This window comes from Chiloscyllium plagiosum, unplaced genomic scaffold, assembly GCF_037043375.1.
Source record: "Chiloscyllium plagiosum isolate Xiang-an unplaced genomic scaffold, Cpla_swu_hap1 HiC_scaffold_15, whole genome shotgun sequence".
NCBI lineage: Eukaryota > Metazoa > Chordata > Chondrichthyes > Orectolobiformes > Hemiscylliidae > Chiloscyllium > Chiloscyllium plagiosum.
The window spans coordinates 22790689-22934867 of NW_028270153.1; the positions used below are offsets into that span (position 1 = coordinate 22790689).

Genomic DNA, 144179 nt, shown 5'->3' on the forward strand with positions numbered 1-144179 from the left:
ATTAGTGATCCACATTTGCATATTTACAGGTGCTTTGGAATGTCCTAAGGTCAGGAAAGGTATAATATAAATCTTTAGACCTAAGGTTTTAGAAGCTAATTTATGTGACACATATCTTTGCACAGTGGGATTATAGTTCAGGAATTCACTCAAATTGGTTGGCATACCTCAGACCAAACCTTACCATCCATTCACTTCACTGATGAAAAGCTGTGCAAGGCAATCGATCTTTAAGCATTAGTTCCATGTATATGCTTCCATTTTGAGAAGATCCATGCCAAGAATGTTACTTTGTAAAATCTTTCTAAATACTGTGTGAGTTTTTAAAAGAATTAGACATGAAAATATGACTCCACCTTCCTAGATTAAAGTGACAAAAAGTAAGACCCTCTGTAATTAAAAGATCTCTGTAGTCGAATAACTAAAATCTAAAGAGTTCCACAATAATTTTAGATTTGAATTGTTATGTTCACAAATGAATTTATGTCTGCGGGTGCACAAACATTGAAATGTGTAGAAATGCAAATGTGCAGTTCCGTTATATGTGGAAATTGTCACAAAAGGAGGAAATAAATAATAGTATTTGCGTACTTAAAAAATGTTGCGCTGTTTGAGGAATAGTCTTAGGATGAAGGCTAAACCGAGATCCCATTCACTCCTTTAGGCCGTTAAAAGATCTTCTAGCAACATGTTAAAGAAGAGTCAGGGAACTATTGCTAATACTTAGCTCTCAGTCAACATCACAAACAAAACGATTATCAAATCACCATAAAATATATTCACAGCACATGGGAATCACTAGAATTTATTGCTCATCACTGATTGCCTAGAGGACAGTTAAGAGTCAACCACATTACTGTGGATCCAGAGTCAAATGTAGGCCAGGCTAGACAAGGACAGCAGTTTTGACTCCCTCATGGACATTAGTGAACTATATGGGTTTTTCTGACAATGGTTCATAGTCATCATTAAACTCATATTTGCAGATTTTTAATTGAATTCAAGTTCCACCATCTGCTCTAATAGGATTACTAGTCTAGTGACAATACCGTTAAACCATCATCTCTCCTTAAAACTATACTTGGGACATAGACATTGCTTGCATTTATTGGCCACTTCTAATTTCCTTTGAGAAATTGTTGGTCAGCATTTTTGAATCATTGTAATGAGTGCAGTAAAGATGTTTTCACAGTGCTGAGAGTCAGAGATTATATATACAAATCCCAATTTAGCACCTTGAGTACAAAATACAGGCTAACATTCTGGCACAACACTAAGGAGTGCTGTACTGTTAGTGGTGCTGTCTTTTGGTTGAGATATTAAATCAAGGCCCTGGCCATCTTCTCATGTAAAAATAAAGAACAAAGCAGTTTACATCAGCCTAATATTGATCCCTCAACCAACTTGAGAAACAAATTATCTGATCAGTATAATTTTGCTGTTTATGGCAACTTACGATGCAAAAACTGCCTGTTACATTTCCTTACAGTACAACAGTGGCTACATGTCTAAAAGTACTTCATTGACTGTAAAGTACTTTGGGGTATCTGTTGATTATGAAATATACAATATAAATCCTAGCCTTCTTTGTGGAGTAGAGCATTCCAGGAATTACATTCAGTAATGGTGGTCCAGGTTTGGATTGTATGTAGGTGCCCCTTGCTGCTGAAGGATTTTGCTGTAAACAATTTGGTTGCTGCAGTTCCTACAATGCAACATGCGTAAAATGCACTGTTCATCATGAGATTTTGAAACACACCATATCAATTCAAGTTCTTTCTTTTTTACATTGGTAGACATGGAAGTAATGATGAGCAGAATTTGATATAAACCACGAAGGTTCTGCTCCTGGGCCTGGCCAAACTGGCCATTAACAGGTCCAGGCAGCGGGCCGTGGAGGGGGTCGTTAGGGCCGACTGCCTGCCCCTCTTCCGCGGTTACGTTAGAGCCCGGGTGTCCTTGGAGAAGGAGCACGCGGTGTCCACCAACACCCTGGAGTTGTTCAGGGAGAGGTGGGCGCCGCAGGGAGTGGAGTGCATCATTTCTCCCTCCAACTCTATTTTGATTTAGTCCCTACCCTCCCCTTCACTGTTTTGATCACACAGCACTGTCCCTTGCTGTGAAGGGCAGTGTTTGTCACTGGCCACCCGGGTGTTTTCCTATCTTCCTGGTGGTGGAATTTGAATAAAAGATTGGTGCACTTTGTGTCTTTCACTGTGTCTCACACCTGCACACACACACCATGGGTTCTGGGGATAAAATAAGCACTACCGCACTTAGGTGGTAGTGTGGGGGTTAAAATTAAAAAGCAAAAAAAAAAAAAGAAAAAGAAAAAAAAAGAAAAAAAAAGAAAAATAAACCACGAAGGTGGGACTTGGGAGCAGCTTGGATATTGCACAGAGGCAAGTGAGTTTGGATTTCAGTGGTGGAAATAGGCAGAAGAGTTGAAGGAAGGCAGCATGGCAATGAGCCTTTATTAATGTCATGGGAAGCTAATCAAGAATCTAGTTAAAACATTTGCAAGTTGTTAATAATACTTAGACAGATCTTTTGGGATTAAGTGAGTGGCAATCATGTATTGACGTGTTCATAGCAGTTCTGAGGGAGGATGGAAAGTCAGTCATTTGGCAACTGGAGGCAGGAATTCACAAAGCTGCAGAATGAGAGAGACAAATTGGTGGGGTTGAGCTTATTAGTACAGTTTAAGGGGCATGGGTCAGAGGACTTGGGCCTGATGGTACAGGAAAGGGGAGGGGGCAAATATTAGCAGTTTAAATGCAGTGACAGCAGACAGTGAAAGGCCTAAATCAGAACCACATTTATCATAAAATTGAATATTGTTGGATATATCAACAGCTGGGAAGTGGGAGTGAAGGAGATATCTGCATGTGCTTCAGGGACTTGATTATTAAAAAAGCTGGAGCAGGAAAAGTGCTTATCCTGGCATATAATTAACTAGGCCCTGTTTCACATATTCCCTAACTGGCTGGTCACTGCTACAGGTTTGGGGTTGCCAGGTTCCTTCTGACCCACTTAGGAATCCTGCCTGGCATTTTCTTGGATACGGTTTCTGCCAGCATGGTATCTGATAAGCAGAGGGGATTTATTAGCGTGTAAGAGTGAGTTATGCAACAGTGACAGAGTTATGTGTGGCATGGTGGCTCAGTGGTTAGCACTGTTGCCTCACAGCACCAGGGTCTCAGGTTCAATTCCAGCCTCGGGTGACTGTTTATGTGGAGTTTGCACCTTCTCCCAGTGTCTGCGTGGGTTTCCTCTGGGTGCTCTGGTTTCCTTCCACAGTCCAATGATGTGCAGGTCAGGTGAATTGGCCAGGCTAAATTGCCCATTATACTAGGTGCATTAGTCAGAGGGAAATGGGTCTGGGTGGGTTACTCTCCAGAGGGTCGGTGTGGACAGTTTGGGCCGAAAGGCCTGTTTCCACACTGTAGGGAATTGAATCTAATCTTATCAGATCTCAGGCTCGACATTAGACTGAGTATATTTTTCTGTTAACTACATGGACCCCACTCCAGAGCAACTTGAACCAAATGAGACTCCTCTGAACAACAGCCCCTTATATCCTCATGGATGGAACTTATCTTGAGATGCCGGTTAATTATCTTGGACAACTCGGCCAACCTCTGCATCTTCTGGGAAATGCCTGCCACCTGGGTTAAATTACACCCTTCAGTCTGTGCAAGATTTACAGTTGTACCTCTGTAGGAAATAATGAGTGCTGCATTTCAACAAATATGTTCAAAATATATAGAAAAAGTGCATCCTTAATTTGCTAGGGTCATACCAAAGATTAACCAATATTGTTATGATGTAAAGCTGGTTATTAGAGAAGAAAAAAAGTAAAAGGGAAAGATGGAATAGAAATTTTTAAAGTTTTGTAAGTGTTAAGGGTAGATTGTGTAGGTTTACTTTTGTGATTCACAAACTGATAACAAGGGGGTGCAACATTTAGGAATCAAGCAACAGCTTCCATCTCATGTAATATTTTACTACATCCTTAGGACATCACAAAAGCCTTCATAGGTAACAAGATTCTCTTGAAAAGCAGTTCATTGACCATTATATTGTCAAACGTGCAGCAAATGTACATGTGATAGTGTGCCCCAAAGAATGGATGATAAAAAGCAGTGAATGAATCGAATTGGGAATATAAAGTTATAAGACCATAAGGCATAGGAGTGGAAGTAAGGCCATTCGGCCCATTGAGTCCATTCTGCCATTCAATCATGGCTGTTGGGCATTTCAACGTGACTTACCTGCACTCTCCCCACATCCCTTAATTCCTTGCGAGATTAAGAATTTATCAGTCTCTGCCTTGAAGACATTTAATGTCCTGGCCTCCACTGCGCTTCATGGCAATGAATTCCACAGGCCCAACACTCTCTGGCTGAAGAAATGTCTCCTTCTTTTCATTCTAAATTGACTCCCTCTAGTTCTAAGGCTGTGCCCACGAGTCCTAATATCCCTGCCTGATGGGAACAAATTCCTGGCATCCACCCTTTCTAAGCCATGCATTATCTTATAAGTTTCTATTAGATTTCCCCTCATCCTTCCAAACTCTAATGAATACAATCCCAGGATCCTCAGCCATTCATCGTATGTTAGACCTATCAATCCAGGGATCATGCATGTGAATCTTCGCCGGATATGCTCCAGTGCCAGAATGTTCTTCCTGAGGTTTGTGGCCCAAAACTAGACACAGTATTTTAAATGGGACTTAACCAGAGCTTTATAAAGTCTCAGCAGCACATCGCAGCTTATACGTTGCAACCCTCATGACATAAATGATGACATTACACTTGCTTTTTTAACCACGGACTCAACTTGCAAGTCAACCTTCAGAGAATCCTGGACTCGCACTCCCAGATCCCTTTGTACCTTGGCATTATGAATTTTCTCACCGTTTAGAAAATAGTCCATGTCTGTATTATTTTTTCCAAAGTGTAAGACCTTGCATTTTCTCACATTGAATTCCATCAGGCATTTCTTGGAGCATTCTCCTAAACTGTAGAAATATTTCTGCAGCCTCCCCACCTCCTCAGAACTACCTGCCTGTCAGCCTAACTTCGAATCATCAGCAAACTTCACCAGAATGCCTCCAATCACTTCATCCAGATCATTAATATATAAAGTGTACAGCTGCGGCCCCAACACTGAATCCTGTGAGATGCCACTTGTCACTGGATGCCATTCTGAATAAGAACCTTTAATCCCAACTCTCTGACTTCTGTCAGACAGCCAATCCTCAATCCATGCCAGTAGCTCACCTCGAACACCATGGGCCCTCACCTTGCTCAGCAGCCTCCTGTGAGGCACCTTATCAAAGGCCTTTTGGAAGTCTAGGTAGATAACATTCACTGGGTTTCCCTGGTCTAACCTACTTGTTACCTCTTCAAAGAATTCTAACAGGTTCGTCAGGCATGACCTCCCCTTACTAAATCCATGCTGACTTGTTCTAATCCAACCCTGCACTTCCAAGAATTTAGAAATCTCATCCTTAACAATGGATTCTAGAATTTTACCAGCAACCGAGGTTAGGCTAATTTGTCTATAATTTTCCATCTTTTGACTTGATGCTTTCTTGAACAAGAGGGTTACAACAGCGATTTTCTAATCATCTGGGACTTTCCCTGACTCCAGTGATTTTTGAAAGATTACAACCAACACCCACGCTATTCCTTCTGCCATGTCCCTCAGAACTCTAGGATGTCGCCCATCCGGGCCAGGAGATTTATCATTTTTTAGACCTTTTGGCTTTTCTAGCACTTTCTCGTTTGTAACGGCGACTACACACAACTCTGCCCTTGACTCTCCTTAATTGTTGGGATATTACTTATGTCTTCCATTGTGAAGACTGACACAAAGTATTTATTAAGTTCTTCAGCTATTTCCTAAACTCTCATCACTAGTCTTCCTGCATCAATTTGGAGTGGCCCAATTTCTACCTTTGCCTCTCATTTGTTTCTTATGTATTGAAAGAAACTTATACTATCATTTCTAATATTACTGGGTAACTTACCTTCAAAAGTGATCCTCTCCTTCCTTATTTCTCTTTTTGTTATCCTCTATTTGTTTTTGTAGTCTTCCCAATCTTCTGTTTTCCCAGTGCTCTTGGCCACTTTATAGGCTCTCTCTTTATACATTTCCTGACTTCCTTTGTCAGCCATGGCTGTCCATTCCATGCCCTCTTCCCACTCCCCCACCCGGATCATCTTTCTTTTCTTTGGGGTGAACCTCTGTACTGTGTCCTCAATTACACTCAGAAACTCCTGCCATTGTTGCTCTACTGTCTTCCCCATTAGGCTCTGCTTCCAGTTGATTTTTGTCAGTTCCTCTCTCATGCCCTTGTAATTACCTATATTTAACTGTAACACCTTTACATCTGATTTTGCCGTCTCTCTTTCAAACTGCAGACTGAACTCTACCATATTATGATCGCTGCCTCCTAAGTGTTCCCTATACTTTATAACGTCTAGCTCATTACATAGCACTAGGTCCAGAATAGCCTGCTCCTTTGTGGGCTCCAACACAAGCTGTTCCAAAAAGCCATCCTGTAAGGATTCCATGAATTCCCTTTCTTTGGATCCACCAACAACATTATTCACCCAGTTCATTTCCATATTGAAGTCCCCCATGATCACTGTGACCTTGCCTTTCTGACATGCCCTATCTATTTCCTGGTACATCTTGCACCCCTGGTCCTGACCACTTTTAGGAGGTCTGTACATAGCTCCCATTATGGTGTTTTTGCCTTTGTAGTTCCTCAACTCCACCCACACAGACTTCACATCATCTGACCCTATGCCATTCAGTGCCATAAATTTAATTTCATTCTTAACGAACAAGGCAACCCCACCCCTCTGCCGACCTCCCTGTTTTTTCGGTAAGTTGTAAATCCTTGGATTTTAACTGCCAGTCCTGAACCCCCTGCAATCATGTCTCTGTGATGCCTGCCACATCATAATTATTCACGATGATTTGTGTTGTTAATTCATCTACTTCTTACGAATACTATGAGCATTCAGGTAAAGCACCTGAATGCTAATTTTTTTATCCTCATGATTTCCATCACCTCCAGTAATATGTCCTAAGTTATCCTTCCTTTTTGTTTCATTCCTAGTCTGCCTTGAACTTAGACTAACAAAATTAACAGCCACGACCAAAATATATACCTGAAACTCCGAAGGTAAGTTTTTATATTAAAAAATGACCTTCCTGTCAGGCCACTGGTCCTCACTGTCACTCCTCCCACTCCAATTGCTGCCGAAAAAAACAGTTAACACATTAGAAATATTTTAATATCCAACGATTATTAGCACAAGAAACAAAGCACTTTCTACTGGTTCATACACATGAGAAATTATAAATATTAACAAAGATGAAAAAAAGATGAATTAGATCTATAGTTTTTCAGTCAATTATTTAAAAAAACAAGACCTGCTGCTTGAGAAGATTACAAAAGCAACGTTATTTAACACTAGAAGTATGGAACCAGTGAAAAGATGGTATAGGCGAATATATAAATCAAAACTTTATATTACTTTAGTCAAATCAATGTTCTCAAAGAAGTTCCTAAATAGGTACTCGTTCTGTAAATAGATGGCATGTAGAATCCTGAATAAAATAACTCATAGACTGATGGAGATTTACAGCACAGAGTAGACAAGCAGGAGGCTGGAAGAACACAGCAAGGCGGGCAGCATCAGGAGATGGAGAATTCGACATTTCGGGTGTACCCATTCTTCAGGACTTGACAAAAAAAAAACCTGCAGAAGCTGGAGTCCAAAATAGACAGGCAGGAAGCTGGAAAAACACAGCAAGCCAGTCAGCATCAGGAGGTGGAGAAGTCAACGATTCCCAAAATGTCAACTTCTCCACCTCCTGATGCTTTCTGGCTTGCTGTGTTCATCCAACGTCCTACCTGTCTATTTTGGGTTCCAGCATCTGTAGTTTTTTTGTCATTTACAGCAAAGAAGCAGGACATTCAGCCCATCATGTCATTTATATAGATGATTTGGATGTGAACATAGGAGGTATAGCTAGGAAGTTTGCAGATGACACCAAAATTGGAGGTGCAATGGACAGCAAAGAAGGTTACCTCAGATTACAACGGGATCTTGATCAGATGGGTTAATGGACCAAGGAGTGGCAAATAGAGTTTAATTGGGATAAATGTGAGGTGCTGCATTTTGGAAAAGCAATCCGAGCTTTATACACTTAATACAATTATACACTTAATAGTAGAGCCCTGGGGAGTGTTGCTGAACAAAGAAACCTAGGAGTACAGGTTCATAGTTCCTTTAAAGTGGAGTCACAGGTTGATAGGATAGTGAACGTGATGTTTGGTATACTTTCCTTTATTGGTTAGGGCATTGAGATTGGAGGCCATGTTGCAGCTGTACAGGACATTACTTTTGGAACTGTGTGCAATTCATGGTCTCCCTCCTATCAGAAGGATATTGTGAAACTTGAAGGAGTTCAGAAAAGATTTACAAGGATGTTGCCAGGTTGGAGGAGTTTTAGAGCTTTATAAAATCATAAGGGACATGGATAGGGTAAATAGACAAGGTCTTTTCTCTGGGATGGGGGAGTCCAGAACTAGTGGGCATAGGTTGAGGCTGAGAAGGGAAACATTTAAAAGGGACCTAAGGGGCAACTTTTCCACGCAGAGGGCAGCATGTCAATGGAATAGGCTTTCAGAGGAAGTGGGTGGAGGCTGGTACAGTTACAACATTTAAAAGGCATCTGGATGGGTATCTGAATAGGAAGGGTTTAGAGGGGTATCAGCCAAATGCTGGCAAATGGGACTAGGATATGTAGTCGGCATGGACAAGTTGGACTGAAGTGTCTGTTTCCATGCTGTACATCTCTATGACTCTGACTCTATGCCCTTGCCAGTCAACAAATATCTGTCTGTAGTAATCTCATTTTCCAGCTCTTGGCCCATTTGCCTGGAGGCTATGGCAGCACAAGCAGATCTCTAAATATTGCATAAATGTTACGAGAATTTATGACTCAGCCACCCTTTCAGATAATTAGTCCCAGACTCCCATCACCCTCTGAGTGAAAAGTCTTTCCTCAACTCTCCTCATAAGCTTCCACCTCATTGCCTTAAGTTTATACCTATGGGATATTGACCCCTTTACCAATAGAAAAGGAACCTTTCTCTCCACTTCCTCCATGCCCATCATTATGTTATACATATCTATAAGGTTCCCTCTCAATCTTGACCTCTCCAACGAAAGCAACCCCAGACTATCCATCTTTCCTCATTGCTTAGACCTCTCAATTCAGACAGCATGTTGATAAATTATCCTTACACCTTCTCCACTGCAATCACCACTGTTCCTATAACATATTGACAAAACTACATGTAGTACTCTAGTTTTGATCTAATCAGCATTTTATACAGTTCCACCATAGCCTCCTTGCACATTTATTCTATGCATCATCTATTAAAGACAAGTATTGCACATGTTTTCTTAACTATCTTATCTACCTTTCCTATCAATTTCAGGAATCTGTGGATATGCATACCAATGTTCCTCTGATCTTCAGTTTTTCCAGGCTTTTACCATTTACAGTGCAACCCCTTGCCTTGTTAGCCCTCCCAAGTACATTGAGGTGTGGGGCCCAAAACTGCCTTTTCCTTAACAAATCAATGCTGACTATCCCTAACTAATCTGTGTCTCTCCAAATGCAGATATATTTTGTCCTTCAAAATTCTTTCTAATAACTTCCCACTAAGTTTCGACTGACTGGCCTGTAGTTTACTGGTCAATTCTTTCCTTCCTTTTTTTTAATAATGGGACAGAGTTAGCAGTCCTCCAGTATTTTACCTGTGGCCAGAGAGGAACTTGAAATTACTTCACAGGACCCTGAGATCTCCTTCTATGTCTCTCTCTCCAGTCTGGCATATACCTTATCAGTGTCTGTGGACATACCTTTTTTTTAAAGTTTGCTAAACTTTCTTAGAATCATAGAATCCCTGCAGTGCAGAAAGAGGCCATTTGGACCATCGAATCTGCACCAAACCTCTGAAAAGCAACCCAATGACATCTTCATTCCATGAACACATAATAAACTTTAAAAAGCCTAATTCCAGTTACATTTTATTTCCAATTTTCCAGGACAGAAGCTCAACTTCTAGGTATTATATTCGACAGTATCTGTTTGAAACATCTTGTGTTAACTATAGTTTGACAGGGAGAACAATATTTGTCTAAATATTTAGGTCTGATTTTGGTACTTTGATACAGAGCTGTGACTGAGATTTGGTTGAAAAATGTGCAGGATTGCCAGGTTAATGTGTCTGATTATACAGTATTCAGAACAGATAGAGCAGAGGATTAAAGAGGCAGGGGTGGAGTGGTCATGATTCTGAACCCGAAATCAATTATAGCAGTGAGGAGAAATAACATCTTGAAACGATGATCAAATGAACCCAGAAACAAAAAAAAAACAGGGTCAAGAACACTGTGTGTTATAGGACTCCAGACTGTCAAGAAAAGATAGTGGATTAAATATGGAATCAAATTTTCGAGAAATCTAATAATAATAAGATGGCAATAGCAGGATATTTAACGACTCAAATATAAACTGGGATTGTTTCAATGTGCAAGAAAGCAAAATTCTTAAATTTCACCCAAGACAACATTTTTTAGCCAGTATGAAGACAAAATATTAGGGGGCCTAATACTGAACCTGATTTTTAGATCTGGACAAATCAAAGGCATTTCATTTTGGAAATAGTGACCATAACTCAGTCTCATTTAGATAATTATGTAAAAGTCTAAGGTTGGATGGTAACTAAAAGTTCTAAACTGAGAAAATACTAATTTTACTAAAAAAATAACATGGTCAAAGTGGACTTAAAGTAGCTACCAGTAGATAAAACTGTGTCAGAACAGAAGGAGGCATTTAGGGAAGAAGGAGCAAGAGTACAGGGCAAGTATATTCCCACGAAGACAAAGGATGTGACCATGGTTGGATAACCGTGAATGCCAAGACACACAAAGGTTAGGATTAAGAAGAAAAAAGTAATGAGGACTCAGTATGGCAGACTCCCCAGACAAGTATAAAAGTGTAGAGGAACTTCGAAAATAAATTAGGAAAGCTAAGAGCTCATGAGAAAACATTGGATCAAGTAAATGATTTATCAAACTTGCTATTTCAAACTTTCAAATCTGATTCTGAAAGGAAATAAGGGCAAGAAAGAAATGGTGTACAAATTGTCAATATTGACAATATTAAATTGTCCACGAGAGTGAATTTTCACATTGCTCATTATAATGAAACCTTGGAAGTTGCATTTTTCATTCTATTTTGCCTGTAGAAAGTTAATTCAGGGAGCATAGTATTAAAAAATGTACTTGAGTGTAACATCTGGATTAATTCAATAAAATGTGTGGAAAATAATTTACCTTTTCTAATTCATTGAATTAAGTTTTCTCCTCTTAAAAAAAAAGATTTTCGTCTGGTTTCTGAACATCTAGAAATCCCCTGAAGGCAAGTGCTCCACATATTTGAATGATAAACATACCACGTGGAAGGTCAAACACAGCAGATGTATGGCAACATCACCATCTCAAGTTTCCCTTTAAGATGCACATTATTCAGAGTTCAGAGTTTTTATGGAGCCAGGAGATGTATGAATATAGCAGCAGGAACATACTGCCAACCAAGCTGCTTGAATAGCTTAACCCACTTTGAATCGGGACTTTCTGATTACACAGCAACATTAAAATAATGCCCCAAATTCAATGGAAAAAGGCATTCATAGGATTTTGTAGGAAGAACACTTTAATTAATAAATAGGAAAAGGTACTTTTTTTCCCATTCATTTTATTGAAGTAATTCAGATGTTGGGAACAATTAGATTTCCTAGAGGGTGGCATGATGGCTCAGTGGTTAGCACTGCAGCCTCACGGCGCCAAGGACCTGGGTTTGGCTCCAGTCTTGGGTGACTGTCTTTGTGGAGTTTATACATTCTTCCTGTGTCTGTGTGGGTTTTGTCCAGGTGCTCTGGTTTCCTCTCACAATCCAAACATGTGCAGGTAGGGTGAATTGGCCATGCTAAATTGCCCATAGTGTTCAGGGGTGTGCAGGTTTGGTGCATTAATCAGGGGTAAATGTAGAGGAATGGGTCTGGGTGGGTTACACTTCGGAAAGTCAGCGTAGACTTGTTGGGCTGAAGGGCCTGTTTCCACACTGTAGGGATTCTAATTCTAATTTTTTAAAAAGCTATGTTGTCTGTTCACTGTTGCTTGATCAAAATCCTACAGCTTCCTTCCTACTGTGGTTGTAACTGCATCATATAGACTGCAATGGTTCAAGAAGGTGACTCACCATCACTTCCCAGAGGCTATTAGGAGCAATAAATGATGTCCTAGCCAGTAACATTCATATCTCATGAGCAAATAATTTTCTAAACTTACAATTAGGGTCTTAGCTCCATCATAGGACCCCATTTTACAATAGAGCATTTAACTTCTTAAAAAGTTCAAAGATGTGTAACATTATTGCACAACATTAGACGATCTAAGACATATTCAAATGTAAATTTCAAGGAGCATTCTTCAAAGAGAAAAGTTGTAGAAAGCCACAAGCTTCATGGAGAGAATTTCAGAGATTAGGGCCTCAATAGGTGAAGGTATGGCCCAGAATGGAACAATTTAAATTGAGGCTGGAATTGGAGGACCATAGATATCATAGGTGACTGTAGAGTAGGACATGATTTCAGAGACTGGAAGGGGCCAGGACATGGTGGACTTTGATTACAAGGACTAGCATTTTAAAATGGAGGTATTGCTAAATAGTAAGTAAATTGAGGTTTTGTAAGTACAATGTTGTGAATGAATGAATCTTCATCTGAATTAGGACACTAGCAACAGAGTTTTGGTGACCTCAAGTTTATGATAGGTAGAAAATGCAAGAGTTGCCTTGGAATAATCGAGTCTCATGGTAACAAAGACATGATTGAGGCTTTCAGTTGGATATGGGTTGAGACAAGAATGATGGGAAAAAGTGAGACTCTCCTCCTCCTTGGATGCTGCCTGACCGGATGTGCTTTTCCAGCACCATACTTTTTGACTGAGGCAAGAATAATGTTGGGCAACATTACAGATGTGAAAATAGGCAGGTTTATCAATGGCAGTTGGAGGGCAGGTTTCAAGTATGATGACAAGTTTGTGAATAGCATAGTTCCACTCACAGAAAACTCTCCGACAAAGATGGCATTTTCCAGCGTGACAGCTTCAATAGATTGGCAGGTAGTGCTGATGCTTTTGTCATTTAGTAAACCATTGTTAAAATCAACCACACTCCTTGCTTCTCTGTGATAAACTTCTTTTAATATATACAGAACAAATTATCATTCTGATTCAAATACAAAAGGCAAACTATTTCACACCTGATTGATTAGTGCATATCTATTTTGAGAAACAAAACTCTATTGATAAAATAAAAAGAAACTGATGATACAGCAGATTAATATATGAGTAAGCTGCTAGATACATGGTCTTTGACTATGTAAGGAACATAACATTTAGGATTAGCCTATTCAGATAATTGAATTTCCCATTAGTTAGCATTTCCCATTAGAGTAGCCATTTTATGAGTTTATATGCCCCGAATTTCATGCCATCTATTTTCAAATGATGAATGCAACATCTTTGATTTCATAGCCAGAAATGTCACTGAACTTCTTACTATTTAATAGCTTATTTAAAGTTTGAATCAATATAAATACAGTTTTGCTAAAAGTATTACAGGAGCCTGGGAAGTCACGAAACTATTTTAGCTGTTTAAGATTGATTTACATCACGTTTATCCAAGAAAATTTGAGTTTATATAATTCAAGATGTCTCAATTTTATTGAAATAATGCTATTTCTATGAGAGTGAGCAGCTACTGTTTAACAATACAGCGATTCTTTAATTGAATCACCATTGGAATAATACCCTCCTGCAATATGTAATTGAAATGACATTTAAATTATTTATTCCCATTGTTCTTATCAAATACAATATGTGGTCTTGTTCATAAAGAGACAAAATTGCAGAACAGCAAAGTGAAGGTAAGTATTACACCTGAATCATTTAGAAAATGCAGAATTCTAGATAAAGTATTTTTTCCTTATCAGACAGCAAGGCTTCCTTAATTTTAGATTTTGTCATTTTTAGTTTGCCAACTTTGAAGAGTATGCTGCTCCAGTTTTTTTTGTGATTTGTGGCTTTTTATGTTGCAGCTAACTCCCAATTACTCTGCAGCACATTGCTGTATTTTACTCATCTTTATTGCTGATCAAGTACCTCAGAGTAAATATCCCCAGCTCAGCTCATGCCATACAGGTTTCAGAATCATGGACTTCTTCAGCTGTCCAGTTAAGAGGGAACAGCCTTAATCCACTTGGCCGTTTAGGAGATTCCATACCTCAGCATGCACTATCTCTGCATCAAATGCTCTCTCCTTTCCCTCGGGAATCAGTGTCCTAGCCAGCTGCTTTCTGGATTTATCCTATAGCTCTAATGGGAAACAATCTCAGTTATTTCCATCACCTGCTTGGTTATCTAATACAGGCAAATTGACTCTAACATGGAAAAGTATTGCAAAAAGTAATTGCTTAATGGCTACGAAAAAAGTGAATGTGCAGCACATCTTTACTGTATGTCATGCAATCTGATTAGCCTTGACGCAGTGATGAAGACATTAACAAAGAAGGCACATTAATTTAACAGAATAATGAGTTAGTTCCATCAATCAATACTCATCAGCAGCCAGTGTATAAAATATACTGCTACTTTCTCAAAATTGTTTTGGCACATTGTTAGGACAACAACATCAGGGAAACACTGCAAAGATCCAGAGCTGCTTAGTCTGTTTAAAAAATGGCAAGGCAAAGCTGTATGTTGTTATTTTAAGTTTACCCATTCACAACAAAAAAAGTTATCTGGTACTGTAGAAGTTAAAGTTGGATTGTTTATATATATATAATTAGAAATCATCGGGAGAAAACCAACACAGTGGATACACCAGATCTGAATATTGCAGTTGGGAAAGAGCATAAATGGTTGAGTTTAATTCCTTTTGAAGGGCAGAGAGAGATTTTGTGTGCATGTACATTGTGTTCATGTGTGTGTGTGTGTGAGAGTGAGATAAAGAGAAAGACAGAGCAGAGAGAACTGGAATTTGTCCTGGAGATCATTTCTGTCAGAAGGGATTGTTATAGTGAGGCTGGAAAACTCAGAACAATGGCTTTCTTAGCATCCTGCAGAGTTTAACTACTGTGCATTTATACATGTTCAAAATCATCAGGTGTCTGGCTAAAGAGGCACAGCTCCTTTTTTCAAAGAGTTGAGAAGGAAACACAGATTTAAAATGATTAGTGAAAAAACCCAAAAATGACATGAGGAAAGCACTTTTGATGCAGAAAGAAGTTATGACTTGGAATGTACAGTCCGAAAGGCAGTGGAGCCAGGTTCAATTATGGCTTTCAAAAGTGAATTCGACAATTGCTTAAAAGTGATAACAAAACTGGGGTTATGAGGAAAGAGCATGTCAGTGGGACTAGCTTGGTTTCTCTTGCAGATGGCTAGCATGAACCTACTGGGTTGCTTGGCTCCTTTTGTGTTGTAAAATTCTATGGGCCGGACTTAATGATACATCTTCAATGAGTCTGAATTCAGAGGGCTCATTAAATCTAGTAGACAGCTTGCCAGTGTCAAACACAACAGCTCTGCCTCCATCATAATTCTGACAGCATGGGGGCAGCATTGAGCAAATTAAGGTCATTAAGTGGCTAATTAATACTCATTTGGGGGCTTCATCCTGTCACAGTTCTGACAATAGGCAAGTAGGCTCCAAGGGAAATTGTAGTCTCAATTTCTGTCCTCAGGATTGTCATAGCCCCTCATATAAATCTTCACCTAATTTCTTAAAGGTGCAGTTCAAGCAATTCGGATTTTATGATTCAGTTACAACGAGCCATTTTGGTGCAATAAACATAGATGCTTTAACTTTTAGGTAACTGTTTTATGTAAAATGTTGATTGCCCATTGTATTATTTATAATGCAGGCTTTTAACACAGAAATGACATGTTGAATAAATAGCATGTTAATGATAAAGCTTAATGTGAAATAGGTTAACCTTGGAGGTGAAACGCCAATTTCACTGCAGAAGCAAAAGCATCCTTCAGGAATAACACACAATGCCTATTTACAAAGACAAACAAGGAACTCAGATTTTTGCAATACCTTTAACAACCTTGCTGTTGATGAATTACTTTTGAAGAGTAGTCACTGTTACTTTCTAAGCTTATGTGGGAGTCAATTTGCTCTCATATATTTTCTTAATTACCTTGGTGAACATTCTTTACTTTCAGCGGTTTTTACACAGTAAGCAAACACTTTCTGAACAGTTTAATGAGCTAACAAAGGAGCTGGAATGTTGCACTCCAGCAAATTCCATGTGATCACTGCCAGTGCAGGTCTCTACTACTCTCCCCCACCTGTGCTCATATGAATTCTCAGAACAACTGGTGGTATCAATCAGCAAGTGCCAAAACACTAAAAAAAATCACATTTACTTTTCTGTTGCATCAGCTTCAGAACAGAACTGCAGGAGCTGAGATTTAGGCAGGGCTTTCTGTCGGCTGTTTTCCTTAGTATCATCAGGGCTGTCAATCATGATTGCATTACCTATGTGGATATCATTTCTGAAAATACATGTCAAATCTTGATGGGAAAGGCACATATGACTCCCATTAAACACATAAAATCAATTATATGCATAGTAACAAATTCCATTTATATTCCGTTGTAGAGATAGCACAACCAACATTGGGCCAGAGATCGAAATTGCTAGAAAATCTCAGGAGGTCTGGCAGTATCTGTGGGGAGAAAGCACAGTTAATGTTTTGAGTCCAGTGATCTTCATTGGAACTGCAATTTATCCAGCAATTTCTGTTTTTGTTTCAGATCTCCAGCATCTGAAGTTATTTGAAAACAAAAAGTGCTGGAGATCACAGCGTGTCAGGCAGCATCCATGGAGAGAAAGCAAGCTAATGTTTCAAGTCTAGATGACTTTTCGTCAGAGCCATCCGAAGTTATTTGCTTCATTTGGGTCAAAGATGCATGGTCATAAAAGTGAGATTGAAGGAGGACTTTAACAACAAAGAGGCTTCATGGAGGAAATTCCAGAAGGCTAAGCCAAGAAAACTGAAGATCCAGTATCAGTGGTGGTGCAATGATGTAGGAGATACAAGAACAGCTTTTAAACAAAAAGCTATGGTTACTGTCTGCCTTTGCCTGACAGTACCCAGAGAGAGTGATGGAGTTAATCATTAAACTATTAAATAGTATTCTGTTCTTTTTAACCTGATTTAGTTTTCACCTCTTGCATCATGGTGGCTCACAGTTTTTACAATTCAGATTACCAGTCAGCTTTTCAATTTTGCTTATAATCAACTAACCTGAAGTCACAAGAGCAACATTGATTAGATTCCCTTTTAAATTCCTCTACTTACCTGCAGGAAGCACACTGACTGTATACCATTCTGCTCTGAACAGATCTGGATGAAATAACGTAGCAAACAAGAAAAAATGAAAACAAAAGATTTTCATTTTTTTTAAAGCTTCCTGCCATCTCAAAACCATTTAAAGTCAATGAAGCACTTCTCTGAAATATAGTCACGACTGTAGTTGTGGAAGCACTACCAGCCTGTTTGCACACAGCATCTTCCATAAGCAGGGTGAACAATGGGATAATTACCAGATAATCAGTTGTCTTGTCTTGTTGATTAAAAGACAAACGTTAGCCAGGACCTTACAGATAACATCCTTCTTACTTTGAAATTGTCTTCTGGGGTCTTTTACATCTCACTGAGAGGGTAAACTCGACTCTGTTTTATATCTCATCTCAAAAAGCACTTGATCGCTCTCTCAATACTGCACTGGAAGTTCAGATTTGATATTATTTTCAATTTCTGGACGGTGACTAAGTCTGAACTTTCTGACAAAGTGGTGAGTATGCTACCAGCTGAGCCACGGCTTATACATGATGGATGTTTGGCAAACGTGATGGCTGCAGATGTTGGAAATCAGAGCCTAGATTAGAGAGGCGCTGGAAAAACACAGTACGTCAGGCAGCATCCGAGGAGCAGGAAAGTCAATGTTTCGGGCAAAATTCCTGATGAAGGTGTCGATTTTCCTGCTGCCTGACATGATAGATGTTGTTGATTGTACTCGTGTCCCGTGTCTAGGTGGTACAAGTATTACATATACCAAAGCAACACTAGCATGATTGCCATTTTATTGTTACCCTTCTCCTTTTTAAATCGGAGATTCTCAGTGGAATAGTTTAATGCAATGAAATCCTAATAAATATACAATTGTTCACCACGATGCATCGAGATTAGGTTTTCTAAGGTCTGCAGATGGAAATCGTCAAATTGGAAATGTTTTTAAAGTAGACTTTTTAATAATTCATCCAGCTTTGTGATTGAAAAAAAAGACAGAAAACGGTTAACAAAGCACATATTTTATCCAAAAGTGATTGTATTGCAGGCAGTAACTGAAATTTGTCATCAATAGATTGATTACATTTAGTTTGCTGAGTATTTAAAAACTGGACACCTTTATACCTCAATCAGGACTTTGTATTTTTTTTTCTTTAATTAAGTATATATTTTTTGGATTCCAATGTATAAGCATAAATCTAATTAATGTGCATTGTCAAGCATTCAAGAAGGGAACAGCACAATGCACTAAAAAAAAAGGGCTGATCTTACCAGAAATTTGCTACATATTGAGGGTGAGTTGGTGAGGGTTTTCTTTAGTGAGACCTTGCGTGTTTTCTCACGCTCTTGTCCCAGACTCACCTGGTTAACCACGTACAAGCTCCTATGGCACCCAGCCTGCCATTCCTGACCCACTATGAATAGAGGATCTTCGCCTTTGATGGCGAGGACTGGGACCGGCAGAAACATCCATGTCATAGAGTTAAAGAGATATACAGCAAGAAAACAGACCCTTCAGTCCAACTCATCTACACCGATGACATATCCTAAATTAATTTCTCCTATGTCTTATGGTCTTATAGATAGGTTCTTGATTGTCAAGGTGATCAAGGGTTATGGGGAGAAAGTGGGAGAATGGAGTTAAAATTCGTTTGAGCCATGATTGAATAGTGGAGAAAGTCTTGATGGGCTGAATGGCCTAATTTCTGCTTATGTCTAATGGTCTTATAATCTAGTCCCATTTGCCAGCATTTCGTCCATTTTACTTTAAACCCTTCCAATTCACTTACCCATCCAGATGCTTAAGAAATGTAATTGTACCAGTTTCCACCACTTCCCCTGGCAGCTCATTCCATGCATGCATCATCCTCTGTGTGAAAAGGTTACCCTCTGGATCCCTTTTCAATCTTTCTCCTCTCTCCTTAAATCTATGTCCTCTAGTTTTGGACTTCCCCATCCCAGCAAAAAGACCCATGCCTATTTACCCTATCCATGCCCCTCAAGAATATATAACCCTTTCATAAGGTCACCACTCAGCTTTCAATGCTCCAGGGAAAATAGCCCCAGCTTATTTAGCCTCTCCCTAAGCTCAAACCCTCCAACCCTGGCAATATCTTTGTAAATCTTCTCTGGAACATTTCAAGTTACACAACATCCTTTCTATAGCAGGGAGTCCAGAATTCCAATAGTGGCCTCACCAATGTGTTGTATGACCACAACATGACCTTCCAACTCCTGTACTCAGTGCACTGACCAATAGAGGCAAGCATACCAAATGCCTTCTTTACTATCCTATCAACCTGCCACTCCACATTCAAGGAACTAAGCACCTGCACTCCAAGGTCTCTTTGTTCAACAACACTCCCCAGGACCTTACTAATAAGTATATAAGTCCTATCCTGATTTGCCTTTCCAAAGTGTAGCACCTCACATTTATGTAAATTAAACTCCATCTGCCACACCTTGGTCCATTGACCCATCTGATCAAGATCCCATTGTAATCTGAGGTAATCTTCTTTGCCGTCCAATACGCCGCCAATTTTGGTGTCATCTGCAAACTTACTAACTATACACCCCATGTTCACATCCAAATCATTTATATAACTGATAAAAACTGCGACAACCAAGTAAGAAACATTATCTATTGGTGTGCTATTCTTTATTTCCTCCACTGTCAGTGTTTTCTTAACACACCATAAGCTTTACCCTTTGTTGGGGACACATTCTCTCTTTTGTCTCCTGAAGGAACAAGAGGTATTACCCATGGTCACTGTGGTCAAGAAAGTAATGCTACAAGATATATCCATCTCTGCCTTTGCGGAATAGAGCACAGACTGCTTGGAGAATGACCATCTGCACCCCAGAGCAGCTCAGGTAGATTAGATTAGATTATTTAGATTAGATTAGATTACTTACAGTGTGGAAACAGGCCCTTCGGCCCAACAAGTCTACACCGACCCACCAAAGCGCAACCCACCCAGACCCATTCCCCTATATTTACCTAACACTACGGGCAATTTAGCTTGGCCAATTCACCTGACCTGCATATCATTGGACTGTGGGAGAAACCCGGAGCACCCGGAGGAAACCCACGCAGACACGGGGAAAATATGCAAACTCCACACAGTCAGTCACAGTACCTACACCTCAGTGAATAATTTAGTGAGATTAGAGTTGGGAGAACCTGCTGGTGAGTATGCCAATGCCATGTCTCTGCAGCTGGTCACTGGCATTGTTGGAGGACTGCCAAACAGCTGCCAACTGCTGAGTCCCAGGCAGGATATGGCCCCATGGTGGCCTCATTAACTTGCACACGCAGACACAGGAGAGGCAGGTATGCATGTCAGGGGTGCTGAGCAACCCAACACAAAGTTTCAGGATAGCAGCAATACCATGATTACCCTTTTGCCTCTGGCATGTAAATATTTGTCTGCCTTCATCAACAAGTACCCCTCAACTTCACCCTTAATAATGGACTCTAAAATCTGACCAATGACTGGGGTTAGACTTATTGGTTCAGTGAAGGTTCACTTGATTATTTCCACAGATGAAGGGTTTATCTTATGAAGCACGATTGAGCAGTCTAGATCTGTACTGTCTCGAGTTTAGAAGAATAATATATCTAATTAAGGTAGAAAAGATGCTAAAGGGAATTGACAAAGTACATGTAGAAAGGATGAGCTCAGCCATGATTGTATGAATGATGGAATAGGCTTAAGAGACTGAATTGCCTACTCCTATTATTAGTTCTTACGTTCTTGCTATAATATGGGCATCTAGGAAATCAGTAGCTGATTCTTTAGCACATTGATCAGAAACTAAATTGGACTAGCCATAGAAATACTGTGACTACAAGAGCAGTTCAGGAGCTGAGAACTCTGTGAAAGGGTAATTCACCTCCTTTCTTTCCAGTGTTTGTCCACCATCTGCGAGGCACAAGTCAGGGGTGTGATGGAATACTCTTAACGTGCCTGGGAAAGTGCAGCTTCAACAACAGTCAAGCAATGCCTCATAAACCTTAATGAGTTCTTTGAGTTGGTGACCAAACAGGTGGATGAGGGTAAAGCGGTTGATGTGGTGTGTATGGATTTCAGTAAGGCATTCAGTAAGGTTCCCCACGGTAGGCTATTGCACAAAATACAGAGGCATGGGATTAAGGGTGGTTTAGCAGTTTGGATCAGAAATTGGCTAGCTGAAAGAAGGCAGAAGGTGTTGGATGATAGGAAATGTTCATCCTGGAGTTCAGTTACTAGTAGTATACCGCATGGATCTATTTTGGGTCCACTGCTGTTTGTCATTTTTATAAATGACCTAGATGAGGGTGTAGAAGAATGGGTTAGTAAATTTGCGGATGACACTAAGGTCGGTGGAGTTGTGGATAGTGCTGAAGGATGTTGCAGGTTACAGAGGGACATAGATAAGCAGCACTGAGAGCTGGACTGAGAGCTTGGAAAATGGAGTTTAATGTGGAAAAGTGTGAGGTGATTCACTTTGGAAGGAGCAATAGGAATAAAGAGTACTGGGCTAATGGTAAGATTCTTGGTAGTGTAGATGAGCAGAGAGAAGTCGGTGTCCATGTACATAGATCCTTGAAAGTTGCCACCCAGGTTGATAGGGTTCTTAAAAAAGCATACGGTGTGTTAGCTTTTATTGGTAGAGGAATTGAGCTTCTGAGCCACAAAGTCATACCTAAGCTGTATAAAACTCTGCGTACAGTTCAGTCACCACATTATAGGAAGGATGTGGAAGCTTTGGAAAGGGTTCAGAGGAGATTTATTAGGATGTTGCCTGTTATGGAGGGAAGGTCTTATGAGGAAACGCTGATGGACTTGAGGCTGTTTTCTTTAGAGAGAAGAATGTTGTGAGAGGACTTAATTGAGACATACAATATAATCAGAGGGTTACATAGGGTGGACAGTAAGAGCCTTTTTCCTCGGATGGTGATGGTAGGTCGAGAGGACATAGCTTTAAATTGAGAGGTGATAGGTAAAGGAGAGATGTCAGAGGTAGTTTCTTTAGTCAGAGAGTAGTAAGGGCATGGAACACACTGCCTGCAACAGAAGTAGAATCGCCAACTTTGAAGGCATTTAAATGAAAATGGAATAATGTAGGATAGATGGATTTCAGATTGGTTCCACAGTTCGGCACAACATCAGGGCCGAAGGGCCTGTACTGTGCTGTAATGGTCTATGTTCTATGAATTTGAAACTGTCCAGAAAAAAAGCAGCTTACTGAGTTGGCGCTACATCCACCACTTTCAGTCATCACTTTTTTCACTGCCGATGCACAGTAGCAGCAGTGTGGACCATGTACAAGATGCATTGTAGAAGCTTACCAAGGCTCTTCTGGCAACACTTTCCAAACCTATGACGTCTACAACCAAGAAGGGCAATGGCAGAAAACGAATGCAAACACCACTGCCTGCCAGTTCTCATACAAGCCACAAACCATCCTGACTTGGAACTATATTGCTGTTCCTTTATTGTCACCACTTCAAAATCCTGGAACTCCCTTCATGGTGGCTCAGTGGTTAGCACTGCTGCCTCACAGCACCAGGGTACCAAAGCTCGATTCCAGCCTCAGGCGACTGTCTGTGTGGAGTTTGCACATTCTCCCAGTGTTTGCGTGGGTTTCCTCTGGGTACTCTGATTTCCTCCCACAGTCCAAAGATGTGCAGGTCAGGTGAATTGGCCATGCTAAATTGCCCGTAGTGTTAGGTGAATTAGTCAGAAGGAAATGGGTCTGGTTGGGTTACTCTTCGGAGGGTTGGTGTGGACTGATTGGGCCAAAGGGCCTATTTCCACATTGTAAGTAATCTAATCTAACAGCACTGGGTGTCCTTACACTCTATGGATTGGAGTAGTTCAAGAAGTCAACTCACTATCATCTTATCCAGGGTAATTTCTGATGGGCAGTAGATGCTGGGCCAGTCAGTGATATCCATGAAAGAGTATTTTAAAAAAATACCTTTCCAATGAAGTTCACAGAAAAATACTTTAAATACCTTTTTCGACTCATTTCTAAGTCTCACTGTCACTCTCACATGGTTTGAAATTAAAAGTCTTGACATTATTTTCTGAGTCAATGGAAAATAAAAACTGACAAAGTGAAAAATTGTCTACCAATATCTATGAGCATGTTTCGGACCACTGCTGTATGCCAATTTCACCCCGGCATAGTTTCTGAGTAAACAAAATACTTTGGAATCCTATCATCCATTTCAAGGTGAGGAGACTTGTCTTTATCATGTAACAAGCACGAAATATGTCACAGACCCATTTTCAATTGCAACACTTCCACCTATTCAAATAAATAGATTTAAATGTCAAAATTTAAATTCAATAGGATTTTTAAAATGTTTCTTGGTAGTTGTCAGTTTAACTATTTTCAGAAATTTGAAAAAGACTTATATCATAAAAAAATCAGCAATGGAATTAAATATAGCTTAAATTGTAATCAGTGTAATTGCTCTTCAGACACTCACACCTCCCACACGTGGAGCCCACACTGAATGCAGACAAAATGAAATAAACTTATTCCGGCCCACTCTGGGTGCACTGGCTGTCATCTTTCATTTTCAGTATGCCTTGAGAATCATGAATGGCTTCATAAACTTCGATCCAAATAGAGTTGAAGGCTCTGCTTGTTATTCTAGGTGTCTCCCCCAACCTTCATGTTCCATTCTGCATTACAGTCTCTTGTCAGCCCCATCAGGTCTGAGCCTCTCCAATTTCCCACCCAATCTCCTTTTATAAGTACTCATCTCCCGAGTTTGCACTCTGAGCCCAGCCTAATGGTCATTAAAAAGACTAACACAGTCACAGACTGTCCCCACATCAAAACAGGATGGTGGTAACTGTTGATGATCCTCCCTTCAAAAAACCTTGTGCCGTCCCATTCTGTATCATCTCCCATACTAATATGATTGCTTGTTCACCAACTGTCTGCCTCCAATTCCCACGCTGGACTTCAACATCCTCCCTAACACAGACTTGGCCCCTATTTGCAGCCTTTGATGTTTAATGCTCAAAACTACAGAGCTAACTGTGCCCATCCCTCAGACTGAATTGGAACACCAGCCCTGGCTAATGACAGACTGGACCCCCAACTGATCGCTGTACAGTTCCCTGTTGGACTTATAAATAATTCTCAGACTGGGCTCAACCCTCCATCATACTGAAATGACACATATTCCTGGGCCCTGAACACATCAAAGGCTGTCTGATTGTCGCTGGGGCTGAGATCAGATGAATATAATGACTGACCATAGTTCCCTTTGACTGAACTAAAGACTACTCCCCTTAGACTTGTAGACAGCCATTTGGTTGAAGCACATGCAGTGCGTTTGCCATGAGTTGTTGGTAACTGCTGTCGATGTGATGTTGATGTAGCATCAAAGCAGCATGTATATCCACTGCCTAGCTTTTCTGTTTTCACTGAAAGGCAAGACAAGACAGAAATACTGAAAATTAGACTTTAAGTTCTGAATGAAGTCACAAAAATAAAAAGACAAAACAAGGCAGAGATATTGTGAGCACCCAGGGAATGCAAATTGAGTGAGCACTAACAGAACAAATACAAACTCAGAAATGCATTCTATTCTGGTCCATGAGATTGGTGTCTGTCCTTGCATGTAAAGTGGTTTGGCATCAGCATTGTAATGTAAGATGTTGGTGATCTTCAAAGTGCAACATTGCAGTGCAAATCTATATTATAAGTTAGTCCAAAATGTTCTATGATGATGTGGTGAGGCTGGTGCTTTAGTCCGAAACGTAAAGTCTCTGCTCCTTGGATGCTGCCTGACCTGTCCTGCTTTTCCAGCACCACACTCTTGACTCTAATCTCCAGCATCTGCAGTCCTCACTTTCGCCTGGTGCTTTGCTGATGCCAACCTCCATGAACAAAAGGTGTAGGCAATCACAACCCATGGTGCATGTCCTGAGATAGAATCAGAGAGATGTACAGCACAGAAACAGGCCCTTTAGTCCAACTCATCCATACTGACTAGATATCCTAAGTTAATCTAGTCCCATTTGCCAGCATTTGGCACATATCCCTCTAAGCTCTTCCTATATATGTACCCATTCAGAGGTCTTTTAAATGTTGGAATTGTATCAGCCTCCACCACCCCCTCTGGCAGCTCATTCCAAATGCCATGATCTACATGAAAGAGTTACCCTTTAGGTCCCTTTTAAATCTTTCCCTCTCAGCCTAAACCATGCCCTCTAGTTCTGGACTCCCCTAACCCAGGGAAAAGACCTTGTCTATTTACCCTATCCATGCCCCTCATGATCTTATAAATCTCTATAAGGTCACCCCTCAGCCTCCATCACTCCAGGGAAAATAGCCCCACCCTATGCAGCATCTCCTTATGGTTCAAACCCTACAATCCAGGTGACATTCTTCTAAATCTTTTCTGAACCCTTTCAAGATGAATGCCTGGAGAAGAGGCCGATGAACCTTAGTTGCCAGAGAAAGCCTTTTATTTTCACATCGGGAATTGGTGTTGCACCTGGACGGATCGCATCCTGCATTGGAAGGATGTGACATGAAGCAATATTGAGATATTAATACATGACAATAACCCTCTTGCTTGATTCTCATCCAGCTTCTTAAATCTTAAATGTAAAATTAGTCTTTTTCTCTCGATGTTAAGAATCTCATTCTTTTCATTGTCTCTGAATTTTGCCAACTTCAACAATGCCCACATTTCTCAGGATGTGGGTAACCTCTGCTCTCTAGCATTTCCTGAGGCTGGCACAACATCTGAATGTAGCCATCCAAAAAATTTACCATTCAATCAGCACATTAGCAAAATATCTCTGTTATCAAGTTTTGTCCCAAAACTCACATAGATTTATCTTTCCAAGCTTCACCATAAAACTGGGCCAAACTGTCCTGTGTTCAACTAAACAATTGAAGGGGATTTTATTCCACTATGCAATCCATATAATTTGTTGTGGGCTGGTAGGTATTTTGACAAGTGGTGGTGATGGTGGTAGTGGTGGTGGTGGTGTGTAGAAGGTAGAGAATGACTGTATTAATGCTTATCTACTGCTTTTATGCATTTGATCTGGACAAGCGCAATTTTTAAACTCCAGATGAGAATGTCACCCATCTAGAATTGCTGGGTCCTTTCTAAAAGAGGTAGATAAGATTTTAATAACATCGTTATGGTCTGACTTCAATACTAAGCTGAGCTTGAGTGGTGGAAGCAGTAGCGACTGAGGTTGACAAAATCACAGTTCCTACCTGACTATCCTCATGTACATTGCTGGGGACAGGGAAGTGCTGTATGTGGCTTCTTGACATCCAGATTCCTGTCTCTGCCTACCAGCCAGGCAATAATGTCCACCGAGTAGAAATTGGAGTCCAGCATTTGTTAAGGAACATAGACTTAAATTCCCATCAGATTGCAGGCCGTGCCAACATGTGAGTGTGGCCTCCCTCCCCGACATGTTGGTTCTGTTTTTCTTCAGTAGATAGTAGGCACAGTGGTAATGGCATTGGACATGGAAGTCACATCCCCAAGGTAACAGTGGGTTCAAATCCCACCATGACAGTGTTCAAGCTCAAATGCAAGAAAAAAGATATTCTAATGGTGACCATGTAACCACTGTTCATTGTTGTAAAAACCCATCTAATTAATTAATGTCTTTTAGCGAAGGAAATCTATCTTTCCAATCCAGTTTTCATGACACCCCAGAACCTCAGCAATGTGATTGATTCCTAAATAACCTTTGGGCTATTAGGGATGGGAAGTGGTGTTGGCCTAGCCAGTGCATTGCATGAACAAATATATTTAAAAAATCAAATTCTTGTAACTGAACTGTTACATTTGTGCATTAGATAAATCTGCATTTAGAGTCATATAGATGCACAGCATGGAAACAGACCCTTTGGTCCATGCTGCCCAGATATCCTAAATTAATCTAGTTTCATTTGCCAGCATTTGGCCTGTATCCCTCCAAACTCTTCCTATTCATATACCCATCCAGATGTCTTTTAAATGTTGTAATTGTAACAGTCTCCACCACTTCCTCTGGCAGCTCATTTTATACATGCACCACCCACTGCATGAAAACATTGCTCCCTTCGGTCCCTTTTATATCTTTCCCCTCTCACCCTGAACCTATGTCCCGGTTTTAGACTCACCTATCCCATGGAAAAGATCTTGTCTATTTGTCCTGTGCATGCCCCTCATGATTTATAAACCTCTATAAGGTCAGCCCCCTCAGCCTCCAATGCTCCAGGGAAAACAGCCCCAGCCTATTCAGCCGCTCCCTGTAGCTCAAACCCTCCAATCCTGGCAACGTCCTTATAAATCTTTTCTGAACCCTTTTCAGTTTCACAACCTATAGTATTTCCTCTAACAGGAAGACCAGAATTGCATTCAGTATTCCAAAAGTGGACCAACCAATGTTCTGTACAGTCGCAACATGACCTTCCAACTCCCATATTCAATTCACTGACCAATGAAGGTAAGCATACCAAACACCTTCTTCACTATCCTCCACCTGTGACTCCACTTTCAAGGGACTATGAATCTTCACTCCAAGGCCTCTTTCTCTAATAAGTGTCTAACATTTTATTGATTGATTATTGAAATGTATTTCTTTGTTATGGCAGCTTGAACACTCTTTCTTTAATTTCAGAAGTATGGTTTAAGAGGAAGTTCAAGAATTTGGAATTGAAAAGTTGCCAGTTGATGTTACACTGAGTCTTTGTCATATTAAAATCCTGTATGAAAGCCACCTCTGTGATTTTATGTGGCACAGTCAAATGAATAATTTTAAATCTTTGGAAAGTAGAGGAGGCATTCCAGCAGATTTAATGACTATTAATGTGTTTTTTTAACCTTTTTTTCTGGGTTAGAATTTAGGCCAACCATTGAGTAAATAAAAAAAAAATCTTAGTTTGGTTGCAGGGTGTTTGAGGAAAGTGAAGTTTGGCTGGCTAGTTTCCATCAGCTACGAGTCAATAGCAAATAAATATCCTTAAAAAGTCCTTACTTATAATAGAATAGAAATATTAGTCCTGTACATGATCTTTAGATCTTTTGATCTAAAATTGCGATTAAGGTGAGGAAGAAAGTTTCATTTTTAGCTAGTATATGCTTATCCATATTCTAAATGGTGGATTTTTTATAAATGATCCATTTAGTTTTATATGCGTATATGCATGAATAACATGATGCAGTCTTGCAAGTCTCCAAACATAAAGTTCATTTCTAATGATGCTTTTAATCATGCTTTACCCTAATGTACTTAAGAACATAAGAACTAGGAGCAGGAGTAGGCCATCTGGCCCTTCAAGCCTGCTCCACCATTCAATAAGATCATGGCTGATCTTTTCGTGGACTCAGCTCCACTTACCCACCCTCACACCATAACCTTTCATTCCTTTACTGTTCAAAAATCTCAGTACATCGTTGATTTAAAAGCATTCAGTGAGGTAGCCTCAACTGCTTCACTGGGCAGGCAATTTCACAGATTCACAACCCTTTGGGTGAAGAAGTTCCTCCTCAACTCAGTCCTAAATCTGGTCCCCTTTATTTTGAAGCTATGCCCCCTAGTTCTAGTTTCACCCGCCAGTGGAAATATTCTCCCTACTTCTATCATCTCTATTACCTTCAGAATTTTTTTTGTTTCTATAAGATCCTCCTCATTCTTCTAAATTCCGATGAGTATACTCCTAGTCTACTGAATCTCTCCTCATAAACTAACCTTTTAACTCCAGAATCGGCTTCGTGTACCGCCATTGCACATCCTCCAGTGCCAGTACATCCTTTCTCAAGTAAAGATACCAGAACTGTACACAGTACTCCAGGTATGGCCTCATCAGCACCCTTTACAGCTGCAGCATAACCTCCCTGTTCTTAAACTTAATCCCTTGAGCAATGAAGGACAATATTCTATTTGCCTTCTTAATTACCTGCTGCTCCTGCAAATCAATTTTTTGTGATTCATGCAAAAGGACACCCAGGTCCCTCTGCAATTTTTCACCATTTAAAAATAATCTATTTTGCTGTTATTCCAACCAATATGAATGACTTTATATTCACCAACATTGTACTCCATCTGCCAGACCCTTGTCCACTCAATTAGTCTGCCTATATACCTTTGCACACTTTCAATGTCTTCTGCACAGTTGTCCACTTGTTCATCTTAGTGTCATCTGTGAACTTTGACACACTACACTTGGTCCTCAATTCCAATCACCAATATAAATTGTAAACAATTGCGATCCCAAAACTGATCCCTGAGGCATACCACTAACCACTGATCACCAACCAAAGAAATACCCATTTATCCCCATTCTTTGCTTTCTATTGGTTAATCAATCTTCTGTCCATGCTAATATGTAGCACTGTGCACCTTCATCTTATGCAGCAGTGTTTAGTGCGGCACCTTGTCGAATCCCTTCTAGTTAAACACGACCTGCCTTTCATGAATCTATTCTGCATCTGCCCAATGGAACCATTTTTCTCCAGATGTCTCGCTATTTCTTCTTTGATGTTAGATTCAAGCATTTCCCCACGACAGAACTAATAGGCATATAGCTACCCGACTTTTGTCTCCCACCATTTTTTAAACTGTGCCATCACATTGCTGTTTTCCAATCTGCCGGAACCATCCCAGAGTCCACCAAAATTCAGTAAATTACCGTGAGCACATTTCTCCTGCCATCTCTTTTAGTACCCTGGGAAGTATTCCATCAGGGCCAGGAGACTTGTCGGTATACCTTTGGCCCCATTAATTTGCTCAATACTACCTCTTTAGTGATAATGATCATTTCCACATCTTTATCTGCATTGTCTCCTTGTCATTAATTATTAGCATGTTATTTGTACTTCCATTGTGAAGACCAACCCTAAATACCTGTTCAATGCTTCAGCCATTTCCTCATTTCCCATTATTAAATCCCCTTTTCATCCTCTAAAAGACCAATGTTTACCTTAGCCAATCCTTTTTGTTTTCTATATTTGTAGAAACATTTGCCATCTGCTTTTATATTCTGAGCTAGTTTACTCTCATGGTCTAACTTACCTTTCTTTATAGCTTTTTCCATGGCTTTCTGATGACCAGTAAAAATCTTCCAATACCCGAGCTCCCCACCAATCCTATGCATTAGCTTTCAATTTGATACCTCCTTTAATTTTTAAATTATCCATGACTGATTATCTCTTTTCTTACATTCCTTCTTTTTCACTGGTGTACACTTGTGCAGAATTCTATAAAAAATTGCTTTGAAAGCCCTCCACTGTTCCTCAATTGTCCCATCATATAGTCTATGCTTTCAATCTACCTTTGATTCCTCCCTCATGCTATTGCAGTCACCTTTGTTTAAGCACAAGACACTGGTATTGGATTTTACCTTCTCACTCTCCATCTGTATTTTAACTTCAACCATACTGTAATCACTCCTCCCGAGAGGATCCCTCACTAAGAGATCATTAATTATTCCTGTCTCATTACACATGACCAGATCTAAGATAGCTTGCTCTCTTGAAGGTTGCGTACTATTTGAGGAAATTATTGCAGATTATTCCTATGAACTCCTCCTGAAGGATACCTTGACCGATTTGATTTGACCAATCAATATGTGGAGTAAGATCCCTTATGTTGCACCATTTTCACACGTATCAGTTATTTCTTTGTTTATTGTCTGCCCCACCGTGATTTGTTATCACAGATCATAGGAGCACTGAGACAATCAGCTCAGGAAAGAGAAACAGGAAAGATAATAATGGAAAAGATCCAAGCAGAATTCCTCTGCACTTGACAAGTGTATATTTGTTAACTAACAATGTGGATTCAGCAATCCCCAGGAAGTGCAGCGACAGCAAGTTTTATTATCTTAAAGGATATATTTCCTCCATTGGTTCTTAAATTTGTATATATTATGTTGATAAATGAGAGTTTTCCTATTCATAGCTATTCCATATTCTTTGCCAGTCCTCCATTATCCCCTTACACCAAAATGCATTGTGCAAATTGCTCTTTGATTAACATCTTGAGCAATGTACTTCAAGCAGCTTTTATCATCTTGAATAACTATTGTCCCATAGTTCTTCACTGTGCTCACCTGAAATGCATCTTTTGATCCATTTTTCTTTTCAATTGCTGTATTTGGTTTTCATTCCTTTCTGTTTCTCTCAAGAAGCAAGGCAGTGTGGAAGAAGGTTTAGAGGGGGTAGGGACACATAGGAAAGATCACAGTTATATTTCTGGGGGTCAGGCACAAAGGAAAAGTTGCTGTTATATTTCTAGTGATTGAACTAGATTATTGATATGAGTACAGCCTTTGTCAAAGATTGAGGCAACTATACTCCAAAGACAGAGGGTGGTGGTGGAAGGTTGCTTTCCAGACTGGAGGCCTGTGACCAGTGGTGTGTCACAAGGATCAGTGCTGGATCCACTACTTTTCATCATTTTTATAAACAATGTGGATGTGAAGTAGGAGGTACAGTTAGGAAGTTTGCAGATGACACCAAAATTGGAGGTGTAATGGACAGCGAGGAAGGTTACCTCAGAGTACAATGGGAACTTGAATCAAATGAGCCAATGGGCTGAGGTGTGGCAGATGAAGTTTAATTTAGATAAATGTGAGGTGCTGCAGTTTGGAAAAACAAATCGGAGCAGGACTTACACACTTAATGGTAAGGTCTTGGGGGTATTGCTGAACAAAGAGACCTTGGAGTGCAGGTTCACAGTTGCTTGAAAGTGGAATCGCAGGTAAATAGGATAGTGAAGAAGGCATTTGGCATGCTTTCTTTTATTGGTCAGACCATTAGTCAGACCAATAGGAATGGGGATGTCATGTTGCGGAAGTACAGGACATTGCATGCTATTCTGGTCTTCTTCCTATCGGAAGGATGTTGTGAAAGTTGAAAGCGTTCAGAAAAGATGTACAAGGATGTTTGCCAGGATTGGAAGATTTGTGCTTTAGGGAGAGGCTGAATGGGCTAGAGCTGTTATCCCTGGAGCGTCGAAGGCTAAGGGGTGACCTTATAGAGGTTTATAAAATCATGAGGGGCATGGATAGGATAAATAGACAAGTTATTTTCCCTGGGGTGGGGGAGTCCAGAACAAGAGGGCATAGGTTTAGGGTGAGAGGGGAAAGATATAAAAGGGACCTAAGGGGCAACTTTTTCACGCAGAGGGTGGTACGTGTATGGAATGAGCTACCTGAGGAAGTGGTGGAGGCTGGTACAATACAGTATTTAAAAGGTATCTGGATGGGTATATGAATAGGAAGGGTTTAGAGGGCTATGGGTCAAGTGCTGGCAAATGGGACTAGATTAGGTTTTGATATCTAGTTGGCATGGATGAGTTGGTTCGAAGGGTCTGTTTCCGTGCTGTACATCTCTATGTCTCCATGACTTTAACTCTTCGGAATTCTCTTTATTTGATGTCTCTCAAATCAAGCCCAACTCAAGGAGCTGGCTGGCTTCAGACATTTTCCAGCCTCACTGTACCCACATGCACACCTCTGGCCCACTTACAATAGAGTTTTGCACTTCAATGCCACACTTTGGAGTGCACTAGCATGCTGCTGCCAGGACACTTTGTGTGCAGGGACAACAGCCCAACTCATTGGTTTGGCTGGGATCACGTCCAGGCTTCTCACTTTCTGTCTTTGTGCTCACTCACCTTGCACCTACTTGGATGCTCACAGAATCTGTGTCTTGCCTTAAGACTCGCAATGCTTCTGTTCTATCTTGCTGTTTAGGTTTAGGGTGAGAGGGGAAAGGCTCCTTGGAGCCTCAAGGCTTGACAGTTTTTTTCATGATAGTGAGCAATGATGAGTCAAGGGGATTGACATGTTGCTGCTCAGCACTGTGCTGGGTCAGTCTGATGCTTGCATCATGTTCCAGCAGCGCTTGGTGAACACAGTGCATGTGCTTCAACCAAAGGTCATGTCTCAAAGTCTATGTCCTCAATCAGGCCCAGGGAAGTAGCCTTCATTCAGGGGGACTCCTGGTAGAGTAAGTCAAGGGCAATGATTGCTATCAGTCCAGGGATAGTCAGTTGACTGCTTGCAACATCCATGGCCAGAGGGTTCATTTCACTAAGTCTGAAAAGTAGGCTGCATTCAGTCCTCCTGGTTTATTATGACCATAGAACATAGAACATTACAACACAGTACAGGCCCATCGGCCCTTGATGTTGCACTGACCTGTCATACAGTCCAAGGAATCACAACAAGTCAATCAGCAAGTTGCACATTTATCAGTAAGGGGTCTGAACGGTCATCAGTCAGGGTTTTCCATCCAAGTCATGAGGATGGTGGGCCATGCTCTGTCCTGGGGGGTCAGCTCAGTGAAAGTCAATGGTGGTTGTCAGGGGTCATTGCTGTGTCAGGAAGGATGAGGAGTTACATAGAACATAGAACATAGAAGAATACAGCGCAGTACAGGCCCTTCGGCCCTCGATGTTGCGCCGATCCAAGCCCACCTAACCTACACTAGCCCACTATCCTCCATATGCCTATCCAATGCCCGCTTAAATGCCCATAAAGAGGGAGAGTCCACCACTGCTACTGGCAGGGCATTCCATGAACTCACGACTCGCTGAGTAAAGAACCTACCCCTAACATCTGTCCTATACCTACCACCCCTTAATTTAAAGCTATGCCCCCTCGTAATAGCTGACTCCATACATGGAAAAATGTTCTCACGGTCAACCCTATCGAAACCCCTAATCATCTTGTACAACTCTATCAAGTCATCCCTAAACCTTCTTTTCTCCAATGAAAACAACCCCAAGTGCCTCAGCCTTTCCTCATATGATCTTCCTACCATACCAGGCAACATCCTGGTAAACCTCCTCTGCACCCGTTCCAGTGCCTCCACATCCTTCCTATAGTATGGCGACCAAAACTGCACACAATACTCCAGATGCGGCCGCACCAGAGTCTTATACAACTGCAACATGACCTCAGGACTCCGGAACTCAATTCCTCTACCAATAAAAGCCAGTACGCAATATGCCTTCTTCACCGCACTATTTACCTGGGTGGCAACTTTCAAAGATCTGTGTACATGGACACCAAGATCCCTCTGCTCATCCACACTACCAAGTATCCGACCATTAGCCCAGTACCCCATCTTTTTGTTACTCTTACCAAAGTGAATCACCTCACACTTAGCTACATTGAACTCCATTTGCCACCTTTCTGCCCAGTTCTGCAGCTTATCTTTATCCCGCTGTAACCTGCCACATCCTTCCTCACTGTCAACAACTCCTCCGACTTTCGTATCATCCGCAAACTTGCTCACCCAACCTTCTAGCCCCTCCTCCAGGTCATTTATAAAATGACAAACAGCAATGGTCCCAAAACAGATCCTTGCGGAACACTGCTAGTAACGGCACTCCAAGATGAACCTTTACCATCAACTACTACCCTCTGTCTTCTTCCAGCCAGCCAATTCCTAATCCAAACCTCCAATTCACCCTCAATGCCATACCTCCGTATTTTTTGAAGTAGCCTACCATGGGGAACCTTATCAAACGCCTTACTAAAATCCATATACACCACATCTACCGCTTTCCCCTCGTCCACCTCCTTAGTCACCTTCTCAAAGAATTCAATAAGGTTTGTGAGGCACGACCTGCTCTTCACAAAACCATCCTTTTGCCCGAAATGTCGATTTCGAAGCTCCTCGGATGCTGCCTGAATTGCTGTGCTCTTCCAGCACCACTGATCCAGAATCTGGTTTCCAGCATCTGCAGTTATTGTTTTTACCTTATTGTTTTTACCTTCAAGGAGAAAGTGAGGTCTGCAGATGCTGGAGATCAAAGTTGAAACTTTATTGCTGGAACAGCACAGCAGGTCAGGCAGCATCCAGGGAACAGGAGATTCGACGTTTCGGGCACAGGCCCTTCTTCAGGAATGAGCAGAGAGTGTTCAGCAGGAGAAGATAAAAGGTAGGGAGGAGGGACTTGGAGGAGGGGAGTTGGAAATGTGATAGGTGGAAAGAGGTCAAGGTGAGGGTGATAGGTCGGAGTAGGGTGGAGGCGGAGAGGTCAAGAAGAAGACTGCAGGTCAGGAAGGCGGTGCCGGGCTGGAAGGATCCGGCTGAGACAAGGTGGGGGGAGGGGGGATGAAGAAACTGGTGAAGTCCAAGTTCATCCCCTGCGGTTGGAGGGTTCCCAGTCGGAAGATAAGACGCTCCTCCTCCGACCGTCGGGTTGTTGTGGTTTGGCGGTGGATGAGTCCAATGACCTGCATATCCTCGGTGGAGTGGGAGGGGGAGTTGAAATGCTGTGCCACAGGTTGGTTGGGTTGGTTCGTCCGGGTGGCCCAGAGGTGCTCCCTGAATCGCTCCGCAAGTAGGCGGCCTGTCTCCCCAATATAGAGGAGGCCACACCGGCTGCAGCGGATGCAGTAGATGATGTGGGTGGAGGTGCAGGTGAATCTGTGGCGGATATGGAAGTTTCCCTTGGGGCCTTGGAGAGAAGTGAGGGGGGAGGTGTGGGCGCAAGTGTTGCACCTCCTGCGGTTGCAAGGGAAGGTGCCGGGAGTGGTGGTTGGGTCGGTGGGGGGTGTGGATCTGACAAGGGAGTCGCGGAGGGAGTGGTCTCTACGGAAAGCTGATAGGGGAGGGGAGGGAAATATATCCTTGGTGCTGGGGTCTGTTTGGAGGTGGCGGAAGTGATGGCGGATGATGCGCTGTACATGGAGATTGGTGGGGTGGTAGGTGAGGACCAGTGGGGTTCTGTCCTGGTGGCGGTTGGAGGGGCGGGGCTCAAGGGCGGAGGAGCGGGAAGTGGAGGAGATGCGGTGGAGGGCACCGTCGACCACGTCGGGGGGGAAATTGCGGTCCTTGAAGAAGGAGGCCATCTGTGTTGTACGTATTTTGAACTGGTCCTCCTGGGAGCAGATGCGGCGGAGACGAAGGAATTGGGAGAATGGGATGGCGTTTTTACAGGGGGCAGGATGGGAGGAGGTGTAGTCCAGGTAGCTGTGGGAGTCGGTAGGTTTGTAGTAGATGTCCGTGTTGATTCGGTCGCCTGAGATAGAAACAGAAAGGTCTAGGAAGGGGAGGGAGGAGTCCGAGACTGTCCAGGTGAATTTGAGGTCGGGGTGGAAGGTGTTGGTGTAGTGGATGAACTGTTCAACCTCCTCGTGGGAGCACGAGGTAGCGCCGATACAGTCATCAATGTAGCGAAGAAAAAGATGGGGGGTGGGGCCAGTGTAGTTGCGGAAGATGGATTGTTCCACATACCCTACGAAGAGGCAGGCATAGCTGGGGCCCATGCGGGTGCCCATGGCTACTCCTTTTGTTTGGAGAAAGTGGGAGGATTGGAAAGAAAAGTTGTTCAGGGTGAGGACCAGTTCGGTCAGTCGAAGGAGGGTGTCGGTGGAAGGGTACTGGGTAAAACCACGCTGACTATCCTTGATCACATTATTCCTATCCAGATGTTCATAAATCCTATCCCTTACAATTCTCTCTAAGACTTTGCCCACAACAGAAGTGAGACTCACCGGCCTATAGTTACTAGGGTTATCCCTACTCCCCTTCTTGAACAAGGGAACCACATTTGCTAGCCTCCAGTCTTCTGGCACTAGTCCTGTAGACAACGAGGACATAAAAATCAAGGCCAATGGCTCTGCAATCTCCTCCCTTGCTTCCCAGAGAATCCTAGGATAAATGCCATCAGGCCCGGGGGACTTATCTATTTTCACCCTTTCCAGAATTTCCAACACCTCTTCTCTACATACCTCAAAGCCATCCATTCTACTTAATTGTGACTCAGTATTCACATCGGCAACAATGTCCTGTTCCTGAGTGAATACTGACGAAAAGTATTCATTCAGTGTCTCCCCATCTCTTCAGCCTCCACACGCAACTTCCCACTACTATCCTTGACTGGACCTATTCTTACCCTAGTCATTCTTTTATTCCTGAAATACAGCGGATCTTCTCGGCGGGGAATTGAACCCCGGTCTCCCGCGTGACAGGCGGGAATACTAACCACAATACTACCAACGAGTTTATTGTGAAGATTGGATGCAGCATGCTAGATGCAGATGGGATGTTATTTATATAGGGGGATATTCAGCATATGGGTTGGTAGAGATGATAATGCATTATAGGACACAAGTTCCTCCAGGATTCGTTACTGTTGGGATGGTCACAGGCACCCTGGTTTGGTCAGGGGCTCCAGTACAGCACAAAGATTGGCATGATTCAGTTGGAGGACAGGGGTTAAGGGTGATGTTGAGAGGTGAAGTCATAATTCAAAGTGATGTTGGGGAACATGTGAAAATTTGGTATTGAGGGCTTGACAAGGGTTGCCAGGAAGAAAGGGACCTGGATGTTTGGAAGCAGGGGAAGTCTTGATTCCCTGGCTGCAGCTGTGACTCATTGTGCCAAATGCAACCTGCACAGCCTTTCATTCTCATGCAAATCACATTCTTATCTTGTTGGTTTATTTTTGCAAGTTTCTCACCAAAGCCCACATTGCTCAGGGTCTGGGAAAATGAAGTGGTACCCATGCTACCTCTGTGTCTTGAGAAGCATTCCTTTTGGTTCCCCTCCCATCACAAGGCTGGTGAACGTCAACTCCTGGCTGGCAGTTCTTGACTGTGCTTTAAAAATGGTCCTGATGACAGCAATCCTGGAAGGTCCCAGCAGCGGCGAGTATTTCTGTCACCGTCGAGAGGAAAAATTGGACGATTGGGGTATCTTGGAGACATGATGCATAGCTAATGAGGAGTGTGGTGGAAAATCACATGAGAAAACATCCCAGAGCTCACGGAGAGAAACCCTCCATGTCGTTTACCAAAGGTGATTCTTAGCTGATTTCTGCCCTCTGTCCTTATGACAGATCATGTCTGCTTTCTTTAAGATGGCAGACTGCATACAAGTGGCTATCCTTTAATCATAAGGAAGAGCAACGTTTCACGAATCCAGAAAATAGTAGTAATCTTAATGAAAAGAAAAAAAATTAAACTCGCTCAAGGGAATAATTTACTAAGAACTAAAAATGCTTGTCTGCAAGCTGGTTCCTGTGGGAGGAACATTGCTGTATTATCAATCCGTGAATGGTTTCTAAAATCAATGTACTGTATAATTAGGACATTTCAAGGGTAAAAATCCTTTTAAACTGCTTTGAAGCTTACCTACAGACCAAGGACCTTCAACTTTTATTTTAATCTACTTTCCTATTTCTTATACATGACAGCCAGCAAACTATGAAAATAAATTAGTTGTAGCTGCACGTGTAATTGGATTAATTGACCCTACAACTGTGAGTACTGTACCATGTTATCAGTAGTTCTGCTTGACCAACAGGAGAGGGCAGCTCTGAAAAATTCAGCATCAATTTGCCTTATTAGTCATTGCAAACTCTCCAAGTATTGATGGGGAAAGTACATTATACCACACAGAAAATGTCTGGTGTGAAATACAGATGCAATTTCTTGATGGCGGAATTCATAGATTGAATATGGTAATTCCACAAGAACATTAGAATGAAGTACAATGTTAAACCCTTTACTAACTGAATATGAAAAGCCACTTTAATAACAATTATAATAATTAACTATTAATCATATAATGAAATTACTTATTATTAGTTTCAGTGAAAAATATGCATCACGATGTCTGTGAAATACAGTTAAAAATGAACTGAAATCAGTTTGTCATAATGTATTTAAACATTCAATAATTCAAGCAAAGCAGTCTTGATTGTGAGAAATTTATTGCTTTGAAATGTATTCTCATCTCTCAGTGATTGATTACATTTTTGTGCTCAGCATTAAAATATGGATGTTTGAGTAATATTTTATAATCTGGTTAAGAAAATAAATGGAAAGCTTGGCTCAGAGCAAGTAATTTTCAACTTCAGCAGAAGGTGCCCAGCATCAAACCACTGCCCATTATATGCCATGCCTGATTAGGCTACCAGCTGAACATAACCAAGCAAGCTGGCTGCACAACTGTGCCAACAGCAATCAGGGTGAAGTGGGTTGCTGGCCTCTTGGTATCAACAGTGGAGTGGAGGTGAGATAGCCAAGCGATCAAAAGGGGAGATAGATAAGTAGCAGTCACCTGGTTTGTTTGAAGGTACAATCTGGAGTAGCACTCCTGCTCCTCCCAGTATCAGGCAAGTACATGTAAAACATCTTGCATCGATTATGACCTTGACTGTTTTAAACTGAAACTAAAGCTCTCACTACACTGTTCCCATCAAATACTCCCAGAGCAGGTATGGTGTGGGGTGAGATACAAAGTAAAGCTTCCTCTACTTGTTAAAAATGAAATTAAAGCTTGCTTTACTATTTTGAACTACAATTAAAACTCTTTGTACTCCATTCAACTTAAAGTAAACCTTCTTGTATTTTATAAAACTAAAAATGCCCCTATAAAATACTCAGAGGACAGGAACTGCAGGGGGTTAGATACAAAATAAAACTCCCTCAACTGTTTTAAGGTGAAAAGTAAAGTTCTTTGTACACTTTACTTCATCATACACTCCCTGGACTAGGATTGCACAGGGTCAGATACACAGTAAAAATGCCATCCAAACTTTTAAACTGAAAGTAAAGCTCCTCTAATCCCTTAAGCAATAAGTAAAGTTCCTTGTTCACTTTTAAACTGAAATTAAAACCTTTTCTACACTGTCCTCATCAAACAATCCCAGGATTTAGACAGCATGGGGTTAGTTATTGATTAAAACACCTGCTACTCTTTTAAACTGGAAGTAAAGCTCTCTCAACCATTACTCTGTTATCCTGGAAACATGACAAATCATGGGGTTAGGCTTCAGTTTCATGCTGATGATATCAAATGCAAACTTTCTGTCAATGGCTAGGATTTCAGTTTGAGACAGTCACCCCGTCACTAACAATTGGAAAGGAGGGAGATGAACTGGCCACCTTGGCTTTGCCAGGGATGATTCTATTTGACATGGGTTCAAGCAATTAGTTGCTTGACATCATGCTTTCCACCACTTTGAAACAAGGTGTCTTGTTTCCAAGACCTACTTGCCCAACAGATAGCTCTTCAGTCCCTGCAGAATCAATCTGAGCAATGAACTCCAACAGGACCATGGCGCCTTCTAGCCCAGTGACCTTGTACCGGGCCCATTATGCAGGCAAGTGAAGTTGGGGATTTCCAGGGCCAAAGGGAAAGACGTGGAGTGGGTCAGGAGAAGATGCCAATTGCATGGGTTGGGGCAAAGTCTACCCACATAGGTAACCCATGGCACTTGGGACTTCTCCATGGAGCACAGGGTTTACAATCAGGAAGGCCACCCTCTCACAAGTCCACACGAAGGTTACGAACAGGGAGACCTCCCCAGTTAATGAATTACTTGCCTTGTCACTGATAAGATACCAGCTGCAACAGAAAGAGGCCTTTAAATGGCCAATAAATGATGCTTATCACTTGCCCAAATGATGATAGGTGCAGCACACAATATACCCTGGCATCCTTCCCGATTTTAAGCACCACTCCTCCCAGCCTCTCCTGACAGTTGGGAGAAAAGGTGTAAGGTTCACTGCATTGGCTTTTAAACTGTCTGTGAGATTTTTTTTCTACTTACTTCATATAAAATCCTGGATGATCAAGAATTTGCTTCAACCAAAAGCTGAATCTGATCTGTCTGGCTCCCAGCAAGATGTCAAGCTAATTTGCTTGTGTCTGTCTCTAACAGGTTACTCAAATTGAACCCAATGGCACAAAGCCTTGATATTGATTGCTCCTGAGTTCAACAACTGATGGCTATGGTTTCCCCTATGATATGTGACCACAGTTCAAAAAAAACCATTGGCTCCAAAGCACTTTGAGATGTACTGAAGATTTGGGAGTTGCTATGAAAATGTATGTTCTTCCTTTCTCTGCTTTTTAATGTTTAGAGCCAATTACTCCAGTCTATGAGTTTCTTGTCAGTATGCTGTGCTTGACCCATCAAAGGTTGTAACTCATCGAACAATATCTTAAACTTTATTAAGTCTTGCTCCCCTTTTGTCTCTTTTTCATTCCATTGACCTCCTATCACCAGATGCATTACTTTCAAACTCCTTGTCTTTTTCTACATTCATCCACACGTGCTTCGTTTCTACCCTTTTCACCTCCTGTAGCTTTTTGGTTTTCCCAACTTTTGGGCTTCCTATTCGTTTTCTTGACCTCTTTTCGAAGAGCTAATGGCTATCTCAGGTCTACTTTTTTCACGGATTTCCAAACCCCGCTTATCTGCTAACCTTATATCCCACTCCATCAGTCCCATTTTCTCAATCTTTTCTCAATTCTAGTCGGTTGGTTGGGAATGTAATTTTTCCAGAAGGAAAGTAATGTTGCTGGGCCATCACCAGACCACTCCAGAGTGTTTCAGACTGACATGGAAATGAGTTGTTCATGGCGTTCGTTTGATTGTAGAACGCTGGAAATACTTTCCAGAATAGTCTTGAGAGAAAACTGAGAATGGAACATGTCCTGGATGAATCTGAAGGACAGGGATGAAAATACCTTTCAAAATGAGAAAACTGGTCTATTAAAAAAAGGAATATTGAAGTGGGGATTCTATAAAATGAATCTGATTTACCTTTTACTGAAGGGAACGCTATCTCATAATTGCACCACTGACAGTAAGATGGAGGATCTGCAGACTTCCAATTTAACAATATACCTCTAGCTGTGATTGATTATCAAGAATGACTAAGTAAGAACAATTGAAGGTCGAGTCTTGGGTTTTAATTGAAATATGCCACCAAGACATTTTTGGTCATGGTCCAGCTGGTCCTATCTTGGCACAAGACATAATGTACCACTGTGCAGATTGTATTTGTTGGCAAATGGGAGAATATAGGAGGTGATTTTATTGAAGGCTTGGTGGGCGTGGGTGGAGAAAGGGGGTGGGGACATTTTAATGTAATCTGTGAAAAGATTTGTCTGGAGCTGTTTTTAGTGGTTGCATCAAATTTATCGGTGGGCTGGGATCCAGATACTATGTCACTTGGTGTCATCTATGCGACTATACCAATCCTTTCTCCTGAGATGTTATTATTATAGAAAAATTGCAATCCACATTCTTCTGCAAGAAACATATTTTAAAAAATGACTGTGGAATTTGGAAGCTGGCAGTTTACAGAGACCAATAACCCAGAGAATGAAAATGTCTTTGAAATTCTTGCAAGGCATAGCAACAATGTAAATTACAGTTGGATGCTTATGATTTAGCCCTGTATGGTTTTATAATAAGATATTGGCCCCTCAGAGAACACGATTTTGCAGGTAAAATCCAAATTACCCTGAACAGGAATTGAATGTTATTTTTTAATCTCTTACACTTAACTCAAAAATCTGTGCTAACTCAATTGGAAACTTGAAACTTTAGCTTTGGGGGATTATTATTAGCTTCATATTAATGATTTAAAGCAACTAAACAATGTTTGCAATTTCAGTGAATTCTGATTGCAAATGAATTGGACTAACCTGATGAAATGCTTCATGGCAGATCTTTCCTGATGAAATTAGTTGACTGCAGCTGTTAGATCAATTATTTACTTATAAACAAGTGCAATGTAAAATGACATTAGATTCCAATCAATAAAAGGAGTAAGAGTTACTTGATTATAACTATGAGTAGCCTGGCTTCCTGCTGGTTCAGAATTTCAATTCACATGGATAATGAGTAGGAATTTTGTAACAATGTAATGAAAGAAGAAGATCATGTTCACAAAATGCAAATAGAGATCATAAATTGTTATAAAATGTATACGGTCTTTTCTAAATTTTAAAATGGATTTTGCTGGACTAACCATTGCCACTGCTGATCACATGATGCAAGCTGACCGCAATTTCTGAAAGTTTTCAATGAGCAGTTACCAGGACAAACTGCTTGGAATACCACACCCTTAGATTGTGGGGATCTTGCAGCTAACGAACACAGAAGAGCAGAAGTTGCTGCATCTCCCCAACAGGGACTGAGAACAAAAGAGAGCTATCAAAACTCATTGAGCCTGAAATGGCACCAACAACCAAATGTCTATCTCATACAATAAGGAATGGAAGTTGAGCAGGCACAGGAAAGCTGAAGCTTATAATAGTTCTGAAGATGCTAACAGACTCATTTTTCTCCAATGGTGAATACTGGACCCCTGGTCTGATGGATAGAAGGTAATTATTGAATTGAAACTGAATCCTTAATGTGCTTGTCACATGACACAATTCCTCTGCTCTTTAAAAAAGCTTCTAATTATATATTTCTGACACCCTTCTTTAGTCAGATAAAAACCTGGCTTACCGTTAATATCACAATCGGTTGTTAATCTAACCAATCACATCATAACCAGATCTACAGAAGGAGGGAAATAATATATTTAATTTATCTCTCTCTCTCTCTCTCTCTCTCTCTCCTGCCTAACAAATGTACTATACAGATTATATGAGGATTTTTGGCCTTCAGGAGTACTCATATCTGTTGATCTATTAATAGAGGTATGCCTAAAGCAAGTTCTTCATTCACATGCATTTAATTGTGCTTGAAGAGCTATTTTTCCATGAATTTCAATGTATCCATCTAATCATGGTGCTGAAAACACTGCCTGCAAAGTGTTTCTTTTCCTAACCTTAACATCAAACAAATCACAATCACATTGACTGATATTCCCATCTATCAAAGTTTAGTATAGGAAAATGCTTAAACTGTACACAGAAAGGCAAAAGTGCACAAGCTAATTATTAATGACATAATGTACTTGTAAGTCTACATATCTAGCATTCATTTTATAATTCCATTGCCAAAAATCTCATTACCTTAAGAGCCATTAGAATCTTACCTGATTATAAAGTAAAAAGACTTCTTGATCTATGTTCTAATTTCAGATTTTCTCTGACAAATGATAATAGTCAGACATTGAGTATTGTCTTGTTTTAGATTTTTCTATTATTCAGAGATGCAAGGTTGTGTGCCTGAAGTTGCCCTCGTGAAGTTGGTGAGCTGCTGCCTTGAACTATTGCGGTCCTTGGCTTGTAGATCAGTGGAGGTGCTGTTAGGAAGGGAGTTCCGGGATTTGGCCTGAGAGACAATGAGCGAATGGCCATGTAGAAAGCAGAAAAATAATGAAAACAAAGTTAGAATTAAACATTACAGGCCTTCTTACTAAAAAAGTAGAAAAACAAAGAAACATTGTTAACAGTTCAACACCACAGTCCATAAGTGCCTCACAAGGACTTACACTCCTCACAAGGGCTCTCATTCCTCAGAAGGGCTCTCACTCCTCACAGGGGTTTGAACTCCTGAGCTTTGGGCTTAACCTCACCCTCACCACAGCCCTATGTTCTCACCCCCTGCATTGCCCCATGCTGCTCCGTGTTGCCTGATCCTACTCTCACCCCCAGCACTTCCCCATTGCTGCCCAATCCTGCTGTCACCCCCAGTACTGCCCCGTGCTGCCTGATCTTGCTCTCACTGTCAGCCGTCCTGGGTGCCTGTTCGCCCTGCCTTGCAGTCTATCTCTCCTCCCCCTGCCACCCTGGATTGCCTGACCTTGCTCTCACTGTCAGCCATCCTTGGCTGTCTGTTCTCTCTGCCTTGCAGTCTATCCCTCCTCCCCCTGCCACCCTGGATTGCCTGATCCTGCTCTCACTGTCTGCCATCCTGGGCTTCAGATGCCCTAAACTTGAGAAACTCTGATTCTGTCCGTCATAATATTGCTTTGTGTGGATCTGTGTAAAATGTTCTTTATTTTTCCTGTAGGCTGAAAGCCAACATGTGCTAACTGCCCAAATCTTCAATATCACAGGCCATCCCACACTGGAGGCTTACTCCAGCCCAACTGTGGGTGTTGTGCCTGCGCCTGGACATTGTGGGAGAACTGGAATGACAAAAAATATACTGAGGACACATTGATGGCATAGGGGTTCAATTAATTTGTAACACACTCCAACATTAAATGTGTATTCACTCGCACTGCTATAACTCCTCCTGTACTCTTGTTGTACCTTTAGGATATTCCAAGTTTAGGACAAGTTTCAACATCTAAAGACGTGAAGTAGTTTGACCAAAAAAAGGAAGTGTTGCATTGCAATCTCCAAACATATTTTGTCCTAATTGACCTCTTGCACTCGTCTTCAGAGAGAGAGAGGGGGTGGTCCTTGTACAAAGTTAAAAATCACACAATACCAGGTTGCCCCTTCATCCTTATTCTCTACAACCACCTGATGAAGGAGCAGTGCTCCGAAAGCTAGTGCTTCCAAATAAGCCTGTTGGACTATAACCTGGTGTTGTGTGATTTTTAACTTTGTAGACCCCAGTCCAACACCAGCATCTCCAAATCGTGGTTCTTGTACACATTTTGCAAGGGAAATATTCTCCTTTGTGACATATAGGAATGCTGCAATATTTACATCAGTGAGATGACCAATGGCAAAATCTCAATGACGAGAATCTGATGTTTGGCTTCTTGCCCAAATAATTCATGTGTGTCATTATTCTCATTAACTCGGGGAGGGGAAAATTACACTCACTATGTCAAGTGTGATCTTTGAGTTTTGCTGGGATGAATAAAACTTTCAGATGTCTTGTGATACAGTACTAAAATCCCTACCTCTCGCTCAGAATCTCTAAATTCAAGTCCCACAAGCAGCCTTGTTGGCAGTGGAGGGTGTACTTATAATGTGGTCTCACAGTTTGATTATTAGCCTGATAATCGTTCCCATATGTCTGATGGCAGGTGGTAAGAGTGAGAAAATTTCCTGGTCAGCCATCCTGCAGAAGGCAATGACAAGCCACAGCATTACTTTATCCATGAGCGTGGATCAATCCAAAAGAAGCACATGTCCCACCCCCTTGGCAATGAGAATGGAAGAAAAGACAGATAATAACATTTTAAAATCTAGACTGTAAGCACCTTGAATTGGCTGTAAAAGATAGGTACATAGGTGAAAAAATAAAACTGGATACATGGCCACATTTCTTATATCGCAACAGACACAAATAAAAGGTGTGGCATGTTACTGAAAAATATTATCCTTTCAACTGCCAAGTATATTGTCTATCCAGGTTTAATTTATTATTACAAGTGACGTAATTTACAAAATGTCACAAATAATTTCAGAATGATTGGTGTTTCAGCTGTCTTAGAAATATGTTCATTCCTCCACATTCATCAGCAAGCACCTCTTAAACAACTATCTGTGTGTATGATTGATAACAGAGAGTGCATCAGTGCCCCATAAACTGAAGATGCAGATAAAATCCAAATGAAGCCAATCGTATTAAAGTCATGTACTGGCTGGATTATAATTCCTGTTTGCTGACTGCAGCTGGAATGAAAGGCCAAAGGACAACTAAAACGCAGCTCGGCTTGTTCAGCAGAAGCCGAGGAGAACTCCAGCTCAGTGATGAGGCTTTTCTGTTACTGCCAGTCAACTGGTGAGCGCAAATGAGCCCGTGGACAAGAGATCAAGTTCTTCTGTTACCAACAGATGCTAGAAAACATGAATTACATGTCAGGAATTCTCTGTCTCGACTGTAGTATTCAAATAATTGAACTCCGAAATGCTTTGGGGTTGAATTATTCCATGTGGGAAATCACCGCCATTGCAGCAGGCAGTATTCTTGCTGGGTTAAGACTTAAATAAACTGTTGACTACTTACAAATGAACAGGGCTTAATACATGTTTGCTGCTTTCTTCATCATAGTAAAAGCAAAACCATGGGATGTCTTACATCTGGTGCTCCAGCTTCCAAAGAAAAGTAAACTTTTATATTAAGCTACATATAAGCATTCATTCCTACTTGTTCTGCCCCTCTGCTACTACCTCATCCCCAATCCCTCAACCTTCCCAAAACTGGCTGAGGTTGTTGTCCTTCACTGATATCATTTACTAATGAATGCAAAAATGATCAATAATCAATCATCATCCGAATGGAAGTAAGCCAAAGCCTGCATAAAGCCACAATTGTTCAGCCCTCAAGTTTTTAAAATACTCATCTGAATGATTACTCAGCAGATTCAGCAGCCTGGTCTTCAGATGCATTCCATCCATTTCTGAGACAATTGATAAATCTGTTATTTCTACTGAATTTAATCGAAAATCTGCATTCCAGATGAGGTAGCATGATCTGAGGATAAAGAGAATGCCTTCTACTCAATCCGATTAATTGATGCAAAAAACATAAATCTCTTATTAAAGCTTGCCAGATATTTAGAAATTTTAAAAATAGTCTGCAAAAGTAAAAAAAACTTCTCATTTATAATTACAACAGTTAAAAGCTTTTATAATTGCTCTTTTAATCCTTGCCTTGTAAAGAGTTAAGGAGAAAGTGCTTCAATGAACATATGATTATATTCAACATTAGATTTCCTTACACTTGCCACAAAAGACATCGGAAACCTACTTGTGCAATTTGAGACTTCCACATGATAAAACACACTGGATACAAATAAAATTCACCCACCCAACAGGAGCTTAACACTGTTAAGCTGTTAAATTGTCACTGTTGTCACTGGACACAAATTATTCAAGAAGACTATTTTTACCTCTACCAAATCCTTTCAAGTATTCATATGTTAACTATGTTCCCAAGTAATTATAAATCTATGACATTGAAATTACTCTCAATATGCTATTTAACTTGGTTATCATTGCCAATAAGTTAATGGCAAACAAAATCTCATACGTGCATATTCATAAATTGTTCACAGTGGAATTTTAGATGTACTATATAAGAAAGCAACAATGGAATACTGCCTTTCCATGCTTCCTCAAATCACCATGCCCTCTGATGTTCCCCATGCCAACAGATCTTCCATGCCTTTTCAAATTCCCCATACCACCCCATTACCCTCAGATTTCTTTTGCCTCCTCAGACCATGTTATGGTCCTTCCACAAAAGCCCACCTCCCAGTCTGTACCACAAACACACCTCATAGAATCACTACAGCATGTAAGCAAGCCCTTCAGTCCTTCAAGTCCACACTGACTGTCTGAAGAGCATCCCATCCAGACTCACCCCCTACCCTATCCGTGTAATCCTGCATTTCCCATGGCTAATCCACCTAACCTCAATATCCCTGGACACTATGGGCAATTTAGCATAACCAATCCACCTAACCTGCACCTCTTTGGACCATGGGAGGAAGCCAAAGCACCCCAGGGAAATCCATGTAAGCACAAGGAGAATGTGGACACACCATACAGCCCAAAGGTGGAATTGAACCCGGGTCCCTGGCACTGTGAGGCAGCAGTGCTAACCACTGAGCCAGAGAGCAATGGAAAATCTTTTATATGGAGACGTAAGTAAATTAAATCTGTAACAATATAATGAAAGGCTCATTCAAACAATTGTCATGGATACTGCAAAAGAAACTACACCCAAACAAAAAAAAAATCCATTGGGAAAATTTATCCCTTAAGTAGTGGGGAGATTGTATAAACAAAAACAAAGTAGTCAGGAAACACAAAAAGCAGACTATGTTTTTATAACCCCTTTAAAATGTAAAACAAAATTCTGCAGCAGCTGTATCAATAGATGATCTTCTGAACTAAGTACTCCAATAGCTTTTCAAACTCGACAAAGCATTCATAATAGCTGCAGCTGCACAGACAAGAACAGTGCAGTGAAATTAAAAGAGCAGGTCATTGTACATTTCTGCTTCAAGGCAGATTGTTTGTCATCATTGCCTGTACTTAGATTTCTTTTACAACTTCAACAACTAGGGAATTTTATCTCAAATTCAGAGCTGCCTGTACATTTACATTACCGTACCAAACATGTCAAGAGGTTCACTAACAAATCTTTCAATGTTTCTGAATGCATTATGGCACCCTGGTCCATGAAAACAAAATCATATTGAATGGCTATACTTTTATAATGCTGGTCAATGTAATGATCAACTTACCTTTGCAAGATCATCAATTTAATGAAAAGTCACTTCATTAAAATACGTCTACATCACAATATAGCATTAGACAGTGATATTTAAAGGTAGCAATACATTTTTCACTTACTTGTGACCACTTACTCAGTGGTCCTAAACATTCTGAGAATGCATAATTCTTTGAGGGGCTTCCAAACCTACACCTGTATGTGAAAATAATATGCAGGAAGCAACACTTCCTTGTGATCTTGCAATGGGTACCCTAAACGTTAGGTGAGGCATGCCTGAGTTTTGTACACAAAGACTTCCCAAATTGCTAAAAGGAAATTGCACAGGGTTGGGAAATCACAGGAAAGTTATATTTTCCATAAAAAATTCTGTCTTTTGCAAGCCAAAACCTCTTCCCACCACCCACCCAGGAGGAGATAAAAATCTAACCTTTTGTGTGCATAATTGGACACAAGCCAAAGTCTGAATTTGGAACGATAATAATATCCATGCTTTTTCAATTCCACACCTTGGAAAAATTGAATCCATCATTTTACGTTTCTCTTCATTTGAATTTCTACTGCCATGTATGCACCCATTTCCCAAGTCAGTAAGGTTCTCTTATTATCATCTTGTTTACTGGTCACTTTATGTCTATTTTTGTGCCATCTATGATGTTTGAAATAATGCCCCCTTTACACAAGTTCATGTCACTAAAATACAAGATAAGGCTCAATACTTCTAACACTGATCCCTCTCAGAAATCTATCTTCTGTGCAAATTAATATGTTTTATCTGTCATTATATATCAGAAGTACTTATCAGGCTGTGAAACACTTCAGGTTTTTCTGAGACTATGATAAGCAAGAGTCTTGTTTATATTATTTTTAGGCAAGTTACAGTATCATTATCATTCTTGAAGGATATGTTCACACATTGCATGTATGCCTGTGTGTTTATGTGTGTGTGTGTATGTGAGAGAGAGAGTCTGGATGTGTGCATGTGTGTGAGAGTGAGTCTGTATGTTTGTGTGTAAGAGAGTATATATGTGTGCATGTGTGTGAGAGTGAGTCTGTGTGTTTGTGTGAGAGAGAGTCTGGATGTGTGCATGTATGTGAGAGTGTGTGTGCATGTATATATGAGAGAGAGATTCTGAATGTCCGCGTGTGTGTGTGTGAGAGAGTCTGGATGGGCGCATGTGTGTGAGAGAGAGTCTGTGTGTTTGTGTGAGAGAGAGAGTCTATATGTGTGCATGTGTGTGAGAGGGAGTCTGTGTGTTTGTGTGAGAGAGAGAGTCTATATGTGTGCATGTGTTTGAGAGGGAGTCTGTGTGTTTGTGTGAGAGAGAGAGTCTATATGTGTGCATGTGTGTGAGAGGGAGTCTGTGTGTTTGTGTGAGAGAGAGTCTGGATGTGTGCATATGTGAGAGAGAGAATCTGTGTGTTTGTGTGTGTGTGTGAGAGAGAGAGCCTGGATGTCTGCATGTATGTGAGTGTATGTGTGTGTGTATATGTGACAGAGAAAGAGAGTCTGTGAGTCTGTGTGTTTGTGTGTGTGTGTGTGCCTGTGTATTCAATCCTGGAAGGGATTGTTTTATTCCCCCAAATTCTTCATTTCTACCCCACTTGTCCAAAAGACGCAACATTCATCACCAGTTATTCTGATGTCTTTCCTTCTCCCTCATTTCCCCCAATGAAGATTTCCCTGCATTGCAGTTATGTACCATCCCATTTCCTGCACTTTATTGTCACTTCTCCCCTGCACATGGTCTTTTGATTCGGAACTTCTAGCTGAAAAGCTGAGTATTTTCATGTCATAATCATCTCTGATAGAAGGTGTTGGTCACGTTTCTGTTATTATCATTTACACTACTCTGGATCTATCTTTAATTAATTGATTTGCCCCCTTTCTCCTGGCATCATTACCCTGTTTATCATATAATCTTGCCTCATTATCTTAATCAGTCATATCACTTTCCCTTGGCTCTGAACTTGCTTAAAACTGTTAAATCCCTAATATGTTCAAGTCCTGATGAAAAATCAGTTGAGATTCCTCTCAGCTCTGAATCACAAAGTTTTGGATTCAAGTCCCATTTGAGGATTTGAAGTCAACAATATATTCCAGAAGGAGTGCTGCACTGCCAGAGACACTGATTTCAGAAGAAATGGTAAAGTGAGGTGCCATCAGCTGAATGTGAAATTCCTGTGGCAGAGAAGGATGGAGGTGTTCTCCTCAGTGGTCACAAAACAGCTGTTCATTATCACTTTGATGTTTGTGAGAGCTCGCTTCATAGAAATTAGCAGCCGCATTTCGGATTTCAGAACAGTGATGACACTGCACTTCCAGAAATGCTGGACATTGGATGACACCTTAAACCAAAATCTTCTCTACCTCCTCTTTGGTTTGGTATGGGATACAGGTGTAGAAGGCAAAGTTGACATGCGGTGCCCTGTCACCTTGAACTGATTGGATCAATGGGCCATTTCATAGTGGAACTAAAAGTCAAGCAATTTGCTGTTACTTTGGAATCAAATGTAGACCAGATCAAGTAAGGATTGCAGATTTCCCTCCCTAGTGGACATTACTGAACGAGATGGATTCTTATGACTCTAGTTACATGGCTGCCATGAAACTAGATTTTTGTTTTCAGATTTTATCAAATTCAAATTTCACTCTCTACCATAGTGGGATTTACACCCATAGCCCAAGAAGAGTAGAATCATAGAGTCATAGAGATGTACAGCATGGAAACAGACCCTTCAGTCCAACACGTCCATGCCGACCAGATATCCCAACCCAACCTAGTGCCACTTGCCAGCACCCAGCCCATATCCCTCCAAACCCTTCCTATTCATATACCCATCCAAATGCCTCTTAAATGTTGCAATTGTACCAGCCTCCACCACTTCCTCTGGCAGTTCATTCCATACATGTACCACCCTCTGCGTGAAAAAGTTGCCCCGTAGGTCTCTTTTATATCTTTCCCCTCTCACCCAAAACCTATGCCCTCTGGTTCTGGACTCCCTGACCCCAGGGAAAAGACTTTGCCTATTTACCCTATCCATGCCCCTCATAATTTTGTAAACCTCGATAAGGTCACCCCTTAGCCTCCAATGCTCCAGGGAAAACAGCCCCAGCCTGTTCAGCCTCTCCCTATAACTGAAATCCTCCAACCCAGGCAACATCCTTGTAAATCTTTTCTGAATCCTCTCAAGTTTCACAACATCTTTCCGATAGGAAGGAGACCAGAATGGCATGCAATATTCCAACAGTGGCCTAACCAATGTCCTGTACAACCACAACATGACCTCCCAACTCCTGTACTCAATACTCTGACCAATAAAAGAAAGCGTACCAAATGCCTTCTTCACTATCCTATCTACCTGCGACTCCACTTTCAAGGAGCTGTGAACCTACACTTGAAGGTCTCTTTGTTCAGCAACACTCCCTAGGACCTTACCATTAAGTGTATAAGTCCTGCTAAGATTTGCTTTCCCAAAATACAGCACCTCGCATTTATCTGAATTAAACTCCATCTGCCACTTCTCAGCCCATTGGCCCATCTGGTCCAGATCCTGTTGTAATCTGAGGTAACCCTCTTCACTGTCCACAACACCTCCAATTTTGGTGTCATCTGCAAACTTACTAACTGTACCTCTTATGCTCGCATCCAAATCATTTATGTAAATGACAAAACATAGAGGACCCAGCACCGATCCTTGTGGCACTCCACTGGTCACAGACCTCCAGTTCTGTATCCAAATGGCTAGTTCTCCCTGTATTCCATGAGATCTATCTTGCTAATCAGTCTCCCATGGGGAACCTTGTTGAATGCCTTACTGAAGTCCATATAGATCACATCTACTGCTCTGCCCTCATGAATCCTCTTTGTTACTTCTTCATAAAACTCAATCAAGTTTGTGAGACATGATTTCCCATGCACAAAGCCATGTTGACTATCTCTAATCAGTCCTTGCCTTTCCAAATATATGTACATCCTGTCCCTCAGGATTCCCTCCAACAACTTGCCCACCACTGAGGTCAGGCTCACCGGTCTATAGTTCCCTGGCTTGTCTTTACTGCCCTTCTGAAACAGAAGCACCATGTGGGCAAACCTCCAGTCTTCCGGCCCCTCACTTATGACTATCGATGATACAAATATCTCAGCAAGAGGCCCAGCAGTCACTTCTCTAGCTTCCCACAGAGTTCTCGGGTACACCTGATCAGGTCCTGAAGATTTATCCATGTTTACCCTTTTCCAGGCATCCAGCACTTCCTCCTCTGTAATCTGGACATTTTGCAAGATGTCACCATCTATTTCCCTCCAGTCTATATCTTCCATATTCTTTTCCACAGTAAATACTGTTGCAAAATATTCATTTAGTATCTCCGCCAGTTTCTGTGGCTCCACACGAAGGCTGCCTTGCTGATCTTTGAGGGGCCCTATTCTCTCCCTCGTTATCCTTTTGTCCTTAATATATTTGTAAAAACCCTTTGGATTCTCCTTAATTCTGTTTGCCAAAGCTATCTCAGGTCCCCTTTTTGCCCTCCTGTTTTCCCTCTTAAGTATACTCTTACTTTCTTTATACCGTTCTAAGGATTCACTCGATCTATCCTGTCTATACCTGACATACGCTTCCTTCTTTTTCTTAACCAAACCCTCAATTTCTTTAGTTATCCAGCATTCTGGGTGGCACGGTGGCACAGTGGTTAGCACTGCTGCCTCACAGTGCCAGAGACCTGGGTTCAATTCCTGCCTTAGGTGACTGACTGTGTGGAGTTTGCACATTGTCTGCGTGGGTTTCCTCTGGGTGCTCCGGTTTCCTCCCACAGTCCAAACATGTGCAGGTCAGGTGAATTGGCCATCCTAAATTGCCCGTAATGTTAGGGTTATGGGTCGGTGTGGACTTGTTGGGCTGAAGGGCCTATTTCCACAGTGTATCTAATCTAATTCCCTATACCTACCAGCCTTTCCTTTCACCCTAACAGGAATATACTTTCTCTGGATTCTTGTTATCTCATTTCTGAAGGCTTCCCATTTTCCAGCTGTCCCTTTACCTGTGAACATCTGCCTCCAATCAGCTTTCGAAAGTTCTTGCCTAATACCGTCAAAATTGGCCTTTCTCCAATTTAGAACTTCAACTTTTAGATCTGGTTTATCCTTTTCCATCACTATTTTAAAACAAATAGAATTATGTCTGCTGGCCCCAAAGTGCTCCCCCACTGACACTTCAATCACTTGCCCTGCCTTATTTCCCAAGAGTAGGTCAAGTTTTGCACCTTCTATAGTAGGTACATCCACATACTGAATCAGAAAATTGTCTTGTACGCACTTATGAAATTCCTCTCCATCTAAATCTTTAACACTATGGCAGTCCCAGTCAATGTTTAGGAAGTTAAAATCCCCTACCATAACCACCCTATTATTCTTACAGATAACTGAGATCTCCTTACAAATTTGTTTCTCAATTTCCCTCTGAAACTGTGGCACTGTAGAATAATAGTCCAGTGACATTACCACTATGTCACTGTCTCCCCTTAAAAGATGCAACAAATCCCATCACCATTATTTAAAATAACAGTGTCTTAGTAAATGTTTCATATGATTAATGTTGCAAATAAAATCAGTTTATTTGGTTCATAGTGCATTTAATTAGGTTGTTGGTTTAAAAACTAACTCATGCATTTTATGCATTGCAACAGTGAATACATTTAGAAAGTACTTTGTTGGTTGCATGTCTAGTAGTCACAAGAGGAGCTATATAAATGCAACTTCTGTTTTCCTTTCCTGAAACATTGGTAATATTTTACCAGCCCATGGATGAGGAAACAGGGTTTGGTGAGAGTGTTTGGGGGGTGGGAAGCAAAAAGTGGTTCTGCTAAAATGGAGAGGAGCAATATTGGGACGACTCCTCGACTCAGTCCCACTAATTCCCCACCTTCACTGGCAGGCTGGGAAGTGATTTAGCTTCCCCTCAACGGAACCAAGCAGTTGATGTGGGTAAAGTCTCCATGGAGCATTTTTAAAAATGATTTCTTCCAATGGTAAGATAGTTCTCTGATGTTTATGGAGTTAATCTCCCTGCAGCGGTCCTGAGAACTCCAAGTCCCATAGGATGGAACACAGGCAGGAAAGGCAGCCTTGCCAGTGTTAATGAATCCTTCCCTGAAATACTTTTCCCTCCAATTGGCTGGGGTTGACTCCCCTCAGCCATCTTGAATTATAACTTGTGCTTACCTCAAATGGTGTCTCCATCTTGGAGCTCCTCTGAGGTCACCAACCTTTTCCAATAGTGACCAGGTTTATAGTTGGGTCTGTAAAAAATCTAGAGCGGCCCTCTGATTGGGTCAGCAGCTGGATCATGTCCACTCCTATTGGTTGGACAGTGGGTCAGCTGGTGGCTAATTGGAAAATCCAGGAAAATCACTGAGTCAGTCCTGCTGTCAACAAGTGCCAGCCTGGGGACTGCTTTGCATCCTGATGGCAGAGTCCATTATAAAATCCAACCCATTCATTCTGCATCTTTTGTCACCAATGCTTCCCAACCAGCGGAATGTTTTCATTTCTAATTTAGATTTCCAGCATCCGCTGAATTGAACTTTTGCTCCCTTTTGTCATCCAGTTGTATGCAAAAAATGAGCCTTCACAAACTTTCACACAAAGTCATACACTTCAAAGAGACCCATGTGGATTAGCTCAATGAGTGTGTTATTGTAAAGTCACATCAGTAGCTGCTGAGACACTCTTTCTACAAGACTCTTTTACAGGTTAGAAATTACTAAACATCTCAAAATAAATCAATATGCAATCACTATTCTGCATTACTTGCCACATATGTTAGCATGACTAGCTTGTTTAACAGATATATTATTCAACACTAGTTGTTCACAAAAGGTAACCATTGAAATGGCTGTTGACAGTATCAGTTGACAAATGTTTAATATATTCATGTGCAATTCCTCAGTCTGCTATTAAAAATATATTTATATTTAATGGCTTAATGTCACCACTAAATTGTCAGAAATGGATTAATTGTTTTTCTGCTAATAGAAGAAATAGTAAAGCCATGCCTCAAGTGTTCTTAATAAGTTTGTAAAAATGAAAAATCGTTGAAATATGTTCATGGCTCCAAGTTTTCCCTAGATTTTGTAATAGTTGCTCTTTATCCTTGCTAATGAAAAGCTGTATACCTTTTATTTTATTCTATCTAAGGCTAGCCTTGGGCTGTTTAGTAAGCCCATGTCATATTTCTTTTCTTCTTACAAATCAAAGATTAGGAGGACCTATTGCTTCCATCTTTTTATGAAATAAATTACCTACGGTGGCTCAGTGGTTAGCACTGCTGCCTCACAGCACCAGGGATCTGGGTTCAATTCCCACCCCGGACAGCTGTCTGTGTGGAGTTTGTACACTCTCCCCATATTTGTGTGGGTTTCCCTGGGTGCTCCGGTTTCCTCCCACAGTCCAAAGATGTGCAGACTAGGTGAATTGGCCATGCTAAATTGCCCATAGTGTTAGGTGGGTTAGTCAGGGACAAATGCAGGGGAATGGGTCTGGGTGGGTTGCTCTTCAGAGGGTTGGTGTGGACTTGTTGGGCCGAAGAGCCTGTTTCCACACTGTAGGGAATCTAATCTAATCCAGTAAAACCAAATTACTTGTGATAGCAAAGTCAGAAAGCAGAATGTGTTAGTGGCACAATTTGTTTTCCTTGTCCCGGGTTATGGCACCTGGAAATCATCCCATTAGCCACATTCAGCCTGGGTAGCGACTGCAGGGCAGGTCAGCGCCACTGGCCCTGACAAAGGGGACAACAAGCAGTGCAGGGAGAAAATCAATGGTCTCCGAAGAGGGAATTGGCACCATCCTCTCTTCTCTACATCATGCTCACAGGGCAGCATGCAATCTAACTCTACCACTGTCCATGCATCACACAAAGGGAGATGGACTTCCAAGCCTCTGCATCACATGATAATATGCACACACTTCATCCTCTCAAGCCACTAGAGATTCCTGTCCACTGTGCTTCATACTCACTCACTGAGAAGGGCTTTCCTCCTCACCTCATTATAAATACTCACACAGTGCTCAAGCTGACCCATCATTGGGCTGAGAGATCAGGATTAATGTGAGGAGAGGAGGTGTCGCATTTCAAGCTTTGGTCCAACTTTGAGAAGAGCCAATTGGGCTGGTTGCTGAAAGCAAGGACCATTCCGGCGATGACAGGGAAACACCAATGGGCCAGCAACCCAGTATGGTACATTGCCCTCTGCTCTTCTTGGATGTGTTCAAAATCAAACACATTTTTCAGTGAAAGCGTCTTCATGAACAAACTTTTTCTCTTCTCTTTTGAAGGCTCCAGTGACATCCAGAACTTTGCAGGACAACAACATCACCAGCCTCTCATCACCAGTGTCATCCCTAAACTGGAAGTATATGACCCTCAGCAGATGCCTCAGCAACAATGTTCATTTACACCCTCCACCAGCACAGAGACAATTGTTAATGAGTTTTCAGAAGATTTGTAGCTCAGGTTGAGGTTCTGGATGTAAGTTTGCTTCCTGAGCTGGAAGGTTTGTTTTCATTGGCTAGTGAGGGGGAAGTTTGTATTTAAGACATTTAGATAGTACCTGTTTCCTTAGGCATTCATGCAGAAAGTACAGCTGTTTGTAAGTGGCACTCTGTTAGATGATATTGGTTTCCCATTTTCGAGGCAGTTTTAGTATATTGTGCCCCTAGGAGTTAGCACATTCTGAGAAGATTGAAGAATATGAAAATGAACCTTCCAGCTCAGCGAGCAAACTTACATCCAGAGACAGTTGTCTTGGCAGCTAGATTAAACTCAGGGGCATAATCTATTAATTGAATCACTAATACATTTCCACAGCCAATTGAATTGGGAATGCCTGCTGTCTCTGAAGTTCAGCGAATTTCTGGAGAGCAGGCACCTGCTCAGCTACATGGAGAAAGCATGACTTTGTACTTGGCCTTAAGTGGCATGGTCACCCTGCAGAGAGAAGCACAAGAACATCAGGCAAGTGTGCCACAGGCCTTCGATAGGCTGGAACAATGAATGGACTGGAAAGGGCGATGGCTGTCTTGGACACTCGGCCCAAAGGAACACTCAGTGGCTGCCAGACCTATGCTTGGACCTGCATCCTATTGCTCCAGCCTTGGGGACTTAGCATCAATGATAAGGTTAAAGAGGGACAAGGCACCTCTCAGTGATCCATCCTTTCTAGGAGATGGTGTTGTGCCAATTGTAGGAGAATAACAGATGGACATCTGGGGAGATTCATCGCAGGACATTCCAGAGGTTCCCTGACAGTCCCCTGCTGCATGTGACCCCAATGCCTTCGACGACTAAAACTAAGGAGATTGAGCCAGCACACATCCAAGAGTCTCTAAGCAGGGCCGGGTCCCAATAGATTCATGTTTACAAAGTTACCAGAGCATGCCAGTCTCCCTCCACCCCAGCTGCAGGTTTTGAACCTGTGCCTAAATGTAGCTGGAAGGAGAGGGAGGAAACCTCTGTGGCTGTAGCAATGGCAAAGTTGTTACCCATTATATACGCTGCATTTTTAGAAATAAATATTCGTGTGCACTGTTCAAATGCATGTTGCAGTCTTATTGCAAAGTTATTTGATGTGGAATATCTTCAACCAACAAAAGGATACACTGTGTTGCAATCATCACATCCTGATATCTCTCTCAAAATCAACAAAGTGAGTGATTGTAGATTGCCTTGTCTGACAGGGAATAACTGCACATAGGAAATAATAACACATACAGAACTTTGCCTTCTGCTCTTCCAAGACCCTCAATCCAATTCAGTCAGCTTGGAAGTGGGTGGCTATGAGGTTGTCTCAAATCTCTCTGGCTCAGTGGACTACTGAAGACTGTTTCCCTATTTGATAGTTGTCCTAGCCTACCTCAGAGGTTACCTCTCACTATTACATCTCCTCCTCAGCTAAAATATTCCAAATTTTCGTGACTGAAATTGTGGAGCATTCATTGTAGCTGTGGTACACCCTTTCTAGGGTATACCACATGCTATCACCTGACTAGCCAGGCATTAGAATCTCATCTACATGAGATCCCTGATTTATTTTTTATTCACTCATGGGTCATGGACATCACTGGCTAAATCACCATTCCTAGTTGCCCTCGAGAGGTTGATGGTTAGTTGCCATCTTGAACCACTGCACTCCATTTGGTGCAGGTAAACCAACGATGCCATTAGAGAGGGAATTCCAGGATTTGGACCCAGTGACACTGATGGAAAGGCAATATATTTCCTTCAGGAAGGGTTAGGACGTGGACGAGAACTTATAGGTGATGTTCCTACTGCTCTTGTTATCCCATGTGGTAGTGGTCATGGATTTGGAAGGTACTATCAAAGGAAATGGCCCATGCTAATGTTACTGAGCATCAGTGAGGGGAGTGGATGCTGGTGGATTGGCGCCAATCAAGCAGGCTGCTTTGTCCTGGATGGTATCAAGCTTTTTGAGTGTTGTTGGAGCTGCACCCATCCAGGCAAGTGGTGAGTATTCCATCACACTCCTGACTTGTGCCTTGTAAATGATAGTCAGACTTTGGAGAGTTAGGAGGTGAGTTACTCACTGCAGGATTCCTAGGATTCCTGTGCCAGGTATGACTCCAACCAGTATACCCCAGTACCCACTCCCTCCAATTTTGGGAAGGTTCCTCAATGCTACACTCAGTCAAATGTGGCCTTGATGCCAAGGGTAATCATTCTGATCTCACATCTGGAATTCAGCTCTTTTCTCCTTGTTTGAACTCAGGCTGTAATGAAGGAAGAAGTGGAGCAACCCCTTGGAGCCCAACCTGGGCATCACTGAGCAGGTAATTGCTGAACAAGTGCTGCTTGATAGTACTGTTTATGACACCTTCCATCACTTTACTTACGATTGAGAGTAACATGATGGGAAGGTAAATAGCCAGGTTGAATTTGTCCTCCTTTTTGTGTACAGGACATTACTGGACAAGGATTTTACATTGCTGGGTAGATGCCAGTGTTGTAGCCATACTGGAATAGGTTAGCTAGTGGTGTGGCAAGTTCTGGAGCACAAATCTTCAGCAGTGTACCAGTGATCTGTTGAAGGACAGATTGCTGTACCACTGTGAGACTCTGGAAACCCCTTTAAGTTCTATTATCCTCAGTCATTATGGCAGAAACCTCAGCCTGCATGACTCTCAGCTGACCTTGCTCTGAGCTGTAACTTCAAAGATGTGTGATTTTCCCTTGTGCTGGAACAGAAAATATGTCTTTAGCTGTGAGCTGCTATATCATGATCAGGTGATCAGGTCCATTAGTGATAGAACATAGAATATGGAAATGTACAGCACAGAACAGACCCTTCTGCCCACGATGCTGTGCCAAGGATTATTCCTAATCTAAAATAAAATACCTAAACTACGCACCCCTCAATTCACTGCTGTCCATGTACATGTCCAGCAGTCGCTTAAATGTCCCTAATGACTCTGCTTCCACCACCAAAACTGACCATATGCATTCACAACTCTCTGTGTAAAGAACCTACCTCTGATGTCTCCTCTATACCTTTCCCCTTAAAACTAAGACCCTTCATGCCAGTCAATCCTGTCCTGGGGAAAAGTCTCTGACTATTGACTCTATCCATGCCTCTCATTATCTTGGATACCTCGATCCAGTCACCTCTCTTCCTCCTTCTCTCCAGAGAGAAAAGTCCAAGCTTAGTCAACCTCTCTTCATAAGGCAAGCCCTCTAATCCAGGCAGCATTCTAGTAAACCTTCTTAGCCTCCATATCTTTCCTATAATAGGGTGACCAGAACTGGGCACAATATTTCAAGTGTGGTCTCACCAGAATCTTGTAGAGCTGCAGCAAAACCTCGCGGCTCTAAACTCGAGTCCCCTGTTAATGAAAGCCAAAACACCATATGTTTTCTTAACACCCTATCCACTTGGATGGCAACTTTGAGGGATCTATGCACTTGAACACCAAGATCCCTCTGTTCCTCCACACTGCCAAGAATCCTGTCTTTAATCCTATATTCAGCATTCAAGTTTGACCTCCCAAAATGCATCACTTCACATTTATCCAGGTTGAACTCCATCTGCCATTCCTCAGCCCAGCTCTGAATCCTGTCTATGTAAAGCTGCAGCCTGCAACAGTCATCGATACTATCAACAGCACCTCCAACCTTTGTATCATTGGCAAATTTACTAACCCATCCCTTAACCTCCTCATCCAAATCATTTATAAAAACTACAAGGAGCAGAGGCCCAAGAACAGAGCCCTATGGAACACCACTCACCATTGACCTCCAGGCAGAATACTTTCCATCTACAACCACTCTCTACTTTCTGTAGGCCAAACAATTATGAATCCATTTAGCCAAATCTCCCTGTACCCCATACCTCCTGACTTCTTGAATGAGCTTACCACAGGGAACTTTATCAAATGCCTTGCCAAAGTCCATATACTCCATATCCACTGCTTGACTTTCGTCGACCTGTCTTGTCACCTCCTCATGAACTGCCCCTCACAAAGCCATGCTGACTGCTTTTAATCACGCTATGCCTTTCCAAATAGTCATAAATCCTGTCCCTCAGAATTCTTTCCAAAACCTTGCTGACCACAGACTTAAGACTGACTGGCCCAACCTTCTCCCTGATCATTTTCTAATTCCTCAAGTATGAGTAAAATACCTTTGGGTTCTCCCTAACCCTTCCTGCCAAGCCTTTTTCGTGCCCCCTCCTGGTTCTCCTCAGTCCATTTCTGAGCTCCTTTCTAGTAAGCCTGTAATCCTGTAAAGCTGTGCTAGATCCTTGCTTCCTCCACCTTATGTAAGCTGCCTTCTTCCTTTTGATGAGAAACTCCTCTGTTCTTGTCATCCAAGGCTCCTTAATGTTACATATTCTTGCCTGTCTCAGAGGAATAAATTTGTGCATCACTCACAACAATTGCTCCTTAAACAGTCTCCACATGTCTGCTGTGCCCTTTCTGTGGAACAATTGCTTCCAATATGTACTTCCCAACTCCTGTCTGATAGTGTCATAATTTCCATTTCCCCAATTAAATATCTTCCCTCGCCAAGGCTATGGTAAATGTGAGGCAGTTGTGATGACTGTCACCAAAGTGTTCTCCCACTGCAAGATCTGACACCTGTCTTAGCTCATTGCCCAGCACCAAATCTAAAATGGCCTTTCCCCTCATCTGCCTGTCTACATACTGAATAAGGAAACCCTCCTGAATACACCTGACAAAAATGGCTCCATCCAGAACATCTGCACTAATGAGGTTCCAGTCAATACTGGGAAAGTTGAAGTCACCCATAACAACAACCCTGCTACATCTGCATTTTCCCAAAGTCTGCCGGCCTATGAGTTCTTCAATCTCCCTACTGCTATTCGGGGGTCTGTAGAAAACCCCCAATGAGGTGGTTGCTCCCATGCTGTTCCTAACTTTCACCCATACTGACTCAGTTGACAAACCTTCCTCAACAACCTTTGTTTGTGTAGCTGTGATACACTCCTCTGATTAACAATGCTACACTGCCTCCTCTTTTTCCACCCACCCTGTTCTTTTTAAATGTTCTAAACCCTGGAACATCTAGCAACCATTCTTACCCCTGTGAAATCCATGTCTCCGTTATGGCCACAACATCATAATCCCAAGTACTGATCCATGCTCTAAGTTTATCACTCTTATTTCTGACACTCCTTGCGTTAAAGCAGACACACTTTAACCAATCCCTTTGTTTCATCACATGAAAAACCTTCCCAATAGATTCACTACATCCTGTCACTGCCCCATCCACAACTACCCCCCTCTCAAATATGTAGCTTTGGTTCCCAGCCCCCTGCCAAACTAAATTAAACCCTCCAGAACCACACCAAGCAAATCTCCCACTCGCAACATTCGTGCACTTCCAGTTCAGGTGCAACCCATCCTTCATGTACAGGTCCCACCTTACCCAGAAGGCATCCCACTGGTCGAAGTATCTGAAGCCCTCCCTCCTGCACCAGCCTTGCAGCCACGTGTTAAACTGCACTCGCTGACTGTTCCTCACCTCCCTGTCTCGTTGCACCGGTAGCAAACCTGAGATCACCACTCTACTCCTCCTGCTCTTCAGCTAGCTCTCTGTAGTCACTTTTCAGATGCTCAATCCCTTTCCTGGTTATGTCATTGGTGCCAATATGTACCACGATTTCTGGCTGCTCACCGTCCCCCTTCTGAATCCTGTAAACCTGATCGACGACATCCTAGATCCTGGCACCAGGGAGGCAACATACCTTCCGGGAGTCCCGTTCCTGACGACGAAATCTCCAGGCAATCCATCTAACTATTGAGTCCCCTACCACAAGCGCTTTTCTATTCTCCCCCCTTCCTCTTGCATGGAATTGGTCATCACTTTCACACTCTGTAGATGATGACCTGTTCCTTCCTAATTTACCTTCTCATGTCCCACTTCCCTGCCTTTTCTGAAATGCAATGTGTGCAGTGACTGTCTGCATACAGCAGGAAAGTGCTTCCAGAATGAAAGCTATGCCACCATAAGGAATGTTATCTTGCTTTAAATCTGCCACAAACTCTCTGACACTCGACTCTTTAGTCATACTTCTGCGGAACTGTATCATGGCTATTTAAAAGTAGATTCTCTTTCATATCCATATTCACATTCAATGCTGATGAAGGTCATATTACATGTTGATGTTGCATGTTACATGTTGGTCTCAGATAAATGAGGTTTAAGTGCATCCCCCAAACTAGCTGTTATGGTCAGCCACTGGATATTGTGTTCGGAACCAATGTGAAATGAAATCTTCAGCCACAGTAAAATGAAAATACATATTTACTATTTATCTTGAACTGTTTATTGTTAAATGTTGTATTTTTAACAGAATAGTCGCTCAAATTTTCCACAATTTGAATGAAACAATTATTCATTCCTAAATTGGAATTAAAAGAGAAGAAAATGAAACAAATGAAAGAAAAATTTTGATGGAATCTGGATGATGGTGTCCCTGGTGAATGGATACTTATTGGCTTCAAAGTTTCACATAACGTTTCACAATCCAAAAACATGCAGGTTAGGTGAATTGGCCATGCTAGATTGCCTATAGTGTTCAGGGTTGTGTAGATTAGGTGCATTAGTCAGGGGTAAATGTAAAGTAATAGGGTAAGGGAATGGGTCTCGGTGGGCTAACCTTCAGAGGGTCAATGTGGACTTGTTGGGCCAAATGGCCTGTTTCCACACTGTAGGGTTTCTACGATCCATGATCTTTTGGTCATTCAAGCATGTGGATGTTTCCAGATTCACCAGATTTCTCTGAGGAAATTTATGCATGACTAATGAAGATTTTATACTGCAACCTCCCAAAATACATCTCCACCGACCATCTGCAGCACTGCTGGATTCAAATTACTAAAATGAATATTCCTACTGAACAGTATACAAGCAGCAGCCTGGAAGATACACACAGGACTTGCTCTGGATTAAGTACCTTGCGCTTGAGAGCAAAGAAAAGTGTAAAAGTATCCAGATTGAAACAAACTGGCCATGCAGAACAGGAGAATATTGACTGTGACCTCATCTGGCTAAACGATATAGCCCTGTTTCCATTCAATTGATCAGAAAGTGCAAGTTATGTGTGTTTATATTCTTTCTGAGCAGGGCTACATATGCACTCAAAATTTTCAGCTTAGCAGGTTCAGAAGATCATACTTCTACTTTTCTAATGATTTCTGTAGTTTTTCAAAAAAAAAATCCTCACTGAGGTCTGCTCTATATTTTCTACATATTTGAATGCTTTTAATGGTATAAAAGTCTTTCCTGTCAAAACAGAGAAAAGCGAGCATAATTGCATTTCCTGAAAAAGATTGAATTAAATCTGCCTGATTGAATGTTTCACAGCTTCAAATGTTAATTTTCATAACATCACTAAGGTAAAGAGGATCTCTGCAGAAGAAATTCAGCCTATGGTTTACCTTGTCCTTGAGCCTCAGTATTCGTGTGTCTGTATTCGAGTATGCTAATTCTCAGGAAATTTCAGCATATGTTGTTACCATCAGCAGGAGTGGAACTGTCAGAGTTAGGATAATTTCAAGGCAAGTCACTTTGAGGAAAATATAACCTTCTGCTGCACATAGTTTTTGACAAACCTTACTGGCCACTAGACTGGTAAGTTGCAACGTTTTATAAATTTACAGCAATTATAACCACTTGTTATATAATGATGCAGTAGTCCTATCCCTTCCTCTGGACTAGAAAGTGCAGGTTCTCGTCCTACTTTTCCCAGACATGTGCATTAACATGTGTAAACAGTTCAATTAAAAATATCTATAATCAGACAGAACAAACAAAAAAAAACAAAAAAAAATTAGGGAGCAGACCAAGAAAGGGTGTAAATAGTAAGGGTCAGTGATTCTGCAATATCAGTTTCTCACGCATAGTCAGTGTTACTGAAACAGAGCTGATGCGATGATTGGACTACTCTGCGTTCACTAGGGATCATAAGAGAACAACTGCAGCTGTCAGAAATCAGCCAGGCAAGTCTATTGCTTCTGAGAAGCTGCATATTGAGAAATTACATCCCGATATTTATCCCTCCTGCTTCCGGGCATTTCTTAATTAACTGTATTATCAGTCTTGGATATATAAATGCATTGACTTCACTGGATAAACATTTTGCAGAAGGCAATGTAAATGAGATGTAGATGCATGTTTAAATCAGCCTGGAAAATACTGAATACAAACCATTTCATGCATTTGCTTTAAAGTAACCTTTCAATGATCAAGATGGTTCATTTCAAATACGAAACCAAAATGCTAGAAATACTCAGCAGCTCAGGCAGCATCTGTGGGGAAGAAGCTTGAACTGTTTGGCTGATGACCTTTTCAGAACTGGCAAAGTTGCAGGTTCACTGTGAGCTGATTGGCTAAGTGTCATTTTTGTCGAGTTTCTTCAAGGGTTTCTTTCTGCAAGCACCAGGAAATTTCTCAAACTGTTGCCCCAAACTCACCTCATTAATGATGTATCATTTCTCTGTGCCCCAAGCCCTCTCGTTCGCTTAAGTCTCACACTCAGTGAAGGCAAATGTAATTGCCATTGCTGGGACATGCTGGGATTGCACAATGATGATGTGGTGAGGCTGGTACATGTTGGATCTGAAAATGTGTTGCTGGAAAAGCACAGCAGGTCAGGCAGCATCCAGGGAACAGGAGAATCGACGTTTCGGGCATAAGCCCTTCTTCAGGAATGAGGAAAGTTTGTCCAGCAGGCTAAGATAAAAGGTAGGGAGGAGGAACTTGGGGGAGGGGCGTCGGAAATGTGATAGGTGGAGAGAGGTCAAGGTGAGGGTGATAGGTCAGACTGGGGTGGGGGTGGAGAGGTCAGGAAGAAGATTGCAGGTTAGGAAGGCGGTGCTGAATTCGATGGAGCATGGATGCCAACATCCATGGATATAGTGTGCATGCAGTCAACCCCCATGGAGTGTGCCATGAAATGTTGGTACCAGGCATCCATGGTAGAAGTCTGGAGGAGCAGTGACAAGCTGGAGTCACCAGATACCTGCTCTGGCATTCATTTTGGGAATTCTCAGCATCCAGTTTCCATAGGCAGAAGGGACAATAATTAAAATGCATATTAATGACATGAGATTATATGGAAATATTGGGGCTCTTAATGGGTGATGGTCCATGCAATTAGGCCTCATAGGGCTCACTAGTGGGAATCACGACTCACTTTCCGACACTTGGTTGGAAAATGGGACCTTTTGATCTCAGTGTTGAGAAGCCCAGCAGCCGCTCTCAACCAGGGGTGGCAGTCTCGGCCCAGCAAGGCGATCTTCTCTGGTGGACGCTTCCAGCCGGGTATTCCAGCGGCCCTGCATGGTGGTCTCATCTCAGCATGGCATTCCCGTCCCAGAATAACAGTCTTATCCTGTCAGTATCTTCTAAACAGTCCATCATTCCTTTAATGGCTTTTCCTGAGTCTGGGAGCTGTTAACTAAACTGTGATGAACTTTGTCTTAATTTCATTTTTAAAAAATGTTAACATATGACTTCTGTCATTAATGTAGGTGACTTACAAAATATTTCCTTGTATTTTTCATGTAAAAGTAAATGTGACAATAAATTTCCGTTCTATTCTTTAGATTCTTACTGGACATCTCAGTTTTCTCACCATGCCCCATGTCATTTAAGAACTGGAAAGATTCTGCTATTTCATTCTCTCTCCACAGATGCTGACTGAATTGTTAACTATTTTCAGAATTTGATGTTTTATTTCAAGATTTCCCTCGACAGGATTTTGCTTTTTTATTATTTTTGGCCAATTTCCACCACAGTTGTGTTGCCTTCTTTCACCAATTATATCACGACAACCAGATAATTCATCCATACCTCTGTGGAGCTTCCTCAATTCTCTCATTAAAAGCTGCGCACACTACGTTCCAAGTAATCTAAAACTCTACTGCCTCGTCCTACCACCACATTTCCCTCTTGTGCCATGAACCTACTTACCTCTGGAAGTACACCACAGCCAAACACCATTTAATAGCTACTTTTGTTTCATTGTTCACTTTGCTTCTATTCAGTCTGTTGACTGCTCACTGTGCTGAATGCTGGTGGTTAAAGCTTTGGGTGTGGTTACAGAGAAGCAGAAAATAAACACTATGTATAAGAAAACAGAATGTTCAGAAGCACTGAAATAATGGACATTCACAATCGGATTGCCATCCCACTCCATTTTTTTACATCAAGATAAAACTCCATATTTCTGATAGAAGATTCCGATCAGGTCTCCTTCAGACATACAGAGTGTACTTAAAATCTGGCGGTCCCTCATGATGCAGAATGGAAGTTAAACTATGCCCCCATTTACAAAACAGTGTTTGCAGTATTCTGTGGTTTAACTGTCCAGCATTACAGATAACAACTTTGACACTCTTCTGAAAGGGTAAGTATGTGGATGAGTGTGGGGTTAGTGTCTGAGGAGGGTAGGGTGCCAAGTGGGTAGGGTGCCAGTTGGGTAGAGCACCAGTGTGTCAGGTTGGTAGGCTGCCAGGTAGGTAGGATGCCTGGGTACAAGGCGGGAAGGGAACCAGGTAAGTGAATGAATGTTTAGAGTAAATTGATATAGTCAAAGGATATTGATTCTGGAACCAGGAAGGAGGAGGGTGTTGATGCTCATGGGGCATTGGTGGGGTTATGGGGTCCAGTGACTGGTATGTGGTGTTGAGTCTGCCAGTCATGTGGGGTAGAGGAGTTGTTGGATTTGATGGTAGGATTGGCACATGCTAAGGAGTTAGGCTGTCGGGTCAGTGGCAGGGTATGGGGTATCAATCTCAGGGTATGAGAGATTTGGGAGATATGCAGTTGTGGTTAAGATTTTTAATTGTCCATATTTTTTGTGGCTTGCTAACAAATTACTAACCGCAGCAGCACCACCAAATTCTCTAATTGAAAGAGTTACTTCTGGAGCATTCTAAGTATATGGCATTGCCCATTGGAATCTTCAGTTTCCAGAGAAATTTTCTTAGAGTCTGTTATATGGGGGGTTTGAGTGTCCTGTTGCACAATGTGCAGCTATACTGTAGGAATGACTATCAGGCCATTGAAAAATCTGGGTCAAAGTTCTTGTACAGACATAGAACCTGGTGAGAATAATCCCTGTATGTCTCTGGGGTATAATATACAATAGTACCACTGTTTATCAGATTCTGACCTTCCATACCAGAATCAATGTCAGAGCCTTCAACTGGTACAGCCTTACAGACTCTTTTTTTTGCTTTGAAGGCACAATGCAAATACAAATTGTTTCATTCTTCTCAATCAAAATAAACTGACAGCCAGTTCTACGGTTAGCCGACAATAAATGATTGAATTATAATGCTGATACATTCTGGATTTAAGTATCACATTACATACTATCAAATCATTTCCTGTTGCACCTAATTATACAGAATTTCTGATCAAGCAGTAACATTTGAAATAAAAGCCCTGATCAAAGAATAAAATGTCCCCCAGTTTTTTTTTATTTAGGACCCTTAGACTGCTCAGTGCTGTCAACACCCATTAGATCAACCTACAAACTGAAGCAGGTTTTTTTTGCTGGTGTTCCTTCAGGTGAAGTGAATGAAATTGTTTGAATGGTTAATTGGTTTTCCTGAAGAGATTCTTAAATCAAAGTAAAGTGTGGTTCAGATGAATGCAGCTGTTTTTAGCCTAATTTCTTTTCTCTAAGTTATGATACTTTTTGGTCTTTTGATAGTACACTTCAGCTCTTGAAAACACATTGCGTTGAAACGTTTTGCCTTGAACTCACCAGAACAATTTGCAAAAATGACAATTAAAAAGGGGCACCAACATTTACACTGTATGATAGCCAAATGCTGATTGGTTGGTGAGTGGTTTCTGTTTGCTGGAAGCATTGTGATGGAGAATGCATCAGTAGATAATGTTCCAAAGTGGAGCCATTAGACTTAAAATGACAATTCAATGTTTCTTTCCACAGATGCTGTCAGATCTGCTGAGTTTCACCAGCACTTTCTGTTTATATTTCAGATCCCCACCATCTACAGTATTTTACTTTTTATATAGTTGATAATGACGGACAGTTAACAGTCAGGCTTTGTTTAAAATTTAAAGCAGGCTGGTAACTTGGATTGGTCAAGGCATTGCCCTGAGAAATGAACCAGGAAATAGTTGTTTAATTTGTTGAGATGAAACTAGCGTAGTTTATGTACACATATACATATTCCTTTTGCTAGCCTTGCAGTTAACTCATAGTCATGAGTAACATGGGGCCCTGGTCTTTGCAGAATTAAAAATGTACAAGCACTGTATCTGTTTCAACTCAACCAATTAACTGACAGCCATTTACTGGACAATTTCTCAATCATGCTGCCTGGTTTAAAATTTACCAAAGATCAGCAGTTAACTGTCAGCCATCATTAACTGATAATTATTCATGGCAATGCCTCTACCAATCAGTGTCCCTTTGCTAGCCAATCAGTATTCATATCTCATAGAATATAAATGTTGGTTTCCACTTTAAATTGCTGTTCTTGCAAGTTGTCCTGATGAAAGCTTTAATAAAATGTCTTTTTTGGCATATTAATGATATTATTTTATTTTCGTCTACTTAGGAAAGTTTGACATTCGTTATGGATTTACAGCATTTTTTGGTGACTGTCACATGACTGTCAAATGGATCACCTGGAGTTTTTCTAAAAATATCCTATGTAATTTGTTGTATCCTCATCCTAATGCATCATATAAACTCTCAATAAGTGGAATATTATGTACAGTGTAAATTATATCAACATTAAAATGTTTGCTAATGTCAGCAATGAGCTTCTCACCTCTTTCAGATATTATGAATATTTTCACAAACCAGATTGAGCATGGCAGGACTCTCATTACAAAGAGCTTATTATCTACATTAGGTACTTCAAGTGACAATGGAATTTTTTAATATAAAATCCATTTATTTGGCTATCAAACTAAGAGCCTCTATCTCTGGATCACTGTATATATATTCAAGATAGTAAGGAAGTCAGAGTAGATAGAATGTGGAGCAGGAAAGGTACAGCAGGTCAGGCAGCATCAGAGGAGCAGGAAAGGTACAGCAGGTCAGGCAGCATCAGAGGAGCAGGAAAGGTACAGCAGGTCAGGCAGCATCAGAGGAGCAGGAAAGGTACAGCAGATCAGGCATCATCAGAGGAGCAGGAAAGGTACAGCAGGTCAGGCAGCATCAGAGGAACAGGAAAGGTACAGCAGGTCAGACAGCATCAGAGGAGCAGGAAAGGTACAGCAGGTCAGACAGCATCAGAGGAGCAGGAAAGGTACAGCAGGTCAGACAGCATCAGAGGAGCAGGAAAGGTACAGCAGGTCAGACAGCATCAGAGGAGCCGGAAAGGTACAGCAGGTCAGACAGCATCAGAGGAGCCGGAAAGGTACAGCAGGTCAGACAGTGTCAGAGGAGCCGGAAAGGTACAGCAGGTCAGGCAGCGTCAGAGGAGCCGGAAAGGTACAGCAGGTCAGGCAGCATCAGAGGAGCAGGAAAGGTAGAGCAGGTCAGGCATCATCAGAGGAGCAGGAAAGGTACAGCAGATCAGACAGCATCAGAGGCGCAGGAAAGGTACAGCAGATCAGACAGCATCAGAGGAGCAGGAAAGATACAGCAGGTCAGGCAGCATCAGAGGAACAGGAAAGGTACAGCAGGTCAGGCAGTATCAGAGGAGCAGGAAAGATACAGCAGGTCAGACAGTGTCAGAGGAGCAGGAAAGGTACAATAGGTCAGGCAGCGTCAGAGGAGCAGGAAAGGTACAGCAGGTCAGAGCAGCATCAGAGGAGCAGGAAAGGTACAGCAGGTCAGAGCAGCATCAGAGGAGCAGGAAAGGTACAGCAGGTCAGGCAGCGTCAGAGGAGCAGGAAAGGTACAGCAGGTCAGACAGTGTCAGAGGAGCAGGAAAGGTACAGCAGGTCAGACAGCATCAGAGGAGCCGGAAAGGTACAGCAGGTCAGACAGCATCAGAGGAGCCGGAAAGGTACAGCAGGTCAGACAGTGTCAGAGGAGCCGGAAAGGTACAGCAGGTCAGGCAGCGTCAGAGGAGCCGGAAAGGTACAGCAGGTCAGGCAGCATCAGAGGAGCAGGAAAGGTAGAGCAGGTCAGGCATCATCAGAGGAGCAGGAAAGGTACAGCAGATCAGACAGCATCAGAGGCGCAGGAAAGGTACAGCAGATCAGACAGCATCAGAGGAGCAGGAAAGATACAGCAGGTCAGGCAGCATCAGAGGAACAGGAAAGGTACAGCAGGTCAGGCAGTATCAGAGGAGCAGGAAAGATACAGCAGGTCAGACAGTGTCAGAGGAGCAGGAAAGGTACAATAGGTCAGGCAGCGTCAGAGGAGCAGGAAAGGTACAGCAGGTCAGAGCAGCATCAGAGGAGCAGGAAAGGTACAGCAGGTCAGAGCAGCATCAGAGGAGCAGGAAAGGTACAGCAGGTCAGGCAGCGTCAGAGGAGCAGGAAAGGTACAGCAGGTCAGACAGTGTCAGAGGAGCAGGAAAGGTACAGCAGATCAGGCAGCATCAGAGGAGCAGGTCAGGCAACATCAGAGGAACAGGAAAGGTACAGCAGGTCAGGCAGCATCAGAGGAGCAGGAAAGGTAGAGCAGGTCAGGCAGCGTCAGAGGAGCAGGAAAGGTACAGCAGATCAGGCAGCATCAGAGGAGCAGGAAAGTCGACTTTTTGGGTCGGGACCCTTCATCAGGACTGGTCACCAGCAGTCTGATGCTGTCTGATCTGTTGTACCTTTCCTGTTCCTCTGATGCAGTCTGATCTGTTGTACCTTTCCTGCTCCTCTGATGCTGCCTGACCTGCTGTGCCTTTCCTGCTGCACCTTTTTCTACTCTTGCAGTATATATTGGTTTAACAATTTCCTTTATGCATTCCTTTTTTAAGTATCTGCTAATTATGAGACATTTAGTTTCAGCTCTCCTTTCTGACATGTTAAGAGTCCTGTAGTAATTTCTGAATTACCATTCTCCAGGGATAAAGGATCACAGGTACATGGATATACTGGATGAGACATGGTTGTTGTCCTTACAGTAAAAAAAAGGTTAAGAGGATTTTACTTGTATGGAACCAAGAAGAGTTTAGAGAGTGCAAATAAAATGAAACAATGTTGAGCAGCTAAAGAAGTGGCAACCAAGGTTATTGGTAAAAAAAAAAGACATCTTGATTAAAGGTTTTCTCAGGCAATTCATGGTTAGTATTTGTAATACATTGTCTGCTTGGCTGGTCCTGAAAGATTCATCAATAGCCTTCAGAAAGGAAAGGGATAAATATTTGAAAGGAAAAAATACAGGAATAGAACAGAAAAGATAAAATGAGACAGTGGAATTAATTACATTCAAAAGAGCTAGGAACTGCAGACTCAATGGGCCAAATATTTTCCTTCTTTGGTGTACTTTATGATTCTTCCGAGCAGAAAAACAGGATTTCAGAAGTTTCTCTTCACTTTCTATATCGGAATGTATTTATACTTCTTTTGGTTGTCACAAAATTGGAACACTAGACTGTGCATGTAAGGAAATTGGAAGAACTGTGGATGCTGTAAAATCAAACAGAAACAGAAATTGCTGGAAAAGCTCAACAAGTCTGGCAGCATCCATGGAGAGAAATCAGAGTTAACGTTTCCTCAGAAACCCTTTTGCACAGATGCTGCCAGACCTGCTAGGGTTAACCAGGAGCTTTTGTTTTTTGTTGTGCAAGAAAATTGAATCAATAGTTTTTTTTTTTGTGGACGTGAAAGGTAGAAAAGCTCTATATTAGCATCTTCTGTAAACAAGGACACATCTGATATAAAGTCAGTTGGATGTCACCTTGGTGTATGTGATAATGCACATACAATGTACATTCAAGTAACACAATGCTGATTTGTCTTCAGAGTTGCCATTTCAAGATTAATCAACAGCTAATCTCTGCTGTTGGTCTTGAATTGCAGAAAACATAACCAGCGCATTGAAGGGTTTTCTTTATCATTGATATTTTAAAAATCATCAAACGCATACAGATTTGTTGACGATTGATTTCTTCTGGCTTTCACTATAGTTTGAAACAATTTTTGTTGTTTTTCATAGTTATTACAGGTTTCAAAAGTCTACAGCTTCTGTGGGAAAAAGTGACTTTTTTCACTTTGGCAGGAGAAATAGGGAAGCAACATATTGTATACATGAAAAGGGTTTGCAGAACTCTCTGTTGCAGAGAGATCGAGCAGTAGCCTGATCCGTGAATGACAAAAAGCTAATATGCAAGCACAGCAAGTGATTAGGAAGGCAAATGGAATGTCGTCATTTATTTCAATGGAAATATAATATAGAAGTAGGAATAACAGGAAGTATGAGAGAAACTCAAAAGGTCTGGCAGCAGCTGTGGAGAAAGATACAAAATGAGGACACTGTTTGGAGTCTGAGCAATGTGGCCAATGGTGAAATTTATGGCAGAATCAGCCAAGAATTTCAAGAAAGTCTCCCACAATGTTAGGTACAATTCTTGCTGTACATGATCTTTTGTTATTTGCCCCCTCAGCCAGATATACTAGGTTCAGGATACTTCTGTCTTACCTTGCTGATGAGTGAAGGCACAGAGCCAGAAAATTATCATGCTTGTCAGCAGTCTTTAGTCAAGTCAAGTGAGATAGCCTTCGCAAAGGGAATGTGCTGCAGGAAGTTAAGGGAAGCCTCCAGAAACACTCCAAGGACTTGGACAAACTCAGTCAGCCACTTGGGGCCATCAAAAGACAGGATGATTTCCATTTATGATGTGAGGAACCTAATGCTGGCAGCCCACCACACATCTTGACTCTTTCCAACCTATCATTCAGAATGAGCTGAAAATGTGTTGCTGGAAAAGCGCAGCAGGTCAGGCAGCATCCAAGGAGCAGGAGAATCGACATTTTGGGCATGAGCCCTTCTTCCTGAAGAAGGGCTCATGCCCGAAACGTCGATTCTCCTGCTCCTTGGATGCTGCCTGACCTGCTGCACTTTTCCAGCAACACATTTTCAGCTCTGATCTCCAGCATCTGCAGTCCTCACTTTCTCCTCTCATTCTGGATGAGACAGAGAAGGGCAGGTTTTAATGGAAATGAAGAAGGGTGCCACAACTGGTATTTGTGGTGCAGGTGGGGAGGTGTCCCAGCTGACTGAGTAAGCAGCACAGATAGCTTGCAGGATTGGCAATGTCTGAAGTTGGGGTGGCTGAGATCAAGTGGGGAAAATATTATGGATAATTTGTAAGAGTGGTAAAGGATGAAGCTTGGTAGGAGAGGGCTGAAGGTGCAGAGCGAGAGAGAGAGGGAGGATGAGGTATCAGGAAGGAGGAGACGGTGGCACTTATGCTGCAGAGTGGAGAAACTCATTGAGCTTTTTTCTTACATTGCTTGGCATTCCTCCAGATGGATGAGTCTGCACTGACCCAAGATAAAAGACTGTGTCCCCCTCTACCGCCCCAACCTCTGATGCTTCCAAGTCTCTGTCTGCACAGTGGGAGGCAAACACTTTTTTCCTTGGGGCCATGTCCCGATTACTGAGGCTTGGATGACACAGTGTGAGGGGCACTTCCTTACCTGTAGTGCATGAAATTGTGAACAGCTGGGCTTCAAAATGGCGTCATAGCTATTGAAAGCCCGAAGGTCACGACAGTGATGAGCACTCCTGCCTTTGCTGCTTGAAAGATTCCCTGAGCAAGGGTGCCAAGACCCCATTGAATAATTAATAAAATGCAGAGCAGACAATTGCATAAGGAAAATCACTCTGAGCATGGTGGATTGGGCGCCATCAATCTAAACCAAACTATTTAACTCCAAATTGGAAAACTCAATCCCATGTTTCTGGTCGGCAGCTGACTGGCTAGGTATAAGATAGTCCCAGGAGTTAAAGGAGCACATGGGGATTTAATACTCACTCTGATCCCTCCCAGTTGTCCCTCTTCCCACCCCTTCCCTACTTGTGCAAGGCAGACAGGAAAATATTTACCAGCGCAGTCAATGGATTGTGATCAGGATAGTTACCTGGCCATGTTGATCTTTTTCCCCACTTTACCAGGTTGGTGACATTGAGACGAACTGCAACTATGCACAAAGAGAGATCAAACATGGCACCTTCTTGATCAGTGAGGCAAAAAATTAAATATGCAATATAATTAGAAACTATTTGCAAGATTTCTTGCACTGAGGGAGCCAGCATGAAAGTTCCAGCTAAGCAAAGTTCAAGTACATATTAATTATAGTAATACAGTAGGATGTTACTATAATGTACTATTTGGAAACCAGCCAAACAGTACATTATAGCAAGGTGCACAGTGTAGTGAGAACCCATTGATTCCCCATAACTGGGCCTAAACAGCCTACAAATTCTGATTAAATGTAAACTAAAACTGAAAAGAAATAAAAAGCAACTAAAATTAAAATGGACAAAACAATGTCATAACTGCTCTTTCACAAAGTTGAATTTCAAAAGCCATTAGCCAGAATAAGAGAAAATATCTCTGAGTTAGTAAAAGATCTAGAGTAATAAGGTCAGATTGCAACTGTGTTTTTTGGAATGTAACTTTGACAATGCTCTGATAGAATCATTGAACATCAAAATTTCTGGCCTAGCCCTTGGAAAGGAAGAATTGTGGGGAGGGTTTAATGCTGCAGCATCGGGGTGGGAGTGGAAGGAGTTAGCAGGATTCTACCCTCTGCCTAAGACTTTTCACCTCATTGCACCTCATATCAACCATCAGCTTCCCTGAAGGCCTAAGAAAACCCAAACCAGAGGAATTGATTGTTCTCCTTAAGAAGCCCTAGAAACAAAAGAATAAATGGTTAATAGGGCAAATTCCAGGCCTCATCTCTGTCACCATGGTGTCATAGTGTAGTCGGATATTTGCATGGATAGGTATGGACAGTTGCTGCTCAGCTGTTGCTGTGGACAAGAACAGCCTCTTCAGCCATGCAACACAATACGGGATGGGTTCTGCATCTGCCACACTTTTATTGGTGGAACAGAACTACAGGGTTTCACAATCATGAATTCTACAGCACAGGAAGAGGCCAACTGGCCACAGTATCTGCAGAAACTCTTCAATAAAATTTCTTTGCACACATTCTTCATAATCAATGTGTCTAATGTTACCTTTCTGATATTAACGCACTGCTCTTTTTCAATATCTGTTATGGTTTCTGTTCCCACCTGGTAAGGTATTCTGTGTTCTAACAATCCCCTTCAAATGTAAATTCTCCTAACCTTCCGTGTTGTGCTGAGTGCTGCGTTATGTCTCAGAAGATACAGAGATGACTCACCCAGGTGTGTCCAACTGTTTTATTTACTCTGCTATTGAAATAGCTGCAGACACAAGTTTATATCATTTACATTTAGATTTTCTTTCTCAGTATTCATTCCAAGGCAGGACTTACAGTACATACAACTGAGGATAGTTAGCAGCTACACATTAGCAAACAAGTGAGTAGTCCAATCTCCATTTTTAGATGAATGTTCCTTGTTTTATCTATTGTCAAAATCAATCATTATTTTGAATATCGATATCTGATTTTCTTATCATTTTAATGAATCTTTACTTATGTCCTTGATATTCTTTCCAAAGTAAAGAATTCACAAGTGGATTGTTTATGGGGAGGTGGCAGCATTATGCTGATGTCACTGGACTAATAATCCAGGGCTCAGGCTGGGAACAATGGTATTAAAATCAAATCACACTGTGGTGTCTGGAGCAATTTAAGTTTAGCTAATTGAAAAAAGCAAGCTGGAATATAAAGCAGGTCTCAACATGATGACCGTGAAACTAATATTAAATGCTTTCAAAAAAACCCTATGGTTCACAAACGTGACCATCCTTACCTGGTTGAGGTTACATTTGTTTCTGAATGCACAGCGATGTGATTGGCTCTTAACTGCCTACTGTAGTGGTCGAGCAAGTCATTCAGTTCAAGGGCAATTAGAGATATGCAACCGATATGGGCCTTGTCAGTGATGCCCACTTACCATGAAAATCTATTAAAACATCTTAAGTATGGTCCAGCTACATTGAATTGTCTAAATTTCACGTTACCTTTTTGCTTTCTTATCATGGCCTATTTTAAATACAGTCTAGCACAACGGCACCTCCACATGTTTGTAGGCTATTCTTCATGTGATAAAATATCCTAAGAAGGATGCAGTTACATTGTTGGGGCTGTATTACAGACCTACCAACAGTGAGCGTGAGGTAGAAGAACAAATAGGTAAACAGATTATGGAAAGATGTAGAGGCAATAGGGTAAAGGTGATGGGAGATTTTAATTTTCCCAACATTGACTGGGATACATTTTGCATCAGCGGTCTGGATGGAGTAGAATTTGTACGAAGCATCCAGGAGAGCTTTCTAGAGCAGTATGTCAATAGTCCGATGAGGGAAGGGGCCATATTGGACCTGGTACTGGGGAACGAGTCAGGACAGGTGGTAGAAGTTGCGGTGGGGGATTTCTTTGGGAACAGTGACCACAATTCTGTAAGCTTTAGAATACTCAGAGATAAAGAAGAGAGTGGTCCTAAGGGAAGAGTACTAAACTGGGCCAAGGCCAATTATATCAAAATTAGGCAGGAGCTGGGAAATATGGATTGGACACAGCTACTTGAAGGGAAGTCCACATTTGAGATGTGGGAGGCTTTCAAAGATAGGTTAACGGTAGTGCAGGATAGGCATGTCCCTTTGAAGGCAAAGGATAGGAAGGGCAAAATTCGTGAACCGTGGATGACAGGAGAAATTGTATGACTAGCCAAGAGGAAAAGGGAAGCGTACATAAGGTCTAGGCAGCTAAGAACAGAACGGGCCCTGGAGGAATATCGGAAGAGTAGGACAAGTCTTAAACAAGGAATCAAGCGGGCTAAAAGGGGTCATGAAATAGCTTTAGCAAGCAGATTTAAGGAAAATCCCAAAGCATTTTATTCTTATATAAGAAGCAAGCGGGTAACTAGAGAAAGGATTGGTCCATTAAAAGATAATGAAGGAAGGCTGTGTGCTGAACCTGAGAGAATGGGTGAGATTCTGAATGATTACTTTGCATCAGTGTTCACTGAGGAGAGGAACATGATGAATGTTGAGATTAGAGATAGAAGTTTGATTAGTCTGGATCACATTGGCATAAGTAGTGAAGAAGTGTTGGGTATGCTAGAGATTACTAAGGTGGACAAATCCCCAGGACTGGATGGGATTTATCCCAGGTTGCTGAGGGAGGCGAGAGAGGAAATAGCTGGGGCCCTGACAGATATCTTTGTGGCATCCTTAAATACAGGGGAGGTGCCGGAGGACTGGACGGTTGCTCATGTTGTCCCCCTGTACAAGAAGGGTAGTAGGGATATTCCGGATAACTACAGACCAGTGAGCCTGACGTCGGTGGTGGGGAAGTTGCTGGAGAGGGTACAGAGAGATAGGATCTATTTATATTTGGAAAAGAATGAGCTTATCAGTGATAGGCAACATGGTTTTGTGCGGGGGAGATCGTGCCTTACAAACTTAATAGAGTTCTTCGAGTTGTTAGATGAAGGAAGGGCTGTTGATGTCATATACATGGACTTTAGTAAGGCGTTTGATAAGGTTCCCCATTGTAGACTAATGGAGAAAATGAAGTCACATGGTGTGCAGGGTGTTGTAGCTAGGTAGATAAAGAACTGGTTGAGCAACAGGAGACAGAGAGTAGTAGTTGAAGGGAGTTTCTCGAAATGGAGAAAGTTGAGCAGTGGTATTCCACAGGGGTCAGTATTGGGGCTACTGTTGTTTGTAATATACATAAATGATCTAGAAGAGGGCGCTATTGGTATGATCAGCAAGTTTGCAGATGACACAAAGATTGGGGGAGTAGCAGAAAACATAAGGGACTGTCAGAGAATACAGGAGGATATAGATAGACTGGAGAGTTGGGCGGAAAAGTGGCAGATGGCTTTCAACCCAGACAAATGTGAGGTGATGCATTTAGGCAAGACTGATTCTAGAGTGAATTATACAATGAATAGAAAAGCCTTGAGGAAAGTTGATGGCAGACAGATCTGGGAGTGCAGGTCCATTGTACCCTGAAGGTTGCTGCACAGGTGGATAGAGTGGTCAAGAAGGCATATAGTATGCTTGCCTTCATTGGATGGGGTATTGAGTATAAGAGCTGGCAAGTGCAGCAGCAGCTAAGGTAAGACAGTTTGTTTTAAAATTACTTACCGGTAGCGGGCAGCGGTGTTTTTTTCTCTCTTTACAGAAAGAGCGGGAGCAGCAGGGGGAAGTGACGAAGACCGGAGAGGCAGCCGGGAAGGAAAGCAGTGAGTATAAATACTCACCCTTCGACGCCAACGGTCACTTTGAGTGCGAGCAGCAGCTAAGGTAAGACAGTTTGTTTTAAAATTACTTACCGGTAGCGGGCAGCGGTGTTTTTTTCTCTCTTTACAGAAAGAGCGGGAGCAGTAGGTGGAAGTGACGAAGACCAGAGGGGCAGCCGGGTAGGTTTTTTTCCCTTTAAGAGTGCGCAGGAGAAGAACCCGAGGCACTACAGAGGTAGTGTCTCCCACCCGCCCTCCTCCTCTAACCTAAATAATAAGACCCGTTGTGGTAAGGAGGTAAGTGCTGCATTTTGCTTGTTGTATTCTTTAGACCCAGTTTTTTTTTTACAAAAGGTTACTTTCAGAGGGATGGCAGTGAAGGCAGTGCAATGTTCCTCTTGCAACATGTTTGAGGTGAGGGATGCCATGGACGTCCCTGCTGAAAACACTTGCAGGAAGTGCACCCATCTCCAGCTCCTCCAAGACCGTGTTAGGGAACTGGAGCTGGAGTTGGATGAACTTAGGATCATTCGGGAGGCAGAGGGGGTCATAGATCGGAGCTTTAGGGAAGTAGTAACTCCAAAGATGGCAGATAGATGGGTGACAGTGAGGGGGACTGGGAGGAAGCAGCCAGTGCAGGGACCCCCTGCGGCCGTTCCCCTCAAGAACAAGTATACCGTTTTGGATACTTGTGGGGGGGACCACTTACCAGGGGCAAGTAACGGGGCTCAGGCCTCTGGCACGGAGCCTGTCCCCGTTACTCAGAAGGGAAGGGTGGAGAAGAGCAGAGCAATACTAATTGGGGACTCGATAGTTCGGGGCACAGATAGGAGGTTTTGTGGGAACGAGAGAGACTCACGTTTGGTATGTTGCCTCCCAGGTGCAAGGGTACGTGATGTCTCTGATCGTGTTTTCCGGGTCCTTAAGGGGGAGGGGGAGCAGCCCGAAGTCGTGCTCCACATTGGCACCAATGACATAGGTAGGAGGAGCGCTGAGGATGTTAGGCAGGCTTTCAGGGAGCTAGGTTGGAAGCTCAGAGTTAGAACGAACAGAGTTGTTGTCTCTGGTTTGTTACCCGTGCCACGTGATAGAGAGTCGAGGAATAGGGAGAGAGAACAGTTAAATGCGTGGCTACAGGGATGGTGCAGGAGGGAGGGATTCCGGTATTTGGATAACTGGGGTTCTTTCTGGGGAAGGTGGGACCTCTATAAACAGGATGGTCTACACCTGAACCTGAGGGGCACCAGTATCCTTGGTGGGAGGTTTGCTAGTGCTCTTGGGGGGGGGTTTAAACTAACTCTGCAGGGGCATGGGAACCCAGACTGTAGCTTTAGGGTGCAGGACCTGGAGTGTAGGGAGGTTAGGAACATGGCATCAATTTCAAAGGAGGGTGCCTGTAAACAGGAAAGTGGTTTGAAGTGTGTATACTTCAATGCAAGAAGTATACGAAATAAGGTAGGTGAACTTGCAGCGTGGGTTGGTATCTGGGACTTCGATGTTGTGGCTATTACGGAGACATGGGTAGAACAGGGACAGGATTGGCTGTTGCAGGTTCCAGGGTTTAAATGTTTTAGTAGGGTCAGAGGTGGGGGTAAAAGAGGGGGAGGTGTGGCATTGCTTGTCAAAGATAGTATTACAGCTGTGGAAAGGACGATGGATGAAGACTCGCCATCTGAGGTAGTTTGGGCTGAGGTTAGGAATAGGAAAGGTGAGGTCACCCTGTTAGGAGTTTTTTGCAGGCCTCCTAATAGTCCTAGAAACGTAGAAGAAAGGATTGCGAGGATGATTCAAGAGAAGAGTGAAAGTAATAGGGTGGTTGTTATGGGGGACTTTAACTTTCCTGATATTAATTGGGAAAGCTATAGCTCAAGTTCGTTAGATGGGTCAGTGTTTGTCCAATGTGTGCAGGAGGATTTCCTGACACAATATGTAGATAGGCCAACAAGAGGTGAGGCCATACTGGATTTGGTTCTGGGTAATGAACCAGGCCAGGTGTTAGAATTAGAGGTAGGTGAGCACTTTGGGGACAGTGACCACAATTCGGTGACCTTTACTCTAGTGATGGAGAGGGATAAGTGTGCACTACAGGGTAAGAGTTATAGCTGGGGGCAGGGAAATTATGATGCTGTGAGGCATGACTTAGGATGTGTGGCCTGGAAAAGTAAGCTTCAAGGCAAGGGTGTAATTGATATGTGGAGCTTGTTCAAGGAGCAACTAGAGAGTGTCCTTGATAAGTATGTGCCCGTCAGGCAGGGAGGAAAGGGTCGTGTGAGGGAGCCTTGGTTTAATAAGGAATTGGAATCCCTTGTTAAATGGAAGAGGGCGGCCTATGTAAAGATGAGGCGTGAAGGTTCAATTGGGGCGATTGAGAGTTATAAGGTAGCCAGGAAGGACCTGAAGAGAGAGCTAAGAGCAGCAAGGAGGGGACATGAAAGGTCCTTAATTGGTAGGATTAGGGAAAACCCTAAGGCTTTCTATAGGTATGTCAGGAATAAAAGAATGACTAGGGTAGGAATAGGTCCAGTCAAGGATAGTAGTGGGAAGTTGCGTGTGGAGGCTGAAGAGATTGGGGAGACACTGAATGAATACTTTTTGTCAGTATTCAATCAGGAACAGGACATTGTTGTCAATGTGAGTACTGAGTCACAATTAAGTAGAATGGATGGCTTTGAGGTATGTAGAGAAGAGGTGTTGGAAATTCTGGAAAGGGTGAAAATAGATAAGTCCCCTGGGCCTGATGGCATTTATCCTAGGATTCTCTGGGAGGCAAGGGAGGAGATTGCAGAGCCATTGGCCTTGATTTTTATGTCCTCGTTGTCTACAGGAGTAGTGCCAGAAGATTGGATGCTAGCAAATGTGGTTCCCTTGTTCAAGAAGGGGAGTAGGGATAACCCTAGTAACTTTCGGCCGGTGAGTCTCACTTCTGTTGTGGGCAAAATCTTAGAGAGAATTGTAAGGGATAGGATTTATGAACATCTGGATAGGAATAATGTGATCAAGGATAGTCAGCATGGTTTTGTGAAGGGCAGGTCGTGCCTCACAAACCTTATTGAATTCTTTGAGAAGGTGACTAAGGAGGTGGACGAGGGGAAAGCAGTAGATGTGGTGTATATGGATTTTAGTAAGGCTTTGATAAGGTTCCCCATGGTAGACTACTGCAAAAAATACGGAGGTATGGCATTGAGGGTGAGTTGGAGGTTTGGATTAGGAGTTGGCTGGCTGGAAGAAGACAGAGGGTAGTAGTTGATGGCAAAGGTTCATCTTGGAGTGCCGTCACTAGCAGTGTTCCGCAAGGATCTGTTTTGGGACTATTGCTATTTGTCATTTTTATAAATGACCTGGAGGAGGGGTTAGAAAGTTGGGTGAGCAAGTTTGCAGATGATACGAAAGTCGGAGGAGTTGTAGACAGTGAGGAAGGATGTGGCAGGTTACAGCGGGATATAGATAAGCTGCAGAACTGGGCAGAAAGGTGGCAAATGGAGTTCAATGTAGCTAAGTGTGAGGTGATTCACTTTGGTAAGAGTAATAAAAAGATGGGGTACTGGGCTAATGGTCGGATACTTGGTAGTGTGGATGAGCAGAGGGATCTTGGTGTCCATGTACACAAATCTTTGAAAGTTGCCACCCAGGTAAATAGTGCGGTGAAGAAGGCATATGGCGTACTAGCTTTTATTGGTAGAGGAATTGAGTTCCGGAGTACTGAGGTCATGTTGCAGTTGTATAAGACTCTGGTGAGGCCACATCTGGAGTATTGTGTGCAGTTTTGGTCGCCATACTATAGGAAGGATGTGGAGGCACTGGAACGGGTGCAGAGGAGGTTTACCAGGATGTTGCCTGGTATGGTAGGAAGATCGTATGAGGAAAGGCTGAGGCACTTGGGGTTGTTTTCATTGGAGAAAAGAAGGTTTAGGGGTGACTTGATAGAGGTGTATAAGATGATTAGGGGTTTAGATAGGGTCGACAGTGAGAATCTTTTTCCTCGTATGGAGTCAGCTATTACAAGGGGGCATAGCTTTAAATTAAGGGGGGGTAGGTATAGGACAGATGTTAGGGGTAGGTTCTTTACTCAGCGAGTCGTGAGTTCATGGAATGCCCTGCCAGTAGCAGTGGTGGACTCTCCCTCATTATGGGCATTTAAGCGGGCATTGGATAGGCATATGGAGGATAGTGGGCTAGTGTAGGTTAGGTGGGCTTGGATCGGCGCAACATCGAGGGCCGAAGGGCCTGTACTGCGCTGTATTCTTCTATGTTCTATGTTCTATGTTCTAAGTCATGTTAAAATTGTACAAGACATTGGTTCGACCGCATTTAGAATACTGTGTACAGTTCTGGTCGCCACATTACCAAAAGGATGTGGACGCTTTGGAGAGGGTGCAGAGAAGGTTTATGAGGATATTGCCTGGTATGGAAGGTGCTAGCTATGAAGAGAGATTGAGTAGGTTAGGTTATTTTCACTAGAAAAAAGGAGATTGGGGAGACTTGATTGAAGTTTACAAAATCATGAAGGATATGGACAGGGTGGATAGAAACAAGCTTTTTCCCAGGGTGAAGGATTCAATAACGAGAGGTCACGCTTTCAAAGTGAGAGGTGGAAAGTTTAAGGGGGATACACGCGGCAAGTACTTCACACAGAGGGTGGTGGGCGTTTGGAACATGTTGCCAGCAGAGGTGGTAGAGGCAGGCATGGTAGATTCATTTAAGATGCGTCTGGACAGATAGTTGAGTAGGTGGGGAACAGAGGGATACAAATGCTTAGGAATTCACCGACAGGTTTAGACAGTACATTTGAATCGGCTCAGGCTTGAAGGGCCGAAGGGCCTGTTCCTGGGCTGTAAATCTTCTTTGTTCTTTGTTCTAAGGCTCTTCACATGAGTGACTATAAAACAAATTTAGCATCAAGGCTCAACATAAGGTCATAGATCAGCGAGCAAATACTTGGTCAAAGAGGTGGGTTTTAAGTAGTGTTTTAAGAGAGGTGAGATTGACGGAGAGTTTGAAGAAGGGAGGTCTCTAGTTCAGGATCTAGACATCTGCATTTGAATACAAGTTTTCCAAATTCTTAAGATCTCTACATTTAAATAATTTAATGTTTCCTTATTGTATTAAACTTCTTCAAAAGTGTAATAACTTTGTGCACTTTCCTCTCCTTTTTCCCACTGTACTATCTCCCACTTTTCTACATTAAATTTCATTTGACATCTATTTACCAGTCTTCTAATCCATCCAAGTCCTGCTGAGTTACTTGTGGCAGCATATTCGTAGTTAGCACTATTCTGTATTTTGAGGTTTAACTGTTCCAACATATTTAATTCTAGTATTTAAAAATAGCAACAGAGGATTAGCAAGTTTTACTAAATTATGTTTTGTGTGACTGATGTGGTGCTTATGAATGATGTCAGCACTGGAGCAGGGAATTTTTTCACTCTCTTTGCAGCCAATGGCTGTATCAGGCATTTAATATTGCCAGGCTAATACATTCTGCATCCATGAGCAATGAGGGAATGCAATAAAGAAAGACAAAAGTAAAGACAAAGAGGAAAAAGGCAAATCACTTAGCTCTTTAATTGCCAAGATTAATTTATAAAACTTATTTATCCCATCGATTTGAGGCCAGTTAATGCTTATGTGACGTGAAGCATTATAGTTTCACTTAGCAAACACAGTAATAAAAGCAGCTAATATCTCTCTCCTTCTATCCCCCTCCATCTGCCGCTGGTAAAACCAATTGTAACATTACCATGAGTGTAATCAGCAGAAACAGATTGGTCTCACTCATAAGATGGCTAAAATTCACAGGCTGGGTCCACATAGTGTTATTACTATTAAATGAGTAGAGAGAGGACCGAGAATGACTTCATGAGGTATTACTATCACGATGTGGAAATCCAGATAAAGAACTTTTTTTTTAGAAAGTGCCTCATCCACAGCTGTCTCAGGGATTTTTTTTTTGTTGAACTTCATTTGGACCGCTTCTGAAAATAATCCTTTAAACTGAACGGAAATTTTAAAACTCCTAATATTGATACATTCCCCATTTGACATGTGCCATGAGAAGCATCCCTGTTCTTATTTTTGATAACCTTCTGGTGAGAATGTGCCAACGTTACACACAAAGATCTCCTTCCCGCATTGTCAACCAGGGCACAATGCAATACTGTTACCTTTGAGAGAGGTAGGTTGATAGTGGTCCAAGTCCCACTCCAGAGACTCAAACACAAAGCCTGGGTTCACAATCCGGAGCAGTACTGAGTGTGTGCTACATTGTCAGTAACCGTGCTTTAGGTGAGATGTTGAACTGAGACCCAATCATCAGGAGGGTGTAAAATATGTTCATATTTAGTAGATGAACAAGAAACTCTCTGCCATGGCCTATATTTATCCCTCAACAAACATCAGGAATAAAAAGCAGATATTCTGGCTAAAATCAGATAGCTATTTGTAAGAGCTTGATGAGAACAGTTGATTGCCATGTTTCATACACAATAAAAGTGACTGCACTTCAAAAGGATTGAATTGACTTTGGGAGATCTTGAGATTTTGAAAGGAACTTTGTAAATCTATCTTTTTTCTTTCTTTTAATGTCATGGCCAAGAAATTAATTGCTCTGAGCCGCAATACAGCATGGAGAGGAGCATGAAAACAACTAAGCAGTATACCTCAGGGTGAAATAGAAAACCTGCATGGAGTTTAATATTTAATTTAGGAAAAGACTTTTCTGAACATGAATGTAAACCAAGTTGGATTATTGCCCTTTCAGACAATTAACAAAATGCAGTTCTTTTGTGTCTTAGAATACCAGGAGCAATTGTAGAATCCGTCTGATCTTCAAGACATAAGACTGGTTCCCAATCTTGATGTTTTTCCTAAGCTTGGTTCCAGAGATCAGCACATTGGGATAATAATATGGACGGTTGTAAACCCAATGTAAGACCTTGATATGGAAAACAAAAATTCACTTGGCTCTCAGGAACACAATTGCTTTGGCACAGGTTTTTCATTAGTCGATGGCTGAATTTTTTTACAACAATCCTCACATAAGAGTCTTGAATGCATCAGAAGAGACTACAAAATGTTAAATGTTCAGCCTGACAGAAAATTCAATGTGATTTTGGATGTGGTGCAAATGTGCAGCAATTTACAAAGTGGTGCAGCCAACATAACTTTTAACCCTCAAACGTTATTTGTTGCAGAATGCTTTTAGAAAATAGCTGCAGAATATTATTTGTGCTGAGCTAACATTAAAGATGTAGAATGGGGTGAGTTAAGGAGGCTCACATGGATAACAACATTAGTGAAGATTTTAAGGGTTAAAAATTCTATATTTGGCTTGTAGCATTCTATACTTCCTGGGCCTACATTGATATCAGTGTTCTGAAGTTTGACATTTTAAATTTTGATACTGTGTCCAAGATAAGATGTTTAGTTTAAGTTACAATATGCTTTTGATATGAAATTAGATTCCCAAAGATTCAGCAACTTTTACTTGACAGAGGGAAAAGAAGGGGGACTGGGACGAAGGGGCCAATTTAATGAAAGCAAAGTGCTGTGGATGCTGGAGATCTGAAATACAAACATAAAGTGCTGGCGAAAACCAGCAGGTCTAGCAGCAAATATAGAGACAAGAACAAAATTAACATCTTGAATCCAACAGAACGCTTTGGAATCTAAATTAGGGAACAATCCCAATGGAGAGTAATATCAAACTCAAAATGTTAACTCTGCTCCTTTCCACACAGATGCTTCTCCAGCATTTTCTGTTCATACCAGTTTAATGATCTCCTCTGGAGGGTATTCGGTGCCCATCCAAACTATAATTTCTCTTCAGTTATAGACAATAGGGAGGCCATTACCTCATTCAAAAACTCCAAATGATTCAAAAGCAAAATACTGCAGATGCTAGAAAGCTGAAATGAAAACACCAAGAGACATACGCAAGGCTAAATAGTGGGATAGAAAGCTGGGGGCACATATTGTGGTCACTTCCAAGAGTCACAATGGAACTAAATGCTGATCTGGCATTAAACGGCCTGTTTTTGGGGTTCATGAGATTTTACAGATGAAAAGCCTACCCCCACCTACCCCCATGTGTTGTCAGTCATCTGACTGCTTGGCAATTCTTCAATCCTAGCAGTGACAGTAGGAGTGGGGCTGCAGGAGGTCCAGAGAAGTATCCTGTCTTGGAGCCTGCAAAGAAGGTGACTTGAGCCTGCCCGCCAAAACCAGTCATGTAGAACCTTGTTGAGGAGTGTGCGAGATGAGGTGCTTTGAGTGAGGGTGGCCCTTACTGCTGGGGTGTCCTCATAGGGCCCAGGGTGCACAATCAAGAGGGACCCTCTTCCAAATCAGCAGGATGCCAGCAGGGTATACCTTGCAGTCTACCCATATGGCATGGCTCCATGCCCTGACAGAATACCAATAGAGGCAGAACATAGGAGTCACTTGAAGAGTGTGAAACGGCCCAGTGGGAGGGAGAACCCCTCAACCTTCTCCACCCATGAATTTATCAGCATAGAAGAGAATGTAATGGGTTCTCCACATGTGCTTTTTATGTGGCTCACTTCCATCTTCCAACCAAGTCCCAGGAGGAAGCAGTAAATTGCACCCATTGGGCTCTCCCCAGTGGGAGGATACTGAGGCAGTAGAGACAGTGCAGCAAAATTCATAACTAAAATACTTCTTGGTGTAAGAGAATAGGAATACTTAGAAAATCTTGATAAGTACCTGCTCCTAATGTCTGAAATGGGGCTTGTTGCATAGGCCCTACGACAAGAGAACACCTGTATATTTGCCTGTTGGCTTCTCGAGGTGTCCTTAATTCAATGTTTGATTGAGAGGTGCCAAAGTTGGGAAGTGGATACTTGTTGAGTGCCAACCCCTTGCCCATTCCTCTCCCCATTCTTCTACGATCAATAGATACTCCAGCTGATGTCTCGGTGACTGTATAAATGGCAATAGCCAGATGATGCTGATGAGTACAAATTGTGGAGTTAATCTCAGGAGGATTCAGGTAAACTCAGACATTTGGATTCCTGTCTGAGCCCACTATGTGAGAGACAGACTATTGCACTTTAGAGATGTGCCTTTAGCTTGTTAATGGCAATAGCATGATATCCTTTGTATTTTCTCCGTTATGAGTCATTGTCCTATAGATTAAATAAACTATTGACTAAAATTAATCTTTCCCTGGGGTGGGGGAGTCCAGGACTAGAGGATATAGGTTTAGGGTAAGAGGGGAAAGATATAAAAGAGACGTAAGGAGCAACATTTTCACTCAGAGTGTGATGCATCAATGGAATCAGCTGCCAGAGGAAGTGGTGAAGGCTGGTAGAGGTACAGCATTTAAAAGGCATCTGGATTGGTATATGAACAGGAAAGGTTTGGAGGGATATTGACCAAATGCTAGCAAATGGGACTAGATTTGGTTATGATATCTGGTTGGCATGGACAAGTTGGTCCGAAGGGTCTGTTTCCATGCTGTACATCTCTATGATTCTATGACTCTATGATTAGTTTACAATTGGCCTTGTCCCATCAGAGTGTTTATCAAAAAGATAAGCAGTTTGTATTCTTGTTCATGTGTGAAATGATAGTATCCAAAAGTTTTCATCAACATAATCTCAGATGGTGTTGGGGGGAGGGGGGAGGTTTGGGATTGGCGGGGCTACAGTCATGACCAGCCCACCACCATCCCATATTAATAGGAGCTAAATTCAGCAGGTCAGGAAGCCTGTTTGCATTTAAGGCCCTTAAGTGGGCTCTGTTCTTGCAGTTCCATTGTTCGAGCTGCAAGGGAATGGTGAGTAGCTCAGCAGCTTTCACTGAACAGGAAGTAAGGGACATACTTTGGAGGATCCCTGTTACAATCAGGTGCAGCCCCTCATCCCTTTATCTGTCACACCCAATTTTTAAAACATGAACACTCCTTCCTGGGGCCTTCCAGACAGGACCATCTAAAATCCCCAGATTTGGTAGAGTGCTAGTGTCCATGGCACATTGTCATCAGGGACTGCCTATTGTCCAAGCACTGGTCACCACTCAATGCTGGCAGCACCTCCTACCCCTAAAGAGTGGTCAGTCCCAGTTTTAATCAGTTAATGTTGACTCCAGTGTATTATTACTGCGCACAGCCCGCTTTCAAATCTCCTGATGGATTTTTCTGCTGGAGGAATTCTTGGAGTCAGTTCATGAGCAAGGCCAGTGATGCCGAACTTCAGAAAATATTTCATACAGACCCCAAATTTGTAACAAGCCTGTTGAGCCTATTTCTTTTCTCTCAAATCTATTATTCACGTCACACAGGGATGTGGCTCATTTTAAATCTTCACTACACCTGTGTTTTTAACCTCCTCTTCTTTCCCCCTTTCTGTATTAGGGTAATGGAAGAACTGGGGAGCCCCAGAAGCATATTCCTGGACTGGGGTCTGGTGCAGGCAGTCAGACCACACGTGGAAGCCCCTATGCTGAGCTGCTGCAATGTAATGTTTATTTGAAATATTTTTATCTGACTGTAATGTTAATCCCTGAACTTTGTCTTATTTCTAACTTATTTTTTAAACAAATTAATGCAACTACTCTTCTTTTTATTCCCTTTTGTATCTAAAATTTGTACCTCGATACTTGTACCTAAGGTGGGGCCATAAGAGGCCACATTGTAAAATTTTTCACTGTACTCCTGTACTTGAGTACATGTGACAATACAGGGTAGTCCAATCTGTTCCATATTGAATATTGTAAGGTAATAGAAGAATTTGAACTTACTGGCTGTCTGCAATGTGAATATTTCTCGTATTTATGCCAGTCTATAATTGGGTAGTCACAGTTGATCCTGGTTTGTGCCCCCATGCTCAGTGGGTCTGGATAAAAAAAACAAAAGAACTGAGGATACTGTCAATCAAAATCAAAAACAGAAATTGCTGAAAAAGCTCAATAGGTCTGGCAGCATCTGTAGAGAGAAATCAGGTGACCCTTCATCAGAATGGAACCCTTCCTCCTGAATGTTGAATGTTTTGCATAAGGTAATGGATATGAAAGGGTTAAGCTGAGCTAAACTGAAGCTCTTCCTCTTCCGATATATAACACAGCTTCTGGGTGGAGCATTGGGCAACTTGTGCAGGCATGAACTCTCAATGGAGACCCAAATGTTTTACCTGTGTCATCTTAATATTAGTTAATATATCTTAGGATTAATGCAACCTGTACATAGTTACTGAGCTACAATTTGCTATCAAAGAAATGGATATTTTCTTCTGAGGCTTATCTCTGGTCCATCCTCCACCATATACTACTGAACAACCCTTGGATATGTGAATATTGGAAGGAGCTTTGGTGGCAACACACATGTATGCACACACCACCCAAACTTTACAGCAAGCGCTCTCGTTCTCATACACCATACCTGCCAAGAAAAGGTGTATGGAAGTTCACACTTCTCTGACTAGGCAGAAGAAATGTTCACAACTAAGCCACAGGCTCAACCCCTGCCACATAGATAATAACACAATACTGTGCACAGACATAACATCAAACATTTTGCCTGTAGTAAGGTTAAATGGGAATCTCTCCAACAAGTGTGCACTGCTTTTGATTTTAGCAAATATAACAGATTTTTTAATACAATATCTGCAGCTAGGATCAGATGATTACATTAATTTACATATGTTCTTGAATGTCTGCAGTGTAAATTAAATCCCCATAAGATTCACAATAAATGGATCGAGTCTGGCTTGTGTAATATTCTTTTTAAATAGCGATCTTGCTTATTTAGCATCTGGTTTAAGACATTTGCCAAAATCTCTCCCAAATGGAATTTAAAACTTCACGGCCTGGTGATTTCCCATTTAAAAACTGACTAAATTAAAGCAAATTGCTGTGACAACAGTGAAGTTCGGTTGTTTTAGACTTCGCCACAAACTTTTGCAGTAAAATAGTAAACTCAGCAAAACTGTTGAACTGATGAAAGTGAGTTTTCTACTGGTTGTATGGGTAAGTGGGCTTTTTATTTTGTCAGTTTTGTTGTTGATATGGATTTTCTAATGCTGCTTGCTTCTTGTACCAACTTCCTTAAGTCATAAAACAAACAATTCAAAACCTAATAGAGAGTGTTATCATTTATCATGAGGGGAATTGAATACCAAAGTAGGGAGGTTGTGCTTCAGTTATATAGTACAACACATCTGGAGCATTGTATTAATCACCTTAGAAGGAAAAAATACTATTGGAGGGGTTCAGAGAAGGTTTCCAGACTAATATCTGGAATGAGAGGACTGTCTTATGATAAAAGATGGGACAAGGCAGGCTTGTACCTGCTGTTGTCTAGAAAGATAAGATGTGATTTGATTAAAATCCTGAGGGGGCTTGACAAGATAGCTGTGGAGAGGATGGGAGAATAGCGAACAATGAGTCATTGTTTAAAATTCAGGGTCACCCATTTAAAACAGATATAAAGCGAAATTTGAGTCTTCGGAACTATCTTCCTGAAAATGTGAAAGAAGCAGAGCCCTTGAATAATGTTAATGCAAAAGTAGATAGATTCTTGTTAGCAAGGGCTAAAAGGTTATCAGGGGTAGACAGGAATGCAATTTGAGTTTAGAATTAGCCATAATCTTAATGAATAGTGGAGCAGGCTCAAGGTGCTAAATATCCTACTCTTGCTCCTAATTCCTTCATTTGTATCTGAGAACGATTTGCTAATTGGGTACCCAGGTTGGTGCTCTGATAACTTAGTATCCCTCAAAAATGATGCTATATTGAATATAGCTTTCAATGATTTCAAGTATACAAAAAGCAATAATAATTTTTCACCATTTCCACAAAGCATTCTTCACCTTCTGTAATATGCATTTTGTATTAGCTTTACTTTACAGCATTGCACTATAATGGCTGATGAAATTAACACTCTATATGGTAGAAACTCTACTGAAAGAGGTGCATTTTAGAAGGAAAAGCAGTAGAATCTCCTTAGGTAATAATAATTAAGAATTGGTAAGCTTTTTAAATATCACTCGTAAGAGACTGCATATTTTTTCATTTCTGAGGCAATAAACTGACATGGAAATCTGGTAAAATTAGAATACCAGTAAAGTTTTGCAATTGAAAATCAAGAACTATAAATATTGTTGAGCTGTGAGAGATAATGTTCTTTTTGAAGCATTACAAGGGAGAATTTGAAACTGAGTGGCATCAACCATCTTTTGAGTTAAATTTTCTGCATGAGAGAGACAACTGATGAGTTAAGCTACAGAGTATAACAAGGCGTTGTGACTGCCAAGAGCAGCAGAGCAGACGAAATGTCCAGAACTTGCAAACGGAAAGTATTCTCTCTCCTCCTACCTTTACATGTGGAACAAGACATTAGAAACAAGAAAGCTGAGAAGAAAGAACTCTAAAAGAAAAATATCTGATTCTGTTCTGAAGGAGGGTCACCATACCCAAAACATTAGCTCTGCTTTCTCTCTACTGATGCTGCCAGGCCTGCTGAGTTTTCACAGCCATTTCTGTTTTTGTTCGGACTTTCAGCATTCACAATTCTTTTTTTTCCTTTTGTTTAAAGATCTAAGTCCACCTGACTTGAAGGATGACCATCCTCGTACAGACAACGGCTTGCCACAATCGCTATAATTGGAAGGACTAAGAAAGTAACTTTCCACCTTGTGATCTGATCTTTCAATTTTGTTCACACTGTATATATTCTTTCCACCCACAATATATGTGTTAAACCATTTGTCTTTGACTGTCTTAATCATGACTAAGTGTGTGTGTGCATTTGGGGTGCTGAAGGGGCATAGCTTAAGTTGTAGAAATTAGAAACCCTTTTTTTGATTTTATTAAAGTTAAGAGTGTTACAATATATAAAGATTTTTCTCTTTCTGATGAAACTTGCTGTGAATTTGTTCTTTCCCTGCATGGCAGTCAGTCAGGCAATTCAGTCATTTTTAGTGTTCTCACTGTGATTTTATACATTTATAGATTTTGTGCCAGTTAGTGAAATAGTGTGACACAATTATAGGAACACTCTTCCCAGTTAAGATGTGATATTATGTAAGCTCAGGAAATCTTACCACACAGGAGCCAATTTGACCTACATTGTTTTGTTGGCTCTTTCACAGAGTTACCCGACTAATCTTATTCCTCTGTGTTTTCCCCACAATGCCAAATGCGTCCTTAGTCAGCACCTTCCAAACCCACAACTGATACCAGTCATAAGGACAAGGAGAGCAAATGTATGGGAATGCTGCCACTTGCAAGCCACTCACCATCCTGACTTTAAAATATATCACTGTTCCTTCAGGGTCACTGGGTCAAAGTGCTGGGACTCCCTGTCTAATAGCATTGAGAGTTTATCTAAACCAAATAAGCAGCAGCAGTTCAAGAAGGCAGCTCACTACCACCTTCTCAAAGACGATTAGGGATGGGCAATAAATGCTGGCCCAGCCAGCAAGTTCAACATATCATGAATGAATAAAAAAAAATTAAAACACATTCAGGAGAGGATAGTACTAAAATAATCAATTGAGTATTTAATACTTCCAATCTGATTTTTTTTTAAAATTACAGACCATATGAGAAATATACACTAGATTAGATGGCACTTTAAAGTGACAACCCAGGTTGTGGCAGTTTGGATGTATAATTTCCTTAATAATGAAAAATATATTCGTGCTTTGCATTTGAGATTTGTCATTGTATGTCATTGAATGACATTGTAATATTTCCGTTGACTTCTTAATTGTTGACAGCCATGTAAGTTTGAACTATCCAGAGCTGTAACAATAGGGGCTCTGAAGTTTGTCACAGATTCTAGCAGCTGATATATACATCAATGCATCAGTGATGCACAGTTTATACAAAATGACATACAAAATCATGCATCAGCGATGCACAGTTTATCAAATATTTTGTGTATGTAAATCTGTCATATATAACAATCACAATTATATTCTCTTTGATTTCATTTCAAAGTGAACTTTGCCATAATTGTGAGAGCAATTTATACTCAAAAGCTAATGCTTTCTGAGCACATCTCAAAGGTGTATCCACTCACTGTCATCTGGTTTGAAAATTTATCCAACAAAATTCTTTGTTTCTGATTGTTTTACTAAAACGACTGATTTGTGTTGCTACTGCTGTTTTCTGCTTTTCAGATGCTGCTTAAATGATTTTTTTTCCCAAATAGAGCCTTACTTCATTGATATGGCAATGCTGTTTCATTTTCCTGGTCTTAATACAATATCTCTACACTACTTCTGGAGGTTCTACCACATTTTGTGATCAAATTGGAGGCTTCTCACCTTTTGCCATAGAAAGGGGAAACTTCCTTATTCTTCAAGAACAAAATGAAGGCATCTCAATTTTTCAAGGGAAAAGCAGATTATTCCCTCCTTTCATGACCTAATAAACAATACTTGTCTTTTTCCATGACTCTTCTAAATAAACTCAGGTACCTATGACCTTAATAAGTTCTTCTTACTTTAACACCACTTTAAGTTATACATTTCCAGCTGTTATTGCAGCCTTTATGATCTTCTTACTCCTCTGTTATTATGTCTCTGATTAGGTTTTTAAATTGCCCCTTTGCTGACTGATGTTAATGTGTTAGAGCCACCAGCGTTAGAAAACAAATTGTTCGAAGGCTTAGAGACATTCAGTATCGGGTACAGAAAAACATTAAATAAGGATGCTTATACTCCATTATAACTCTCCATTGTAGGAAGATTCTGCATCCCTTTTTGAAACAAGTTTATAAGCAACTGGAATGAGTGACATTTTCTGCTAATAATACCAAACAAAATGGTGTTCAGGCATAATTACTGTACCTAAACCCAGTTGGCCTCTGGGCATTTGTGTTGATCTAACACACCTCATCAAGGCAATAATGGTGGAGGAGGCAAGGGTCTTGCTCAACTCTAGAGGATTACAGGCAGGCGAGGAAGGAGCTCAAAAATGGTCTGAGGAGAGCCAGGAGGGGGCACAAAAATAGCTTGGCACAAAGAAAGAGTAGGGCCGATCAGGGATAGCATAGGGAACTTATGTATAGAGTCTGAGGAGGTAGGGGAAGCCCTAAATGAGTTTTTTGCTTTTGTCTTTACTAAAGAAAAGGACCTTGTAGTGAATGAAACCATTGAGGAGCAGGTAAGCATGCTGGAATGGATAGAGATTGAGGAAGTTGATGTGATGAAAATTTTGACAAACATTAAGATTGACAAGTTGCCAGGGCCAGACCAGATTTGTCCTCGGCTGCTTTGGGAAGTGAGAAATGTGATTGCTTTGCCACTTGTGAAGATCTTTGCATCCTCGCTGTCCACCGGAGTCGTACTTGAGGACTGAAGGGAGGCAAATGTAATTCCTCTCTTCAAGAAAGGAAATAGGGAAATCTCTGGCAATTACAGACCAGTCAATCTCACGTCTGTTGTCTGCAAGGTGTTAGAAAGGATTCTGAGGGATAGGATTTATGACCATCTGGAAGAGCATGGCTTGATTAAATGCAGTCAGCATGACTTTATGAGGGGCAGGCCATAGCTCACAAATCTTGTTGAGTTCTTTGAGGATGTTACTAGACAAGTTGATGAGGGTCAAGCGGTGGTTGTGGTGTATATGGACTTCAGCAAGGCATTTGATAAGGTTCCCTATGGTAGGCTCATTCAGAAGATCAGGAGGAATATAGGGAAATTTAGCTGTCTGGATACAGAATTGGCTGGTCAACAGAAGACAGCGGGTAGTAGTGGAAGGAAAGTATTCTGCCTGGAAGTCAGTGGTGAGTGGTATTCCACAGGGCTCTGTTCTAGGGCCTCTACTCTTTGTAATTTTTATTAATGACTTGGATGAGGAGATTGAAGGATGGGTTAGCAAGTTTGCAGACGACACAAAGGTTGGAGGTGTCGTTGACAGTATAGAGGACTGTTGTAGGCTGCAGCGGGACATTGATAGGATGCAGAGATGGGCTGAGAGGTGGCAGATGGAGTTCAACCTGGATAAATGCAAAGTGATGCATTTTGGAAGGTCGAACTTGAAAGTTGAGTACATGATGAAAGACAGAATTCTTAGCAGTGTGGAGGAACAGCGGGATCTTGGTGTGCAGGTACATAGATCCCTTAAAATTGCCACCCAAGTGGACAGGGTTGTTAAGAAAGCATATGGTGTTTTAGCTTTCATTAACAGGGGAATTGAGTTTAAGAGTCGTGAGATCTTGTTGCAGCTCTAAAAACTTTGGTTAGACCGCACTTGGAATACTGTGTCCAGTTCTGGTCGCCCTATTATAGGAAAGATGTGGATGCTTTGGAGAGGGTTCAGAGGAGGTTTACCAGGATGCTGCCTGGACTGGAGGGCTTATCTTATGAGGAGAGGTTGACTGAGCTCGGACCTTTTTCATTGGAAAAAAGAAAGAAGAGAGGGGACCTAATTGAGGTGTACAAGATAATGAGAGGCATAGATAGAGTTGATAGCCAGGGAATTCCAGGATTTTGACCCAGCAATACTGAAGGAACAGCAATATATTTCCAAGTCAGGATGGTGAATAGCTTAGAGAGGAACTTGCAAGTGGTGGAGTTCCCAAGTATCTACTGCATTTGTCTTTTAAAAACATAGTAGTTGTGGGCTTGGAAGGTGTTATCAAAGGAAACAAATTATAACATCATTAAGGAGATTTCTCTTAAACAGATTACCTTTCAAAAATGAAGACAAAAATTGCTGGAAATGCTTAATAGGTCTGACAGCATCTGTGGAGAGAAATCCAAATTAACATTGTGGGTTGAGTCATTGGACCCAAAACATTAACTCTGATTTCTCTCCGTAGATTTTGCCAGACCTGCTGAGCTTTTCCAGCAATTTCTGTTTTTGTTTCTGATTTAAAAGAGTTCTTTCAGTTTTTGCCGTTCAGGAACATTTTGATCCCAGAGAATTTTGCGGTGCCAATATTTAAGAATGATTTGTCATATGCGACACAGATGACAAATTGATATATGATGACAAGGCCAAAGAACATGACCAGAGGATCCATGCATTTTAAAACATCTACAAGCCAAAGGATTTATTTTCAATGATAAGTATAAATTTCCCTATGTATCTGTTCACTTCTTCGGACATATTGTCAAGAAAGATGGAATAATGCTCGGTATACAGAAAACAAAGGTTGTTTAGAAATTTCCTACTCTGAAATTGATTCATGACCTCCAAAACCCTTTAGGCCTGGTAAACCAGTTGACAAATGTCTTGTCTCAGTCACCGATTATGATTATATTGTTGACACAGATCCTGAAGATGGCTGTGGAACCTGCATCAGAAGACAACTTTCTGTAAGATCGAGGACATGCTGATGTCCACAGGTGCCTTGACTTTCTGCAATCCAACGTTTTCAACTGCCATTTGCCTGGATGAGTCCAGCTGTAACACTCAAGAAGTTTGACAACGTCCAGGACACATTAGCCTGCTTGATTGGTGCTCACTCTTTTCACCACAATGGCAACAGTGTGTACCACTGACAAGATGTACTGTAGTGATTCATCAACTCTGCCAACAGCGACTTCCAACCCTGAAACTTACCAGCTGGAAGTACAAGGGCAGTTGATCCATGGGAACAGCACTCCTGAAAGTACATCTCCCAGCCACCCATCATCCTGACTTGGAATGACATTGTTAGCCCTTTACTAGGTTAAAGTCCTGGAATGCCCTTCCTAAACACATTGTGGATGTCCATGCACCCCAAGCACTGCAGTGATTTAAGACTCACCACTGCCTTTTCCAGGACAATCATGGATGGTGAGAAATACTAGCCCACTTAGCAATAACCACATACCAATAGAGCATTTTTTAAAAAAAATTTAGCTATATATTTCAGTTAGCAGCATTGGTGCAGATCTTTTTCTGGAGCATCCAGGTTGGTGTGAGAAATGTATCTCAGGCATAATCAGACATGGACACATGCCCCACAGTTATAGAGAAGGAAACTTTCTTGGTCATTTGAGTATGCAAGAGATTTTCACAATATATATTTGGCCTGAAAGTGCTCACAGAGATGAACCTTAAACTATTCGTCTGCTTGTTAGATGCAAATGAGTTGGCAAGGATGCCTCTATGGCAGGGGTGGGCAATTAATTCTTCCAAGGGACCACATGAGAAACCTGAGTTGTGGTGGAGGGCTGAACCAACAATAAGTTGAACATACTTCTGCTCAGTATTAATTTTCTCCCATTGTAAAAAGTACTAAATTATATTATAGGATTGGTATTTGGATTTGTTGAACTTCATCACTGAGAATATCTGTTCGCATATATAGGTAGATCCAAAGAGGACTAGAGTCAGCTGAGTATGTCTCCTCATGTGTGGAAAGTTCTCCTCTTTGAGGGAAGAGTAAAAATCAAGCTGTGAGACTGATCTAAAGTACTCTGCCAGAAGTGTGTCAGACTGCAGGTCAATGAGTTCAAGCTAAATATCATTAGGTGCATTCTCCACATTGCATGTAAATGGGGAAAAAATCATGTGCATTTCATTCTCAACCATTTTAAAGTCTTGAAATCGCCTTGAAAATTCACCATACAGTGCTTCTAACATAGATGAGTACCTGTGGAGGTGATCAGCTGAAGGTGCGGTTTCCTTCCGTGTTGGCAAGTGGGTGAGAATGTTGTCCTCCATTTGGCTTGAGAGAAGCTGCAACTTTCTCATAAAAGCCTTCACCAAATTGTACATTTCATGCACAAAAAGGCACTTTCACTGCAGTTTCACCTTCAGTTCATTCATAAGTGCAGTCACATCAACAGCAAAACCAAGGTCTGCAATCCAGTCTGCATCTGAAAGCTGTGGAATGCCATTCCCTTTCTTCACACAGAAATCTTGAATCTCTTCTCTCAGGTCCCATACACTTTTCAGCATTTTGCCCAGGCTGAGCCACCTGACAGCTGTGTGGTAGCCTATGTCACGATGTTCAGTCTCATTTTCCTCCAAAAGTGCAACAAACTGCCTGTGATTCAAAGCTCTTGCCCTGATGAAGTTAACTATTTTAGTTACAACATCAACCACATGGTTAATTTTTAACACTGACTTACACAACACTTCCTGATGTATAATACAATGCAAAAATACCAATTTCAGTTCAGGGTCAATTTCTGTCACTTTATCCTGCATTCTCTTTAGGAGTCCAACATTTTTTCCCGTTGGATTTGGACAACCATCCGTTGTCACACTCGCCAGCTTGTCCCATTTTAGTCCCAACGTGTCCAAACATGCATTTACCTCCATGAACAAATCATTACCAGTTGTTGTTCCTTTCATTGACTGCATGGCTGCCAGCTCTTCCGTGATTTTAAAATCCGTAGTTATTCCACGTACGAAGATGAGTAGCTGGGCTGTGTCACATACGTCGCAGCTCTCATCCAAAGCCAAGAAAAAAAAGTCAAAGTTGACCGCTCTGTGCTGCAGCTGAAGCTCCATATTTCTCGCGATGTCCTCAATCCTTCTCGTTACAGTGCATTGGGAGAGGGGCACATTCTCAAATGCCTCCTTTTTCTCTGGGCATATTAGTTCTGCAGAGTCCAACAAGCACTCCTTAATAAACTCTCCATCAGAAAACGGTTTACTCTTTCTGGCGATTTTGTGCAATATGACATAACTTGTCTTGGCGTGAGCTGACATTTTGAGGGCTAGCCAGCAAACATCACTTTTAGATGTTCACGCACGCACACACATACACGCGCATGTGCGTCCATACGTAAATAAAAAAAAGTATCCTTTTCAAAACTAAAGCAACACAGTTGTATTGCGTGCATGGCGTAAATACTTTTTCATTTATGTTCTAATTTAAGATTGACCTCATGCGGGCCGGACAGGAATGACCAAAGGGCCGGATATGGCCCGTGGGCCGTAAAATGCCCAGGTCTGCTCTTTGGATATTGAAATTATGAGGATTACCTATGAGTCAAAATAAGTGCAAGGGAAGCTACAGATGCACTTCCCAAAGTGATATGAGACCACTTTATAATGTGTTTGTGAAATTGAAGACATTCTTGGGCCATAACTTTGAAGTGGTCAGCATCTCAGGAAAGTTTTAACCAAAGATAATAGGAAAAAACGAAAGATTAGGAATCTGTTACCATTTGTTGGTCCAGTGTCAATGATTGGCCAGACTGATTGGTTGGCCATGACAACCTATTTTGAGCATTAGCAGCATTTCACAATTGCGAATGATTTCTTGTTGCTTGATGTAAAGCTGGTCATTCCAGCTTCCCCTTGGGCAACTCTTGTGGACATGATACATCAAGGACTCTGGGAGATGACCAAGTCCAGAGCCTGGAATTAGTTGTCAGTGCAATATTTATAGATTTCAAAGGCAATTGTGGTCATTATATTTGACTGCGAAACATATGTATTCACAATCCATAACAGCAATTCCACTGATACTCACCATTTTCCCACCACACCAATGGAATGGGTAGAAACAGGACTATTTAATTTGCCAGATTATCATATTTTATGCTGTTGACTATGTTTCATGGTGGTGAGAGGTGAAATGTTATATACCACTGAACCACATACAGTTGTCAGAAATATTTGTATGAAATATTTGCTATATATGAGATCTCAAATCCCTAGATGGCTCATGAGAGTCTCGGCCAATTGCAGGCAGATCTGGATTTAAACATGTAACAGCATACTGAAATATTTCACCATCGAATGGAAAGATGAGCATGAGGTTTAGCTGTCAAGTCTCCTTTAAAGAAAGGTACTGACTCTCATACGTTGTTGTAAAGCTCTCAGTCCACTCCACTCCACAATGGTTTTGCTGATGGTCAGACAATTGAAGACTCAATTTCCTAATCTGCAAAAGAGTTTGATTCTAAAGTCAGGTCCATGGGACTATAATAACATATGTAAAGGGGAAATAGTCTTACCAGGAGCAGAATTTTTGCTATAATAAACATCACTGTGCAAGATGGTTAATGATAATAGGGCCAAGGCCAATTGGTATGGGCACAGGACCTTAATAGGAAAGCTATGGCCAGACAAGAAGCAACACAGCAGCAGTGATTGTAAATGTTTGCATGGCTGAGGGAGTTATATGAAGGAAACTTATCTCTTTGAAGAATCACCATGCACCAATTCCCTTGATTAAGATAAACTAAATGAGGAATGCTATGAAGACAATGATTTACAAATTTTATAGGGTCCTCATGCCAGAGGTGGGTTCATCTCATAATTCTGAAAAGAACACAATATGGAAAAATTATGAAATCTCCAGACTGCCTGATTTTGTGAAGTCTGAAACTTGGGGGCAGATGTGGTATTGGTACAATGAATTACATACATGAATTTATACATTTTAACTTTGAGAAACAGAGGCTTTGGGGGAAATGTTGAATAAGATAATGGTTCTGAAGAAATTAATATTGGAGACTGTATTAAATGCCACCCAAGCTGTTGATATCACATGTATTTGGTTGAGGAAAAGGTAAGAAAAGAAAAAGGATGATAACAGAAAACTGCCCCAGACACAAGCTGAGAGTAGTTAGCACAATAGCACTTATCGGAAAAATCACCACTGAGAGTCATGTCTGATCTGAATCAAATGAAAAATCTACAATTAAACGTCAATTATTACAAACATACTGGTCAGCACTGGTAGCTTTCTTACTGAGAATTACTTCAATAATACCACATGTATAAAAAAAGTAGATATAGAGCACCTGTCATGACTAAGGAAAACATTTATTGTTATGGGTAGTTTGGAATAATGAAGCTTCACTATAATTTGAAATAGGGGTTTCTTATTACAGCTTGAGCTGCTAGCTTGATGTTAATGGTCCTTTTTACACGGATCTGTTGCCATATCTTGTCGGATGTAATAGAATTCATAGGATACCTTCAAAGCCCTTTGGATTTTTGGCAAGGTGACTATAATTCAGATGCTGTCTTGTAAGGAATTAAGATCCATATATATGTCACAAGGCAGTATAAATCATGCATTTTATTCTGGTCAACTGATATGACTTACACTCATGGACAAGCAGTGAACATGAAGAGGCAACCAGTCATCATTTGATGAATTACAGACTGTCTCTTTTATTAGGGAGTAGCAAGTATTTATTTGCACACTTGCAGGACATTTAGACAATAATGTGAATGCAATTTCGTGAATAATGAATTGGATCAAGCTGACTTTTTGCAAATCATTTTAATTCTGTAATTACGAGAGCAAAAGGCAATCCTGACTGAGGATTGTACATGCAGACAATTCAAGGCTATATCAGTACATTGTCTATCGGAGAGCAACACTTGTCTAAACCCAGTGTCAGATTCTTATCTAGGGTGCATTCTTCAACTACTATTTTAAACCATATTTGATCAATTTTACATAATACTACATCCATGAATGTGAGAGACTCTTGGAATATCTGTTTCAATTCAAGAGGGAGCAACCCAAAATACTAAATTTTATTCTATTTACACGTGACCTTGACACATCAATGTGTGACTGCCACCAACTTGAATTCTGAAATACCAAAGCCTGTGCAAGCGACAGTTGAGAATGACAATCTTGTAATGCAAGTTCAAGGGATCTAGGCCACGTGTTGTTCCATGTCTATGAACTTATTTTTAGACCAGTTTGAACAAGGACATGGAACATTTCTTATTACAAAGGAGAAGAAAACTTTGTGCAGCTATTCTGCTTGTAGGATTTCAATCCTGAGAATACTAAGTAACTATTGTAAAACCAGAAATATATTTTTGAAATTATCACTCCGGGGCATGTCAAGAGCATGTGTCAGGAACTGAAGCATGGAAGTCAATGAACCTAGCATAACTTTTCATGTATTTTGGACATAAATTTGTAACATCTATTCTATAACAGATCAATTCACTTATCATTGAAAGGTGAAGTGCTTTGCACAGTTATGCAGATTGCACTTTAAATGAGTAAGATCATTGGTTTTCTATATGTCATATACCTTGTGAAAGCTTGAAAAATAATTAGGCTAAAATGCAAAAATTATGATTTATTTCAGGCCCTTTACGTAACTTCTTTACTTTCTTGATGTGCTGCTTTCTGATCAAACCCATTTTGATATTTTATTTATTTTTAATCTGTTCATAGGATGTGGCCATTTTTGGTGCTGCCCATTCCTCATTGCCCTTGAGAAGATGGTGATGTAGTGTTATCATGTAGTGTGGTATGGTTTAGTGTAAGGATCACCCACGGTGCTGATAGGGATAGCATTCCAGAGTTTGAACCTAGGCCAGTAATGAATGGTGATTTTGTTATAAGTCAGGTTGGTATATGGCTTAGACAGGAGTTTGCAGATGGTGGCATTCCCAATTTATCTGTTTTTTCCCCCCAAGTGGTAGAAGGTGCTGTGAAAGGACACAGGACAAGTTGCACTGAGTGCATCTTGTAGATATAGCTGGCACTGCATCACAGGTGGATGGAGTGAAATTATAAAATTTCCGTTGGAGACCAATCAATGGGTTTATTTTTCCTGCATGGTGTCAAGGTCCTTGAGAGCTGTTGGAGCTGTACTTATTCAGGAAAGTGGGAATATTCTGTCACACTCCTGACTTGTAGATAGTGGATAGATATATTTAAGGTTTAGTTTAGTGAAGAGCAATTTGACTGTTTTGTAATTTACAGGCTAGAATTACTATTGGCAATAACAGAAAATTAACATTTATCACATTAGTATGAAATTGCTTTCTCTAATTTAATAAAACTATCACTCACTTATTATAACACACAACGGTAATTATTAGAAAAACTCAGCAGACCTGGTAGGATCTATGAGAAAGAGGAGTCAAGGGTCAAAAGAATCACTGGACCTGAAATCTTGTCAGAACTGCGGAGTTTTTCCAGTAATTTTTGTTGTGTGTTATAATAAGTGAATGGTAGTTTTGTTCAATTAGAGAAAGGAATTCAGTACTAATGTGTTAAAAGTTAACTTTAAAATCAAAGAACTGTGGATGCTTGAAATCTGTACCTGGAATCTGGAAAAACTCAGCAATTTCGACAAATTTTGGCTCCAGTGACCCTTTTGACCCTGACTCGTCTTTCTCTCCACAGATCCTGCCAGGCATGCTGTGTTTTTCGTGTAATTTCAGTTTTAGTTTCAGATTTCCAGCATCCACAGTTCTTTGATTTTTTTTTATTCACTTACTCTGAGTAGCCAACATATTAGTTAAACAACTGTGTATAATATTAGTCAATACGAGAGTATTGAATACATTAATGCATGTTGCATTCATTAAACATTCACTTGCTATGATCAGCAATAGTACATCTAACTTGAAAAGTACAAAGTAGTCAAAAGCTTAAATTTCACTCTGAATTAAAGAACAGCTGAAAATGCAAGATACAAAAAGAACTTGCCAAACAAAACAGTGACAGAAAACAAATAAAGTCTGCAAGGTGAAACCACTAAATTGATTAGTACTAGAAGTTGCTTCCAAAGTAGAAATAATCTATGTGGCATGTGAAAATTATGTAAGAAGCTTCCATTCAATCATAAATACACACAGCATTCATTTCCTGTCTGTCATTATTCATAGGGACACCATTTTGAGAGATTGTAACATAAAGCATTCAGGAACAAATGTTTGTGATATAAAGCTCTGAGTAGAGTAATGTAGCCAATAGCTGAATGGTGAGACAACATGCCATAATTTTCTATTATTGCTGCTTCCTCTCTGGAATAACTTCATGGAGACTGGTATCCCATCATCAAGTCACCCTTTATTTGCACATGCAAAATACATGGACTCTGACTAGCCAGCTATGAGCTAGTCCCTAGACTGAGGAGGATCCTTGAGACTTTTGTTTATACCTGTCAGCCAGGGCTCCCTGATTGACCTAGGTTAACAACCCTAATCAGGGAAATCATAATTAATGAGACCCACCTGTTCAACCTTGTTCCAATCACTACATCCTCCTCATGCAACTTCTAAAAAATATATCAATTTTAGCATAGTGAATAAAATCAGCCTTTTGGATGAGCAACTTATTGTTGGGGCTATGTATGAAATATTTTTAAATTCACTCTTGGAATGTGGACATTGCTGGCTGGCCAGTATTTTATTGCCAGCAATGTCCACATCTCAGGAATGAATTTAAAAATATTTCACACATAATCTCAACAATAAGTTGCTCATCCAAAAGGCTGATTTTATTTACTATCCTAAAATTGATATATTTTCGTTGAACTTGAGAAGCTGTTTTCTTGAACTGCTGCAGTCCACTTGCTGTAGATTAATCCACAATGCCCTTAGGGAGAGGGTTCTAGGATTTTGACTCAGTGATAGTGAAGGAACAGAAGTATATTTCCAAAGCAGAATGGTGAGTGGCTTGGAGGGGAACTCACCGGTGTTGATGTTCCCATGAGACTGTTGTCCTTGTCCTTTTGATGGAAGTGGTCATGGGTTTGGAAAATGCTGTCTAGGGATCTTTGGTGAATTTCTGCAGTGCATCTTGTAGATGGTATGCACTGCTGCTACTGATTGTCAATGGCAGAAGGAATGGATGCTGGTGGATGTGATGCCAATGAAGTGGACTGCTTTGGTCTGGATGGTGTCAAGCTTCTTGAGTGTTGTTGGAGCTGCACCAATCCAGACAAGTGGGAAGTATTCTATCACACTCCTGACTTGTGCCTTGTTGGAAATGTTGGGAACAAAGATACTATTGAGCAGAAAAACTAATGCACTTGCTATTTTTTTCAAGTTTTCCTTTTTGCTGTTTCTCAGTCCCATCTTTGGCAATAGAAATAGTTCAGTCTAAGCTACAAATGTTCATGCAACATACCTCTGACCAGTAAGTTCTATTGCATCAGGGAGATGGAAGGACAGCTGCTGACAATATTCCCTCTTCCTGGAAATGAAGAACTTTGCTGTCGTACAATTCTTTAACTAACAGGCCAGAGGAGAGGTTCCTGAACTCAGCAAAGGAGTGTTGGCATGATCAAATGTCAGCTTGTGACTTTGTGGATTTAGGTGTCCAATACTATGATACGATAGGTCAGATCACAAGCCTCATTTTGTCTCCAAGCATTCCTGCAAAAACAATTAAATGTGGTTCAGCTTTTTTGACTGAGGGTACAAAGTGCATTCTTGTGCATGTGTTATATTGTTAGCTAAATTTAACTATTGGAAACTGAATCCATCAGAAATCCATTGCAGCTTAACTTCAGCTAGTCTAAACCAGTATGCTGTGACAACTGTAGGGCTACGAAATGGTAACAGACATGCCTGACATCATTTTGCAGCAAGTGCAATTACCCTTCTCTATATAGTTACAAGAACTGCTGTAACCTTTACTCTCTGGATGAGATCTGCAGATGTAAGAGGGGCAAGGGGTGGGTTGGTTCAGTTTGGAGGAAGGGGCTCAGTCATGTGAAAATTTCAAAGTAATCCTGGGGGTTTTAAATTTGAGGTCTCGTTTCACCAAGAGCCAGTATAGGTCAATAAGCATAGTGGTGATGGGTGAAATCTATTTAATTGTATAAAACTGGAAAATATGTAAGATAGAGGGACAAAGAATTTTATTTAATCCATTAACTTATCTGTTTTCTGTTTTATCTGCGCAGCTTTTAATATCAATGTTTTTGTCCCATTTATTGGTTTCTTAACACACTTATATTTTTCTATGTGAAAGAATGGAAATTATGCAATTAAAAAGCAACTTATCCTACATCCCAAATCATTTTACAGCCAATGAAATACTTTTGAAGTGCAGTTACCGTTACAATATACTAAACTATATAAACTACCAAGACAACCTTACATCTTTTGTCCAGGTGTAGTTGTAATACTGTATAAATAAATCTGATAAAGTTCTCAGTTGGAACACTGCAGCATTTCACTCAGCATAATGTTATTGAAATAACCTTGTGAAGTTTGACAAATGTAATTGTAATGAGACTTCTCAACCTCCGATATCAATAAAATGCGTGAAAGTCCCTGACAGTTGTCTCACTCACTTCAACGATTATATTTTATGTTTGTATACCTGACTTGAACTACTGACTCTGTGCTTTTCCTCCACAGATACTGCTAGACTGGCTGAGTTTCTCCAGCAATTTCTGTTTTTGTTTATTTCATATCTCCAATATTTACAGTTCTTTGTTTCTTTAATAGATGAGGTGTTGTTTTGGCATTCGAGATGCTTGGCAAGTAAAATGTGAATTTTCCAATGTCAATGATTGTTAATTTGTCAAAATTGACAATAAAACTAGGATATGAGCTTTGAAATTACAGTTGATGTGATTAGCAGGCAAACATTTCACAAGTTTTTATGCCATTTTTCACAAATGTATTGGAAGGTTTAGTATATTTATAATAAATGGATTAATATTGTGTGATAAAGTAATAGAAAGGAATGTCGACTGCGCATTCACAGGGAGGGGATGGCCTAGTGGTATTATTGCTAGATTTTAATCCAGAGACCCAGCTAATGATCTGGCGACCAGGCAGATTATGGAATATGAATTACATAAAAGAAAATCTGGAATTAAGAATCTACTGATGACCATTGTTGATTGTCAGAAAAACCCATCTACGTCATTAATATTCTTCAGAGAAGGAAATCTTCACCTGGTCTAGTCTACATGGCTCCGGACCCACAGCAATGTGGTTGACTCTAAATTGGCCTCTGAAATGGCCAAGCAAGCCACTCAGTCATACCAATTGCTACAAAGTCTCAAATAAATGCAAGTGGATGGATCACCTGACATTGGCATAGCCACTCGAAAAGATAATGGCAGAGTGGTTTGGCAGTAGTACTATTGATCAAGCTGGTTGGGATCTAAATGACATAGCTGCTAGACTGGGTCTGCAGCAGGTGGTGAGGGAACCAACAAGTGGGAAAAACATACTTGGTATCATCCTTACCCAATCTGTTGGCTGCAGATGCACCTATCCATGACAGTACCAGCCAGAGTGAGCACTGCACAGTCCTTGTGGAGATGAAGTCCGGCCTTCACATTGAGAATAACTTCTATACTGTGTGGCATTATCACTGTTCCAAATGGGACAGACTTCAAACAGATCTAGCAAATCAATACTGAGCATCCATGAGGTGCTGGGGCAATCAATGGCAGCAGAATCTGAAACCTCATGGCCTGGCATATCCCCCACTAAACATCAACCTGGCGATCAACCCTCGTTCAATGGAGAGTGCAGGCCGGCATGCCAGGAGCAGTAGCAGGCATACCTGAAAATGAGGTGTCAACCTGGTGAAGCTACCAAACAGGACTATGTGCATCCCAAATGGCATAAGGAGCAAGTATTAGACAGAGCTGAGTGATTGCACAACCAATGGATCAGATCTAAACTCTGCAGTCCTGTCATATCCAGTTGGGAATGATAGTGGACAATTAAACAACTCACTGGAGGAGAAGACTCCACAAATATCCCCATCCTCAATGATGAGAGAGCCCAGCACATCAGTGCGAAAGATAAAGCCAAAGCATTTGCAACAATCTTCAGCCTGAAGTGCTGAGTGGATGATTCATCTCCAGTGGTCCCCAACGTTCGTGATACCAGTCTTCAGCCAACTCAATTCACTCCATATGGTATCACAAGATGGTTGGAGTTGTTGGAAACTGCAAAGGCTGTGGCCGTGACAACATTCCAAAACCTGTTGTTCCCCTAGCCAAGCTATTCCAGTACAGTTATAATTCAGCATCCACCCGACAATGTGGAAAATTGCCCAGGTATGTCCTGTATATAAAAAGCAGGATAAATTCAACCTGGCCAATTACCGCCCCATCAGCCTACTCTCAATCATCAGCAAAGTGATGGAAGGTAATCAACAGTGCTATCAAGCAGCACCTGCTCAGGAATAACCTGCTCAGTGACACCCAGTTTGGGTTCCACCAGAACCATTCAACTCCTGACCTCATTACAGCCTTGGTTCAAACATAGACAGAAGGGCTGAATTCCAGAGGTGTGGTGAGAGTCACAGCCCTTTATGTCAAGATTGCATTCGACTGAGTGTGACATCAAGGAGCCCTGGCAAAACTGGATCCAGTGGATATTGGGGGCAAACTCTCTACTGGCTGGAGTCATATTTGGCACAGAGGAAGAAGATCGAGGTTGTTGGAGGTCAATCATCTCAGCTCCAGGACACCTCTGCAGGAGTTCCTCAGGGTTGTGTCCGAGGCCCAACCATCTTCAGCTGCTTCATCAATAACCTTCCCTCCATTACATCAGAAATGGGGATGTTCGTGATGACTGCACAATGTTCAGCACCATTCAAAACTCCTCAGATAGTGAAGCAGTCCATGTTCAAATTCAGCTTGATGTGGAGAATATCCAGGCTTTGGCTGGCAAGTTGCAAGTAACATTCATGCCACATAAATGCCAGGCTATGACTATCACCAATAAGAGACGATCTAATCACCACCCATTGACATTCAATGGTGTTACTATCATTGAATCCCACACTAAGAAAACTCCTGGGTCTACCATTGATCAAAAACTCAACCGGATTTACTGCATAAACACAGTGGCTGCAAAAGCAGTCAGAGGCTGAGAATAGTGTGATGAATGACTCAACTCCTGATCTCCAAAGCCTGCCTACCATCTACTTGGCTCAAATCATGACTGTAATGGAATACTCCACACTTGCCTGGATGGGTTCAGCCCCAATAACAGTCAAGACAAAACAGTCACTTGATTGAAAATACATCCACAAGCACCCACTCCCTTCATTACCAATGCTCAGTAGCAGCAGTGTGTACTATCTACAGGATGCATTGCAGAAATTCACCAAAGATCCTCAAACAGCACCTTCCAAACCCACGACCACATCCATCTCAGAGGATAAATGTAGCAGATACATGGGGACACCACCATCTTCAACTTTCCCTCCAAACCACTTACCATCCTGACTTGCAAAAATATCACCCATCCCTCACTGTCGCTGGGTCAAAATTCTGGAATTCCCTTCCTCATGGCATTGTGGGTTAACCCACAGCAGGTGGACTGAAGCAGTTCAAGAAGGCAGCTCACCACCACCTTCTCAAGCGCAAGTAGGGACAATAAATGTTGGCTGAGCCAGTGATGCCCATGTCCCATAAAAATGAATAAAATAATTTAATCCAACATCAGTTCTAAGGCCACAATCTTCTAAAATGAGGCTTACTGATAAATATTACCAAAATGTTTAAGAGCCGGTAAATAAAATGACTCCTGTGTCTCTTCTGCCATCTTAAGGTTTCACAGGAGTACAAATCAAAGTCAAATCCTGTAAAACGTTAGTGATTACCTTAGTTTTCTTTTACATTTTTAGTTTTCTGGTGGCATTCTTTTGATTCCCTTTACATAACATTGAGATGCATGTTAAATAAATAGCCAATAGTTTTTGATCACAAGAATATTATATCCGTGCCCTATGGATGTATAAAAATTATTTCTGAGAAGGATAGCAGCCACCGGTATACACAATGGCCAGTCTCCAATGCTTCGTGAATAAAAATTCCTCATTATGCTACGTTTCTCACATTGAAATTATGTAGTACCCAGTAGTGAGAGCAAATCCATTGTCCATTTGGAAATGAAAAGCCTTTGCTCAAGCTTTAATCCTGGAAAGGAAAGTGTTGCAGGATGCACATTATGCTTGAGAGGATACAAACATCATAGTTTAATTGGAAGAGCGTTCAGTAATTCAATGTGACAAAAGTAATTGTTATAATGATTTTAAAAAGACAGCGAGACACGGCCTAAGGAAACATGAAGCTGAATAATACCGGCACCACGGTGGTGGCTTGTGGTTTTGAGGAAGGCTACCATGAAAGTTGCCAAGATTTGTGGTCTAATGGTTTACCAGGTGTGACCCACCTAATTATGGGCAATTTTATGTCACCACCATCTGACAGACAATAAGGAAGTCAACAAGGATTTGTCCACATTACCGGAATCCTTCCATCTACTACACAAATGACCATATGAAAAGAACCAATCATGTAGTGAGGTAAATTACCCTCGGTTGGACGATCTTTTAATTAGCCGATCGCATGTGTACTATTTGCTTCCATGATTTGCTGCAGAGTTTCTGGAACATTGGACGTTTTCTGCACAGTTACTCCTGGTCCTGTACTCTTAACAACTCAAATGGCAGCCTTTTTTTAATGTGCTGCTCATCACAGATATATACTCAGGTTGATGTGAACACTGTTTCAAAGTTCACGCTGATGAAAGAAATACATTTGTATTTGCACCTCATGCAATAAGTGAAGTAACTGCATTCATCTCTCTTGTTTGCCGCTGAGGGAGTCTGAACCACAAAATTCAGATCTTTAAGGCCACAAATGAAAGCCGCCTAAAAACTGGATCTGTAATTTGCAAGCTTTCTCTTGCAGCCAGTGGATGGCCCTGGATTTTTTTCTTAATCTAACATGATCCACAAGCTTCTTAGATCTTGAGTATTTCCACACAGATGTCTGGACACAGCACAGGGTTTTAAACCCATTATCCTGTTCTTGCTCCACCAAAGAAATCTTTGGCTCACTTTGTCAAAGAATCTATGTGCTAGACAGCTCTAATATGTGAATCATTGGTAGGAGCAGTGGCTGCATATCTGCAACTGTCATTTTACTTAGCGATACTCATCAGCTGTTAACTCAGTTGCTCTTCCTTACTTGTGCAAAGGGCATCCTCTGCAAAATAGGCCTTCAACACTGCAGTGGGCGGCACGGTGGCACAGTGGTTAGCACTGCTGCCTCACAGCGCCAGAGACCCGGGTTCATTTCCCACCTCAAGTGACTGTGTGGAGTTTGCACATTCTCCCCGTATCTGCGTGGGTTTCCTCCGGGTGCTCTGGTTTCCTCCCACAGTCCAAAAATGTGCAGGTCAGGTGAATTGGCCATGCTAAATTGCCCGTAGTGTTAGGTGAAGGGGTAAATGTAGGGGAATGGATTTTGGGTGGGTTGCGCTTCGGCAGGTCAGTGTTGACTCGTTGGGCTGAAGGGCCTGTTTCCACACTATAGGGAATCTAATCTAATGTAAGTAAGTAATCTAATCTAAAATAATGTCCCTTGTGTATCCCTTCACTCTGACTTGTGTAGAGTTAGCATTACACCTGATCGAAGAAGGTTTCCTTGGCTCTGGAACTGCTAACCTTTCAGGTTGTCTTGGAGTTTTCAAGAATTAAAGATTAATCTCCAAGTGTTGCAAGTGTGCAATTGGGAGAGAAATCAAAGGAACATTTATAAACATGGTTTTTAGTCTATTTCTTTGAACACCTTATATGTTTTGAAAATGCAATAAAGAGGATAATAGAGCAGTTGATTGGACAGAAAGGTTGGAGATCATGTGACAAAATCTGCAAGAATATGTTAGTAATCTGCTGGATCGCCATTGGAAACTCACATTACAGTGACCGTGGAGCAGGAACAGGGTAATGGGTTGACCACCTCAATTCTGGCTCCATTGCCACCTTGTTTCCATGAGACAGAGATTTAAAATCTCCTCTATTATGTTGGAAAGTAGTCTGCAGCGATTTTACAATCATCAATCATTCAATATCTTCTTGATTGAGATTAATGCGCAGAATCTGCTTTGGTAATGTTTAAGATTTTTTTTTGTCCCGTAATTTCAGTTAAAAACTGAGACCCCACACACAATGTAATCCATCCTGGTATGTGTTTAATAATTGCGCATCAAAATAACGTTCCTGTGGTAACACATAGCTAGACCGATTACTTGTTTACTCTCATCTTGATTGCATGCTTATAAAACATGGTGTGCATTCAAGCCTACCAAATAAATTTTTAATCTCAGATGCCTGGAACATGACCTAAAATTGTTGTAGAAACTTAACCAGTTAAAATATTTCCAGGTCCTGTAATTTTCAAAGGCAGTTACTTCATTAAACCACAGTGAATTTCTGATCTTGAGTTGAGAATATACCTATTGGTACAATGAATGTGAATGCAAACTTCAAATACTCTGACTTATGGTCCATTAAACACAATGAATGTTAGAACATAGTTTTAGTGGAGCGAAATTGAGATGTTTTTCAATTCCTTCATTGTAAGGGCCTCAAAAATTCACAGGGAGCTTGAACTGCTGAAAATAATCAAGTGCCATTTACTATATGTTTTATTTGTAGTTTTTTGCACAGGCTTTTGGACATCTGCCCTGATATCCTCATATGTAATTCAGTATCATATTTGTTTTATAATGCTTCCTTGTAGCACGTTGGGATGTTTTCTTTGGTTAAAGACATTATATTATAAATATATTATTGTTGTTGGTAAAAACATATCTCATGTATATATGCAGCATAATAAGTCAAACTTATTCATTATTTATTTAAACATTGTGGTATACTTGAGATGTTTTCAGGTTGGTTTTGCCTGCAGTAAGTCAGAAATGCAATGTTCCAAGACTGGGACAGTAGGATTGGGCAAGAATCCACAGTGTCCTGATCCAAAGGGATTTATTTTTCAATATCAGCACCACAAAGAACAGAACTGGGAAAGATTTAATCACCCGACACAGAGAGCTGAGAGAATCTCATTTTAAGAAGTAACATCTCCAGAATCACAATGGGAGATAAAATGAAGCTTTTGGGCTCAGATGGAAAATCTAGATGATGGGAACCTAATGGAGTGCATAAGATTGAGTTTGCCAGTTCCAGACAGTGGCTAAAGGCCAGTGCCATGTTTTCTGAATCTGAAATCGAACTATACAGACACTTCATTAATTGTGAGGCACCTTGTGTTCTCTTCTGTTTATAAAAGTCACGACATAAATGCCAGTCTTTGTTTTTAATAAACGAGATGGTTTTTGAAGCTTGTAACCTCAGCAATGTAAGCTATATTTGCAAGCATACGTAAAGTGACTACCCAGAAAGGAAGCAGAATCAAATCAAGTGTGGAATGATAGGTTGCGATAAACAGAATACTGGGTCAAAAGGCAAACATGAGCACTGCAGATGCTGGAGATTACAGTCAACAGTGTGATGCTGGAAAAGCACAGCAGGTCAGGCAGCATCCGAGGAGCAGGAGAATTGATGTTTCAGGTAAAAGCCTGATTCCTAATGAAGGGCTTTTGCCCGAAACATTGATTCTTCTGCTCCTCGGATGCTGCCTGACCTGCTGTGCTTTTCCAGCACCACATTCTCAACCCCAGAATACTGGCTCAACCTACCCAGTCCATACTGCAGCGCCACCTGTGGTGGGATGGCCTAGTGGTTAGCTCTGCTGCCTCACAGTGCTAGGGAGACAGATTCAATCCTAGCCTTGGGCAATTGTCTGTTTGGAGTTTGTAGATTTGCCTTGTTTCTGCTCAGGTTTCCTCCCACAATCCAAACCTGTGCAGGTTAGGTGGATTGGCCATGTTAAATTGCCCCTAGTATCCAGGATGTGAAGGTTAAGTGGATGAGCAATGGGGAATACAGGGATAAGGAGGGGGGGAGAGGTGTTTCCACACTTTGGGGATTCTATGAATAGCCATTGCAGTATTGTCACCTTTTTTATTCATTCACAGGATGACAGCATCACTGGCTGGGCCAGCATTTTATTGCCTTTCTCTAATTGCCCAGATGGCAGTTAAGAGTCAACCACATTGTCATGGATCTGGAGTCACGCCGAGGCCTGACAAGGTAAGGATGCCAGTTTCCTTCGATAAAGGTCATTAGTGAACCAGATGGGTTCACTGACAATCAACAATGGATTCATGGTCATCATTAAACTCTTAGTTCCAGATTTTGTTTGGATTCAAATTCCATCATCTGCCACAGCAGGATTCAAACCTGCTCCCTGCATTAACAATCCAATGATAATACCACAAGGTCATTGACATTTGATTAGTTCCTGTCATTATAGTTAACCATGACATAGTAATTGTACTGATTATTAAGGTACAACAAAGTGAATGAACAAAGCTTTACTAGGAGATGTTTTCAAAAGGTTAATAGAATCATGGAAACTCATTGTACAGAAGACCTTCCAGCCTACCACACCCTTCACAGAGGAAGAATCATACAATGCCTGCAGTATGCAAACAAGCCATTCAGTCCAAACCAACCTCCAAAATACATCCCACCCTCCCTATAACCCCACAACTCATCCACTTTGCCAGAACACTATATTATGACCAATCCAACACACATGTAGACGACAAGCAACATGAATTTGACTGGAACAACACTACCAATTTAGGGCAAGCGAAACAAAGAACAGCCAGGGAATTCCTAGAAGCATGGCACACATCCACAAACTCCATCAACAAACACATCGACCTGGACCCAATATACCGGCCACTACAGCGGACAGCTGAAACTGACAACCAGAAGCGGCAGAGACAGGCCACTATAAATGCCGGAGGAAACACCACAGAAGCGCTTCACAGGAGGCTCCCAAGCACTGAGGATGTCACCTAGACAGGGGACGAAACGTTTGCAACAAAAACTTCCAGCTCGGCGAACAGAACCACAACATCATCGTGACTGTGGGAGGAAACCCACACAGACACATGGAGAATGTGCAAACAGTCACCCGAGGGTGGAATTGAACCTATGTCCTTGGTACTGTGAGGTACTCACTCTACTCCCCACTCCGGGACTCAGCCCATACTTGCTTTGCTCCCCACTCCGGGACTCAGCCCATACTCGCTCTGCTCTCTGCTCTGGAACTCAGCCAGGACTCGCTCTGCTTCCCATTCTGCGACTCGGCCTGTACTCACTCTGCTCCCTGCTCCGTGACTCGGCCCATACTCGCTCTGCTCTCTGCTCTGTGACTCAGCCTGTACTCGCCCTGCTCCCCGCTCTGGGACTCAGCCTGTACTCGCTCTGCTCCCCTCTCCGGGACTCGGCCTGTACTCCCTCTGCTCCCTGCTATGCGACTTGGCCCGTACTCACTTTACTCCCCACTCTGGGACTCGACCCGTACTCAATCTGCTTCCTGCTCTGGGACTCGGCATGTACTAGTTCTCATCCCCACTCCGCAACTAGAGCCACACTTGCTCTAATCCCCGTTCTAGCACTGGGCCCGTACTTGTTCTGCTCCCCTTTCTAGCACTGGACCATACTTGCTCTGCTCCACATTCCAGGACTGAGCCCATACTTGCTCTGCTCCCTGCTCCAGGACTCGGCCCATACTCACTCTGCTCCCCGTTCCCCGACTCGGCCTGTAGTCACTATGCTTTCCACTCTGTGACTCGGTCTCTACTCTCTCTGCTCCCCACTCCGTGACTTTGCCCACATGCTCCGCTCTCACCTGGGGTCAAGCTGTGACTCATTTCTCTCCGTCTCGCCTCCATTCTCCAGGTAGATGTAGAAGTTTGTAGGATGGGGGTGCGAGAGGATGTAAAAACTACTGCAAAGAGGAAGGAGAAAGAAAGACAATGTAAAAGGGACTAGTGAGCACAGGAGCTCTAACTGGAGCATCTTCTACATCGCCAACATTTCTCCTCAGCCTTGTAGTTCATTTTCAAGTACCTGAGAAATTCCACTTTCAAATTATTTATGGAAGCACTTCCATCACATTTTTAAGAAGAACATTCCAGATCCTGGCAACTCTTGAGTGAAAATAATTCTTCATATCTCCCCTCCATAGCTTTGGTCAATAGTTTTATATCTATAACTCTTGATTATTGAGCCATTCGCCACAGGGAATTATATTTTTCTAATAATTCTGTCAAAACCTCTTTTCATCTTGAATAACTCTATTCGTTCACTCTTAATCTTCTCAGTTCCAAGATAGTTTCTGGTCTATTGAATGAATTTTCCAGTGACTACATTGTGAAGTACAATTTCACCCCAATGGAAAACCATTGAAGTAGCCCAAGTATCTGATAAGTGTAACTAACTCGAGATAGTAATTCAATGATACAGAAAGTTTAAAGAAATCTCTATGTTACAGATGTTTAGTAGGTATAAGTTGATGCCCTGAAATCATGCAATGGGACATCTTTGATTGAATTTGCTTTTCATTTTTATGGAAGAATATAGTAAGCATTTTTAGTTTACCTGTTGAATAAATTTTTTGAATTGCAATCTGTTTGATTGAAAGAGCATAAAAGCTTTGTTTCCCATGCAGATAATATTTTTTCTTTTGTTTTTGCATTGATACCAGTGAAAAGCGTCTTAAAGCTAGTCTAATTTAGTTTTTTAAACCAAGTCACATGCTGATTTGGTCTAGCCAGATTGAGTCTGGGTGAAGTGTCTTTGTGAAATAAATTGCTAGTTTCTGATTCACTATGTTTCTTATATTTGAAAACACATAGCTTTAAAAAAAACAAATCTGCTGTAGGGTACCTGTCTGACAGTAAAAGTCAATCATAGGTCAAATATCACTCAACTTGTCATAATTCCTTCAGCTAAGAGACATAAGCCAAAAATGCCTCCTATCGGGTATTTGCTGAGCATTACTCAATTATGGGTCAAATGTCAGTCAGTATTGCATCTGATATACAGTTCCCCAGGCACGTCTTTAGTGTGCTACTCCACAAAAGCTGAGTTAGGGCTCTACACAAAAAAATCAGCTGATCTTTAGCTCATAAACATTGCATCTGTTGGAAGAGTTTGGAAAATAGACTTCTTTATTACTTTAAGACTGTAATCACTGACTTTTAAGAGCCAAAACATTTTCACTCTATTCGACACTGAATTAATCAATTGCAAATAAAGTCTGGTTTAAAAATTAAACATTTAAAAAGGCCTGTTCTGGAGGGCAAAATGTGCTTGACATTTATAGATTGCATAGAACCTTCAAGAATTAATATCATGTATGGAGCCCATAGGTTATATTACTATTAACAGCTGAGTCAATAGTATAACCTTAGAGGCATAGAATGATATATTCCCAGCCAGATCATGATACATTTGAATTCAAGCTCATGCTGACTTTTTATCAGTTCAAGTAGAAGAGAAGAGGAGCTGACAGAGTTGGTTCTATGCCACAGGAACACATGTCCTGTCAAGTCATAAGTGTGACATTCAATGCAACTATGGGAAGGCTGTAATTTAGATTAGATTTTAGATTAGATTAGATTAGATTACTTTACAGTGTGGAAACAGGCCCTTCGGCCCAACAAGTCCACACCGCCCCGCCGAAGCGCAAACCACCCATACCCCTACATTTACCCCTTACCTAACACTACGGGCAATTTAGCATGGCCAATTCACCTGACCTGCACATCTTTGGACTGTGGGAGGAAACCGGAGCACCCGGAGGAAACCCACGCAGACACGGGGAGAATGTGCAAACTCCACACAGTCAGTCGCCTGAGGCGGGAATTGAACCCGGGTCTCTGGCGCTGTGAGGCAACAGTGCTAACCACTGTGCCACCGTGCCGCCCTTAAATTAACAAGATTGTCCCACTCTTGTAGCATAAAGAGGAAACAGACCTAAATATAGTTAGGTATTAAATAAAATATGAATGACTGGTATTAATATAAACTTTTTAATCTGGCCTCAGCAACAAAGATGCACAAGTTTCCTAACCTTGGGTTTTGCAGTCAATTTGAACAATGAGCTGCAAGGTTGTGGGTTATTTATTCATACATTTATCCAAAAAGTTTAACTCTAGTTCACTTACTTGGTATTTCATGTACATGCACTTTGGAAACAAATATAGTTAAAGGGAATGGTACATTTTATTAAGTCGTAAACAAATAATTTATAATTCACCTTTAGATAAAAGCACAGATTGCAGGCCCAGTAGAGAAGGCATATTGACTCCTGAAGAGGAGTTTAGGTGGATTCAAAATTTTACAACTATCGCAGGATTCCCTCAAGCAGTTGGATTTTCAGCAGGTCACAAGCTGAGCAAAATGTAGTTTTCTTACCAGGAGGGTCAAGTTTCTATATGAATGCAGTTAGAAAAGAATGCTGGAAGACTTTCTGATATTGCAATCTCTGTTTTTAAGGCACAGATGTTGCTGCCTTTGCTTCTGTTATTTCTTGCTTTGTGGTTTGTAGATTGACTAGTTTCTCCTCAGTGCTTGAAGTATCTAAGATTGATAACCTAAAGAAAGACTTGATCAGGTGACCACACAACTACTACTTCTTTGGCAATCCAGAACGATTTGAAGTTCAAAACCTTTGCCATACAATGATAATCGGGTGGCACAGTGGCTCAGTGGTCAGCCCTGATGCCTCATAGGGGCACAGGTTCATTTCCAGTTTTAGGTGACTGTCTCTGTGGAGTTTGCATGTTCTCCCTATGTCTACATTGGTTTCTGCTAAAGATCATATAACACCAGGTTATAGTTCAACAGGTTTATTTGGAAGTACGAGCTTTCAGAACCCTGCTCTTTCAACAGGTGGTTGGAATACAGACAGATTCTCACCTGACACCTTTAATACATTGTCTGAGCTGAGATGTCATCTTTGTTTATAAAACCTTAAGTTAGCTTGTGACTTAAAAGAAGTTGTGGGATTTAGATATTAATGATTGAAAACCTGTAACCAATTCTAAAAGATGAAAGACTTAACAGCAATCTAGGTTTGTTCAAAATGTTGTTTCAGTTGCATGATACTGATCTTTTTCTATAAATTCTGTGTCTTATAATCCTGCTCCACTAGCTACCTGATGAAGGAGCAGCGCTCCAAAAGCTCTTGCTCCCACATAAACCTGTTGGACTTTAGCCTGGTGTTATGTGATTTTTAACTTTGTCCACCCCAGTCCAACACCGGCACCTCCATATCTTGGTTTCTGCTGGGTACTCTGGTTTTCTCCCACAGTCCAAAGATTTGCAAGTTAAGTGGATTGGCCATGCAAGATTGCAGGGCAGTATGCAGGTTAGGTTGATTTACCATGGTAAATGCTAGATTATGGGGATAGGGTGTCAGGTGATTCTGGGTGGGATGCACATTGGAGGGTTGATGCAGACTCTATGAGCTGAATAGCCTCTTTCTGCTCAGTAGGGATTCTATGGTAGTTGCCATTTGTACCTACTTATTAAAGACTGATTTCTGCAGCTGTCCGTTAACTTTTGTGTTCAGCAACATTAAGTCTAGAAATCCAAAATGTTTGAGTTTTTGGGTAAAACCACAAACGATAGGAAATGTGAATTCCACAAACAATAGCTTTGTTTTAGCATGTCCACTCAAGGGAGACACTTGAGCCATTCAATTAGTAACATCTCACACACTTGAAATACTTTCTTATCCAAACAAAAGTCAAAGCCACCTGTCCCTTGTCAACCATCTTAGCAGTCTGTTAATGCTCTTTTTTAAAATGAAAAAGTAGCTCCAGAAGAATATGTGCTGAATATTGTCCACGCGTTTACTAGCATGGAAATATGTACAGTGGTAAACCCTTTCCGAGGGGACAGAAGGGAGCTATTTTAATTTTTACTCTGTAAGCCATTTCTGCCAGGACAGCCAAAGATCTACTTTTCCCAACACCATTTCTGACTTAAGGGAAAAGCAACATTTGCCGCCATGCATGCATTTTCAAAGCCTATGGGTTTTTCCTTTAACATGAACAAATCTTCTCAACAAGTGAATTCTGAGAATTGAACATAAAATTATGATCCCATTTTTACCTCAGCAACCTATATTTAATACTAATGGACTTTGAACTGGAGCTTTGAAGTCTCAATTGACTTCTGTTTAATCTTTCAGTTCAAAGGCGTAATATACTATGTTCCACCTGATGTATCATTTACCTTCTTGATTTCTGTGGTTAGCTTGTTTTCCCAAAAGAATTACACTTTGATGAATTAGATTGCAAGGAATGAAACTAGGTTATCAGTAGGAAATTTAAAATGCAAGGATAGTACATTTTGCTACTAATTATATGGGCTGCTGCAAAATGCGAAATTTGCATGTAAAGGACAATTGATTTCAGATAAATGAAGTTCGTCAAGTGCCAGCATGTAAGCAGACCACCATGCTGTTTTGTAAATATCTCTGGAAATATTAAATGAAAAGGAATTAAAGCAGAAATATGAAATGACTCAGTTTAATTACCTTTAAATATTAAAAAAAATGTTAATTTGCATATGAAAGAATGATTTGAGACATTGTCAAATAGAGTGTTTATATCTTTTGTAAGGTATAACATGGAACTGCCATGAAATCTTTGTTGTTCTTTCATGACACTGAGTGTAGAGCTGACCCATAGATTACAAACAAACAAAAACCCTAGAAATTTCTGGAAGAGCTCAGCAGGTCTGGTACATCAGTGGGGAGAAATCAGAGTTAATGTTTTGAGTCCAGTGACCCTTCTCCAAAACAGTCGATTGCAAACTTCTTCTTTAATCTTGTGGTACAAGACATAATTCTGTTCAATGATAATCTATTGTCGCTGCCATGCACTTATTATAACATAATTTCAAACTTTTTGGAATGGTTTTCAAAGCCATTTAAAATTAAGGCATCATAAACAACAAACAGACATGATTCAAATTATTTCTTAGCATTCAGATTGTCCATTTTATGTACAGAAATACCTATGAAATGCTCAAGCCGCTGATGATGACATTGAGGTCTATGAACTTGAGGTTGTGTTTCTTTGTGATCACTTGTGAAATGGATAAATGATATTGTACTGCATTATTCCTAGCTACGGTATCTGGCAAACCACATTTTGCAAATAAAAACTTGTCTAATTACTTGTCCATGACCAAAATGGTAATTTTGGTACATATTGTAGTGATTTCCAGCCATTTGCTGTGTAGATCATGTCCAAGCAGGAGACATTGCTTGGCAGGAGCTGCTTGTACAACTTCCAAACGTATCTGCTTGGTGTTTTTGCCATGGCTTTGTTGGTCAGGGAGTTGCTCATAGAGGTACAGGATATAGTTTAACATATTTTCACTGAATGCAGAAGGTTCTAAATATTCTCTTCAATGTAGAGATCTATTGCTGGTCATGTGACTGCTTTATAAGTGCACTTTTCACCTTTACTAACATCCAGCTGTCTTTCAATCTCAAGATGCAGTACCCATTGCAACAAACATTTGAGCTCCCCATGCAGCTCAGCTTGCATCAATCTGTGCTCACTATGTACTCACTATGTAGTAAAAGACAAGTGTTTTGTGGGGCCCCTTGGATTTTAGTTACTAACTTTCATTCTCACCTACACTATCTCTCACAGAATAGTTTCAACCGCTCTCACAAAATGAGATTTACAATTGTGTGTGCATTGACTGTAATCACATAGGGCTGAATTTTCCCACTTTTAGGCTCAGTGTCTTTGGGAAATTTCATTGTACCTGTCCCATTATATCTTACAGTGACTTTTCTCACACTAACCACCACTCATTCCCTCATCATTATGCATGCACTCTCCATCATGCCCAGTTAGTGCAATAATAACAGCATAAGTGCGAGTTTTTGCTTCAGTAGGGATCTTGCTCTGATCACACTGTAAGTACCATATTTAAATCCTAGCTGCACATCACACCCAATGCTGAAGCCAGGAACTGCCCACATACAAGTACAGTGGGACTATTCTAGGAGAAGACATAGCCCAAGAGAGAAAGCTTGCTGTCCACTCTTCAGACAGGGACTTTGGAGTATTGCTATATGGTTTTGTTGAGAGGCTGGTCATCCTTCATCCTTTATTAAGGTCACCCCAGACTAAACCAATTTACACCCAGATAATATCTGGATGCAGTGCCATTTCGCTAAATGAAAATGTGCAGCTGTACAAGAAACAAAACAAATTGTTGATCGTGGTGCAGGGATAAGTGGCACACCTCTGAGGAATAACACTGAACCTTCAGATGATGTACCGCAAGACTTTCACCTGCATCCTCCACATAGTCAGAGACCTTCAACTCAGTGGGTACTCTGTCCAAATTAAGCTTTGGGAGTAGAATCTAATGAGTACATCACTGACTTGCCTCTACAACTGGTTCAGAAAGAAATAACCCCAGATCTCTGGTCCTCTGGCTACTCATAGAATCCCTACAGATTGAAAGTCGCCCAAGGGTGGAATTGAACGTGGATCCCTGGCACTATAAGGATCAATGTTAACCAGTGAGCCATCGGTTTGGCCCTGCACAGACCCAGTTGAAGACGTTCCTTTGGTGTTGGCCATGAATAAATCTGTACAAGTATATAGACAGATGCCAGGAGGTTTGTCAGAGACATTTTAGTAAACTAGATTCAAAGTTGGTGTCCACCAACATAATCAGTCCCACAATAATAATAAAACAAAAAAGAATAGATGCTAGTGATCTCAAGCAGACACAAAAAAAGAGGCTCCTGAAGAACCTCAGCAAGTGGGACAGCATCGCGGGGGAGAAAACAGAATTAATATTTCGGCTCCAGTGATGCTTCTCCAGAGCCCATTAATATTACTAATACCATGCTGGCTTTGGCACACATACGACTGGCTGAGTCCATGGACTGATCAGCAGCTGCATGTCCTAGCAGATTGCTCAGTGGCTGCCAGAAGTGAACACAGCGTCACTGTAGTCACAGCTGCTCAGCATTAACAGTAAGGCTGAGGGGAATGAGGGATCTTGGGCCTCATTCCAAGTGCCCCTTCCTCTCAGGGAAACCAGGAAATGTCAGCAGGCACACAGATGGAACTGGAACCACAAAGAAGCCACCCACCCCCCGAATTTGCCTTTCCTCCTCACTCAAGCTGAAGAGGGTGTCTGGGCTGTCTAGGCACAAATGTTTCTGAGGTCACCCACACAAATGCTCCAGTACCATTCTGCTCCACATCCCCACCCCCAACCCTTCACACCCCCCCCCCCCCCCCCCACCACCCCTGACTCCATGCTGTGAATCCACGGACAACACTTAGACATTATGGGAGGGCAAGGAAGAAAAGAAAACCCACTTAGCGCACACAGGAAGCATTGGTGATACATTTGTGTAAAGAGCCTTTCACATTTGGTAACAGATATGCACTCTGAATCTTCACAAGTCTGACCAACTACCATTTTATCTTTCAGACCTGGTTAAGTAACTACTATGTCAGACTTAAGGAATCTCTTCACACATCTCAAGGATGACAGATGTTGCAACATTGATATTAACGTTAGCCTGATATTGTACGAATACGTGTACTGAGACTAGAATCTCCTCTTATGTTTCCTGACGTGCTGGCTGTGATATATGTCACCACATCAGGGTTGAAATGTCCAAGGACTAACACCTGTCTTCACTTTTGAAATATGTATCCTCAACATTAACTCTGCCCTCTCTCTACAGATGTTGCCAGACCTCTTGAATCTTGATAGCAATTTCAGATTTCCAGTTCTTTGAGTTTTTTGTGATAAATGCTACATTGGTGAAGCAGTGCTCATCTCTGATAATCGTCCCAACAAATAACAGTTGTTAGAGATCTTCCTGGAAGTACATCCAGGGAAGTTATTTGGGTGGAACTGAGAAATAAGAAAGGGATGATCATCTTATTGGGATTGTATTATAGACCCTCTAATAGTCAGAGGGAAATTGAGAAACAAACTTGTAAGGAGATCTCAGCGATCTGTAAGAATAATAGGGTGGTTATGGTAGGGGATTTTAACTTTCCAAACATTGACTGGGACTGCCATAGTGTCAAAGATTTAGATGGAGAGGAATTTGTGAAGTGTGTACAAGACAATTTTCTGATTCAGTATGTGGATGTACCTACTAGAGAAGGTGCAAAACGTGACCTACTTTTGGAAAATAAGGCAGGGCAGGTGACTGAGGTGTCAGTGGGGGAGCACTTTGGGGCCAGTGATCATAATTCTATTAGATTTAAAATAGTGGTGGAAAAAGATAGACCAGATCTAAAAGTTGAAGTTCTAAATTGGAGAAAGGCCAATTTTGATGGTATTAGGCAAGAACTTTTGAAAGCTGATTGGGGGCAGATGTTCACAGGTAAAGGGACGGCTGGAAAATGGGAAGCCTTCAGAAATGAGATAACGAGAATCCAGACAAAGTATAGTCCTGTCAGGGTGAAAGGAAAGGCTGATAGTTATAGGGAATGCTGGATGACGAAAGAAATTGAGGATTTGGTTAAGAAAAAGAAGGAAGCGTGTGTCAGGTATAGACAGGATAGATTGAGTGAATCCTTAGAAGAGTATAAAGGCAGTAGGAATATACTTAAGAGGGAAATCAGGAGGGCAAACCGGGGACATGAGATAGCTTTGGCAAATACAATTAAGGAGAATCCAAAGGGTTTTTACAAATACATTAAGGACAAAATGGTAACTAGGGAGAGAATAGGGCTGAAACTTTATTGCTGGAACAGCACAGCTGGTCAGGCAGCATCTAGGGAACAGAAGATTCGACGTTTCGGGCACATGCCCTTCTTCAGGAATGAGCAGAGAGTGTTCAGCAGGAGAAGATAAAAGGTAGGGAGGAGGGACTTGGAGGAGGGGCGTTGGAAATGTGATAGGTGGAAAGAGGTCAAGGTGAGGGTGATAGGTCGGAGTAGGGTGGAGGCGGAGAGGTCAAGAAGAAGACTGCAGGTCAGGAAGGCGGTGCCGGGCTGGAGGGATTCGGCTGAGACAAGGTGGGGGGAGGGGGGATGAAGAAACTGGTGAAGTCCAAGTTCATCCCCTGTGGTTGGAGGGTTCCCAGTCGGAAGATAAGACGCTCCTCCTCCGACCGTCGCGTTGTTGTGGTTTGGCGGTGGATGAGTCCAATGACCTGCATATCCTCGGTGGAGTGGGAGGGGGAGTTGAAATGCTGTGCTACAGGGTGATTGGGTTGGTTCGTCCGGGTGGCCCAGAGGTGCTCTCTGAATCGCTCCGCAAGTAGGCGGCCTGTCTCCCCAATATAGAGGAGGCCACACCGGCTGCAGCGGATGCAGTAGATAATGTGGGTGGAGGTGCAGGTGAATCTGTGGCGGATATGGAAGTTTCCTTTGGGGCCTTGGAGAGAAGTGAGGGGGGAGGTGTGGGCGCAAGTGTTGCACCTCCTGCGGTTGCAAGGGAAGGTGCCGGGAGTGGAGGTTGGGTTGGTGGGGGGTATGGATCTGACAAGGGAGTCGCGGAGGGAGTGGTCTCTACGGAAAGCTGATAGAGGAGGGGAGGGAAATATATCCTTGGTGGTGGGGTCCGTTTGGAGGTGGCGGAAGTGACGGCGGATGATGCGCTGTACATGGAGATTGGTGGGGTGGTAGGTGAGGACCAGTGGGGTTCTGTCCTGGTGGCGGTTGGAGGGGCGGGGCTCAAGGGCGGAGGAACGGGAAGTGGAGGAGATGCGGTGGAGGGCATCGTCGATCACGTCGGGGGGGAAATTGCGGTCCTTGAAGAAGGAGGCCGTCTGTGTTGTGCGTATTTTGAACTGGTCCTCCTGGGAGCAGATGCGGCGGAGACGAAGGAATTGGGAGAATGGGATGGCGTTTTTACAGGGGGCGGGGTGGGAGGAGGTGTAGTCCAGGTAGCTGTGGGAGTCGGTCGGTTTGTAGTAGATGTCCGTGTTGATTCGGTCGTCTGAGATAGAAACAGAAAGGTCTAGGAAGGGGAGGGAGGAGTCCGAGACTGTCCAGGTGAATTTGAGGTCGGGGTGGAAGGTGTTAGTGTAGTGGATGAACTGTTCAACCTCCTCGTGGGAGCACGAGGTAGCGCCGATACAGTCATCAATGTAGCGGAGGAAAAGATGGGGTGTGGGGCCAGTGTAGTTGCGGAAGATGGATTGTTCCACATACCCTACGAAGAGGCAGGCATAGCTGGGGCCCATGCGGGTGCCCATGGCTCCTCCTTTTGTTTGGAGAAAGTGGGAGGATTGGAAAGAAAAGTTGTTCAGGGTGAGGACCAGTTCAGTCAGTCGAAGAGAATAGGGCCCCACAAAGATCAGCAAGGTGGCCTTTGTGTGGAGCCACAGAAAATGGGGGAGATTCTAAATGAGTATTTTGCATCAGTATTTACTGTGGAAAAGGATATGGAAGATATAGACTGTAGGGAAATAGATGGTGACACATTGTAAAATGTCCACATTACAGAGGAGGAAGTGCTGGATGTCTTGAAAAGGGTAAATGTGGATAAATCCCCAGGACCTGATCAAGTCTACCCTAGAACTCTGTGGGAAGCTAGAGAAGTGATTGCTGGGCCTCTTGCTGAGATATTTGTAATCGATAGTCATAGGTGAGGTGCCAGAAGACTGGAGGTTGGCTAATGTGGTGCCACTGTTTAAGAAGGGTGGTAAGGACAAGGTAGGGAACTATAGACCAGCGAGCCTGACATCGGTGGTGGGCAAGTTGTTGGAGGGAAGCCCGAGGGACAGGATGTTCACGGGGTGGGACGGTAGCACATGGTTAGCACTGTTGTCTCACAACGCCAAGACCTGGATTCAGTTCCTGCCTCAGGCGACTGTCTGTGTGGAGTTTGCACATTCTCCCCATGTCTGCGTGGGTTTCCTCCCACAATCCAAAGATATGTAGGTCAGGTGAATTGGCCATGCTAAATTGCCCATTGTTAGGTGCATTAGTCGGGGATAAATGGTAACATCAAATCTGGTAACATTAGGAGTGGCACGGTGGCTCAGTGGTTAGCACTGTTGCCTCACACACCAGGCACCAGGGTTTGATTCCCACTTGTCTGTGTGCAGTTTGCACATTCTCCCCATGTCTGCGTGGGTTTCCTCCAAGTACTCCAGTTTCTTCCCACAATCCAAAGATATGCAGGTCAGGTGAATTGGTCATGATAAATTGCCCACAGTGTTAGTTGCATTAGTCAGGGTAGGGAAATGAGTCTAGGTGGGTTTCTCTTCAGAGGGGCAGTGTGGACTTGTTGGGCCGAAGGGCCTGTTTCCACACTGTAGAGAATCTAATCATGTATTTGGAAAGGCAAGGACTGATTAGGGATGGCCAACATGGCTTTATGCATGGGAAATCACATCTCACAAACTTGATTGAGTTTTTTGAGGAAGTAACAAAAATGATTGATGAGGACAGAGCGGTAGATGTGATCTATATGGACTTCATTAAGGCGTTTGACAACGTTCCCCTGGGAGACTGATTAGCAAGGTTAGATCTCATGGAATACAAGGAGGACTAGCCATTTGGATAGAGAACTGGCTCACAGGTAGAAGACAGAGGGTGGTGGTGAAGGGTTGTTTCTCAGAATGGAGGTCTGTGACTAGTGGAGTGCCACAAGGATCGGTGCTGGGTCCTCTACGTTTTGTCATTTACATAAATGATTTGGATGCAAGCATAAGAGGTACAGTTAGTATGTTTGCAGATTACACCAAAATTGGATGTGTAGTCGACAGTGGAGAGGGTTAGAGCTGAAAATGTGTTGCTGGAAAGGCACAGCAGGTCAGGCAGCATCCAAGGACGTTTCGGGCATGACCCCTTCTTCAGGAATGAGGAAAGTGTGTCCTCTGTTCCTTGGATGCTGCCTGACCTGCTGTGCTTTTCCAGCAACACATTTTCAGCTCTGATCTCCAGCATCTGCAGTCCTCACTTTCTCCATTGAAGAGGGTTACCTCATGTTACAACAGGATCTTGACCAGATGGGCCAATGGGCTGAGAAGTGGCAGATGGAGTTTAATTTAGATAAATGCGAGGTGCTGCATTTTGGGAAAGCAATCCTTAGCAGGACTTATACACTTAATGGTAAGGTCCTAGGGAGTGTTGCTGAACAAAGAGACCTTGGAGTGCAGGTTCATAGCTCCTTGAAAGTGGAGTCGCAGGTAGATAGGATAGTGAAGAAGGCATTTGGTATGCTTTCCTTTATTGGTCAGAGTATTGAGTACAGGAGTTGGGAAGTCATGTTGTGGCTGTACAGGACATTGGTTAGGCCACTGTTGGAATATTGCGTGCACTTCTGGTCTCCTTCCTATTGGAAACATGTTGTGAAACTTGAAAGGGTTCAGAAAAGATTTACAAGGATGTTGTCAGGGTTGGAGGATTTGAGCAAGAGGGAGAGGCTGAACAGTTTGGGGCTGTTTTCCCTGGAGCATCGGAGGTCGAGGGGTGACCTTATAGAGGTTTACAAAATTATGAGGGGCATGGATAGGGTAAATAGGCAAAGTCTTTTCCCTGGGGTGGGGGAGTCCAGAATGAGAGGGCATAGATTTATGGTGAGAGGGGAAAGATATAAACGAGACCTACGGGGTGACCTTTTCACACAGAGAGTGGTATGTGTATGGAATGAGCTGCCAGAGGATGTGGTGGAGGCTGGTACAATTGCAACATTTAAGAGGCATTTTGATGGGTATATGAATAGGAAGGGTTTGGAGGGATATGGGCTGGGTGCTGGCAGATGGGACTACATTGGGTTGGGATATCTGGTCGGCATGGACGAGTTGGACCGAAGGGTCTGTTTCCATTCTGTATATCTCAATGACTCTATGACTCTAATCCTTGCATTGCTGAGTGTAGCAAAGATAATTCACTTTAATAAGGAGAATATAGACCAAAGATGACATGAATTCATTATGATAGATCCTGGCCTCCATTAATGTTCTGCACTTATTGCCACATTGTGTCTGTCATGAAATGATCACTAGTGTACATTTCTGGGTGGAAACATTCATTCCAGCATGGCTTAGCAGATCAAGCTGCATGAACGTACAAGATACTAAACCTCAAAGTTGTACTGATGAAGGCAATCTGACCGTTTGTAAATATGTAAGTGAATGATCCACATCCTGATATTTTTAATAATGTGACGTGGAGAATAAACGTTCTACCACAGAGATATTTGAGCTAAGGTTCAGTAGCATAGATTCAGGTTCGTGCTTTGCACTCTCCAATAGGGTATCAACATCCATGTTCCAAAAGTGTGCATGGCACATCCACAACTGGTTGCTCACTTGCTTTGATGTACTGAGAATATATCTTCTATCATATTCCCTGACATACCTGCAGAGATATATGTTACCACATCTGTGTTGAACTGGCAAGGACCTACAGAAATGCCATTGTCATCTTTGACATGTCAAGTGACGTTTGCTATGAGATTATCCATTCACTGTAGATCTTTACACTGTAGCTTTCAAAGAGGCTCTGTGATCTCTGCGTAATTAGGAAAGAATTTGCAACAAACATGGGAACAATGCCAACTTAATCCTGTTAGCTGGTGTCGGAAGTGGATGAATGCATTTGACATTATGTGCTGGCTTTACTTCAGTTGCTGTCACAATGTACCCTAGAAAGTCAAATGCCTATCCTACGAATGCGCTTTTGTCCTTGTTGAAAATCATACTGCTATACAAATCAAGTGAGCAACACTGCTAATTGCTGGTCTGTCCCTTCCATGTCATTGAGTAGCTTGCTAGTGCAGTACGAGCTACACTGAAGTGCCAGCTTTGTTCTTCTGTTCAAACCTCTAAAGTTGAGCAGCCTTCTAATTCAGAGATAAGCATGTTAAGTGAGTTGCATTAAACATCTAACTGAGTGTGTTTTTCATTCTGCAAGTGTTTCAAGCAAAACCTTGAACAAAGATTAACCAGTAAATTCAGTGACAATAATATGGGAAAGGTCAGTATACTGGTCAGCCAAATCATGACATCATGGGATAATTAGCCAATTGATCAGTCTTTCTATTCTATTTGCTTTCTCTCTATGCATAAATAGGTTTTTTGCCAATGGGATAACATTTAAAATCTGAAGCTTGTTTTTCAATGCATAATTTGTTACTTAAATAATTTAATTGGTTTGCTTCTGATCCTGAATTGTGTACAATTTCATAGAGATATAGCTGGCAACATCACCACCCTTTTTAATATCGTTAAAAATCACACAACATCAGGTTATAGTCCAACAGGTTTAATTGGAAGCACACTAGCTTTCGGAACGATGCTCCTTCCTGACGTTTTAATATCAAACTTCTTGTGACTGTTGGAGGAGTGGGACCAGGAAAGGAATTAGTTCACCTCTCCTAACTTAATCATAATGAAGGATTGTAAAAAGTTAAGGTCGCAGCATTGATCCACTGGCAGTCCACTGGTTTAGCTTGCCAACCCAGAAATGAAACAATGACCCTATTTTCTGCACTCGTCCATAATATATTTCTTCCATACCATCAGATCTTATTTCGTGTCATAATTGTTTGATATGGCACCTTGTAAAATTGCTTCTGGAAATCCAAGTACATCACAGCTACAGGTTTCCCTTTATCTTCATGCCTTGCTTCTTCCTCAAAAAACTCTTTCAAATGGTCAAACTAGTTATTTAACCAATAAAAAAACATGCTGACTCTGTTTAATCTAGTGAGTTCACTTGAAATTCAAGCTGATGTCAAGGATATTTCCTCCCAGGAGTGGTGAAAACTAATGTGCATTGAGCACTAAGGATTCAAAACTGGCACAGAAAACAACAAAAGTTACAGTCTCTCGAATAGAGGATGAAATGTCCACTTACAGAAAGTGTAGAGAGATGGTTGCAGGAGTCATTTTAACAGCTTCAACTTATATCAGACTCAGGTGGTTAATTGCTAGAGATATGCATGCTTCATGCTTCATGGACAATGCTACATGGACAGCTAACAGGATTAATTGCTAGAGATATGCATGCTTCGTCTATCATGGAGAACGCTTGACTTATGTAAAAACATTGTCTCCACTGGTCAGTTTCGCAACACCTTCTGGTGTTGATCTGAATGTAAATGCCACTTAAGACATGGAGTTACACCAAATATTAGGAGGTAGCTCATCTTTTATGACCAGATCTAAAGTACGCAATAATGAAAGAGGTGTCCATTTTATAGCTCATTCATTGTTAATGTCTGTATGGAGTCTCTTTCCTGTCATTCATATAGACCTTAGGAACCATTTGTCCTTGTCTTCTTCTTCAAATAAGAAGCATGTTAAAGCAAATCAAGAAGTGCATGTAGGCCTTGGCAAAGTCCTTGGACTTTTGTTCCTGTGTCCATCATCACTAAAACCCTCATTACAAGCTTCACTATTTTAGATATTCTTTCTTCTCAAAACTGGTCTTCACATTTTTGGGATGCTTGTTCATTAGCAGCTTTCAAAATGAAAGATATCCACTCAATCATGGGATAGCTCAGAATCCTGCTGGCATTTTTGGCAATGTACTTTTCTCATCCATTTGATTATATCTGCAAACAAACTTAATGAGACGTTTTTGTAGGTACACCTGAACTGGTGAATCTGCCATTAATCAACTTTTAAAACATTTGACTGAAATATTAAACAAAGCTTTACGAATGTACATTTGCAGAAATGTTGAAAATTGTTAGCATTTTCCCTCTTCTCAAATAATTGGAAGATCCGTCTACAAACCTCAATAAATCTTAAATAGTCAATTGTTGTGTAATAGCAGTAACTCTTTGTGAGGCTGTCTTCTTTTAAAAGACAGACTTGATAGATTTCTCTGCATTTATGCCACTTGTGTGTTGTACAAGAAACTGCAATTCAGAGAGCTCTTAGCATTCACAATGGGAATTTCATGAAATCAACTGTGTTATCTGGAGAGAGGGGCAGCTGGTCCTGGAATGACATATCAATATCTCCATCTGTCAGGTCAGCTGAGAGCTGGCTAGGACTAGAAGCCCTCAGACAGAGTAGTACAAAACAGGACAGTGCTATAAACAAAGCAGCAAGGGAATTTAATATTAGTTTCAAACTGGATTGAAAAATTGAATCCCAAACAACATCTGACTCAGTAAAATTCAATATACATTTTCGAAATATTAACAGTGGTAAAGGATAGGAAGTAAAATGATAGGCCTGGTTTAAATGTGCATTGTATAAAGGATCAACTAAATATATGAAGGGATGTTGCATCTATTTTAAACATACGTGATTCTAAATATTGATTTGGCTTTCCTTGTCAAGCAGTTTACAAGGTGCATTTTTGCATACTTTAGATTTTTTTTCCTCATTAGTTTACTTCATTTATTGTTCCTTTGCCAATGCTTCAGTCCCTTCATGTTAATTTGTGCTTTAGAAAAATCAGGAGAAGATAATCAATCAAAGGTAGGAAATTACTGGATAATTTTCCTCTTAGCAGCTCCTGCAATCTTTGGACAGCCACATTATCTTCCACTACTCCTTCACTATTTAATAAGATGTCCAAACCTAGAGGGCATAGGTTCAAGGTGAGTGGGGAAAGATATAAAAGGGACCTAAGTGGTGACTTTTTCACATAGAGGGTGGTGCATGTATTGAACAAGCTGCCAGACGAAGTGGTGGTGGTGGTGGGGGGGGGGGGGGGGGTACAATTATAACATTTAAAAGGCATCCAGATAGGTTTATGAATAGGAAACTCTTAGACAGATATGGGCCAAATGCTGGCAAATGGAACTAGATTGATTTAGGATATCTAGTCGGCATGGACAAGTTGGACTGAAGGGTTTGTTTCCGTGCTGTACATCTCTATGACTCTATGACTTTATGACCTCATCCTGGCAATCCCTCTACTCATCAAAAGTAATAGTATCTCACTGCAGCTTTCTATCGGAAAAGATCTACATTCTTTGCTTTCTTCGAAATAGATTGCTGATTCAGTTTGCAGACTTCTGCAGAGAGAAATGAGGATAACCACCAAGTAAGGGACTTTCATCTATACTTGTGAAGAACATGATGAATGATCTACAATATTATTGAGTGCTTTTGATATCATAGGCTCCAACGTATTAACATGAACATCAATCATATTCAAATGTAACCTTTGAAGATATATGCAGGCCAGGCGGTGCCCACACTTTCCATGATTACAGCGCCCACGTTAACAGTTATATCTGAAAGATACAATTCCAATGTCTATCACTCAGCATTTATTTATATGTTTTATATTTGCAGAGGTACTGGATTATTTGGGGATGCAACAATTTCTATTTATTTGTAATTCAGTTCTGATGCAAGTTTTTTTTGCTGATGCATAATTCACGAAAGGTAAGAGGGCGGACTGTTCTGCATAGATATTAAAAATAACTTGTATCAATATTGTATGTTTCACTACCACCAGAATGACTTTATTAATAAAAATAAACAAGAAGCAAAATAACTGAATGCAGCAAAGATGAAGTACAACTCAAGTTGAACCAGAAGATGTTCACATGTACCATCTCTTCACGATTCACAGAAATAGAATTTAATTTTTAACTATTAAAGACACTTTTCTTTTCATCCCAAATATCATCTATTGTTTTTGACTGAGGATTAACAAATGGCCACCTCTCAGGCATCTACCAAATCCACTCTGTCATCAGCCACCAAGAGGTATAGGGAATTTCCCTGTCCTTCTGAATTTTCCTTCTCTGGAATGACTAACACTATATATAATATTGCTCCATGATGGCAAAAATGAAGGAAGTGTTACATCTAACAGGTACATTGAGCAGGAGATTAATCTCTGCCTTTTGGTTGGTCTCTGACAGCTGATTGTTTTGAAAATGATTATTAGAGGAAGAATGCTGCAAAATTATTAAAAGCCATTGCAAAAAAAAAAGTGTTGATCTTCTTCTGTTGTACTTTCACATCTTTAAATCCTTGGAGCTCAGCTAAGAATTATGAGAATTTAGGAATTTAGGAGGTTTCGCACCTTACATGGTCCATTAATTTGCAAGGTTTACAATAAACAAGTTTATAATTGTTATTTTATAAAAATACAAATGAAAGAAAATCTCCAGAGGAAGGTAGTGTAACTCTGGCATAAAATAGAAAAAAATCAGGAATTAGGAAAAGAAACCATTCAATGTAATGAAGCTTACATCCACTGCATTAATGTCTCTCTCCTGGTTATGAATTATATATCGGATAATTGAAAATCTGTACCTCTATTATGTTGCTTCAGAGATTATTGCAAATACTAATTATGACTATTTTGTACAGACATGAATCACAGTGGGAGGGGATGAAGATGCATTGGCAAAATTTGGGACGGATACCACCATTGCCTGTCATTTCTATATGTCTGTCCAAAAACGTGTGCAGTCACTAACACTTCTGACATTTCCATTCATTTTAAGTGGTATAGACCTAGCTGACTAAGTTCCCACACATTTTGCAACATCACAGACCTTCAATCTGCCTGAAATAAGCTCTGCTATTTGGAAGCTTGCTTCAGTAAATGAACTGTTCATGTTTTTCAGCTAGAATAGCATCAGGTATAAAACCAGTATTTTCTATCTTCAGATTCATTCCCATGAGTCTTTCTGATATGATCTCTGATGGTACAGGTAGATACCAGTACATATAGGTTGGGATGGACAAGTTAATAAGTTGGACAAAAAGCCACTAAATGAATTCTACAAAGGTGTGTAATCAGATTTTCGATTTTTGACCTCGTAGTTTGAATAACAGAAGTAATATTATGTATGGGTTCTTGTAGTGAATTTTATGAAATGTTCAGTCTGAAATTGAAAGAAAATGGGAGAAATTTTTCTGAATGTAAAGCAGATTGTTACAGTCAGATTCAAAAATGATTCACACCAAACTGGTTTTGCTAGACAAGCGACATGCTTTACATCCTTGGTTAGGTTAAAATCTGTTGAAACAGTCTTCGTTGGAATGACTTTTATTTGTTACAATACTTAATACGTTATTTTTAAATATGAGCAATTTAGTGATTGCAGTGCATTTGGAACTGTATGTATATCTTATTACATGTTCTTCTGGTATCATTCCATTAAATTATGAAGTACAAACTGTGATGTTACATTAAGAATTATGATTTGTCCTTTCTGCTGGTAGAAGATTGTATTGAAGAAAACCCCATTGTTGTTCATTTTACTTTTCCCCATCTTCTGGTGATGTCTATCAAAATGTAAATATATAATTTCTACTATGATCAAATTCAAAGCCGTCATTGTAAACCTAACAAATCCACCCAAGCTTCTCTGATGAGTACACGTAGAAAAAAGAAGTGACGAGAGTAAGATAGTCCCCCTGTCGTTTGTATGGTTTCAAGAACTGACACATTTTACACCAAATGCAGATGACAATCAAACTGTCTATTAGGTAACTTAATCATTCAGCTTCCTTGACTATGAATTGAAGCTGCCTCCCACTAACGTCTGAACACAAGAACAAACTACCACCAATAGGTTAAAGTGCAGTTTATTAATAAGGCTTCCTGAGAGACTGGCGATGCCTAAACAGTGTGTTGCCCCAAGAAGCAATATTATACCGATTTGACTTTGCAAATGCTGCAGTGTAACTCAAGTTCAATAAAAAGCTAAATTACAGATCACCTGGGGACTTGGAAAATGCTGTAGGAAATTTCCACAATATTGGGAGAAGTGGTTCCTCCTGATGCTGTCTCCTAAAATAAATAATTAGCTGCCAGGGGAACAGAGCTGTTATCATTAAATCTCAGTCGCAGTCAGATTGAGATTACTTTACAGTATAACAAGGACCTGGTGATTACGCATTGCAGCTGAATAATGCCAGTCTCAGATCAGTCGTTGCTGTATAACTGCAGAGTTAGATATGCTTTATCATCTATTTTTTCTGATTTATTCACATAAGTGCATCAGCCTTCACTAAGTATCTACGGACTTGTTAAACTTGGGATCTAAAATATTCATTACTCACAAAAGACAAAAACTATGCTATAGCAAATATTGTTTTGCTAATGTTCAAACTGTCAATGTTCTTTTCGGACTTAATAATATTCTTATTTGTAATTGCTTTTAGGAAATTTGGATGCTGTGATTATTTGCAAAAGATTTCTCAGAATCCAGGATTCTTGGTGGATTGGCACTTGTAAATAATACAGCAATTAATGCATATAACTTATAAGTTCAATCTGTGCACTATTTTTAACATTTAATGGGCAGTCATTAACCTGTTCAAAACAATTGTGTTAACAACTGCAGGAAAATAGTGCAGAACCTATGAACATAATCGAATTAGTCTGCCAAAGAAATGCAGAATGAAATTAAATTCATTATTGGATAACACAAACTGGTTTCTAATTTCTATATAACTTTTAGTTTTTACTCTAATCTGGTGTTGTGGTAATGGGTATAACATGGGAAATTGGACTGACTGGTTGCTCTCCAGAAAGACAACACAGCCTCAATCAGTTGAATAATCTCCTCCTGTTCTCTACTTCATAAAAATCCTGTTCTCTACTTCGTAAGGTATCATAACAATTTTTTCACTGAGATATTGTCACTGCTTTCTTTCCTCCAACTCTGCACGGAGTGAATTTCTATCCTCAGTGATTTCAATCTTAATTTTAACTCATCATGCCTCTTTCTACTCAATTTACCATTGTCCAATTGATGAAGTCTGTCTCCATCTAAACTTCCATACCCACATTCAGAACCACACCTTAACTATCTCACTCTCTCAAGTGACTTTGTTACTTACATTGTATCAATAATAGATAGGAATATTTCTGTCCCCTTTCCTGCATCATGATCTACCCACACCCCTAATTCCCCCTCCTTACCCTACTTCATTGGATGCCCATCCTGAGTAAAAAACTTCCTTACAATTTATTTACAACTGTATTTTTAAAATCTCAGTTGGTTTGTCTGTTACACTCCCATCTCTGTATCATTGTTTGTAACACTCTCATCACTGTAACATTTCCACAGCTACTGGTCTCTTCACTCTTCCCACTAAAACAGTTATTCTCTCTTCCTCTGGCTGTCAGCACAATTCTAATCTCAGCTCTTTTGCATCCAAATGATGTAGATTTGAACAAGCATGGTGAACAAAACAAAAACATGACACAACTGCAAATGCTAGAAATCAGGAACGAAAGCCGAAATTGTGGGAAAATCTCAGCAGGTTCAGCACCCCCTGTGGAGAGAAATTTGAATTAATGTTTCAGATCCAGTGACTCTTCTTCAGAACTGATGGTAGCTACAAAGAGGTTGGTATTTCTGCAGAAGATGGGGTGGTAGGAAGGGTGTGGTGTAAGTGATAGATGGAGGTAGAGCCCAAGGAGAGAGAAAAACAGTTGGTCAGGCAAAGGAGTAGCTGAAAATCAGCCTGGGAGAATGAATAGCTGCTAAGGGGATTGTTAGTAGCTGACAGTGTGTTGTGTGTGGTAGTAGCCCACGTGATGACTAGGCGTGGCATGTGGGGTAAGGCTGGGGAGAAGGTGCTCATGCCTTAAAATTATTGAACTCGATATTAAAGCCAGAAGGCTGCAGAGCTCACGAGCAAAAAATCTGGTGCTGTTCTTCCAGCTTTTGCGAAGTTTCACTGGAGCACTGCAGCAAGCCTGAGGCAGAGATGTTGGCCAGGGAAAAGGGTGGGGTGTTGAAGTGGCAGGCAATTGGATGCTCAGGGTCTTTTTTGAGGGCAGAACATAAGGTTCTGTAATGTTGTCTTCCAGTCTGAACTTTGTTCCCCAATGTAGAGGAGACCACATTATGAGCAGTGAATACAGTAGGCTGGATTGAATGTGCATTGCTTCACTTGGAAGGTGTATCTGGGACCATGGATGGTGAGGAGGAAGAAAGCAAATGGACAGGTGTGACCTTATGCAGTTGCAGGGGAAGATGCCGTGGGACAGTGGGGGGAATCTTAGAAATGAAGGAGGACTGGACAAAGGTATCCTGGAGGGAATGGTCCTTATGGAAGGCTGAAAATGGAGCTAATGGGAATATGTGTCTGGTAATGGCACCCTGCTGGAGGTAGTGGAAATCCTATGATGTGGATGCTGGTGGGATAGTAGGTGAGGTCAAAAGGGACCCTGTCGCTGATGTGAGAGAAAGAGTAGTGGGGTGGTTTAGGAGAGGGGTTGGACCTGGCTGAGGGCCCTGTCAACTCTTGTGCTGGGAATCCTTAGTTGAGAAAGAAGGCAGACACTTCAGAGGCCCCTTGGCAGACTACTTATTTAGCCATTGACATAATGCCAGCTGAAGTTATTATCAGATAAGTCAGACCCCAGATTGAAATATGTCTTGACCAATCATTTTTTAATTTGTTTTTATTTACCTGGGTGGTCTTTCACTGAAACACAAGTACACATCATTGCAGATTTTGTTTTAGCAATAAAATAGAAGTTTATTATGCAAAAAAAATTGAAGATAAAATAGAATAAATCAAATTATTTACATGCAACACAATTTGAAAGATTTGAAGCATGTGGTAAAATATAATCTCTTCTACCCATTTACACCGCTTAAACACCAGAGAGATCTCTTCTCTATAACATCTCTATATAAAAACTGACCCTAAGTCTCAGTCTCCTCTATTTTATCTAAGGCTGAGGCAGAGCTCATTGCATTAATTTCCCATATTCTATGAAGAATGTTTTGAGCATTGTTATGATTGGTTGCTGGACAAGAGTACCTAATTTGTTATGATTCCAGTATGGATACCCCAAATGGTGTACATCCATCTGAGCATCAGTTTAACTACTGCAAGTCTAGTGCTGCTCTTAGTTTGTTGCTGTACAACTCCAAATGACATGGCTCAGCGAAACAAGTTGGCATCCTGACTTGCAGATAGGATAATATAGGTCCTGGTTGACAAGGTGCTATGCAGGAGCGACCAGGGCCACCAGAGGGGACCACAACACTGCGGGCCTAGTCTGATATAGCCACTCAGTTCAGTGTAGTGTGCACAGTGCAGAGGAATGTACAGCAATTACACCCAAATGTAATGACTTTCAGTGCTTTGCAAGGGGAAATGTTACCATCTTTCTGCTATCTCACATCCACTCTAACTCTGCCAATTGTACCCCCCTCACACCAAGCCTCATGACCTATCACTTTCACCACAACATGTAGAATCTTCTCTGAATGATTTTCACCCATCGGGCAACCTCAAATTATTAAACCTCCCAGCCCCCATGCTCCCACTCACTTGCTGGAGAAGCCTCACCACTTTTCCCAACTGAGGGCGGACCAGCTTCTTGACTGATATCTTATTAAATACCCAACTGACCAATAAGATAAGAGCAGTAACACTGAGACGGGGGTATTGCCCTGAGATATACAAAACAAGTCAGGATGTATCAATCACAAGCTTTTCTGGTTTCTCCTTCTGAGTGGTGATCCCTGGACTCATTGCTTTTGACTGCAGACTGACTGTGATCCAATCCCCAGAATGTGAGGACTGACACCCCCCAGAATCTGAGCACACCTGGCTGACAGTGGCCAATTTCCTGGCTTGATATTAGTTGATTCCCTTGACTGCTATAGCAGCATCCCCTAATTAACCATAGTCCACCTTCAATCAGTTAAGAATTACTCTCTTTAGATCTTAATGTCTGACCATTTGCTTGAAGCACATGCAATGTACTTACCTCATTATATTACTAGCACATGCTGTAGGTGTGACATTGACTGAGGACACTGCCATACCCTAACATGTCCACTCCCCTGGCTGTTCAGTGCTGGCAAATATGACAGGTTGCCTGGATTTCTGACTGTGCTAACAGGCAAGGAAAGACAGAAATACTTGAACCTGTAAGTTCTGAATGAAGTGCCAAAGAAAGGGTAAGGGGGAGATACTGTGAGCATCCAAACAAGTGTAGAATGCAAAGTGAGCACTAAGAAAGCAAGCTGAGAGCCTTGAGATGCACACTATGTTGATATATGAGATGGTTATCTGAATCGGTGCACAAAGTGGTTTCGCAGCATACAGTGCAATGTGAGGTGTAAGTGAGTTCAAACATTCAGTGTTGAAATGCTGAACTCTATTATAATTTAGTCCCAGAATGAGCCATGATGATGTGATAAGGCTGGTGCTTTGCTGATGTTGACTCCTATGATGGAAGGTTAGGCAGTCACTGTCCATGGAGCGTGCCCTGAGATATTGGGGAATTGTGGCCAACATAGAGCAGGCCATTTGGCCTATTGAGTCCACACTGACTCTCTGAAGTGTATCCCACCCAGACCCACACCCCCTTCCTTATCCCTGTTACCCTGCATTTCCCTTGCTAATCCACCTAAGCTGTAAATCCTGGACACTAAGGGCAATTTATCATGGTCAATCCACCTAACCTGCATGTCCTTAGACTGTGGGAGCAAACTGCAGCACCCGAAGGAAACCCACGCAGACACAGGGAGAAGGCAGAATCCAACCCAGGTGCCTGGCACTGTGAGGCAGCAGTGCTAACCAGTGGGCCACGGTGTCTCCCCATAGAGACTTGGAGAAGACCCTGACAAAATGCAGCTTCCAGTCAATCATTCTAACTTTCAGGGCAGGAATTGAAGCCAATTAGTTGCTTTCCAGGACCCGAGAGAATATAAATTTTTATATAAATGGGCTGAGTTTTGGCAATAATGAGAGTGTGTGCGAATAGGGCCCTTACCATTTAAAGTCATAGAGTCATAGAGATGTACAGCATGGAAACAGACCCTTGTCCACGGTCACACTTATCAAAACTAGCTTTCAATTCTATATTTATTAATTAGGTAATTTAAAATTCAACTAGCTGCAGTGGTAGGATTTATGAAATGATTTGGAATGCCTTACTTCCTTGAAGGCATTATACAACTGCAACTTCTTCTTGCTACAGTTGGCCGGTAACAATTGACATGCCAACACAGTCATGGTTGTCTCCTGTCACAAATATAACCCAACAAATGCTGTAACTTTCTTCAAATTATGTTTCCATTAAAGCATATTCAATGATCCAGAAAATCTATGTCAGCCTATTCTCTTTTCATCTTACATGTTTTCTTCAATATCTTGAATGTTACAACATAAGTACAGTATCATGATATTGTAATTTAGTAGCAAAGTAACTGATATTTTTCAATGTGGAATCATTTTGTGCATGAAATAATGCGAAAGAAATACTAACTAGTATTTGACCATTGGTGAACGTGTTGTCCTTGCTCATCAGGTGGTATTGTAGGACTATTTTTCTATCTGCTGCAGTAATTTATTTCCATGTCCCGATTCCAATCTTGCTCAGCAGACATATATTATCAGATACATTGACCCTTATTTTGTTAACAATGCATTGTTTTTCCAGTCCTTCAAAACATCCTTAACAAAAAGTAATTTTTTATTTGCGTATGTTAACCTAATCTTTTGGAGGGGCATTTTTCCTGTCACTCAGTTCTTTCAGAAATGTAAAAGGTAATGTTTACCAAAATGCAACTAACCTCTTAAGAAGATTTGGTATACAAAATAAGCTGAAGCTGCTAATATTGGTTGAATATCTTACTTCTGCTTTGAATTTGTTTGGTTTACATAATGAAGTGTTTATTTCATCAGATGAACTAATTTGTCATTAACTGTAAAACTACATTATTAAATATTTATAAGTACTCTGAATTGTTGAAGAAATAAAGTTACCTCAATGGAGTGATCCGACCAAAATTTAAACGTGAAATTGGGTCATACAGCACGGAAACAGACCCTTCGATCCAACTTGTCTGGCCCAAACCGGCCATCCTAATCTGACCTAGTCCCATTTGCCACCACAAGCAGTGAGAATAGGCATCAACACCTCCTCTATGATAATCCACAACACCGGTACCCTGCAAGGGTGTGCACACAGCCCCTTTCTATACTCCCTACACACTTACATTTGGATGGCCAAATTTCGTCCTAACTCCATCTACAAGTTTGCTGATGACATGATCACTGTAGACAAGATCTCAAACAATGATTAAACAGAATACAGGAAAGAGACAGAGTACTTGGTGGCATGGTGTGAAGATAACAATCTCTCCCTCAATGTCAGCAAAATGAAAGAGCTGGTCATTGACTTCATGAAGCAAGGTGGAGGGCACACTCCTGTCTACATCAATGAAGCTAAGGTGGGGATGGTTGAGAGCATCAAGTTCCTATGAGTGATGATCATCAACAATCTGGTCCACCCACGTTGATGTGACGGTCAGGAAAGCACAACAACGCCTCTATTTGTCAAAAGGCTAAGGAAATTTGGCACGTCTATAAAGACATTTCGCAATTTTTATAGATGCACCAAAGAAAGAGTGCGTGCTGTATGACTCTTTGGTTGGATCATTCCATTGAAGTTACTTTATTTCTTCAACAATTCAGAGCACTTTTAAATATTTATTAATATAGCTTTACAGTTAATGACAAATTAGTTCAACTAATGAAATAAACAATTTCAAAGTAGAAGTAAGATATTCAACCACTATTAGCAGCTTCAGCTTATTTTGTTTATCAGATCTTCTTCAGAGGTTAGTCGCATTTTGGTAAACATAGCCTGGATGTATCACAGTTTAGGATTCCAACTGCTCTCTCCAGGACATAAAAAACTATAGAG

General features: G+C 41.4%; 1 protein-coding gene and 1 long non-coding RNA gene across 3 annotated transcripts; one reads left to right on the plus strand and one right to left on the minus strand.

The window, feature by feature from the left end:
* The first annotated feature begins 60114 nt into the window (after positions 1-60114).
* Positions 60115-94435, plus strand: LOC122559918 (uncharacterized). 2 transcript variants are annotated; one of them, XR_015759473.1, is made up of 3 exons: positions 60115-60231; positions 90595-90697; positions 93772-94435. It is a non-coding gene; the product is annotated as an uncharacterized LOC122559918 (long non-coding RNA). The 2 variants fall into 2 exon arrangements; XR_015759474.1 differs by lacking the exon at positions 60115-60231 and adding an exon at positions 80178-80286.
* A 5485-nt stretch (positions 94436-99920) lies between these two features.
* Positions 99921-100841, minus strand: LOC148147628 (general transcription factor II-I repeat domain-containing protein 2B-like). The gene is made up of 2 exons (XM_087994599.1): positions 100443-100841; positions 99921-100265 (listed from the first exon to the last, which is right to left on the minus strand). Exons 1-2 carry the CDS (start codon positions 100839-100841, stop codon positions 99921-99923), a joined length of 744 nt encoding a protein of 247 aa, XP_087850725.1.
* Positions 100842-144179: the final 43338 nt, after the last annotated feature.

Excerpts from the sequence above, each read along its gene's own strand:
- LOC148147628 (XM_087994599.1), bottom strand. The coding sequence starts at position 100,841 with ATGTCAGCTCACGCCAAGACAAGTTATGTCATATTGCACAAAATCGCC. Across the intron at positions 100,266-100,442 it reads GTAATGATTTGTTCATGGAG|GAAGTGTTGTGTAAGTCAGT; the intron begins GTAAATGCATGT and ends ATTATACATCAG.